General features: G+C 48.4%; 2 protein-coding genes across 2 annotated transcripts in view; one reads left to right on the forward strand and one right to left on the reverse strand.

The window, feature by feature from the left end:
- Positions 1-8,668, forward strand: part of LOC116955901 (T-lymphocyte surface antigen Ly-9-like) — a 17,646-nt gene extending 8,978 nt beyond the window's left edge. The window contains exons 3-8 of the mRNA XM_076053679.1: positions 381-534; positions 1,178-1,350; positions 1,946-2,099; positions 4,112-4,396; positions 5,113-5,454; positions 7,845-8,668. Of these exons, the coding sequence (XP_075909794.1) occupies positions 381-534; positions 1,178-1,350; positions 1,946-2,099; positions 4,112-4,396; positions 5,113-5,454; positions 7,845-7,939 (1,203 nt within the window). The 3' untranslated portion in view covers positions 7,940-8,668. The remainder of the gene's footprint in view (positions 1-380; positions 535-1,177; positions 1,351-1,945; positions 2,100-4,111; positions 4,397-5,112; positions 5,455-7,844) is intronic.
- Positions 8,669-21,126: 12,458 nt separating this feature from the next.
- On the reverse strand, positions 21,127-104,651 carry LOC116955893 (uncharacterized). The gene is made up of 14 exons (XM_032977227.2): positions 104,436-104,651; positions 98,124-98,190; positions 64,820-64,992; positions 62,623-62,776; positions 55,149-55,439; positions 53,908-54,246; positions 46,793-46,951; positions 46,646-46,667; positions 30,445-30,557; positions 29,846-29,911; positions 29,186-29,230; positions 28,447-28,524; positions 27,569-27,609; positions 21,127-26,725 (listed from the first exon to the last, which is right to left on the reverse strand). Exons 2-14 carry the CDS (start codon positions 98,170-98,172, stop codon positions 26,675-26,677), a joined length of 1,581 nt encoding a protein of 526 aa, XP_032833118.1. The 5' UTR covers positions 98,173-98,190; positions 104,436-104,651; the 3' UTR covers positions 21,127-26,674.
- Positions 104,652-120,332: the final 15,681 nt, after the last annotated feature.

Below are 120,332 nucleotides of genomic sequence, written 5' to 3' on the forward strand. Positions count from 1 at the left end.
GGTCAATGTGCCATCCCTGAGGTCAATGTTACATCCCCGGGGTCAATATGCCATCCCTGAGGTCAATGTGCCATCCCTGAGGTCAATGTTACATCCCCGGGGTCAATGTGCCATCCCCGAGGTCAATGTGTCATCCTCGGGGTCAATGTTCCATCCCCGGGGTCAATGTTCCATCCCCGGGGTAAATGTGCCATTCCCGGGGTCACTGTGCAATCCCCGGGGTCAATGTTCCATCCCTGGGGTCAATGTTCCATCCCCGGGGTCAATGAGCAATCCCAGGGGTCAATGCGCAATCCCTGCGTGCTTTCCCCCCGTAACCCCCCCCCCCGCCCCCCCCCCACCACCCCCCACCCCCGCTTGCGTTGCCCCCACCGCCGCAGATTCACGCCAGCTACCGAGGACGCGTCGCGCTGTACCCCAACGGCTCCCTGCTCCTCAGGGGCGTGTCGCTCTCCGACGCCGGCTCTTACACCGTCGGCATCGTGGACTTCGCCACGGCGGACGGCGCGGCGGCCGTCAGGCTCCACGTTTACGGTAGGCGGCGCTCCCCGCTGAGCGCGCTAGGCGCCGGGCGGCGGTGGCTGCGATGGGCGCCGAGCTTTGGGAAAGCGCTAGCGGCCCGACGCAATCGGCGGCCCCGTCGCGGCCCACCGCGGAGGCGACCCGGTCCGCTGACGGCCGGCTCGCCAACTTTGTGCGGCGGGGCGGCTCGGTAGACGCTGGCCGCCTCTGAAACAACCGCGTGCTTTCGAGTATTTGGCGCGATTGATGATGATGATGATGCTGATGGTGATGATGATGATGAGCCGCCAACTTGAGATTTTATTCGTTGTGTTACCACAGCTCAGTTGGGGGGGGGCCTTACCTCGGACCCTGTGCAATTCCAACATATGCTGGTCTCGGCTGGCGGTTCCAGGTCGAAAGAGAGAATTCTCATCATTGCGGATCGTTGACATTGCGTGGAGGGGAGTGGAGTGAGATGAGAGGGGAGAGGCAGGAGAGTGTGTGGAGGGGAGTGGAGTGAGATGAGAGGTAGGAGTGTCCGTGGAGGGGAGTGAGATGGGAGGGGAGAGGTAGTAGAGTGCGTGGAGGGGAGTGGAGTGAGATGAGAGGATGGAGTGTGAGTGTGTTGCGTGCTTCTCCTCTCCTCGTCGCTTCCCCTTGCGTCCTCCCCCAGAGTCCGTGGGAGCGATCAACGTCATTCCGCCGATGTCGAATGTGACCGGGGTGGTTGGCAGTGACGTCCTCTTCAGCATCAACTACGTGGAGAACGATAACGACCCGCAAATAACGTGGACATTCACGTCTCGCATAGCGCAATGGAAATCGAGCAACACGAGCGATAACTCGGTGAGTCTTCGATGTTTTTGGTTGTTCTTCTTCTTTTATTGTCACCGCCACGTGCCGTAGAAACCTGCCATTATTCTTAGAAATGTGTATGACAAGTCACGTGCTGAATCTTTATTTTGCTGAAACCGATAAAAATATTTTGCTCCTCATAATATTGTTCATAATAAAGGTTTTTGGGGTAGATCGCGTTATTTATAAACGTGTCCTAACCCTCCACCACCCGACACGGCCAATCGGCAAAAAAGTGTCAGGTTGACAAAAGACAAAATAGTTCACTACTTTAGCCTCACACCGGTGTGTTGAAGAGTGAATCCACATTTACAGTTTGATTAGCACGACGTTTCGCTGGTAATTACATCCAGCATCATCGGGCAATTCGCCAGAATGGTAAAGCCCTCACTTGCTCCCGGTCTGATATAGAGCAGCAGGGTGACGTTAATCCCCAATCCACGTGATCGCTCTACAGCACAGTAGTTTCCATATCTTCACAACAGTGCTGTTGAGGCTTTCCCGCGGAAAAAAAAAAATTCGCAAAAATGAAATTCCAGCAGCTGCTCATGGCTCTCCCAAATTGTTTGCGTGTTCTGTGCTGCAGATTCACTTTGTCTACCGTAACCGTGTCGTACTGCACTCCAACGGCTCCCTGCTCCTCAAGAACGTCTCCTTGAGTGACAGCGGCTCTTATGGGGTCGTCTTGGTGGACAACAAAAAGCCGGATGGCAAAGCCAGCGTCAGGCTGAACGTGTACGGTAAGCAACAGGTTTCCTTACATCGACGGTTGAAACACTCCTCTTCTACGTGCGAATGTTTATTTTATTTTTTAATCGACGTGATCTTTTGAGATTCCGGGTTTTTCCATTTGGAGGGTGCTTATTTGGGTTTCCTGTTCAGGCCCCGCCAATTCATATTCAAGCCCCGCCCTCTCCCTCTTCAAGCCCCGCCCTTTTCTGTTGATGCCCCGCCCTTTTCCTCTTCAGCCCCGCCCCTTCCCATTCAAACCCCCGCCCTCTTCCTCTTCAGGACCCGCCCCCTTCCTGTTTTTCATACCATGATGTCTAAGAATATTCATATGTGGCGGTCGTCATTCTGAACATTTTGACTCTCCAAATGCCAAGACTTGCCGTGAATTAAAACAGCTCAGATTCTGAGTGTGGATTTCCTGCACTGGGCACGGTTGCAGTGGGTATTGCTCGCGTAATACGCCATACCCACTACCGACCTGGTTTAGCGCCAGCCACGGGTCAACAGGGAGCAACAGCGAGTCCGGCCTGTGCCAAGTAACGCCGTTAGGCCAGGGAACCCAGAGGGTGGTTGGGAACCGGAGGGACACACCCCAGGCCCCCATGGGGGGGGGGGGGGCTGGGGGACTACCCAATATTCCAGGTCCCTCCTGAAGGTTCCAGAGAGTAGGCGTGGCCAGGGGTGGAGTGACCTTGGGAACCGCATACAAGCCGGACCTCTGAATGGGTTTAGGCCAGTCGTCGTCAAGCAGAAGACCCGAAGACCAGCCAAGACCCTGGGGACCCTCGGACCCGAAGTCCTTGTCAGGGCCAGGACCGAGTTGGCCGGTAGTCGGGACCCGAGGACCTTGGCTTGGTCGGGTCAGGCTAGCCTCCCCTAGGTCCCCCCTCTAGCCGGATGGGCTGTGAGATAGAGAGTGGTCCCAGTGATTAGGGCACGCTAGCCCAGAGGCTATACCTCCCCAGGGTATCGGGTGAAGGGGGCCATTACCCCCTTGTGTCATGGACCTTGTGTTACCGTTATTATTGCTGTGAATAAACGTGCTGCATCCAGAGAGGACTTGTCTCCATCTGTACCCACTACACAGTTCAAACAGCAGCAGTGATGTCATTCCTGGTCACGCCTTGTTAGTTCAAGGGAGGATTTATTTGTTACAGTTCCGTGTCACTGGTTATCATCCCAAGCCATCAAACCTGTTTTGCAACTTCTCGTTTGAATGCTACTTAGTGTGCCTCTTCTGGTTTTCCTTAACCATCGGAATGCAATTAATACACATGTACAGGGTGCTTCAAGGAAATGTTTAACAATTCTGAGAATTTGCAACAGTACCACAAGAAAGGTGCCCCAGGGCTCTAGAGCCCATCTGGAGAGGATTCCAGGCCACGTGTTGACAACGATGGCGAACAAGTGGAGACTCTCTGACTTTTTGAAAATATTAACATTACATTTGTTATCGTGTTACATTGTATCCATTCTTTTTTTCCATTAGGAACGATAGCCCCATATAAGTGTTTGAAAAAAATGTAAGCACCCTGTATGTCTAACTGGACAATATGACACTTAATATACATTTTTGTAAAAGGCATACAGTATATACAACAACTTCCTGTCTAGGCCCCACCCATCCCCCTCCTAACCAGATTGAGCTTGTGTGGGAAGTGGTGGGGGTCTTCGGATAAGCTTGTTAATCAATATAATCAATAATAGTGAGATGTAATGTGCGGGACTCAGGGTCTGCAGATGACGCAGGTTTGGTCACTCGGACTTTGGCATCAGCCGTGCGGATATCAGGAGTCTTAGGCACTGTGGCTGGACACTCGGCTCTTTCTACGGTTTCCTCGCACCAAGTTAATGGAGGTAGTTTGAAACAGGGCTTCTCTAGTAAGTCCCGGCGGAAGAAGATAAGGGGTTGTATGAATGTCAACATGAGCATTGCTTTCGCAGGGCAGGTTTGTGTTGGCCCACGACTTATCCACTGATCTCCGCCCCCCCGACCCCCACCACCGCAAATTCCACGTAGAGGTCATCACGGACACGATACTGCACATTGCACCCTCGCAGCTGACGCTGGGAGGCAGCGCAACCCTGCAGTGCTCGGCAGCAAACGTGACCAAAAACACCGGGCTCTCGTTCACCTTCTACAAGTACGACGCTGCCATCGCCACGCTCCAGGCCAGCGGAAGCTCAACCAGCGTGAACCGCAGCATCAGCAACGTTACATATGGAGATCGCGGAATTTACTCCTGCTATGCTGAGAATCCCGTGAGCAATGGAATGAGCGCCTCCGTTCTTCTGGAGCTCGAATGTGAGTAGCGGTGAGAGCCCCTGGCATTGCTTTAAGTGGTGGCCATGCTTAGGCCATAAGCAAGCTAAAGCAATAGCTCAGGGCCCCTGGAAGTAGATGGTGGAGGCGGCCTAGCGCAAATCAGTGTTAATAATAGTCAGCAAGACCACAGATACTTGCCAAAGCTAGCAAGTCAATTAAATACTGCCTCTGAAGAAATTGCATTATGCACATCTAATATTCCCTTCACAAGTTCCCATCCGAACAGCCGAGACCTTAACATCAACCAATCCATACGAAACAAGAAGAATGTGAAACCTGAAAATAGCTCACTTTTCATACAATAGTATTGCCATTGGTAAGGAATAAAATAAAGTTCACCATCGCACTTGGCACATTTTTAGCCAATGAAACGACAAGTTATTAGCAATTGCATAACGAACTTGATATGAGAGACAACGTGCACCATTAGTGAAAGATCGATTCCATAGAAATCCCCTTCGTATCTAGACTTCCCCTCGACACCACATTTCCCAGCACCTCCGATTGCACGGTTGGCTACGCGCGGTGCGAAAGAAGTTGAACATACACGTACATGCATCTACAATTCTCTTTCTCCACACCTCAAAGTCACGTCCGTGACGACCAACAGCTTAACAGCCAAATCAAACGAAACAATAATGAGAGGAATTCACTAAAATGGCAGTGACTGATAGCAATATCCCACTTTTCCACAGGCAAAGCCAACGGCAGCAAGACAACCCTGAGCGTCCCCGCTGTAAACACCTTTACTTTTGCGCAAGGCGCCGACCTGCTGCTCTCCGTGGACTACGCGTTCCTCGGCAAGGCCTCCGTCCGGTGGACGTTCGGCGGGAAGGCCGTGGCCGGGTGGATCCTGCCGGGCGGCGCAGAGGACCCGCAGGAGCTCCTTCAAGGGTCCGGCTACGCAGGACGGACGACAGCCTATGGCAACGGGTCGCTGAAAATCAAGTCGATGCAACTCTGGGACCTGGGGAGCTACAACTTCATGGCCGTGCCGTGCCGTGGAGACGCGTCGAGTGCAGTTTTCACTCTGGCCAGTAAGGGCACTGCAGGTCGCCATTTTTTTTGGGATGGCCACCATTTTATTTTTTTGTGAAGGTTTTATGATTATCTTCCGAATTAGGGTTTTTGGCAGTTCTGGTCGCTTTTGTATATTTCTTTGCCACGTGCCTAGACACTAGGAGTCTGAAGATAGGCTTCTCTCAGACAAAGTTGATGAAGGTAGCTTAGAAACGGGGGGGACTCCCATAGCTCGGATCACAGGTTCCGGTTGGGGAATATAAGTTTGATGTGGTAGAGGACTGCATGGAATAGTATCACACTCCAAGCTCGACGATCCACTCTCTTTGCCTACATTTGACTTCCCCACCCTGTCATGTTGCTGCCAAACCAAATCCGAAGCCACTCGCGTGATTTGCGTGCATTTCGTGGGGAAAACTCTGTATGCACGCTTTGTGAGTTGTGAAACCTGTTGTCTTTTTTGGGGGGGAGCAAAGTCCCCATCTAGACTCCGATCATAACGGACGATGGTCTCCCAGAGTCTCAAAGAAGACTCCCATCCTGAAAAAATACTTCTCAAGCAGTTGCCCTCTTGGTGTGAGAGGGCAATGTTGCGGTGCGTTTTGTGAGCAATGCCAACAGGGCAAAGGCTAGAGCGTTTTGACTGTTGTCTAACCTCATCACCCAATCACATCCACCACAGTGGCTACCGGGGGGGGGGGGGGGGGGGGCAATTTCAAGGCGGCTGAGTCAAGCCCTCTGTTTTTTAAATGTAATTGCCGAGGAACAATGTAGTAGACGAGAAAAAAATCGAAACTCTATTCCTGGCCCAAGAAATCCCCGCAGAGTGGAGCCAGGGAGACTGTAAGCCCCATCGATGAGCCTCCAAAATCAACCGGCAATCACCGTGGCTAACCACGTGGCATGTCTGAATGCTTCCTGGTCAGGAGAGGCTGCTGTTCGGCTGTGAGGAGCTGGACCAGCATGGCCTGGAACTGTGTGGAATATACAAAGGTCCAGTGGACTTGTTTCATTCATCACAAGAAGCGGACAGCCATTTAGATCGTAGCAGGATAGCATCAAACAACAGGGGGGGGGGGGGGGTGGCTCTTTTTCTTGAACAAACAAGGGAAAGAATGTGAGCACGTGGCGATGAGGTGTGCGTGGAAAGCCGACCGTTAAGGACCTTCATACAGGCCACCATACTTCAACAGGGATTAACGTTGGTACTGCTATTTTAGTACACACAATGGACAGGAAGTACAAGATCAATGGCCTCGCATAATGCGCGTTGATTTATTGTATTAATCCCCCGCCCCCCCCCCCACACTTCAGGAGTGCACAAGTGTTGTCATTACATCTACGCCTCTAAGGAACGAAACAGGTGGACTTTTCCGCAAATCTGGCTGTTGCCTGATGAAGCTGGTTGTAATTACTGGCGAAACGTCGTACTCAGATTGTAAATGTCGTGGCTTGGCTCTCTCACACACACAACCGGTGTGCTGCACGAGTGTACTGGCATAGCATTGGCTACTGACATAAAAGGGGATCTGCGGCGTACGGCAGTCCTGACATCACCAGGCCGGGATAGACACGAGAGGGGGGATCTAGGGGAAAGGTCACAGAAGGGCCACTCCAGGAACCCGCTGGTCGGTTCCGGAAAGGGGGCGTGGCTGAAGAGAAGCGAGGCCACGCTGACGGCATAAGAGGAGGCCCCTGTGGGGGACCTCGGGGCTGTTGTTGGAGTGGGATCCCCGTCGTGCTGCTGAAGTCCTTCGTCGCCATTCTTCTCGTCGTCTTCACCGTTCTTCTCGTTGTCGTCTCCGTCTCTACCATCTCGGGGCGCCCCTAAGTCCGACAGCCTACCAACTGCCCTGGCTGAGTAGTGTCGCCGATAATAGACGGACTAATCATTAAAGTGTGTTAATCCCGATGGTGCTCGTTGATAAAGAAGTGCTTTCAAGTCTTATCGTCTCCGGGTTAGTCACTACACTAGTAACGATTTTGCATGTTCTGTTTACGTGACAAACCTTACTAACTGGCTGTGTTGTGTGGTGGCGGGTTTAATGACACATTTAAATATTTACGCGATCTAACCCAAACAAAACTGTATTATGAAGGACCTTCATGTTGGCGGGCAGCCCCAATTAAACCTGCATGGTCAGGGATCAGTGATCCCTTGTTCACCTTCGGGTGCGACAGGGAAGTCCTCTGGCTCTTACCACTGACACATTTTTTCGACCACGCAGTCTTGAGGTTCCTTCTGTGGCTGCACCAGCGCTGAGATTTGTTTTCCTCTTTCCAAGGAGCTGGAGACTCCGCTGGCTACTGCTGAACCTAGAGCCCACCCTAGAGTGGCGGCGCCTAATAATGTTTGTCCGTTTGTGTGTGTGTGTGCGCGTATGTGCCTATCTTTCCCACACCGCAGAGACCAATTCGCTGGCATCCCACTGCTTGGTCAGCAAAAGTGAAGCGGCGACTGTGGCTATGGGGCTGCTGGCGCTGCTGCTGCTGTTCTCCTAACCATCCTGAGGTCCGAGAGGCAAGTGGCAGGAGGAAGTCACCGCCCAAAGCTCCGCTGCATCATGCCCAGAAAAATCCCAACGCAAAGCCACGGCGTGATTACCGCGCACCGCGATACATACCCACACATGCCCCAAGAGCAATGCCATGCTCCGCAAGAGTGTACCACCGCATGGCACGATTTACTACAATAGATCGCGGAGTGCCACTATGCACCCACCCCACCACCACCACCTTCACTGCCCATGGATTCCCTTTACCACCGAGAATGCGTATGTTTGTATGCATGTCGAACTTTCTTCTGTCAAGTTGAAGGAGACCTTCTATCCGAGCCATGCTCGGATAGAAGGTCTCCGGACTCGATTGAGAGGTATTGGCTTGCCAAGAGGGTGGCAGCAGCCGCTGAGGCGAGAGCCCCTTGGGCATGGGGAGGAGTTTGGAGAGGCCGTGGAGTGGGGACCGCCGGGCAGCCTCAAACCATTCGACGCCTTCGGAGGGGTCGACGGGACGTGGCCCCGGATGTTCTCAGTCGGGGTGGGGGCGTAACGTTGACCTCAACCGAGGAGATAGTCGAGAGGCGGAAGGGAACACTTTGATGAGCCCCTCGACCCGGTGGACGTGCCCCTCCTATCAGGAGGCAGCCCTGGAAGCAGCTGGTGGGGTCGCATCCTCCATCGCGGCTCCACTCCTGTTCGTGATTTTCCGAGGTATGCAGAGTATCCAGTACGGTGGCACGGGGGGGGGGGGGGGGTGGCGTTGCCGCTTTTCGCAGATGACTTTGTCCTCTCGAGCGTTTCGATGCCGAGGCGTGAGGCGGCTTAGGATTGTGGATTTGTCACCTCCAAGTCTGAGGCCACGGTTCACTCTCGGGAGACAGCGGATTGTTCTGTCCAGGTGAGGGGGGAACGGCTGCCCTTAGTGGAGGGGATTAAGTAACTCGGGGGGGGGTCTCTTCCGCGAGTGACGGTCAGTGGGAGCGGGAGATCGCCCGGCGGGCCCGGTTGCGGCGTCCGCGGTGTCGAGAGCGCTGCGCCGTTCCGTGACAGCGAACCGGGAGCCGAGTCCTCGAACAAAGCTCTCGCTCTGCAGGTCGATCTACGTTCCCACTCTCGCCCGTGGTCGTGAGATTCGGGTAATGACCGAAAGGATGAGGTCACGGGTGCAAGAGACCGGAATGAAGGTTTCTCCACAGAGTTGCCGGGCTCGCTGTCCGCGATTGGGCGAGGAGCTCGGTAAACCGGGAGGGCCTCGCCGTCGAGATTTGCCGCTGCTCGTCCAGAATGGGGAACCATACTTGAATAGGGGTAATACACGCAATGGACAGGAAGGACAAGATCAAAGGGCTCGCATAATGCACATGCATAATGTACGTTGACTCATTAATCAACCCCCCCCCCCCCAACTTTGGGCAAGAGCGCAGGAGTGTAGTCTCCACTTCTACGCCTCTACAGTGAGGGAAAAAAAGTATTTGATCCCCTGCTGATTTTGTACGTTTGCCTACTGACGAAAAAAATTATCAGTCTATAATTTTAATGGTAGGTTTATTTTAACAGTGAGAGACAGAATGACAACTAAAAAATCCATAAAAACGCATGTCAAAAATGTTATAAATTGATTTGCATTTTAATGAGGGAAATAAGTATTTGACCCCTCTGCAAAACATGACCTAGTCCTTGGTGGCAAAACCCTTGTTGGCAATCACACAGGTGAAAAAAGAGCTTTATAGATGATCGGATTCCTCCTGCAGTATAAATAAAATATTCTCATTCTGATGTAGAGATGTTCTTCTGGTCGTTGTTCTTAACTCGAGACTCACCACGCATCTTACCCCTACGCCTCGCACAGAATGGTGAAGCGATGTCTGTATAGTTGTTCTTAACTCGAGACTCACCACGTCTCTTACCCCCTACGCCCCACACACAATGGTGAAGCGATGTTTGTATAGTTGTTCTTAACTCGAGACTCATCACGTCTCTTAACCCCAACGCTCCATACACAACGGTGAAGCGATGTCTGTATAGTTGTTCTTAACTCGAGACTCATCACGTCTCTTACCCCCTACGCCCCACACACAATGTTGAAGCGATGTCTGTATAGTTGTTCTTAACTCAAGACTCACCACATCTCTTACCCCCTACGCCCCACACACAATGTTGAAGCGATGTCTGTATAGTTGTTCTTAACTCGAGACTCACCACATCTCTTACCCCCTACGCCCCACACACAGTGGTGAAGCGATGTTTGTATAGTTGTTCTTAACTCGAGACTCATCACGTCTCTTAACCCCAACGCCCCATACACAACGGTGAAGCGATGTCTGTATAGTTGTTCTTAACTCGAGACTCATCACGTCTCTTACCCCTTACGCCGCATACACAATGGTGAAGCGATGCTAATTCACGGGACTGAAGCCCACCAACTCTGTCAGCGGAGCTCCCTGAATGAAAACTAAACTATTTCATTTTTATTTCACCAGGTAAAGGCCCCAATGAGCTGACATATATACAGGGTGCTTACATTTTTTGTTATGACACTTCTGGAAACTTGCAACAACGCTACAAGAAAGGCTCCTCCAGGCTCTGGAGACCGCCTGGAGGAGATTCAACGATGCCGAACGAGCGGAGGCTCCTCGACTTTTAGAAGCTCTTAACATTACATTTGTTATAATAGGGTTTTCCCCCTTTTTCTGGCAACAAAACTGAAACCTTTTTACAAGGATTCATGTTTACTGCATTAACCACAATACCTGCAGTCAAAATGCAAACAAAAAACATACTATGATAATATATGCAATGTCCTTGAAACTGATTGGTCCACACCAAGGGACGGCTTTCTTTTGAGCCTCGACCCAATTGGTGCTCGACCAGATGACGCCAGAAGGCGTCACACAGCTCAAAGACAATGCCACTATCAAAGTAATGAGGGCTCGGGGTGAGCATCTACATCATTAGACCTCCTTTGCCAGTACCAAAATGTAATAATAGGGTTTTCCCCTTTTTTCTGGCAAAACAAAACTGAAACCTTTTAACAAGGATTCATGTTACTGCATTAACCTTTTGGCGTCATCTGGTCGAGCACCAATTGGGTCGAGGCTCAAAAGAAAGCCGTCCCTTGGTGTGGACCAATCAGTTTCAAGGACAATGCATCATATTATCATAGTGTGTTTTTTGTTTGCATTTTGACTGCAGGTATTAGTGGTTAATGCAGTAAACATGAATCCTTGTAAAAAGTTTTCAGTTTGTTGCCAGAAAAAAGGGGAAAACCCTATTATTACATTTTGGTACTGGCAAAGGAGGTCTAATGATGTAGATGCTCACCCCGAGCCCTCATTACTTTGATCGTTATCGTGTTACAGTGTATTATTATCCGTTCTTTTTTCCATTTAAAACGATAGTCTCATATAAGTTTAACACGTAGGCTTTCGCGACCGATGTTATCGATGAATAAGGGTTTTTTTTGGAGTTAGATCCCTTAAGTGTAAACGCGTCGTTAACCCTCCCACCACCCGACACAGCCGGCAAGGTTCGTCACGTGAACAACGCGCGCCAATTAGCTCTTACCGCCACACAGCCGTCGTAATTGACATCACACATGATGCGGATTTACTCTCCAACACGCCGGTGGGTTTGGCACGGTGCGGGTCGGCACGCTACGGGAGCCGTTCATCGTCCCCGGCATGAGCGCTCCCGCGCGTGTGGGCTCATGATCGCAACAAGGAGAGGGGCGCGAGATCCAACAGCCGCTGGTCCCGTGCGTGAACTCGGCACTCGCACCGCAGCCGCCGTGGGGACTTCTCTCACGCGGCGCAGCGCGGCGGAGCGGGCGAGCGAGCACGCGAGTAGGCGCCGCCTCCATTGCTTCCCGGGAGCAGGAAGGAGGGGATATCGCTCTGACGTTGCCCTGACTTTACCTCACTTTGACCTGGTTTTACCTCGATTTTACCTCGATTTTACCTCGATTTTACCTCGCTTGACCTGGTTTTACCTCACTTTACCTGGTTTTGTTCGATTTTACCTCACTTTGACCTGGTTTTACCTCGCTTTACCTGATTTTACCTTATTTTACCTTACTTGACCTGGTTTTACCTCACTTGACCTGGTTTTACCTTATTTGACCTCACTTTACCTGATTTTACCTCACTTGACCTGATTTTACCTCGCTTGACCTGATTTTACTGCACTTACCTGATTTTACTTTACATGGCCTGATTTTACCTGGTTTTACCTGATCAGAATCAGAATCAGAAAGGGTTTTATTCGCCATGAAAGATCACACCGACACGGAATTTACTTGGGCAGGATGGTGCATACATTCAACATATAGGAATCTAAAATCTTAAATAAGTTTTAAACAAGTCTTTCTATAATAAGGGTTAAAAGTCTAACTAACACCAAGGGGCTGAAGTATATAAAATTGAATAAATATCGAATATAAAATAGCTTTAAGATATAATTTTAAAATAAAAAAATACAAATAGGTTAACATAGTTAATATCGGCAAGGTGTCATTATGTAGATAAAATGTTAAAATCCGTGTAAGCCCTTGGCTTTGTTTAACAGGCCAGCAGCAGATGGGAAGAAACTGTTTTTATGGCGTGAGGTTTTGGTCCTGATGGACCGAAGCCTTCTGCCGGAGGGGAGTAGCTGGAACAGAGAGTGTCCAGGGTGGGAGGAATCGGCCACAATCTTCCTCGCTCGCCTCATGGACCTTGTCGTGTGCAGGTCCTCGAGGGTTGGTAGATTGCAGGCAATCACCTTCTCAGCAGTGTGGATGATACGCTGCAGTCTGCTCTTGTCCTTGGCAGTGGCAGCAGTGTACCAGACGGTTAAGGAGGAGGTGAGGATGGATTCAATGATCGCTGTATAGAATTGCACCATCATTGTCTTTGGCAGGTTGAGTTTCTTCAGCTGCCGTAGAAAGTACATCCTCTGTTGAGCTCTCTTGGTGAGGGAGCTGATGTTCAGTTCCCACTTGAGGTCCCGGGAGAGAATAGTGCCCAGGAAGCGGAAGCACTCTACAATTTTGACTGGGGAGTCTAACAGGGTGATGGGGGTGAGTGGGGCTGTATTCTTCCTGAAGTCCACAACCATCTCAACTGTCTTTAGAGCATTTAGCTCTAAGTTGTTCTGGCTACACCAGGTTACCAGGTTGTCAGCTTCCCACCTATAGTCAGACTAATCCCCACCAGAGATCAGCCCAATGAGGGTGGTGTCGTCTGCAAACTTCAAGAGTTTGACGGACAGATGATTGGAGGTGCAGTTGTTGGTATACAGGGAGAAGAGCAGTGGGGAAAGGACGCAGGCCTGAGGAGTTCCGGTGCTGATGGACCTGGAGTCAGAGACTTGTGTTCCCAGCTTAACGCACTGCTTCCTGTCAGACAGGAAGTCTGTGATCCACCTACAGGTGGAGTAGGGCACGTTCAGCTGGAAGAGCTTGTCCTGAAGCAGGGCAGCAGGGATGATGGTGTTGAAGGCAGAGCTGAAGTCCACAAACAGGATCCTGGCGTAGGATGCTGGGGCGTCCAGATGCTGTAGGGTGAAGTGGAGGGCCATGTTAACTGCGTTGTCCACAGACCTGTTGGCTCTGTAGGCAAACTGAAGGGGGTCCAGGAGAGGGTCTGTGATGGCTTTGAGATGTGCCAGGACCAGGCGCTCAAAAGACTTCATTACCACAGATGTAAGGGCGACCGGTCTGTAATCATTTAGTCCTGTTGGCCTTAGCTTTTTGGGCACAGGGATGATGGTGGAGGACTTGAGACAGGTTGGTACATGGCATGTCTCCAGGGAGGTGATAAAGATGTTGGTGAACACCGGAGACAGCTGGTCAGCGCAGTGCCTGAGGGTTGTTGGATAGACAGAGTCCGGCCCGGCTGCTTTGCGTGGATTCTGCCTCTTGAAAAGTCTATTAACTTCTCCCTCCTGAAAGGAGAGAGTCGTCTCTGTAGTATGGGTGGGGGATGAGGCCTCTTGGGTTGGAAGGGGTGGTTCAGGACAGTCCAATTGTATTTCAAATCTACAGTAGAACTCCTTCAGGTCGTTGGCTAGGCGGGAGTCGTTAGTGGTGTGGGGGGCTCTGGGTTTGTAGTTGGTAATCTGCCTGAGCCCTCTCCAGACAGAAGCAGCGTCGTTAGTAGAGAACTGGTGTTTTAGTCTCTCTGAGTACAGTCGTTTAGCCTCTCTCACCGCTTTGCTAAACCTGTTCTTCGACTCCTTGAATCTGTCTCTATCCCCACTCCGAAACGCTTCCTCCTTCTCCAACCTCAACCTTCTGAGCTTTTCTGAGAACCAGGGCTTGTTGTTGTTAAGGTTCACCCTGGTTCGTGTTGGGATACAGCAGTCCTCACAGAAGCTGATGTAGGACATCACAGCCTCTGTGAGTTCATCCAGACTATTGGTAGCAGTCGTGAACATATCCCAGTCAGTACAGTCTAAGCACGCCCGCAAATCTTCCACAGCCTCACTGGTCCACTGTTTAGATGTCCTCACAGCAGGTTTACAGAGCTTTAGTTTCTGCCTGTATGCAGGTATCAGGTGGACCATGGCATGGTCAGAGTGTCCTAGTGCTGCTCCCGGGACGGCGTGGTAGGCTCTACTGACTGTAGTGTAGCAGTGATCCAGAGTGTTCCCTTCTCTGGTTGGGCATTTTATGAATTGTATGTATTTGGGGAGTTCGTGGCTGAGATTACCTTTGTTAAAGTCGCCAAGTATGATAACCAACGAATCTGGATTTGCTCGCTCCACACTCAGAATCTGATCGGCGAGCATGCGTTGGGCCTCTTTAACCTGAGGACACGGTGGCAAGTAAACTCCGACCAAAATGAGCGATGCGAACTCGCGAGGCGAGTAAAACGGTTTACAGGTTATAAAAATCACTGTGACATCTACACACCAGCCACTGTTAATGTAAAAACAAATACCACCGCCTTTCGTCTTGCCGGAGAGTGCTATGTCACGATCCGATCTTACAAGATGGAATCCTGCTAGTTGTAGCGAAGTGTCGGGAATCAAATCACACAGCCATGTCTCCGCATTGAGAATGAACGTCACCGCGCGTGTAAGAGGATCGAGCTGCTGCTATAAATTTCCGCACGAAGACGACGACGAGAAGCCGCCCTCATCATTCGCGATAGACAAGTCGCTTCTGAATAATCAAGAGATCCGGGAACAGTTCAGTGGTGGCGGCGGCATTCCACGTGGTAAAATAAAAAAACACACGCGAGTTTATATTCTTGGTTCTTTCGGTAAAGTCACCACGTAGAAGGGAAACAAATAATAAAAATATAAAGCAATAAAATATTATTATTTTATTGTTTCCCTTTTCTACGCGGTGACTTTACTGAAAAAACCAAGAATAGGAATCCCTGCAGTCACGAAAGGTTTAAATCACAATAGTTTATAGTTTAGTTTCAATAAATATCAATATCTCCTAACGTCACCGGAGAAATATCCCGTCAATAGCAAAATAAAGCTCGTGCGTACAGACAAAGACAAAGATCCCCCGTGTAGCCTGTAACAGACTGTAGGGGCAAGTGCTGTTAGCGAGTAGCACCTATGAAGGCCGGCACGGCACACGAGGGGGTGGGTGGCCAGCACCACGCCCGGCCGCCTTTGTCTTCCCAGGGTGAGTCGGCCTAAAAAAAACCTCCCAGGACCGGTTCAAATAATCATCACTGGTGGTGTTGGTCGTGAGCGGGAATCGAACCCGTGTCGCCGGGTTCATAGCGCAGCGTAGCGCTAACCGCTGCCTCCAGCACTGACTCACACATCATACACTGACTCACTCACACATCATACACTGACTCACTGACACATCATACACTGACTCACTCACACATCATACACTGACTCGCTCACACATCATACACTGACTCACTCACACACCGTGCACTGACTCACTCACACATCATGCACTGACTCACTCACACATCATACACTGACTCACTCACACACCATGCACTGACTCACTCACACATCATACACTGACTCACTCACACACCATGCACTGACTCACTCACACACCATACACTGACTCACTCACACACCATACACTGACTCACTCACACATCATACACTGACTCACTCACACACCATACACTGACTCACTCATCATACACTGACTCACTCACACATCATACACTGACTCACTCATCATACACTCACACTGCCGCTGACTCGCTCACACATCATACACTGACTCACTCCCACTACCACTGACTCACTCACACATCATATACTGACTCACACATCATACACTCATGCTGCTGCTGACTCACTCACACATCATACACTCACACTACTACTGACTCACGCACACTGCCGCTGACTCGCTCACACATCATACACTCGCTCACACATCATACACTGACTCACACATCATACGCTGACTCACTCACACATCATACGCTGACTCACTCACACATCATACACTGACTCACTCACACATCATACACTGACTCACTCACACATCATACACTGACTCACTCACACACCATGCACTGACTCACTCACACCATGCACTGACTCACTCACACATCATACACTGACTCACTCACACACCATGCACTGACTCACTCACACATCATACACTGACTCACTCACACACCATACACCGACTCACTCACACATCATACACTGACTCACTCACACATCATACACTGACTCACTCACACATCATGCACTGACTCACTCACACATCATGCACTGACTCACTCACACATCATACACTGACTCACTCACACATCATACACTGACTCACTCACACATCATGCACTGACTCACTCACACATCATACACTGACTCACTCACACATCATACACTGACTCACTCACACACCATGCACTGACTCACTCACACACCATACACTGACTCACTCACACACCATGCACTGACTCACTCACACACCATACACTGACTCACTCACACACCATGCACTGACTCACTCACACACCAACACTGACTCACTCACACATCATGCACTGACTCGCTCACACATCATACACTGACTCACACATCATACACTGACTCACTCACACACCATGCACTGACTCACTCACACACCATACACTGACTCACTCACACACCATACACTGACTCACTCACACACCATACACTGACTCACTCACACATCATACACTGACTCACTCACACACCATGCACTGACTCACTCACACACCATACACTGACTCACTCACACACCATACACTGACTCACTCACACATCATACACTGACTCACTCACACACCATGCACTGACTCACTCACACACCATGCACTGACTCACTCACACATCATACACTGACTCACTCACACATCATACACTGACTCACTCACACATCATACACTGACTCACTCACACACCATGCACTGACTCACTCACACATCATACACTGACTCACTCATACATCATACACTGACTCACACACCATACACTGACTCACTCACACATCATACACTGACTCACTCACACATCATACACTGACTCACTCACACACCATGCACTGACTCACTCACACACCATACACTGACTCACTCACACACCATACACTGACTCACTCACACATCATACACTGACTCACTCACACACCATGCACTGACTCACTCACACACCATACACTGACTCACTCACACACCATACACTGACTCACTCACACATCATACACTGACTCACTCACACATCATACACTGACTCACACATCATACACTGACTCACTCACACACCATGCACTGACTCACTCACACATCATACACTGACTCACTCACACATCATACACTGACTCACTCACACATCATACACTGACTCACACATCATACACTGACTCACTCACACATCATACACTGACTCACTCACACATCATACACTGACTCACTCACACATCATACACTGACTCACTCACACCATGCACTGACTCACTCACACATCATACACTGACTCACTCACACATCATACACTGACTCACACATCATACACTGACTCACTCACACATCATACACTGACTCACACACCATACACTGACTCACTCACACATCATACACTGACTCACTCACACATCATACACTGACTCACTCACACATACACTGACTCACTCACACCATGCACTGACTCACTCACACATCATACACTGACTCACTAACACCATGCACTGACTCACTCACACATCATACACTGACTCACTCACACATACACTGACTCACTCACACCATGCACTGACTCACTCACACATCATACACTGACTCACTCACACATCATACACTGACTCACTCACACATCATACACTGACTCACTCACACATCATACACTGACTCACTCACATCATGCACTGACTCACTCACACATCATACACTGACTCACTCACACATCATACACTGACTCACACATCATACACTGACTCACTCACACATCATACACTGACTCACACACCATACACTGACTCACTCACACATCATACACTGACTCACTCACACACCATGCACTGACTCACTCACACATCATACACTGACTCACTCACACATCATACACTGACTCACTCACACATCATACACTGACTCACTCACACATCATACACTGACTCACTCACACCATGCACTGACTCACTCACACATCATACACTGACTCACTCACACATCATACACTGACTCACACATCATACACTGACTCACTCACACATCATACACTGACTCACACATCATACACTGACTCACTCACACATCATACACTGACTCACTCACACACCATGCACTGACTCACTCACACACCATGCACTGACTCACTCACACACCATACACTGACTCACTCACACATCATGCACTGACTCACTCACACATCATGCGCTTACTCACTCACACATCATACACTGACTCACACACCATACACTGACTCACTCACACATCATACACTGACTCACTCACACATCATACACTGACTCACTCACACATACACTGACTCACTCACACCATGCACTGACTCACTCACACATCATACACTGACTCACTAACACCATGCACTGACTCACTCACACATCATACACTGACTCACTCACACATACACTGACTCACTCACACCATGCACTGACTCACTCACACATCATACACTGACTCACTCACACATCATGCACTGACTCACTCACACACCATGCACTGACTCACTCACACATCATGCACTGACTCACTCACACATCATACACTGACTCACTCACACATCATACACTGACTCACTGACACATCATACACTGACTCACTCACACATCATACACTGACTCGCTCACACATCATACACTGACTCACTCACACACCGTGCACTGACTCACTCACACATCATGCACTGACTCACTCACACATCATACACTGACTCACTCACACACCATACACTGACTCACTCACACATCATACACTGACTCACTCACACACCATGCACTGACTCACTCACACACCATACACTGACTCACTCACACACCATACACTGACTCACTCACACATCATACACTGACTCACTCACACACCATACACTGACTCACTCATCATACACTGACTCACTCACACATCATACACTGACTCACTCATCATACACTCACACTGCCGCTGACTCGCTCACACATCATACACTGACTCACTCCCACTACCACTGACTCACTCACACATCATATACTGACTCACACATCATACACTCATGCTGCTGCTGACTCACTCACACATCATACACTCACACTACTACTGACTCACGCACACTGCCGCTGACTCGCTCACACATCATACACTCGCTCACACATCATACACTGACTCACATCATACGCTGACTCACTCACACATCATACGCTGACTCACTCACACATCATACACTGACTCACTCACACATCATACACTGACTCACTCACACATCATACACTGACTCACTCACACACCATGCACTGACTCACTCACACACCATGCACTGACTCACTCACACCATGCACTGACTCACTCACACATCATACACTGACTCACTCACACACCATGCACTGACTCACTCACACATCATACACTGACTCACTCACACACCATACACCGACTCACTCACACATCATACACTGACTCACTCACACATCATACACTGACTCACTCACACATCATGCACTGACTCACTCACACATCATGCACTGACTCACTCACACATCATGCACTGACTCACTCACATCATGCACTGACTCACTCACACATCATGCACTGACTCACTCACACATCATGCACTGACTCACTCACACATCATACACTGACTCACTCACACATCATACACTGACTCACTCACACATCATACACTGACTCACTCACACATCATACACTGACTCACTCACACACCATGCACTGACTCACTCACACACCATACACTGGGAGTGTCGTGCTGCCAGCTACGGCTGCAGGTTTTGTCGTACGTGTTATGTATATCGTTTATTGTTACATTTAAAATCACAGTTCCTATGATTACTGTTGTTACATTGTTTTTATAGCTTTATTTTGGTGATTCGAAAACATATGGTTAATATAAATTGTCTTATGGTTGTTGTTGCTGGCTTGCACCACATTGATTTTTGCACAAAGCGTTTTAATACGTGTTTTTTGTGTGGAATATTTGCTGGTTTATTCCAGGATGTTTCTGTTACGCGTTGTCGCTTTAAGATGTTGTGTTCAAATTGTGTTTGTTGCGGTTGCACCCGACTTAAGAGCCGCATGGCTCACAGGGCTATACCTAATAAATGAAAATGAAATGACAAACGACACTACCGCTCCCCACACACACACATTCACACACACACCCACGCACACACTCACCCACACACCCACTCACCCACCCACTCACACACTCACCCACACACTCACATACCTACCCACTCACTAACACACACTCACACACTCACCCACACACACTCACCTACACACCCACACACAACACCGCTCCACCCACACACACTCACTCACACACTCACCCACACACACCCACACACCCACCCAGACACACTCACCCACACACATCCACCCACACACTTAACACACTCACCCACAGACAAACCCACACACTCACCCACACACATACTCACCCACACTCACACACACACCCACCCAGACACACTCACCCACACTACACCGCGCACCCACACACACACTCACCCACACACCCACCCACTCACACTCACCCACTCACACACAACACCGCGCACCCGCGTTTTTAATCTCCAAGATTTTAATAAGACTTGCAAACAATTTAACACGCGAACTTCGCCCGCTTATCCCAACCCGCTCGGTCAACTTTGCCATTGACGCTGCGCGATCCGAGACAAACGGAAGTTTACATTTGGCTTTTAACGCCAACGTGAAACAATATACCTCGGTTAGGCAGCGCTTTTAAACATTACACATGCATAGAGAAAATAAAACAGCCTGCATACTGCGTTTAACCCGTGTGTGTGTTTTGTGTGTATCTCGAACATAACGGCAGCTTGGCCGATCTTTGTTTTCGTTTGACTTCGCGTGCCTGCTCCAACTTACGCACAGCCGTCCCGTCGAAAACAAAACAAAAAACATTATTTTCATTTTCCCCGACGTCCCGGGGAGAGGGAGGGGAGGTGAGTGGGGGGGTGGTGGTGATGACGGAAATTTTTGTTCGCTCGAAATCGCAACTCGGACGCGGAGAGTGGGGCGGGGGGTTGGTGGCACGAATGACGAATCAATCAACATTCCGATGAAATCGAATTCATTTAAAACTTGCTTCGCTTTACCACGCGGGGGCGCGCGCGTAAAGCGAAGCCGCTCGCAGTAACACCGCTAACGAGAGGGGCGTGCGGCGTGAGTTAAATCGTTTTAAAGCTTCGCATTTTTTTTGTTGGTCGTAAAAAAATGATAATAATGTTGTTGTTAACCTGGCGAAGGCCCCCACCGCCACCAGAGCTGCTACGTCGCTTTTTTGTTATCAGAAGCCACGCGGCGATATCCACGAAGGATAACAAAGTGGCCTCGTCCTCATCGTCGTCATCGTCGTCATCATCGTCACGTGGAACATTTAAAGCAGCAGCCAAGTAAGTCGATACACGCGTGGTGATGTCCGGCCCAAATGTGGAGGGGGGAGGAGGAGGGAACCGCGACCACGGGAAGAGAGAGAGACACTGCAAACTTCAAATATACAGCAGCAGCAGCAGGCGTCAGGGTCGAGATCGAACCCACGACCTCCTGTAAACCAGGCGAGGGAGTTAACATCTCCTAGACACCGTGATGATGATGAGAGAGAGACACGCAAACTCCAAATATACAGCAGCAGCAGCAGGCGTCAGGGTCGAGATCGAACCCACGACCTCCTGTAGACCAGGCGAGGGAGTTAACATCTCCTAGCCACCGTGATGATGATGAGAGACACGCAAATTTCAAATATACAGCAGCAGCAGGTGTCAGGGTTGGTCGGGATCGAACCCACGACCTCCTGGAGACCTGGCGAAAACTTCAAATCTAGAATGAATCCCTGCAGCCACGAAAGCTTTCAATCGAAATTTGACGCAATTTCGTTTCGCACGCCGCCTGTGGTTTATTATTCCACACCCCTCCCCGTCCCCCTTTAAACAAGACGCATTCCCCTTTCGTAAACAAAAACATCGATGGATACCTGCACCACGCGGGGAGGAGGACCCCCGGAAACCCCCCGGATAACAAAACAATAAAAACCCGAAGCTTTGCGCGAGGGGGCAACGCTCTATCCCCCCCCCCCACCCCCTCCGCTGCCGTACAGATGGAAACAGATGGCGTGATTAGTCCACTCCGCACGGCTCCTCCTCGACGAGTTTCACCGCACCCGTGCGGTGCGATCCACCAAGCCTCGCTGCTGCTGCTGCTGCCGCTGAGTTACGGACTACACGTGTAGCGGCGTAGCAGCCACCGCCGGCAGCGTAGCAACCGCCGCCATCACCACCGCCGCCACCACCGCCGCCACCACCACTGCAGCCACCACCACCGCAGCCACCACCACCGCAGCCACCACCACCGCAGCCACCACCACCGCAGCCACAGCCGCCGCAGCCACCACCACCGCCACCGCCGCCCCAATCGCACGGCAGAGCGCTCTCGCTGTACGATCCGACGCGGCGGAAACGAAAGGGCAGCCATGAATTTTAGGAATTAAACAATTTCACACTACTGTCCACTGACCGGGGGGATGAACGATCAAAGTCGAGGGCATCGTTGGAATGTCGTCACTTCCTGCGACGTCGCTTTCGTGTCAAACCCGAAACGATGGAATGCCTCGCGCCACGGGAAGTGACGTCACAAGAGGTGACGTCACAGAGAGTGACGATCCTTCCTGCGAGGTCACTTCCTGCGACGCCGGTACTTCTTCCCCGTCTACAGCGCGACGTCACGCTGGCGCGCTTCTGTTGCCGAGGTCATTGGCGAAAAAGGTTTTCGTTGGGAAAAAAAAAAAGATTCATGCCGTGGCCGATGTAACGCTTTGCGTCAACGTTTTCGTTTCCTTACTTTGGGCGATCAAAGTGACGGGTTGTTTTGAAAACCCATCGCTTTAAGGTCGCCTCCCCTCTTTAGTTCGGACGGCCGCCCCTGGGGTTTCCGATTTAGTTCCCTGCCTTTGAGCACTGCGTATTGCCGAGAGAATCCTAGGATGGAATAAGCATTGCACATCTGAACAAAAAAAAAAATATTTTTACATTTTTCTTCCTTCATTTCGGTCCCGTCCCAAAATTCCGTTCCTCGCGTCGTCGCTGACCTCGTCAAAGAGCATCAGCCGTCGCCGCCCTCGTCGTCATTGTCGTCATTGTCGTCATCGTCGCCGCGGGCAAACTCGCAGCAGCGGCAGCAGCAGCGGCGGCTTTCGGCTCAGCCGTCGTACAGAGAGGGCCACCGCGTTCGCGCGCGCTCTCCTGCGGCCGTCTGGAATGCTCTTGGAATGCGATATTAGAAAGCCACTGGGAGCTATGCACTTTTTAAACAGCCGTCTCGATTGACAAAAACTCATTCCTTTGCAACCGTTTTGTCGGCGTGTTCAGTCGGCTGCCCCCTTCCCTCGGCAGCTCCGATCGGCACGGTTGGCCACGTACGGTGGCGCGGAAGACGTTCCAACACCCACACGCAGTGCGGAGACGCTGAATGCCGTTAGGGAGGCGAACGTCACACGCTCGCAAGACTGGAGACGCGGCGTTGCACATCGCCGTCAACGCGAATTAGGCGCAGGCCGACCAGGCAAAATGAAAGCGCAAGTTTACTCAGTCGGGGGACGACGCGGTGGCAGCAGCAGCAGCGACGGCAACCACCGCCACAACGCCCCCTGCCTTCGACTGCGAATAAACTTGGCAAGGCCCTGCTGGAAAATAAGTCCTAAGCCTCACGGTTCCAAGGCCAGGTGCACGTTTGCCGAGCCGTGAATATTCACGGGCGTTCCTTCCTTGTGCGAATAATATTGGGCAAACGATGAGGGTGTAGGTTTAAGAAATACGTATATACGTTCTTATTGACGCCCACGATGATGGATAACTATCTATAAACTATTTAGATTTTGCCGGGTAATGCCCACTGAACTAGAAAGACAATATTTTCAGAAGCGACCTGGCCATCACAAGTGATGGCGCAACAATAGTGGCTTATCATCCATCACGTGGAAATTCATAGCAGCCAAATTCTCTGAAACGCACGACGTTGATACTAAATGTGGAGGGGGGGGGGGGAAACCCCCGGAGGACCCAGGAGAAAATCCGCGTGGCCACAGGGAGAGAAAGAGACACGAAAACTCCAAATATAGAGCAGGTGTCAGGGTTGTTATAGAACCCACGACCTCCAGTATACCAGGCTTGGTAGTTAACATCTCCCAGCCACTGTGATGATGATGATGATGATAAGAGAGGTACAGATAGAGAGATGCAAACTGCAAATATACAATAGGCATCATCAGGATCGGGATCGAACCCACGCCCCCCCCTGAATGCCCGGCGAGGTAGTTAACATCTCCTAGCCACCGTGGCCGCCCCCAAATATCGTTTGCGAGCTCCAGTTTCAAATCGCGGTTTGCTTCAGGGTGTGTGGCTGACCATGGGCCAGGCAGAATGCAGCTGTGGGTCGCGTCTTGCCCCGGAGACCACCAGCGCTGCTGCACCCGATTGGCACGTGTTTACAGGGACCCCCGATCATCACACAAACGACCAGATAGCCCGGCTCTACAGAAGCGTTGTGTACACTTGTATGCGCACTTGTTTGCATAAATGTCCCAGTCTTGCGCTTTAAGGAACGCCCGAATACCAAAGGCACCAATTGATTATAAATATATCGGTATACGAGTGATTGCACATCTATAGGTGAATGTGCAAACATATACAGCCTGTATATGTTCAGGTGTGTGCGCGCAAGTAAGATCTTGCGTGCGCGAGTGCGTGTTCATGCGTGCACATACAATGTGAATCGGACACGCATGTTTGTCCGTGCGTGCGTGGGATGTCTTCCTGATTTTCCGTTTGATATGTAAACGCCAAAAAATTTGGGGCCTCGATGTATACAATTGATCCGGAATAGTTCTTGTTGTTGTTTGGGGTTGATGTAAATGTGGCATCGTGTTTCCTGTCGTGTTTTGTTCGTATTGTTTGTTGTCGTAATGATCCGACCCCGTGCCCCCTACTGGACATCTGTGAAAAAGATCTTTAAAGCGCATCGGATTCCTCCTCCAGTATAAATACACCATTCCCATTCTGGCGTCGCTGTAAGCGATGTTACAGGAAGTGACGTCACAAGAGGTGACGTAACAGGAGGTGACACTCCTTCCTGTGAGGTCACTTCCTGCGACACCGGTACTTCTTCCCCGTCTGAAGCGCGCCGTCACGTTGGCGTCACTTCTGTTGCCGAGATCGTTTGACGAAAAAAAGTTATCGTTAAAAAAAGATTTACTTTGGGCGATCAACATACAAAACGATGATATATGTTACACTGAGTACGACAAGATTTTTTCTTTTTTTACAATATCTAATTTGAATTGAATACAAATAAAATACCAAATATAAAACACTCCACCACCCCCCCCCCCCTCCCCCCCTTATGCGTACGCTCGGGTGCCACTCAATGTGCTTATGGGAAAGTGAAGTATAACTTAACCTGGAATTCGTCGACAGCTGAGAAAGCCGTTGTTGTTCCGTAATGCGCCGCGATATTCACACGGCACCGCAACATTCACAATCGTGGAGACTGACCTTTTTCAGGCTATTAACAGACATTTGTTATCAAATTGCAGCGTATTATCCGTTCTTTTTCTAACTAAAAAAAATAAGTCTCCCACAAAACGTTTAACACGTAGGCTTTCGCGACCAATACTATACATAATAAAGGTATTTGGGTTAGATCCAGTAGGTATAAATGTGTCGTAACCCTCCACCACCCGACACGGCCAGTAAAGTTTGTGAAGGAAACAACACGCCAATTAGTTACTACTACAGCCGTCATATTCAAATTGTAAATGCTGTTTACGAGACAAACCTTACCAATTGGCTGTGTCGGGGGTTGGTGGGTTTAACGGCACATTTATATATTTACGCGATTTAACCCAAAAAAACCTGTACCATGGATGATATTGGTGTTAAACTGACTTAGTGGCTCAATGGCGGGTTTTGGTATTGGTGGGTACGCCCACGCACACGCGCGTGGACACGCGCACACGCACACACGCGCACACGCACACGCACACACGTACAATGCGAACGACCAAAGCGATGTGTGTGCCGTGAGACCAGCGCACTCTGCGTTCACACGGCAGTCATGGCCCGGAACTTGGGGTTTGATGTCACGTTAGCCAGCTGTAAGAGGGAAAGAGCGGGGTAGAGAGAGAGAGACAGAGAGAGACAAAGAGAGGCAGACACAGAGAGGGGGGGGGGGTAGAGAGAGAGGGGGGGTAGAGAGAAATAGAGACAAAGACAGATACACAGAGAGAGACACAGTGAGAGAGACACACACAGAGACACAGAGAGAGAGAGGGGGTAAATTTTGGAGAGATAGAGGGAAGAGAGATAGCCACAAGAGCAGAGAGAGGAGGAGAGAGAGAGAGACAGATACACAGAAAGAGAGAGGGTGAGGATGGGAGAGAGATGCAGGGAAGAGAGAGAGAGAGACGTTAAGAGAGAGAAGAGAGAGACAGACGTGGAGATGGAGAGGCACACATCCAGAGAGAGAGAGAGTACAAATGGGAGAGCAATGGAGTGAAGAAAGAGAGAGACGCACGAGCGGAGAGACACAGGGGGGGAGAGTGGGGGAAAGAGGGGGGAGATACAGATACACAGAAAGAGAGATGGTGAAAATGGGAGAGACATGCAGGAAAGAGAGACACGTGCGGGGAGAGAAGAGAGAGACACAGGGGGGAGACACACAGGGAGAGAGTTGGGGTAAGAGGGGAGAGGTACAGAGAGAGCAGGTAAGGAGAGGAGAGAGTTTAATGTTGTCATTTACAGTTTAAGAATTTAATTTTCCAAGCATCACCTCCGATGAGCACGGTGGCTATGTGCAGTGCGAAAGAAGTTCAACGTACTTACATACTTACATGTAATAAAGTACTGTACTTATGAATAGTCTGTACGCCTGATTTACATTGAAATACACTTCGACCATGTGTGTTTATATGTTGGTCATTCTGTCGGGTCTCTTACCTCTGACAGGGAGTCCGGGAACCCAACATTGTCTAAAGGATCTGCGGAAGAAAAGAAAATACCCCGGTTAGATGTGTAGCGTCGGATATGCATAGCGCGCACTGCCCTGTGTACACTTACCTGTAGTTGCGGGCACGGGTCTGTAGGGGGTGCCACCCTGAGCTAGAGAGACACAGAGGGAGCCGGACCGTTAAGAGGCCGAGTTCCCCCCCCCACCCGACCCCAGGTGAGGGGTTGGGGGGGTTCTTCCAGAGCCCCCTGGAAGGTTCCAGAAAGGGGGCGGAGAGTCCCCGGGACGGGTATAAAAGACGGACCCCAGGACGGCTCGAGGCAGTGCTCTGAAGACGAAGACCGAAGACCAGCTAGGCTAGGACCCTGCGACCACCGGGACCCGACGTACTTGTGAGGGCCGGGGCCGAGCGCGGACCAGCGGTCGGGACCCGCACCGTGGCTGGGTCGGGTCAGCGTAGCCTCCCCTAGGGCACAGTTAGCCGGGGGGCTGAGAGCCCGTAGCCCCAGTGCGAGGGCACGTCAGCCCGGAGGCCGTACCTCCCCAGGTAGTGGAAGTAAAAGGGGGCATCCTGTTCTAAGATTTCAATAAACTGCGTTGCCTCTAAAGACTACGTCTCCGGTCTCCGTGGGAACCCACTACAGATGCATGCCCTGGTCTCCCTGAGTGGGTAGGTGGGATGTGGTGTTGGGTGGTGGTTAGATGGTGGGTGGGTGGTGTTGGGTGGTGGGTAGGTGGTGGGTGGGTGTAGTTGGGTGGGTTGGAGGCGGTGGTGGTGGGTGGTGGTGTTAGTGGGTGGATGGTGTTGGTTGGTGGGTGGGTGGTGTTTGTTGGTGGGTGGTGGTGGTGGTGATGGTGCGACGCTCGCCTTGTGATTTTGTGGAGTTAGAGTATCGGTTGGCGTAGGAGAAGTCGGCGCCGACCGGCAGAGACATCTCATCCACGCCTGCGGGGAGCAGACGGTCAGGACAAGCGATCGCCACGGAAACAGCACCGGCTAACCAATGGCCGCTCGGGAACGCGCACGAACGATGGCATCGTCATCGTCGCCACATCGTCATCGCCGTCGTCACCGCATCGTCATCGCCGTCGTCATCATCGTCGCCATGTCGTCAACAAAGGTGCGGTCCCCACCACCTATCCCCACCCCCCATCCCCCCCGTAGCTATGGTCGAGGCTACACAGGGAACCTTTGTCTCTTGTATGGGTGTGTGTGTGTGCGTGTGTTTTTGTGTACGTGTATATATACATGGTAGTGTATAGCGGTTAGCGCAGGCCGCTACGAACCCGACCACCCGGGTTCGATTCCCGCTCGTGGCCACCAACACCGGTGACGATTATCCGAACCGGTCCTTGGCCTCCCCCCTAGGTCGACTCGGCCTCAAATGAGCACCTGGCGCGATGTGCTGTGTAAACATCGCCACTGGGGGAGACAAAGGCGGCCGGGCGTGGTGCTGGCCAACCACCCCCTCGTGTGGGTGGGTGGCCAGCTACTCGCTAACAGCACTTGCCCCAACAGTCTGTGAGAGGCTACACGCGGGATCTTTGTCTGTGTGATGGGAGGTGTGCCAGAGTGCGCAGGAGGAGAGTTAAACATTGACACTCACTTGGGGGTCTCACTGAGCTGCGATCCATTCTCCAGTCGTCGTCGCCTGCACGCCACACAAACACGCGACCGTCACGGGGCGATCACGCTACTGTCACGTGCCGAACACGCTAACATCACGTGGCGAACACGCTAACATCACGGGTCGAACACGCGACCGTCACGGGGCGATCACGCTACCGTCACGTGCCGAACACGCTAACGTCACGTGGCGATCACGCTACCGTCACATGCCGAACACGCTACCATCACATGCCAAACACGCGGCCGTCACGCGCCGAACACGCTAACATCACGTGGCGAACACGCGGCCGTCACAGGGCGAACACGCTAACGTCACGTGCCGAACACGCTAACGTCACGTGCCGAACACGCTAACGTCACGTGGCGAACACGCTAACGTCACGTGCCGAACACGCTAACGTCACGGGCCGAACACGCGACGCAACATCGGGCAGCCTCCTCGCGGCGTCGCCGCTGCGTCGCAACAACGCGCCCCCATTTTGTTTCCCCCGGTGAAGTAATTCCGCGAGCAATTTCATGAGGAAAACGTCGGCCGGCTTCTCGTCGGCTGTCCCTGCTTTGACTGGGCCCACCTCCTGGTCCGCACCTCCCCCCCCCGACCCCGGGTACTCTCGGACGCGAGTGGCCGTCGCCTCACCGCGTGCTCCTCTGGAGAAGTCGGGCGTGTAGGAGTTGTAGGCCGGGTTCGATTGCCCCATCGTGTCTGGGACGGGAAGACACACACGGGGGATGTCGAGACGCGAAGCGGCACAGGCGGCAAACGCTAAAAGCCGGTCCCACCTTCCCCGAGTCTCGCTCGAAACTCCAACCCGGAGACCCGGAGACCCGAACCTCGGCACGGCCCTGGTACGGCTCGGTTTGTGCCGGTGGAAAAGAAACCCGGGCCATTACAGGCTGACTCAGCACGGCTCGGTGTGTCCCAGTGGAAAAGAAACCCGGGCCATGCCAGGCTGGCTCAGCACGGCTCGGTTTGTCCCAGTGCAAAAGAAACCCGGGCCATGCCAGGCTGGCTCAGCACGGCTCGGTTTGTCCCAGTGGAAAAGCAACCCGGGCCATGCCAGGCTGGCTCAGCATGGCTGGGTTTTTGCCAGTGGAAAAGAAACCCGGGCCATGCCAGGCTGGCTCAGCACGGCCCGGTTTGTCCCAGTGGAAAAGCAACCCGAGCCGTGCCAGGCTGTCCCGGCACGACCTTGGCATGGCTCGGTTTTGGTGCCAGTGGAAAAGGCGTCATCCCACCGCTGTGTGCGTTCCCGTTGGGGTGGAACGACGTGCTGAGCGTGCCGTTCCGTCCGCCCATGGTGTCGCCCGTCGTCCACGGCCTCTGGTGCTCCGGCGGTGGCTCCATGCGTCTGCGTCAACAACGCCGTCAACAACTCCGTCAACAACAACGCCGTCGATGACGCAGTCGCCATCCACGGCACCGCGACAGTCATCAACATCATAATCACCATCAAGCGCATCATAATCACGACAGTCGCTACTGTCACTCAACATCACCACCATCATCAGCCATCACCAATAACACCATCCCCCCCCCCACCCCGCAACATCACCAGAACCACAATCGCTGACGATGCCATTATTATCGCCATTATCGCCATCCGTGGCACCGTGCTAATCATAACCACGATAATGACCACCATCATAATCACCACCATCATCATCCCCCATAACGCCATCATCACAATCACCATCAGGCACATTATAATCGCAATAGCCGCCGTCACATCATCATCATCGTCGTCGTCATCATCAGACGTTACCAATACCATCCATCCGAACATCACCAGTACCACCACCGCTGACAATGCCATAAAGCAATTTTTTTTTGGTTTTACGAATAAAACTTCCTTGAACACATTAATCGCGCGTAGGGTTTTTTAATTATTAAGAGCTTCGTAGCTCATCGGATTCCTCCTCTGGCTGGAGTCTAAAAGCAGATTGTCGTGATGCCGAGTGTGGAGCCACTTTCCTGCCAAAACGGGCAATTGTCCACCGGGAGGGCTGACAGCGAAAAGTAATCTTTTAAAAAATAATAATCTTTTTTTTTTAAACACGCTTTAATGAAATGTACCGTACGAGTAACGGCAGAACTCCACGACTCCAGGAAGTGGCCCCAGAAGCTCGCCACGACGTAAGGGGACCGTGGACCAATCACAGCCAACGTCAGTTGAGCGTGGACAATCAGACCCAAGCCGAAACATAACATGTAAAAATAATAATTTTTAAAATGTGTGGGGTTTTTTTAATGATAAAATAAAGTATTGTCATCTGTAAGATATAAGTATACCAAGTTTGCAGTCGATACCACATTGGAAAGTGGGTTACAATTGAGTTACAAGATTTTGAGCATACAACGACGACAGACAGAGTGAGTGAAATAAAAGCGTGTGAAAATGTAAGTAAACTATCTTATCATTTTACCGGTTAAGGTCCACTGAGCTACATAGCTCATTGGTCAGAATGGACCCGGCCATCACGAACGATAGCCCAAACGAGGTGGCTTAACGTCGCATGGAAACGTATAGCAGCGGAAATAAAAATCTAAAATATCAGAATCAGAAGATGTTTTGTCTATACTGCGGGAGGCATCCAATAAGGGGGCGTCCATAAATGACGTCACAAAAAGTCAAAAACCCCCCCCAAAAAAAAACATGCTTCAAATCGCTTTAAACTATTGTCACATTGTAGTGCGTATTGAATGTGGCGCTGCACTCTGATGTTGTAGGAGAAAACCTTTATTAAAAAAGTATCTTTATGAAGTAGAAACGTGTTGTCTATATTTATTTAAAGTTGCGCATTTTGATGTGACGTCACATTTATCAAATACCCCCCCCCCCTCGTCACACATCGTCACTAATGTCTGACCCCCCCCCTCCCAGGTGCGTGACGTCATTTATGGTGGAGAGGGGAGGGTGGGGAGGGGCTGGGTGGGGAGGGAGGGGCTGGGTGGGGAGGGAGGGGCAGGGTGGGGAGGGTGGGGAGGGGCTGGGTGGGGGGTGGGAGGGGAGGGGCTGGGTGGGGAGGGGCTGGTCACCCCGTGGTGCCCCCCTTATAAAACTCAACGTTTCACCTACTCACGCCGGCTTGTGCCCGCCCTCACAGTCGGGCATATTGTGCGGAATACACCACGTGGTGGTGGTGCCATTGACCCTGGCGTCTTCTGGTCCTACACCAATGGAGACTAGGCTCTAAGAAAAGCTGTCTCGGGTGTGGACCAATCAAATTCAAGGACAGTGCATATTATTATCAGAGTTGTCTTTTTTGTTTGCATTTTGACTGCTTGTGTTGTGGTTATTGCAAACATGAAGCCTTGAATAAAGGTGTCAGTTTTTGTGCCAGTTAAAAGGGTAAAACCTATTCCTATATCATTAACTTGTTATTATTATTATTCTTAGTTTTTTCGGTAAAGTCACGTTGAAGAGAAACAACAAAATAACAAAATATATATAAAACAATAAAAAATTCTCACGACGTTTCGACCATAACTCAAACGGTCATCATCAGGTGTGTCGGTTTGCATAAATTTATTTTGAAAACGGCATATTTATTTATTTATATATAAAAATAACGTTTGCGTCACGCGCAACGATTGGCTGTTTGCCAGGACTAGTCCATCTATTTTTTGAAAAGAGGAGGGGGGAGACGAAATTTGTTTTTATGTATGCTGTCTGAAAGCCACTGTAAGCGTGAACAATCAATCAAGAACTGAAATGATTGATCAAATCTTTCCAATGATTGCTAAGATAGAATCCATCTTCTCGGTTGAAATTGTCTCTGTGTTTGTATATGTGGATAGCCTCATGAACGAATCTCTCATGGAAGCCAGATGGCTTACAAAGAACCTCCGTCTTGGAAAAGTCAATGGCATGTGAGCCTACTGAATTAGAACAATGATCTGCTACGGCCGAGGTGTTGGTCCTACCGTGTTTAAGGTCTGCTTTATGTTCACGAATGCGGTCCGAGATATGGCGTTTGGTTTCTCCAATGTAACTACTACCACAGAGGCAACTTAGTTTGTAGACACCAGGGTATTGTATGTCCGGAATCACATCTTTTACAGACGGAACCAGATCACGGATTTTATGTAATGTGTTGAAACGGACCTGGATCTTGTGTTTATTCAAGATTTTGGAGATCTTTTTTGTGATCCCAGCAATGTAGGGTAAAGTGATGGTTTTGAAAGGCTCCTCAAGAGGGTTCTTCTTCATGGTTTGAGTGATAGCTTTGCGGATTGTATAGTCGGAGTAACCATTAGCCCTAAGAGCTTGGTGTACGTGCTTGAGTTCACTGCTTATGTGTTCCTGGTCGGATATGCATTGGGCTCTATGATACAGAGTCTTGATGAGATAATTCTTCTGTGATGGATGGTGGTGGGAATCCGGTTTCAGATAAGCATCCGTATGGGTAGCTTTCCTGTAGACAGAGTGGCTCATTGAACCATCAGGTCTCTTTTTAATTAGGACATCCAAAAAAGGTATCTTGCCATCTATTTCGACTTCCATGGTAAATCTGATGGCTGGGTGTATGGAATTGATGTGGTCGAAGAATTGGTCTAGAGCAGGCCGGCCATGTGGCCAGATGACAAAAGTGTCATCCACGTACCTCTTCCATAAGGTTGGGCGCAGAGTGGCAGTCTGGATGGCGTCAGTCTCAAATTTCTCCATGAAAATGTTAGCTATAACTGGAGAAAGGGGGGAGCCCATTGGGGTGCCCTCAGTTTGTTTGTAGAAAGTTCCATTCCAAGTGAAGTATGTATTGGTTAAACAGTGTCTCACCAGGGGGGGTACCTCAGTGTTTAGTCCTTGATGAACCAAGTCTTCAATGATTGCAATGGTGTCAGGTACAGGAACCTTGGTGAATAAGGAAACTACATCAAAACTGACAAGCAGGTCGTCTGGGGACAGGGAAATACCCTTGATTGTTGATACCAGGTGAGTAGAATTTTGTACCGCAGAGGTGGTCTTTCCAGTGAAAGGACGCAGGATTTCAGACAAAAAACGAGCTAGTTTGTAGGTGGGGGAGCTGATAGTAGAGACTATGGGACGAAGAGGTGTATCAACTTTATGTATTTTTGGTAAGCCGTATAATCTTGGTGGCCTGGCAGCAGAAGGTTTCAACGAAAACTGTTTAGATTGATCAATTAATGCGGTTGAATCAGAAATTATTTTGTTGGTTTGTGTGACGAGGCTGTTGGTGGGATCTCTTTTTATTTTTGTATAACTACCATCGTCGAGTAATTCTTTAATTTTGTTGTTGTATTCTATTTTATCCATGATAACAGTAGCATTGCCTTTGTCAGCTGAGAGAACTACAATATCATTCCTCTTTTTTAATTTATATAATTCAAAACGCTCATCTTTGCTGAGGTTGCTAGCTGGCATCTTAGCGTTTTTGAGGGTTGCAGCGATTTCAGATCTTGCTACGTCTGCAGCGATGTGACCCAGGCCCCTGAGAGCAACGTCTACTTGGGCAATTATATCATTAACTGGTATGTGTTTAGGTGTGACTGCAAAGTTTAGACCTTTAGCTAAAACGGATTTCAGACCATCGGAAATAGAACTGTTACTGCGATTAATTACGACTTTATTAACGTCTAACTTTTTGGTGTGTGGGTCCGGTCTTTTGTTGAAAAGGAGGTTAAATTTGGAAATCAGGTTTTCCTTACATTTGGTCGACATAGTAGCAGCTGAAGAGGCAGTCATATTGTCTACATGTTCCCAATCCGATGTGGACATTATTGCCGTCAATGATAAGTGTGATTTGTAGAGTGTCTTGTCTAACTGATCTAGTTCTGTGCGTATAAGTCTGATTTTTTCTGAGATAAGAGCTAAGCTAGTTTTGAAAAGAATTCGTTTCGCATTAGAAGAAGTTACAGTAGCAGAGGTGAGTGTAAATGCGATTGGTATTACCCCAGAGTCGCGGCATCTCTTCAGGAAGGTGAGAGACTCGATCAGCTGAGCTTTCTTATCCCGGAGTTTGTTGAAGGATCTTAAAGTTATGTGAAAACCCTCCCCGTAGAGGCGATTAAATTTTGATTTAAAGCTTTCGTGACTGCAGTAATTCATATTCTTAGTTTTTTCGGTAAAGTCACGTTGAAGAGAAACAACAAAATAACAAAATATATATAAAACAATAAAAAATTCTCACGACGTTTCGACCATAACTCAAACGGTCATCATCAGGTGTGTCGGTTTGCATAAATTTATTTTGAAAACGGCATATTTATTTATTTATATATAAAAATAACGTTTGCGTCACGCGCAACGATTGGCTGTTTGCCAGGACTAGTCCATCTATTTTTTGAAAAGAGGAGGGGGGAGACGAAATTTGTTTTTATGTATGCTGTCTGAAAGCCACTGTAAGCGTGAACAATCAATCAAGAACTGAAATGATTGATCAAATCTTTCCAATGATTGCTAAGATAGAATCCATCTTCTCGGTTGAAATTGTCTCTGTGTTTGTATATGTGGATAGCCTCATGAACGAATCTCTCATGGAAGCCAGATGGCTTACAAAGAACCTCCGTCTTGGAAAAGTCAATGGCATGTGAGCCTACTGAATTAGAACAATGATCTGCTACGGCCGAGGTGTTGGTCCTACCGTGTTTAAGGTCTGCTTTATGTTCACGAATGCGGTCCGAGATATGGCGTTTGGTTTCTCCAATGTAACTACTACCACAGAGGCAACTTAGTTTGTAGACACCAGGGTATTGTATGTCCGGAATCACATCTTTTACAGACGGAACCAGATCACGGATTTTATGTAATGTGTTGAAACGGACCTGGATCTTGTGTTTATTCAAGATTTTGGAGATCTTTTTTGTGATCCCAGCAATGTAGGGTAAAGTGATGGTTTTGAAAGGCTCCTCAAGAGGGTTCTTCTTCATGGTTTGAGTGATAGCTTTGCGGATTGTATAGTCGGAGTAACCATTAGCCCTAAGAGCTTGGTGTACGTGCTTGAGTTCACTGCTTATGTGTTCCTGGTCGGATATGCATTGGGCTCTATGATACAGAGTCTTGATGAGAGAATTCTTCTGTGATGGATGGTGGTGGGAATCCGGTTTCAGATAAGCATCCGTATGGGTAGCTTTCCTGTAGACAGAGTGGCTCATTGAACCATCAGGTCTCTTTTTAATTAGGACATCCAAAAAAGGTATCTTGCCATCTATTTCGACTTCCATGGTAAATCTGATGGCTGGGTGTATGGAATTGATGTGGTCGAAGAATTGGTCTAGAGCAGGCCGGCCATGTGGCCAGATGACAAAAGTGTCATCCACGTACCTCTTCCATAAGGTTGGGCGCAGAGTGGCAGTCTGGATGGCGTCAGTCTCAAATTTCTCCATGAAAATGTTAGCTATAACTGGAGAAAGGGGGGAGCCCATTGGGGTGCCCTCAGTTTGTTTGTAGAAAGTTCCATTCCAAGTGAAGTATGTATTGGTTAAACAGTGTCTCACCAGGGGGGGTACCTCAGTGTTTAGTCCTTGATGAACCAAGTCTTCAATGATTGCAATGGTGTCAGGTACAGGAACCTTGGTGAATAAGGAAACTACATCAAAACTGACAAGCAGGTCGTCTGGGGACAGGGAAATACCCTTGATTGTTGATACCAGGTGAGTAGAATTTTGTACCGCAGAGGTGGTCTTTCCAGTGAAAGGACGCAGGATTTCAGACAAAAAACGAGCTAGTTTGTAGGTGGGGGAGCTGATAGTAGAGACTATGGGACGAAGAGGTGTATCAACTTTATGTATTTTTGGTAAGCCGTATAATCTTGGTGGCCTGGCAGCAGAAGGTTTCAACGAAAACTGTTTAGATTGATCAATTAATGCGGTTGAATCAGAAATTATTTTGTTGGTTTGTGTGACGAGGCTGTTGGTGGGATCTCTTTTTATTTTTGTATAACTACCATCGTCGAGTAATTCTTTAATTTTGTTGTTGTATTCTATTTTATCCATGATAACAGTAGCATTGCCTTTGTCAGCTGAGAGAACTACAATATCATTCCTCTTTTTTAATTTATATAATTCAAAACGCTCATCTTTGCTGAGGTTGCTAGCTGGCATCTTAGCGTTTTTGAGGGTTGCAGCGATTTCAGATCTTGCTACGTCTGCAGCGATGTGACCCAGGCCCCTGAGAGCAACGTCTACTTGGGCAATTATATCATTAACTGGTATGTGTTTAGGTGTGACTGCAAAGTTTAGACCTTTAGCTAAAACGGATTTCAGACCATCGGAAATAGAACTGTTACTGCGATTAATTACGACTTTATTAACGTCTAACTTTTTGGTGTGTGGGTCCGGTCTTTTGTTGAAAAGGAGGTTAAATTTGGAAATCAGGTTTTCCTTACATTTGGTCGACATAGTAGCAGCTGAAGAGGCAGTCATATTGTCTACATGTTCCCAATCCGATGTGGACATTATTGCCGTCAATGATAAGTGTGATTTGTAGAGTGTCTTGTCTAACTGATCTAGTTCTGTGCGTATAAGTCTGATTTTTTCTGAGATAAGAGCTAAGCTAGTTTTGAAAAGAATTCGTTTCGCATTAGAAGAAGTTACAGTAGCAGAGGTGAGTGTAAATGCGATTGGTATTACCCCAGAGTCGCGGCATCTCTTCAGGAAGGTGAGAGACTCGATCAGCTGAGCTTTCTTATCCCGGAGTTTGTTGAAGGATCTTAAAGTTATGTGAAAACCCTCCCCGTAGAGGCGATTAAATTTTGATTTAAAGCTTTCGTGACTGCAGTAATTCATATTCTTAGTTTTTTCGGTAAAGTCACGTTGAAGAGAAACAACAAAATAACAAAATATATATAAAACAATAAAAAATTCTCACGACGTTTCGACCATAACTCAAACGGTCATCATCAGGTGTGTCGGTTTGCATAAATTTATTTTGAAAACGGCATATTTATTTATTTATATATAAAAATAACGTTTGCGTCACGCGCAACGATTGGCTGTTTGCCAGGACTAGTCCATCTATTTTTTGAAAAGAGGAGGGGGGAGACGAAATTTGTTTTTATGTATGCTGTCTGAAAGCCACTGTAAGCGTGAACAATCAATCAAGAACTGAAATGATTGATCAAATCTTTCCAATGATTGCTAAGATAGAATCCATCTTCTCGGTTGAAATTGTCTCTGTGTTTGTATATGTGGATAGCCTCATGAACGAATCTCTCATGGAAGCCAGATGGCTTACAAAGAACCTCCGTCTTGGAAAAGTCAATGGCATGTGAGCCTACTGAATTAGAACAATGATCTGCTACGGCCGAGGTGTTGGTCCTACCGTGTTTAAGGTCTGCTTTATGTTCACGAATGCGGTCCGAGATATGGCGTTTGGTTTCTCCAATGTAACTACTACCACAGAGGCAACTTAGTTTGTAGACACCAGGGTATTGTATGTCCGGAATCACATCTTTTACAGACGGAACCAGATCACGGATTTTATGTAATGTGTTGAAACGGACCTGGATCTTGTGTTTATTCAAGATTTTGGAGATCTTTTTTGTGATCCCAGCAATGTAGGGTAAAGTGATGGTTTTGAAAGGCTCCTCAAGAGGGTTCTTCTTCATGGTTTGAGTGATAGCTTTGCGGATTGTATAGTCGGAGTAACCATTAGCCCTAAGAGCTTGGTGTACGTGCTTGAGTTCACTGCTTATGTGTTCCTGGTCGGATATGCATTGGGCTCTATGATACAGAGTCTTGATGAGAGAATTCTTCTGTGATGGATGGTGGTGGGAATCCGGTTTCAGATAAGCATCCGTATGGGTAGCTTTCCTGTAGACAGAGTGGCTCATTGAACCATCAGGTCTCTTTTTAATTAGGACATCCAAAAAAGGTATCTTGCCATCTATTTCGACTTCCATGGTAAATCTGATGGCTGGGTGTATGGAATTGATGTGGTCGAAGAATTGGTCTAGAGCAGGCCGGCCATGTGGCCAGATGACAAAAGTGTCATCCACGTACCTCTTCCATAAGGTTGGGCGCAGAGTGGCAGTCTGGATGGCGTCAGTCTCAAATTTCTCCATGAAAATGTTAGCTATAACTGGAGAAAGGGGGGAGCCCATTGGGGTGCCCTCAGTTTGTTTGTAGAAAGTTCCATTCCAAGTGAAGTATGTATTGGTTAAACAGTGTCTCACCAGGGGGGGTACCTCAGTGTTTAGTCCTTGATGAACCAAGTCTTCAATGATTGCAATGGTGTCAGGTACAGGAACCTTGGTGAATAAGGAAACTACATCAAAACTGACAAGCAGGTCGTCTGGGGACAGGGAAATACCCTTGATTGTTGATACCAGGTGAGTAGAATTTTGTACCGCAGAGGTGGTCTTTCCAGTGAAAGGACGCAGGATTTCAGACAAAAAACGAGCTAGTTTGTAGGTGGGGGAGCTGATAGTAGAGACTATGGGACGAAGAGGTGTATCAACTTTATGTATTTTTGGTAAGCCGTATAATCTTGGTGGCCTGGCAGCAGAAGGTTTCAACGAAAACTGTTTAGATTGATCAATTAATGCGGTTGAATCAGAAATTATTTTGTTGGTTTGTGTGACGAGGCTGTTGGTGGGATCTCTTTTTATTTTTGTATAACTACCATCGTCGAGTAATTCTTTAATTTTGTTGTTGTATTCTATTTTATCCATGATAACAGTAGCATTGCCTTTGTCAGCTGAGAGAACTACAATATCATTCCTCTTTTTTAATGTATATAATTCAAAACGCTCATCTTTGCTGAGGTTGCTAGCTGGCATCTTAGCGTTTTTGCGGGTTGCAGTGATTTCAGATCTTGCTACGTCTGCAGCGATGTGACCCAGGCCCCTGAGAGCAACGTCTACTTGGGCAATTATATCATTAACTGGTATGTGTTTAGGTGTGACTGCAAAGTTTAGACCTTTAGCTAAAACGGATTTCAGACCATCGGAAATAGAACTGTTACTGCGATTAATTACGACTTTATTAACGTCTAACTTTTTGGTGTGTGGGTCCGGTCTTTTGTTGAAAAGGAGGTTAAATTTGGAAATCAGGTTTTCCTTACATTTGGTCGACATAGTAGCAGCTGAAGAGGCAGTCATAGTAGGCTCACATGCCATTGACTTTTCCAAGACGGAGGTTCTTTGTAAGCCATCTGGCTTCCATGAGAGATTCGTTCATGAGGCTATCCACATATACAAACACAGAGACAATTTCAACCGAGAAGATGGATTCTATCTTAGCAATCATTGGAAAGATTTGATCAATCATTTCAGTTCTTGATTGATTGTTCACGCTTACAGTGGCTTTCAGACAGCATACATAAAAACAAATTTCGTCTCCCCCCTCCTCTTTTCAAAAAATAGATGGACTAGTCCTGGCAAACAGCCAATCGTTGCGCGTGACGCAAACGTTATTTTTATATATAAATAAATAAATATGCCGTTTTCAAAATAAATTTATGCAAACCGACACACCTGATGATGACCGTTTGAGTTATGGTCGAAACGTCGTGAGAATTTTTTATTGTTTTATATATATTTTGTTATTTTGTTGTTTCTCTTCAACGTGACTTTACCGAAAAAACTAAGAATATGAATTACTGCAGTCACGAAAGCTTTAAATCAAAATTTAATCGCCTCTACGGGGAGGGTTTTCACATAACTTTAAGATCCTTCAACAAACTCCGGGATAAGAAAGCTCAGCTGATCGAGTCTCTCACCTTCCTGAAGAGATGCCGCGACTCTGGGGTAATACCAATCGCATTTACACTCACCTCTGCTACTGTAACTTCTTCTAATGCGAAACGAATTCTTTTCAAAACTAGCTTAGCTCTTATCTCAGAAAAAATCAGACTTATACGCACAGAACTAGATCAGTTAGACAAGACACTCTACAAATCACACTTATCATTGACGGCAATAATGTCCACATCGGATTGGGAACATGTAGACAATATGACTGCCTCTTCAGCTGCTACTATGTCGACCAAATGTAAGGAAAACCTGATTTCCAAATTTAACCTCCTTTTCAACAAAAGACCGGACCCACACACCAAAAAGTTAGACGTTAATAAAGTCGTAATTAATCGCAGTAACAGTTCTATTTCCGATGGTCTGAAATCCGTTTTAGCTAAAGGTCTAAACTTTGCAGTCACACCTAAACACATACCAGTTAATGATATAATTGCCCAAGTAGACGTTGCTCTCAGGGGCCTGGGTCACATCGCTGCAGACGTAGCAAGATCTGAAATCACTGCAACCCGCAAAAACGCTAAGATGCCAGCTAGCAACCTCAGCAAAGATGAGCGTTTTGAATTATATAAATTAAAAAAGAGGAATGATATTGTAGTTCTCTCAGCTGACAAAGGCAATGCTACTGTTATCATGGATAAAATAGAATACAACAACAAAATTAAAGAATTACTCGACGATGGTAGTTATACAAAAATAAAAAGAGATCCCACCAACAGCCTCGTCACACAAACCAACAAAATAATTTCTGATTCAACCGCATTAATTGATCAATCTAAACAGTTTTCGTTGAAACCTTCTGCTGCCAGGCCACCAAGATTATACGGCTTACCAAAAATACATAAAGTTGATACACCTCTTCGTCCCATAGTCTCTACTATCAGCTCCCCCACCTACAAACTAGCTCGTTTTTTGTCTGAAATCCTGCGTCCTTTCACTGGAAAGACCACCTCTGCGGTACAAAATTCTACTCACCTGGTATCAACAATCAAGGGTATTTCCCTGTCCCCAGACGACCTGCTTGTCAGTTTTGATGTAGTTTCCTTATTCACCAAGGTTCCTGTACCTGACACCATTGCAATCATTGAAGACTTGGTTCATCAAGGACTAAACACTGAGGTACCCCCCCTGGTGAGACACTGTTTAACCAATACATACTTCACTTGGAATGGAACTTTCTACAAACAAACTGAGGGCACCCCAATGGGCTCCCCCCTTTCTCCAGTTATAGCTAACATTTTCATGGAGAAATTTGAGACTGACGCCATCCAGACTGCCACTCTGCGCCCAACCTTATGGAAGAGGTACGTGGATGACACTTTTGTCATCTGGCCACATGGCCGGCCTGCTCTAGACCAATTCTTCGACCACATCAATTCCATACACCCAGCCATCAGATTTACCATGGAAGTCGAAATAGATGGCAAGATACCTTTTTTGGATGTCCTAATTAAAAAGAGACCTGATGGTTCAATGAGCCACTCTGTCTACAGGAAAGCTACCCATACGGATGCTTATCTGAAACCGGATTCCCACCACCATCCATCACAGAAGAATTCTCTCATCAAGACTCTGTATCATAGAGCCCAATGCATATCCGACCAGGAACACATAAGCAGTGAACTCAAGCACGTACACCAAGCTCTTAGGGCTAATGGTTACTCCGACTATACAATCCGCAAAGCTATCACTCAAACCATGAAGAAGAACCCTCTTGAGGAGCCTTTCAAAACCATCACTTTACCCTACATTGCTGGGATCACAAAAAAGATCTCCAAAATCTTGAATAAACACAAGATCCAGGTCCGTTTCAACACATTACATAAAATCCGTGATCTGGTTCCGTCTGTAAAAGATGTGATTCCGGACATACAATACCCTGGTGTCTACAAACTAAGTTGCCTCTGTGGTAGTAGTTACATTGGAGAAACCAAACGCCATATCTCGGACCGCATTCGTGAACATAAAGCAGACCTTAAACACGGTAGGACCAACACCTCGGCCGTAGCAGATCATTGTTCTAATTCAGTAGGCTCACATGCCATTGACTTTTCCAAGACGGAGGTTCTTTGTAAGCCATCTGGCTTCCATGAGAGATTCGTTCATGAGGCTATCCACATATACAAACACAGAGACAATTTCAACCGAGAAGATGGATTCTATCTTAGCAATCATTGGAAAGATTTGATCAATCATTTCAGTTCTTGATTGATTGTTCACGCTTACAGTGGCTTTCAGACAGCATACATAAAAACAAATTTCGTCTCCCCCCTCCTCTTTTCAAAAAATAGATGGACTAGTCCTGGCAAACAGCCAATCGTTGCGCGTGACGCAAACGTTATTTTTATATATAAATAAATAAATATGCCGTTTTCAAAATAAATTTATGCAAACCGACACACCTGATGATGACCGTTTGAGTTATGGTCGAAACGTCGTGAGAATTTTTTATTGTTTTATATATATTTTGTTATTTTGTTGTTTCTCTTCAACGTGACTTTACCGAAAAAACTAAGAATATGAATTACTGCAGTCACGAAAGCTTTAAATCAAAATTTAATCGCCTCTACGGGGAGGGTTTTCACATAACTTTAAGATCCTTCAACAAACTCCGGGATAAGAAAGCTCAGCTGATCGAGTCTCTCACCTTCCTGAAGAGATGCCGCGACTCTGGGGTAATACCAATCGCATTTACACTCACCTCTGCTACTGTAACTTCTTCTAATGCGAAACGAATTCTTTTCAAAACTAGCTTAGCTCTTATCTCAGAAAAGATCAGACTTATACGCACAGAACTAGATCAGTTAGACAAGACACTCTACAAATCACACTTATCATTGACGGCAATAATGTCCACATCGGATTGGGAACATGTAGACAATATGACTGCCTCTTCAGCTGCTACTATGTCGACCAAATGTAAGGAAAACCTGATTTCCAAATTTAACCTCCTTTTCAACAAAAGACCGGACCCACACACCAAAAAGTTAGACATTAATAAAGTCGTAATTAATCGCAGTAACAGTTCTATTTCCGATGGTCTGAAATCCGTTTTAGCTAAAGGTCTAAACTTTGCAGTCACACCTAAACACATACCAGTTAATGATATAATTGCCCAAGTAGACGTTGCTCTCAGGGGCCTGGGTCACATCGCTGCAGACGTAGCAAGATCTGAAATCGCTGCAACCCTCAAAAACGCTAAGATGCCAGCTAGCAACCTCAGCAAAGATGAGCGTTTTGAATTATATAAATTAAAAAAGAGGAATGATATTGTAGTTCTCTCAGCTGACAAAGGCAATGCTACTGTTATCATGGATAAAATAGAATACAACAACAAAATTAAAGAATTACTCGACGATGGTAGTTATACAAAAATAAAAAGAGATCCCACCAACAGCCTCGTCACACAAACCAACAAAATAATTTCTGATTCAACCGCATTAATTGATCAATCTAAACAGTTTTCGTTGAAACCTTCTGCTGCCAGGCCACCAAGATTATACGGCTTACCAAAAATACATAAAGTTGATACACCTCTTCGTCCCATAGTCTCTACTATCAGCTCCCCCACCTACAAACTAGCTCGTTTTTTGTCTGAAATCCTGCGTCCTTTCACTGGAAAGACCACCTCTGCGGTACAAAATTCTACTCACCTGGTATCAACAATCAAGGGTATTTCCCTGTCCCCAGACGACCTGCTTGTCAGTTTTGATGTAGTTTCCTTATTCACCAAGGTTCCTGTACCTGACACCATTGCAATCATTGAAGACTTGGTTCATCAAGGACTAAACACTGAGGTACCCCCCCTGGTGAGACACTGTTTAACCAATACATACTTCACTTGGAATGGAACTTTCTACAAACAAACTGAGGGCACCCCAATGGGCTCCCCCCTTTCTCCAGTTATAGCTAACATTTTCATGGAGAAATTTGAGACTGACGCCATCCAGACTGCCACTCTGCGCCCAACCTTATGGAAGAGGTACGTGGATGACACTTTTGTCATCTGGCCACATGGCCGGCCTGCTCTAGACCAATTCTTCGACCACATCAATTCCATACACCCAGCCATCAGATTTACCATGGAAGTCGAAATAGATGGCAAGATACCTTTTTTGGATGTCCTAATTAAAAAGAGACCTGATGGTTCAATGAGCCACTCTGTCTACAGGAAAGCTACCCATACGGATGCTTATCTGAAACCGGATTCCCACCACCATCCATCACAGAAGAATTCTCTCATCAAGACTCTGTATCATAGAGCCCAATGCATATCCGACCAGGAACACATAAGCAGTGAACTCAAGCACGTACACCAAGCTCTTAGGGCTAATGGTTACTCCGACTATACAATCCGCAAAGCTATCACTCAAACCATGAAGAAGAACCCTCTTGAGGAGCCTTTCAAAACCATCACTTTACCCTACATTGCTGGGATCACAAAAAAGATCTCCAAAATCTTGAATAAACACAAGATCCAGGTCCGTTTCAACACATTACATAAAATCCGTGATCTGGTTCCGTCTGTAAAAGATGTGATTCCGGACATACAATACCCTGGTGTCTACAAACTAAGTTGCCTCTGTGGTAGTAGTTACATTGGAGAAACCAAACGCCATATCTCGGACCGCATTCGTGAACATAAAGCAGACCTTAAACACGGTAGGACCAACACCTCGGCCGTAGCAGATCATTGTTCTAATTCAGTAGGCTCACATGCCATTGACTTTTCCAAGACGGAGGTTCTTTGTAAGCCATCTGGCTTCCATGAGAGATTCGTTCATGAGGCTATCCACATATACAAACACAGAGACAATTTCAACCGAGAAGATGGATTCTATCTTAGCAATCATTGGAAAGATTTGATCAATCATTTCAGTTCTTGATTGATTGTTCACGCTTACAGTGGCTTTCAGACAGCATACATAAAAACAAATTTCGTCTCCCCCCTCCTCTTTTCAAAAAATAGATGGACTAGTCCTGGCAAACAGCCAATCGTTGCGCGTGACGCAAACGTTATTTTTATATATAAATAAATAAATATGCCGTTTTCAAAATAAATTTATGCAAACCGACACACCTGATGATGACCGTTTGAGTTATGGTCGAAACGTCGTGAGAATTTTTTATTGTTTTATATATATTTTGTTATTTTGTTGTTTCTCTTCAACGTGACTTTACCGAAAAAACTAAGAATATGAATTACTGCAGTCACGAAAGCTTTAAATCAAAAATTCATTAACTTGTTGTTCAGAAGCGACCTGGCCACCGTCACAAATGATAGCAAGCTCAACAAATTGGCTCTGATCATTTGGACGTTTATATATTTCGATATTTTATATATTTCAATATAAGCGTGGAGGGAAAAACCGGAGGACCCAGAGAAAAATCCACGCGATCACGGCGAGAGAGAGAGAGAGACGCAAACTCCAAATACACAGGAGGCGTCAGGGGTCGGGATCTAACCTACGACCTCCTGTATACCAGGCGAGGTAGTTAACATCTCCTAGCCACCGTGATGATGATGATGAGAGAGAGACACGCAAACTCCAAATATACAGCAGCAGCAGGCGTCAGGGGTCGGGATCGAACCTACAACCTCCTGTACACCAGGCGAGGTAAACAACATCTCGCCATGCTGAGGTCAAGCGGCGTGTGACCTCGTTGGGCGCATCGGAGAAGCGGGGTGTGGGTGGGGGGGCCACCACCACCACCACCAACTCACCTCACGGTCTCCACTTGAGCCTCTGTGGGGAATGGAGAGGGAGGGAGGGGAAAAAAAGAGAGCACGTTGATTTTGTTGCACAATGGTAAAGCACGGTAAAGCTTTCATTTTACAAGAGGTGGGGGGGGAGTGGGGGGGGTCCCTCACTCGTCTTCTTGTTGGCCTTGGGCGGCGGGCTCTTTTTCTGCTTGCGCTTCCGTCGGCACATGAGGATGAGCAGCAGCAGCAGCAGGAGCAGCAGCAGGCCGCCCACTCCGCCCACCACGCCGCCGATGATGGCCGAGCGCGTCGCAGGCCACGGGTCCTCTGTGACGCGGGGGGGGAGGGGGGAGGTAGGGGGGGTGAACGCGAGTTAGTAAGGAAGTCTTACTGGTGTTGGGAAACACGAGTTAGTAAGTCTTAGTAAGTCTTACTGTGTTTGTCAAGGGGTGCCTCTGTGGATGTGTATGCTTTAACTGTAACATAGCCATTTCTGTGACCAGTCACAAGCTAATCACTCAGCTATTTCAATGCTAAATTCTATGCTAATTCCTTTGTCAAGGCGCTTTGTTTCTTCTCACACAGCTTAAAGGTCACGATCTGAGCGTGGCTGTGTTCGCTCCAGCGCTGTCCTCCAGACAGTCTCGTCCCTTCACCTGATGAAGGCCGCTTGTGTTGTGGCCGAAACGTCGTGAGAATTTTATTGTGTTATTTTATTTTATCAATTTATTATTTTATTCTCATTCTACGTGACTTTACCGAAAGAACCAAAGAAGAGAAACACAAGTTAGTAAGCCTTACTGTGTATAGAGAAACACAAGTTAGTAAGTCTTACTAGTGTAGAGAAACACACAAGTTAGTAAGTCTTACTGATGTAGATAAACACAAGTTAGTAAGTCTTACTGGTGTAGAGAAACACAAGTTAGTAAGTCTTACTAGTGTGTAGAGAAACACAAGTTAGTAAGTCTTACTGGTGTAGAGAAACACAAGTTAGTAAGTCTTACTGGTGTAGATAAACACAAGTTAGTAAGTCTTACTGGTGTAGAGAAACACAAGTTAGTAAGTCTTACTAGTGTGTAGAGAAACACAAGTTAGTAAGTCTTACTGGTGTAGAGAAACACAAGTTAGTAAGTCTCACTAGTGTAGAGAAACACAAGTTAGTAAGTTTTACTGTGTATAGAGAAACACAAGTTAGTAAGTCTTACTAGTGTGTAGAGAAACACAAGTTAGTAAGTCTTACTAGTGTGTAGAGAAACACAAGTTAGTAAGTCTTACTGTGTGTAGAGAAACACAAGTTAGTAAGTCTTACTGGTGTACAGAAACACAAGTTAGTATGTCTTACTAGTGTGTGGAGAAACACAAGTTAGTAAGTCTTACTAGTGTGTAGAGAAACACAAATTAGTAAGTCTTACTGTGTGTAGAGAAACACAAGTTAGTAAGTCTTACTGGTGTAGAGAAACACAAGTTAGTAAGTCTTACTGGTGTGTAGAGAAACACAAGTTAGTAAGTCTTACTGGTGTAGAGAAACACAAGTTAGTAAGTCTTACTAGTGTGTAGAGAAACACAAGTTAGTAAGTCTTACTGTGTGTAGCGAAACACAAGTTAGTAAGTCTTACTAGTGTGTAGAGAAACACAAATTAGTAAGTCTTACTGTGTGTAGAGAAACACAAGTTAGTAAGTCTTACTAGTGTGTAGAGAAACACAAGTTAGTAAGTCTTACTAGTGTGTAGAGAAACACAAGTTAGTAAGTCTTACTGGTGTAGAGAAACACAAGTTAGTAAGTTTTACTTATGTGTGGGGAAACATAAGTTAGTAAGTCTTACTGTGTGTGGAGAAACACAAGTTAATAAGTCTTACTAGTGTAGAGAAACACAAGTTAGTAAGTCTTACTGTGTGTAGAGAAACGCAAGTTAGTAAGTCTTACTGGTGTAGAGAAACACAAGTTAGTAAGACTTACTAGTGTGTAGAGAAACACAAGTTAGTAAGTCTTACTGGTGTAGAGAAACACAAGTTAGTAAGTCTTACTAGTGTAGAGAAACACAAGTTAGTAAGCCTTACTGTGTATAGAGAAACACAAGTTAGTAAGTCTTACTAGTGTGTAGAGAAACACAAGTTAGTAAGTCTTACTAGTGTGTAGAGAAACACAAGTTAGTAAGTCTTACTGTGTGTAGAGAAACACAAGTTAGTAAGTCTTACTGGTGTACAGAAACACAAGTTAGTATGTCTTACTAGTGTGTGGAGAAACACAAGTTAGTAAGTCTTACTAGTGTGTAGAGAAACACAAATTAGTAAGTCTTACTGTGTGTAGAGAAACACAAGTTAGTAAGTCTTACTGGTGTAGAGAAACACAAGTTAGTAAGTCTTACTGGTGTGTAGAGAAACACAAGTTAGTAAGTCTTACTGGTGTAGAGAAACACAAGTTAGTAAGTCTTACTGGTGTGTAGAAAAACACAAGTTAGTAAGTCTCACTGTGTGTAGAGAAACACAAGTTAGTAAGTCTTACTTGTGTAGAGAAACACAAGTTAGTAAATCTTACTAGTGTAGAGAAACACAAGTTAGTAAGTCTTACTGGTGTGTAGAGAAACACAAGTTATTAAGTCTTACTAGTGTGTAGAGAAACACAAGTTAGTAAGTCTTACTGTGTGTAGAGAAACACAAGTTAGTAAGTCTTACTAGTGTAGAGAAACACAAGTTAGTAAGTCTTACTAGTGTAGAGAAACACACGTTAGTAAGTCTTACTGGTGTGTAGAGAAACACAAGTTAGTAAGTCTTACTGTGTGTAGAGAAACACAAGTTAGTAAGTCTTACTAGTGTGTAGAGAAACACAAGTTAGTAAGTCTTACTGGTGTAGAGAAACACAAGTTAGTAAGTCTTACTAGTGTGTAGAGAAACATAAGTTAGTAAGTCTTACTGTGTGTAGAGAAACACAAGTTAGTAAGTCTTACTGGTGTGTAGAGAAACACAAGTTAGTAAGTCTTACTACTGTGTAGAGAAACACAAGTTAGTAAGTCTTACTGTGTGTAGAGAAACACAAGTTAGTAAGTCTTACTGGTGTGCAGAGAAACACAAGTTAGTAAGTCTTACTAGTGTGTAGAGAAACACAAGTTAGTAAGTCTTACTGTGTGTAGAGAAACACAAGTTAGTAAGTCTTACTAGTGTAGAGAAACACAAGTTAGTAAGTTTTACTGTGTGTATAGAAACACAAGTTAGTAAGTCTTACTAGTATGTAGAGAAACACAAGTTAGTAAGTCTTACTGGTGTAGAGAAACACAAGTTAGTAAGTCTTACTAGTGTAGAGAAACACAAGTTAGTAAGTCTTACTGTGTGTAGAGAAACACAAGTTAGTAAGTCTTACTGGTGTGTAGAGAAACACAAGTTAGTAAGTCTTACTAGTGTGTAGAGAAACACAAGTTAGTAAGTCTTACTGTGTGTAGAGAAACACAAGTTAGTAAGTCTTACTGGTGTAAATAAACACAAGTTAGTAAGTCTTACTAGTGTGTAGAGAAACACAAGTTAGTAAGTCTTACTAGTATGTAGAGAAACACAAGTTAGTAAGTCTTACTAGTGTGTAGAGAAACACAAGTTAGTAAGTCTTACTGGTGTAGAGAAACACAAGTTAGTAAGTCTTACTGGTGTGTAGAGAAACACAAGTTAGTAAGTCTTACTAGTGTGTAGAGAAAGACAAGTTAGTAAGTCTTACTGGTGTAGAGAAACACAAGTTAGTAAGTCTTACTAGTGTGTAGAGAAACACGAGTTAGTAAGTCTTACTAGTGTGTAGAGAAACACAAGTTAGTAAGTCTTACTGGTGTGTGAAGAAACACAAGTTAGTAAGTTTTACTGTGTGTAGAGAAACACAAGTGAGTAAGTCTTACTAGTGTGTAGAGAAACACAAGTTAGTAAGTCTTACTGGTGTAGAGAAACACAAGTTAGTAAGTTTTACTAGTGTGTAGAAAAACACAAGTTAGTATGTCTTACTGGTGTAGAGAAACACAAGTTAGTATGTCTTACTGGTGTGTAGAGAAACAAGATAGTAAGTCTTACTAGTGTAGATAAACACAAGTTAGTAAGTCTTACTAGTGTGTAGAGAAACACAAGTTAGTAGGTCTTACTGTGTGTAGAGAAACACAAGTTAGTAAGTCTTACTGGTGTGTAGAGAAACACAAGTTAGTAAGTCTTACTGGTGTAGAGAAACACAAGTTAGTAAGTCTTACTGGTGTAGAGAAACACAAGTTAGTAAGTATTACTAGTGTGTAGAGAAACACAAGTTAGTAAGTCTTACTAGTGTAGAGAAACACAAGTTAGTAAGTCTTACTGGTGTAGAGAAACACAAGTTAGTAAGTCTTACTAGTGCGTAGAGAAACACAAGTTAGTAAGTCTTACTGTGTGTAGAGAAACACAAGTTAGTAAGTCTTACTGGTGTAAATAAACACAAGTTAGTAAGTCTTACTAGTGTGTAGAGAAACACAAGTTAGTAAGTCTTACTAGTATGTAGAGAAACACAAGTTAGTAAGTCTTACTAGTGTGTAGAGAAACACAAGTTAGTAAGTCTTACTGGTGTAGAGAAACACAAGTTAGTAAGTCTTACTGGTGTGTAGAGAAACACAAGTTAGTAAGTCTTACTAGTGTGTAGAGAAAGACAAGTTAGTAAGTCTTACTGGTGTAGAGAAACACAAGTTAGTAAGTCTTACTAGTGTGTAGAGAAACACGAGTTAGTAAGTCTTACTAGTGTGTAGAGAAACACAAGTTAGTAAGTCTTACTGGTGTGTGAAGAAACACAAGTTAGTAAGTTTTACTGTGTGTAGAGAAACACAAGTGAGTAAGTCTTACTAGTGTGTAGAGAAACACAAGTTAGTAAGTCTTACTGGTGTAGAGAAACACAAGTTAGTAAGTTTTACTAGTGTGTAGAAAAACACAAGTTAGTATGTCTTACTGGTGTAGAGAAACACAAGTTAGTATGTCTTACTGGTGTGTAGAAAAACAAGATAGTAAGTCTTACTAGTGTAGATAAACACAAGTTAGTAAGTCTTACTAGTGTGTAGAGAAACACAAGTTAGTAAGTCTTACTGTGTGTAGAGAAACACAAGTTAGTAAGTCTTACTGGTGTGTAGAGAAACACAAGTTAGTAAGTCTTACTGGTGTAGAGAAACACAAGTTAGTAAGTCTTACTGGTGTAGAGAAACACAAGTTAGTAAGTATTACTAGTGTGTAGAGAAACACAAGTTAGTAAGTCTTACTAGTGTAGAGAAACACAAGTTAGTAAGTCTTACTGGTGTAGAGAAACACAAGTTAGTAAGTCTTACTAGTGCGTAGAGAAACACAAGTTAGTAAGTCTTACTAGTGTAGAGAAACACAAGTTAGTAAGTCTTACTGGTGTAGAGAAACACAAGTTACTAAGTCTTACTGGTGTGTGGGGAAACACAAGTTAGTAAGTCTTACTGGTGTGTAGAAAAACACAAGTTAGTAAGTCTTACTGGTGTGTAGAGAAACACAAGTTAGTAAGTCTTACTGTGTGTAGATAAACACAAGTTAGTAAGTCTTACTGTGTGTAGAGAAACACAAGTTAGTAAGTCTTCCTGTGCGTAGAGAAACACAAGTTAGTATGTCTTACTGTGTGTAGAGAAACACAAGTTAGTAAGTCTTACTAGTGTGTAGAGAAACACAAGTTAGTAAGTCTTACTGTGTGTAGAGAAACACAAGTTAGTAAGTCTTACTGGTGTACAGAAACACAAGTTAGTATGTCTTACTAGTGTGTAGAGAACACAAGTTAGTAAGTCTTACTGGTGTGTAGAGAAACACAAGTTAGTAAGTCTTACTGTGTGTAGAGAAACACAAGTTAGTAAGTCTTACTGGTGTGTAGAGAAACACAAGTTAGTAAGTCTTACTGTGTGTAGAGAAACACAAGTTAGTAAGTCTTACTAGTGTGTAGAGAAACACAAGTTAGTAAGTCTTACTGTGTGTAGAGAAACACAAGTTAGTAAGTCTTACTGTGTGTAGAGAAACACAAGTTAGTAAGTCTTACTGTGTGTAGAGAAACACAAGTTAGTAAGTCTTACTAGTGTAGAGAAACACAAGTTAGTAAGTCTTACTGTGTGTAGAGAAACACAAGTTAGTAAGTCTTACTAGTGTGGAGAAACACAAGTTAGTAAGTCTTACTGGTGTGTAGAGAAACACAAGTTAGTAAGTCTTACTGTGTGTAGAGAAACACAAGTTAGTAAGTCTTACTAGTGTGTAGAGAAACACAAATTAGTAAGTCTTACTGTGTGTAGAGAAACACAAGTTAGTAAGTCTTACTGTGTGTAGAGAAACACAAGTTAGTAAGTCTTACTGGTGTGGGGAAACACAAATTAGTAAGTCAAGTGCATTTCTAATCTTGCACTCGCACGAGCCCAGTCTGTCACGAATGTGCACCGATCACATGTACTTAGTGAGCTCTTTGGAACGACACCGTTTTAAATGATCTTGCACAACTGGCTCCTCAGGCTCAGGCTCAGGCACGGATTCCCTGTGATGTGAGCTTGCTTACTCCTTCCAGGTCTTACAGGGACAGCGCTGATGGCATCGCCCCTACTGGGCATCTGTGAATAAGAGCCTCAAAGCTCATCGGACTTCTACAGTATAAATAAATGTTATGATCCTGGTACTTGGTTCGCACGCGGCTGGCAACGGCAAATCGCCGTGGGCTGAGAACTGACGTGGGTCTGCTGAGGCCCGGTGCACGTCGACCAGCAAGATAGGACGGAGCAGACAAATGCATAACTCCTGGAGACGAGTCGCCATGGTTTAACAGACAGCTGCTTTAGCTCGTCTCACATCGAGGTCGAGATGAGATCATGCATCCAGAAGTATCACATGAGCTGTGGCGGTGAGCACCGCATAGTCTGTGACAGGGCAATTAGGGCAAGTGCCGTTGGCGAGGAGTGGTTAGCGCCTTGTACACACACACCACACCCAGACAAAGGTCCCCCCATGTAACCTTTAACAGGGCGGTTAGTGTGGCAAGTTCTGAAAGTCTGAAGCGTAAATAAAAGTTTCTTTCAAAACGTGCAACAAAAAGGTATAAAATATATGTAAAAAAAAATGCGTAACGAAAATATCTAAAAGCCCACAAAGTAACTTGGGAGCCAAATTCCACAGGCCAAACGTAGAAAATCTCGAGAAAACGCTTATCCATCTCTTCCACCAGACCGGAGATAAAAAAAAAGTGTGGCTAACAAAGACACACGCTGGCGTAACCGCAGGTCAACGATGGCAACCGTCCAACCAAAATAAACTGCGCTGCAGACCTGTCAGGGCGATAGACGCGCTAGACTGCGGTCCCGTGCACGGCATCGCCGTGAACTTGTAGCTCCCCCTGTCCTGCACTTGCGACAGCTTGATGCGCAGGGACCCATTGGCGTAGGCCGCAGTCCGACCGACGTAGTTGTTTCCTTCGGAAAACTCCTGCGGCTCCGCTCCGCTCCCCGGCAGGATCCAGCTCGCCACCGTCTGCACGCCGAACGTCCACGAGACGTTGGCCTTGCCGAAGAAGGCATAGCTCAAGGACAGCGTGGAGTCGAGGCCAGGCGTCGAGATAATAGAGGTGCTGGGCACGGTCAGGGACGCCACGCCGCTGGTCGTCGCGCCTGCAGAGCAGTCGGGAGAGCGGTGGTGATGACGCGGTTCTGGATGTTCACATCAATGGCGCCATTTTGTTTTCAGGGTAGCCATTTTGTTATTTTTCCAGTGATGCCATTTTTTGGGTTTTCATGACCCCCGTTTTTTTATTTTTAATGTTTGAGTTTTGGCTCATTGTCAAGTTTCCCCCCAGGGCTGCGACGATGTGAATCTAAGTTGTGGAGGGAATTATAGATGTGCAGGGAAGTCTGGATGTGGATGCGGGGCTACCTGAGCAGAAGGGTGGGGCCTACCCGAGTGGTGGCTGGGGTTGTGACGTCGCTCATGCTCAGCACATGGAGGTCCGCTCGCTTCTTCCTTGGGGGGCTGGTGGGTTGAGTGGGCATGGCTATATAGACCTCAGGGAGGGAGCGGCTGCCAGCCCACCACGAGTCCTCAGCTGAGCCTCGCAAGACATTGGCAGGTCTCAATAAATTGCACGCTAGACTCTACTGGGAAGAGACAGTTGAATTCCCACAAAATTGCCCCCCTGTTGCGATTCACCCGTACGAAGAGGCGCTCGGTGGATTGACACATTGAGGGATCGTGAGAAACAGCGATGGCCTGGGAGGATAGGCCATCATCCAGCAGTGGATTGACCGTGGCCGACAGTGACTGGACGATGCCGCCGCTGCTGCTGCCGCCCCCAGGTACAATGGCTTTCCGCGTTTATCCGGTTTCTGAATACGCCGGGGTACTTTTCATCATCGCGAATCAGGGGCAAGGGGGGACCTCTCAATAAAATTTGGTGGAGGGGGTGGTGGTGGTGGTGGTGGTAGTAATGGTGGGGGGGGGGGGAGGGGAGAAGTGGTGGTGGTGGAGGGAAAGTGGGACTTCTTCTCTGTCCATCTCTCTCCATCCCTTTACTCACATTCGAGCTCCAGCAGCACGGGCGCGCTCGTCCTATTGCTCACTGGGTTCACCGCACGGCACGAGTAACTGCCGCGGTGGCTGAATGTCAAGTTGCCGATGGTGTAGTCCGCGTGGTCGGGGCTCGCGGCAGCGGGCGCGAGCGTGGCGAGGAGGTCGCCATACTTATAGAAGGAGAACACGAGGCCGGCGCCGCTGGCGACGCTCGCTGCCGAGCACCGCAGGGTGGCGCTGCCGCCAAGTTTGGGCGGCGAGGGCGGAAGCAGTTGCAGCGTCGCGTTGGCGATGACCTCTACGCGGAGTCGTGTGGTGGTGGCGGTGGGTGGGGGGGGGGGGGCGGAGGGGGTGATGGGGGAGGAGATTGATGGATAAGTTTAAGCGGTGAGGTGGCGAGGCACGAAGGGAGGGGGGGTGGGGAGGTTTCACAATGGCCGCGTCGGAAGCACTGGCAGACACGGTTGGGGGTCATGGGTTCGAGACTTGGGTCCGGCTGTGCGAGTGTTTGCTAAAATGCGGCGAGTTGGCACAGTAGGGGGTACAGCTTGGTGCATCTGCCGGTTATCTCAGTCAGCGGACCCATGGCACCTGCTGGGTCTGTCCCGAGATCTCCTGTCAGAGCCTTCGACACTTCACGTGGCCTCAAAGTGCACCGGGCCTGGCACAGGCGTCGTGGTGACATCACCATCACTTAGTGGCAAATGGTGGGTATTGGTATTGGTCTGTTTAACACGTAGGCTTTCGCAACCAAGACCATCCATAATAGAGGGTTTTTAGGGTTAGATCGCCACGTAAATATATGTGTCGTTAAAATCCGCCACCACCCGACACAGCCAATTACCAAGGGTTATCACATAAACAGAACATGCCAATTCGTCACTAGTACAGCACCAGTGTGTAGTGTATCGTGGAGTGTATAATGTAGTGTATAGTGTACTATATATAGTGTAGTGTATAGTGTAGTGTATAGTGTAGTGTATAGTGTAGTGTATAGTGTAGTGTATAGTGTAGTGTATAGTGTAGTGTATACTAGTACAGCACACCGGTTGTGTGTTGGAGAACCAAGCCACAACATTTACAAACTGAGTACGACGTTTCGCCAGTAATTACAACCAGCTTCATCAGGCGGCGGCCAGATTTGTGGAGAAGTCCACCTGTTTCGTTCCTTATATAGAGGCGTAGACGTGGTGACCACCCTTCTGCGCTCTTGTGCAAAGTTGGGGGGGGGGGGGGGTGGGGAGGATTAATGAACGCATGTGCATTATGCGAGCCCTTTGATCTTGTCCTTCCGGTCCATTAGGTGTATTAAAATAGCCGTACCAACGGTAATCCCCAGTGAAGTAAACATTAAATAATTTTCACCGTTTGGATAGCTACCACCTTAGTGCTGCTTGGAAGCAAATCATCAAGTAATACATTGTTTAAATGCATGCCTATAAAGGGCACCATACTTCAAGGAAGGACAAGATCAAAACCGATTGCATAATGCACGTTGACTCATTAAAATCCCCCCACGTTGCACAAGAGCACAGAAGTGTGGTCACCACATCTAACCTGTCCATCGCCTGATGAAGCTAGTTGTAATTACTGGCGAAACGTCGTACTTAAGATTGTAAATGTTGTGGCTGGGATCTAAAACACACCGGTTGTGCCGTACTAGCGACGAATTGGCCACGTTCTGTTTACGTAACAACCCCTTACTAGTTGGCTGTGTCGGGTGGTGGCGGGTTTTAACGATGCATTCATTTATTTAAGTGTCAATCTAACCCAAAAAACCTCTTATGGATGGTATTGGTCTCTTCACAGGTGCTGCTCACTAACACCGCTTGCCCCAACCGTCTGTTAAAGGCTATATGGCGGATCTTTGACCTCCGGTTTTTCCCCTCCTCATTTAGAATCGACGTGCGTTATATTCAGAGTATGCGGTTGCTGCTGCTGCAAAATATTTCCATGTGATGATGACGGCGATGACGACGATGACGACGATGAGCCCCGCTTCCTTGACCCATCATCATTTGCAATAGCGAGGTCACTTCTGAAAAAATAAGAGCTTCATAGCTCAGTGGGGGCCTGACGCTGGGTAAAATAAAAAAAATAAAAAGTTTTAGTTTCACTCTCAGTTTCTGGATGGCGGCGCTCTCCTTTCGTCCGTAATGCCGCCGTTTCTAGCTTCTCTTTCAGCCTCCTCTTGGGATTGAGCGACGCCTTCCCCGACGACCTCTGACCTCCGAGCCGCCTGAGCCACCAGGCCGTCTGCTCCACGGGTCTTCCACAGGGGGCAGATGCCTCGACTTTGACGACCTCGTCTCATTTTGCCCCTCACAGAGAGCGCCTTCGCGGCTCAAGGCGCGCTCCTGCTCAGACGGAGTTTGAAGGCGGGGAATGGAAATTGAGCGGTTTGGATAGCCCCGGGCACCGGGGAAAGGTGGGGGACTGAGGAGTGAGTGACCGTAACACTAGGAGCACACACGGGAGGGCGGGGGGGGGTCACGGAAGGGGCTATATGGGAGGGTCGAGATGAAGTGGAGGGGCGAGGGGGAGAGGAGAGAGGAAGGAGAATGGGCGATGATAGAGAAGAGCCGAGGCTTTCAGAAAGGTACGGAAGGAGGGTATATGAGTGCTCAATGTACAGGGGCACTGCTGAGTCTATGGGCAGTGCTGAGTCTATGGGCAGTGTTGAGTCTATGGTGCAGTGTTGAATCTATGGTGCAGTGTTGAGTCTATGGTGCAGTGTTGAGTCTATGGTGCAGTGTTGAGTCTATGGTGCAGTGTTGAGTCTATGGGCAGTGTTGAGTCTCTGGGCAGTGTTGAGTCTATGGTGCACTGTTGAGTCTATGGGCGGTGTTGAGTCTATGGTGCACTGTTGCGTCTATGGGCGGTGTTGAGTCTATGGTGCAGTGTTGAGTCTATGGTGCAGTGTTGAGTCTATGGGCAGTGCTAAGTCTATGGTGCAGTGTTCAGTCTATGGGCAGTGTTGAGTCTATGGTGCAGTGTTCAGTCTATGGGCAGTGTTGAGTCTATGGGCAGTGTTGAGTCTCTGGGCAGTGTTGAGACTATGGTGCAGTGTTGAGTCTATGGTGCAGTGTTGAGTCTATGGTGCAGTGTTGAGTCTATGGTGCAGTGCTGAGTCAATGGGCAGTGTTGAGTCTATGGTGCAGTGTTGAGTCTATGGGCAGTGTTGAGTCTATGGGCAGTGTTGAGTCTATGGGCAGTGTTCAGTCTATGGTGCAGTGTTCAGTCTTTGGGCAGTGTTGAGTCTATGGTGCAGTGTTGAGTCTATGGGCAGTGTTGAGTCTATGGTGCAGTGTTGAGTCTATGGTGCAGTGTTGAGTCTATGGGCAGTGTTGAGTCTACGGTGCAGTGTTGAGTCTATGGTGCAGTGTTGAGTCTATGGGTAGTGTTGAGTCTATGGGTAGTGTTCAGTCTATGGGCAGTGTTGAGTCTATGGTGCAGTGTTGAGTCTATGGTGCAGTGTTGAGTCTATGGTGCAGTGTTGAGTCTCTGGGCAGTGTTGAGTCTCTGGGCAGTGCTGAGTCTATGGGCAGTGCTGAGTCTCTGGGCAGTGTTGAGTCTATGGTGCAGTGTTGAGTCTATGGTGCAGTGTTGAGTCTATGGTGCAGTGCTGAGTCTATGGGCAGTTTTGAGTGTATGGGCAGTGCTGAGTCTATGGTGCAGTGTTGAGTCTCTGGGCAGTGTTGAGTCTATGGTGCAGTGTTGAGTCTATGGGTAGTGTTGAGTCTATGGGTAGTGTTGAGTCTATGGTGCAGTGTTGAGTCTATGGGCAGTGTTGAGTCTATGGTGCAGTGTTGAGTCTATGGGCAGTGTTGAGTCTCTGGGCAGTGTTGAGTCTCTGGGCAGTGCTGAGTCTCTGGGCAGTGTTGAGTCTATGGTGCAGTGCTGAGTCTATGGGCAGTGTTGAGTCTATGGTGCAGTATTGAGTCTGTGGTGCAGTGTTGAGTCTATGGTGCAGTGCTGAGTCAATGGGCAGTGTTGAGTCTATGGTGCAGTGTTGAGTCTATGGGCAGTGCTAAGTCTATGGTGCAGTGTTGAGTCTATGGTCCAGTGTTGAGTCTATGGGCAGTGCTGAGTCTATGGTGCAGTGTTGAGTCTATGGGTAGTGTTGAGTCTATGGTTAGTGTTGAGTCTATAGTGCAGTGCTGAGTCTATGGTGCAGTGTTGAGTCTATGGGCAGTGTTGAGTCTATGGTGCAGTGTTGAGTCTATGGGCAGTGTTGAGTCTATGGTGCAGTGTTGAGTCTATGGGCAGTGTTGAGTCTATGGGCAGTGTTGAGTCTATGGGCAGTGTTGAGTCTATGGTGCAGTGTTGAGTCTCTGGGCAGTGTTGAGTCTATGGTGCAGTGTTGAGTCTATGGGTAGTGTTGAGTCTATGGGTAGTGTTGAGTCTATGGTGCAGTGTTGAGTTTATGGGCAGTGTTGAGTCTATGGTGCAGTGTTGAGTCTATGGTGCAGTGTTGAGTCTCTGGGCAGTGTTGAGTCTCTGGGCAGTGTTGAGTCTCTGGGCAGTGTTGAGTCTCTGGGCAGTGTTGAGTCTCTGGGCAGTGTTGAGTCTCTGGGCAGTGTTGAGTCTATGGGCAGTGCTGAGTCTCTGGGCAGTGTTGAGTCTATGGTGCAGTGTTGAGGCTATGGTGCAGTGTTGAGTCTATGGTGCAGTGTTGAGTCTATGGTGCAGTGTTGAGTCTATGGTGCAGTATTGAGTCTATGAGCAGTGTTGAGTGTATGGGCAGTGCTAAGTTTATGCGCAGTGTTGAGTCTCTGGGCAGTGTAGAGTCTGTGGGGCAGTGTAGAGTCTGTGGGGCAGTGTTGAGTCTATGGTGCAGTGTTGAGTCTATGGTGCAGTGTTGAGTCTATGGTGCAGTGCTGAGTCTATGGGCAGTGTTGAGTCTATGGTGCAGTGTTGAGTCTTTGATGCAGTGTTGAGTCTGTGGTGCAGTGTTGAATCTATGGGCAGTGCTAAGTCTATGGTGCAGTGTTGAGTCTTTGGGTAGTGTTGAGTCTATGGTGCAGTGTTGAGTCTATGGGCAGTGTTGAGTCTATGGTGCAGTGTTGAGTCTATGGGCAGTGTTGAGTCTATGGGCAGTGCTGAATCTATGGGCAGTGATGAGTCTATGGTGCAGTGCTGAGTCTATGGGCAGTGTTGCGTCTATGAGCAGTGTTGAGTCTATGGGCAGTGTTGAGTCTATGGGCAGTGCTGAGTATCAATCCATATGGCTTACCCCGTATTCTTGTACAGGGAAATTAAGCTTTCAAGTCCATACAGCGTACATCCGTTTCAATACGGGCAAAAAAATAATATTTGTTCTTGTTTGTGACGGGACTTTGTAGGGTGAACGTTGAGATGCATAAGTGGCACAGCGTTCCCAATAAGGTCTGAATTGGTCTGTATTAAGGTAGGAGGGCACTGATAATGGGTTGGCAGGAATGGCATTGCGATGCTGCTGGATGCTGCTGGATGCTGCTGGATGCTGCTGGATGTTCGGATCCTGCATGCGGGTTGGACGCCAGTTGGAGGTTTAGATTCCTGAAAGGGGGACCCCGTCGTGTTACTGCGTAGGTTTGTTGTTGTTGTTGTTGGTTGTTGTTGTTCCATGGCCGTGCCGAACTTTATTCCTGTTTGTGTCCAGTTCCCGAAGAGGCGCCACGGTTTTCCAGGAGACGTTAGCTCCCTCGCTTTGTAGACAGGAGGTCGTGGGTTCGATCCCGACCCCGACGCCCTCCCGTATATTCGCACACTTTTAGAATCGGCATCACCACCGGTTCAGAGTATTTTGCTGCTGCTGCAATAATTTTACACCTGTTGATGATGATGATGATGATGATAAGCCGCCCACTTCATCGAGCTATCGTTTCTGATGGCCAAGCCCCTTCTGAACAAAGCGCTACAAAAGCAGCTCAGTGGGGCCTTACCTGGCAACAAATAAAACACCGTTATAGCGGCGGCGGCGGCGGCGGCGGCGTCAGCAATAAGCTTCGAGAGCAGCGCGCGGCGAAACTTCGGACGTCAACGATCCAAATCACACGCCAGGGCATCAACGACACGCGAGAACCGGCGGCGAGGCACAGGGCGGCGAGGAATTACGATTCGCCGATTCGGGTGTAGCGGGGGGCAAGGGGAGTGAGGGGGGGGGGGGTGATGATTTAGAGCGCAGCTGCGTTTTATGGAAGACCGAAGACTTTGGGACGGGAGGAAACTTGATGTTAGTCCGTGGTTTCTTGGGAAACACGTGAGCACACGCACACGCACACGCCGACGAATATTCCGTCGTGAAGCCTTAACAGACTGTTTGGGGGCTAGCGCCGTTAGCGAGAAGTAGCGCCTGTGAAGGCGGGCAGGGCACACGAGGGGTCGGTGATGTTTAAACGCTGCACCGGGTACTCGTTTGAGGCTGAGTCGACCTAGGGGAGGCACAGGACCGGTTCAGATAAATCGGTGGCCGTGAGCGGGAATCGAACTCGGGTCGCCGGGTTCGGTAGCGCAACGGCGCGCTAACCGCTGCGCCACCGCTCCCCAGACGTGCGCACACAACAACAACAACAACGACGCTCGCCACTAAAGTGGCGGTGACGTCACCACAGCGCCTGTCCCAGGCGAATTGTACTTTGAGGCCACGTGAAGTGTCGAAGGCTCACTGACAGGAGGTCACGGGGACAGGCACATACACAGACACACGCATGCACACATAACAATCGGCGTTGGCCCATCATTTTGCTAGCCCAGCAGCCGTGCCAGGCTCCGAAGCCGCGTGGAGCGAGCGACAGCGGTAGTGACAGCTGAGTGCGGTGGGGGTGTTCAAAGGCCTGCCTTGAGTTCACAAACCAGACCCACGGTGGCTAGGAGATGTTAACTACCTCGCCTGGTGTGCAGGAGGTCGTAGGTTCGATCTAGACCCTGACGCCTGCTGCTGCTGTATATTTGGAGTTTGCGTGTCTCTCTCTGATCATCACCACCACGGTGGCTAGGAAATGTTAACTACCTCGCCTGGTGTGCAGGAGGTCGTGGGTTCGATCCCGATCCTGACAATGCCTGCTGTCTATGTGGAGTCTGCGTCTCTCTCTCTTCCCGTGGTGGTAGCGTGGATTTTTCTCCGAGTCCTCCGTTTTTTCCCCTCCCACATTTAGAATCAACGTCACCACACGAGTTCCTCCGCACCAAGCCCCCGCTGGGCTCCACCTCGCCGCCCGGCCTCCCGTACACCACACTCGGCCACCGCTACCGGCTTACCGTACACGTCCAGCGTGACGCTGGGCTCCACCCTGCCGCCCGGCATCCCGTACACCACACTCGGCCACCGCCACCGGCTTACCGTACACGTCCAGCGTGACGCTGGGCTCCACCTCGCCGCCCGGCATCCCGTACACCACACTCGGCCACCGCTACCGGCTTACCGTACACGTCCAGCGTGACGCTGGGGGCTCTTCACACCTGGCCACTGACGACAGTCGGCCGCCACTGGCACGTACCATAGACGCCCAGCGTGATGTTGGCTTTTCCGTCGTCCGTGGAGAAGTCCCCCATGACCACATTGTACATTCCGATGTCCGACAGGGTGACCCGCTGGAGGAGCAGCGAGCCGTTGGTGTAGATCGCGATACGCCCCTTGTACTCCTCCCGAGTCTGCGGGCCGACAACCCGGCAAGCAAGGGACAACGAGGAGGGGAAGCATGATGGGTGGGGGGGGGGGGCTGGCGGAGTCGGTGATGGGGGCTCAAAAAAGTCGTCCCAGGCATTTTTCCCCCCCGAATGAAAAAATAATCTAGGTCGAGCAACCAGGGCCTGGGCCGCAGCCTGCGGAGTGCAAGGTACCAGATGTCGTGGCGGCTGCGGTAGTGGTGGGAGTGGTGGTAGTGGCGGCAGTGGTGGTACTGGTGGTAGTGGCGGAGGTGATAGCGGTGGTGGTGGCTATTGTGGTGATGGTGGTGGCGACGGTGGCGGTGGTGGTGGTGGCGCCGGTCGCAGTAGTGGCGGCGGTAGCGGTGGTGGCAGTGGTGGCGGTGGTGGCGGTGGTGGCGGCGGTGGTGGCGGCGGTGGTGGTGGAGTTGTGGTGACGGTTAGGACAGCAGAGCAGGCGGGAATGGTTAAGGAGTGGATGGGGTAGGGGTAGTGGTACGGTGAGGGTCGTGGTAGGTTGGTGATACGGTGAGGGTCGTGGTAGGGTGGTGATACGGTGAGGGTCGTGGTAGGGTGGTGATACGGTGAGGGTAGTGGTAGGGTGGTGATACGGTGAGGGTAGTGGTAGGGTGGTGATACGGTGAGGGTGGTGATACGGTGAGGGTCGTGGTAGGGTGGTGATACGGTGAGGGTAGTGGTAGGGGTTGTAGCTAGGGATCAGGTGTTAGGGTGCAGCAGTAGTGGTCGGGGTAATGGTAGTGATAAGGGGGCAGTGATAGGGGTAGTGATGAGGGGGTAGTGATAGGGGTAGTGATAGCGGTAATGGTAGTGATAGGGGTAATGGTAGTGATGGGGTAGTGATGGGGTAATGATGGGGTAGTGATAGGGATTGTGGTAGTGATAAGGAGGTATTGCTAGGGGTAATGGTAGTGATAGGGGTAGTGATAGCGGTAATGGTAGTGATAGAGGTAATGGTAGTGATGGGGTAGTGATAGGGATTGTGGTAGTGATAAGGAGGTATTGCTAGGGGTAATGGTAGTGATAGTGGTAGTGATAGTGATAGGGGTAGTGATAGGGGTAATGGCAGTGATAGGGGTAGTGATAGGGGTAGCTGTAGTGGGTTCCACGGAGACTGGAGACGTTGTCTGTTAGAGGCAACACGGTTTATTATCATTCTAAACAGTTACTCCCACTATCTAGGGAGGTACGGCCTCCGGGCTGACGTGCCCTCGCACTGGGGCTACGGGCTCTCAGCCCCCCGGCTAACTGTGCCCTAGGGGAGGCTACGCTGACCCGACCCAGCCAAGGTGCGGGTCCTGACCGCTGGTCCGCGCTCGGCCCCGGCCCTCACAAGTACGTCGGGTCCCGGTGGTCGCAGGGTCCTAGCCTAGCTGGTCTTCGGTCTTCGTCTTCAGAGCACTGCCTCGAGCCGTCCTGGCGTCCGTATTTTATACCCGTCCCGGGGACTCTCCGCCCCCTTTCTGGAACCTTCCAGGGGGCTCTTGAAGAACCCCCCCAACCCCTCACCTGGGGTCAGGTGGGGGGGTGGAACTCGGCTTCTCAACGGTCCAGCTCCCTCTGTGTCTCTCTAGCTCAGGGTGGCACCCCCTACAGACCCGTGCCCGCAACTACAGGTAAGTGTACACAGGGCGGTGCGGGCTCTGGATTTCCGACGCTACATAGTGTTAGGGTTTAGGGTAGTGATAGGGGTAGGGGTAGCGATATGGATTATGGTAGGGGTAGTGATTAGGGTTATGGTAGTGATAGCGGGGTAATGGCGAGTGTAATAGTAGTGATAGGGGTAGTGATAGGAGTAGGGGTAGTGATATGGATTATGGTAGGGGTAGTGATTGGGGTTATGGTAGTGATAGCGGGGTAATGGTAGTGATAGGGGTAGTGGTAGAGATTATGGTAGTGATAGCGGGGTAATGGTAGTGATAGGGGTAGTGGTAGAGATTATGGTAGTGATAGGGGGGTAGTGGTAGGAGTTTGGGTAGGCCTGGTCCTAGCTGGTAACACAACCGAAGGTGATAAAGAGGCAGAACTTACAGTGTTAGCGCCTATGTTGTTGGATGGCCATTCGACGATTTGGTTGTTAAACGTCCACGTTATCCTTGTGCTGCCCGAGGAGCCGCTGAAGCTGACGCTGAAGAAGGCGTCTGTCCCAACCATCTGGGACACGCTCGTGGACGCTGTATTCACAATGACGCCCGCCACGGGCCCTGCAAAGCACACGACAAGCACGTGAGAGGCACGTGAGAGAGAAGCACATGAGAAGCACACGAGAAGCACACGAGAAGCACGTGAGAGAGAAGCACACGAGAAGCACGTGAGCAGCACGTGAGAAGCACACGAGCAGCACACGAGCAGCACGTGAGAAGCACGTGAGAAGCACGTGAGAGAGAAGCACACGAGAAGCACGCGAGAAGCACACGAGAAGCACGCGAGAAGCACACGAGAAGCACGTGAGAGAGAAGCACACGAGAAGCACGCGAGAAGCACACGAGAATCACGTGAGAAGCACACGAGAAGCACGTGAGAGAGAAGCACACGAGAAGCACACGAGAAGCACGTGAGAGAGAAGCACGTGAGAAGCACGTGAGAAGCACGTGAGAAGCACGTGAGAAGCACGTGAGAAACAAGTGAGAAGCACGTGAGAAGCACGTGAGAAGCACGTGAGAAGCACAAAACAAATGTGATTTGAATTTTGATTGAAAGCTTTCGTGACTGCAGGGATTCATATTCTTGGTTCTTTCGGGTAATGTCACCGCCACGTAGAAGGGAAACAATAATTTTATTGTTTTATATTTTTATTATTTAATTGTTTCCCTTCTACGCGACTTTACCGAAAGAACCAAGAATGTGATTTTAATTGTTTGGATCAAGTTTAAACCACCTCTACGGGGAGGATTAAAGTTCGTTTTCCCTCTCTCTGTGTCTCTGTTGTCTCTCTCTGCTTGTGTGTCTGTCTCCGTGTCTCCGTGTCTTGTCTCTCTCTCAAATGTCACACTTAACTTCGAGTTTGGCAATCTTTGGAAGCACGTAATCAACCAGGCGATGCGCTACAAGTCCAGTTTAAACAGCAACAAGCGAATGGCCACTTCCGGCAATGATGATCACGATAACGCGGCAGGAGTTGGTTGTCCGGGAGATGTTCAGACACCGAATAGGGGACCCACCGATACTGATCACTGCAAGCCACCACCAGAGTCTGCATTCACCACCAAAGACAAAGATCTACCAGGCCCGTGTAGCCTCAACAGACTTGTAGGGGCAAGTGCTGTTCGCGAGTAGCGCCTATGAGGGCTGGAACGGCACACGAGGAGGGTGGGTGGCCAGCACCGCGCCCGGCCGCCTTTGTCTCCCCCAGTGGCGATGTTTCTAATTTACACCGCGCAATATACTCATTTGAGGCCGAGTCGACCTAGGGGAGGCCCAGGACGGGTTCAGAGAATCGTCACCGGTGGTGGTGGTGGCCGTGAGCGGGAATCGAACTCGGGTGGCCGGGGTTCGTAGCGCGGCGTAGCGCTAACCGCGACCACACCACGGCTCACACACACACACAGTGACACACTCGCAGTGACACACACAGTGACACACTCGCAGTGACACACTCGCAGTGACACACACAGACACACACAGTGACACACTCGCAGTGACACACTCGCAGTGACACACACACAGACACACACACACAGACACACACACAGTGAAACACTCGCAGTGACACACAACAACAACAACAACCGCCATTCGCCACTAAGTGGCGGTGACGACACCACGACGCTTGTGCCAGGCCATGTGCACCATGAGGCCACGTGAAGTGTCGAACGCCCGCTGGCAGGAGGTCACGGGGCAGACCCAGGTGCCACGGGTCGGCTGACTGAGATGACTGGCTGATGCACCACCTGTGCCCCCTACTGTCCCAACCTGCTGTGCCCTAGCCACCCGGTGCTCCACTCGTTGTTGTGAGCGTCGCTCCTCCGCCCTCCGTTGTTGTTGGAGGGCGACTGCCTCCAACTGCCCAGTAGCGTCCTTCACGAGCCTCCAACACAGAGGCCGATCTTGACACCGCTGGTACCAGTCATCGGCAAGTCCACTCAGCTCCACGTCCTCCTGTACCAGATCACTCCATCTCTTCTCTAGCCCGTGCCGCGCCTATTTAGCCACCTCGATCCAGCCGAACAAAAGCTGTTTGGGCATGCGGTGGCTGGGCATGCGGGCTACATGACCCAGCCATCGCAACCTTGCCCGCCGGAGGAGCTCACCGATGGGACCTTGCCCAGATCTTTCTGGTTAAACCCAGGATGAATCGTAGGCAGGCCAGCCTAAATTTTTCTAACCGGCGAAGATGTTCCATTAGGGGGGTCCACGTTTCGCAAGCGTAGAGAAGGGAGGGAATGACCGTGGCCGAGAAGACCTGAAGCTTAGTGCGGAGCGACAGACCAGGTAGCTTCCACACAGCGTTACGCAACCGATGAAAAGATATTGTCGCTCGACTGATTCAGAGTGAGACCTCTGCTGTTAAACTGGAGCTAGTCATAAGCACACTGCCCAGGTATGGGAAACTCTCCACTCTCTCCACAACTGCCCCATCACCGATTGGTAGTTGTGAGGGTGGAGTGTCCGATGGTACAAAATACCCAGGCAGGTGCTTAGTTTTGGTGGGGCTGATGGTAAGGCCCCACCTCTTAGTGGCACGCTCCAGTCTCAGCAGCAGCGTCTCCAACTCCTCCTCTGACTGAGCAGCTATTACCAAATCATCAGCATACATAACGTGGTTAAGCAATAGGGAGCCATCCCTTGACCGCACCCGGGCATCGATCAGCCTCCCATTATATCTGTAACAAATGGAGATTCCCCTGGTACAGCTATTGAAGGCTTCATGAACTACGTGGTCAAAATAGATGTTAAATAATGTGGGAGCCAGAGGACATCCCTGTCACAACCTAAGGTGAACAGAGAATGGCTCCTACTCCCAGCCACGTAGTTTTACCCGGGCCCGCTCACCATCATGAAGGTCCTTAATGATCGTGAGCAGAGGGTCAGGTACTCCAAAAGCACGAAGAACAACCCAAAGCCCAGGCCTACTGATGGTATCATAGGCCTTGACCAGGTCAATAAAGCAGAGATGTAGGTCTTGTTAGAATTCCCTACACCTCTGCTGTAGCAGACGGACAGAAAAGATGGCATCTGTGCAGGACCGCCCTTTCCTGAAACCGCATTGGGGGTCCGCAAGCCTATCCTCAGCGTGCCTGGAAAGGCGATGCTGAATAATCCTTGCCAGGACCTTTCCCGGCACACTAAGGAGTGAGATGCCCCTGTAGTTGTTACAGTCTGTGCGGTCCCCCTTCTTGAAGAAGGGGACCACCAGGGCATCCTTTCAATCGTGCGGAACCCGTCCAGTGGTCCAGACTGTTGTTATGATGTCATGTAGGGCAGTCTGTGCACAAACGCCACCCTCCCTCAGCATTTCGCTTGGGAGATCATCTCTGCCCGCTGCCTTTCCTGGTCTCAGACTCCGGATCGCCTTCAATACTTCCTCAGCAGATGGCACCTCAGCCAGCCACTCACAGGGGATGACTTCTTCCAATATTTGAGGCACCGCAGCCTCAGCAGGGTCATCCCCACTTTGTGCCACGATGCTTTCCTAGCTGAGGGATTTCCCCTCCCCCAGGACCTCACAGAAATGGTCAGCAAATCTGCAAACCTGTTCCTGGGGGTCGGAGATTGCAACACCGTTTTTTCCCCTAATGATGGTAATAGGTGTGGCACTGCAGGTTACTTTTTTGATGGCGTTAAATAGAGATTTGTGAAAGAGGGCCACTGAGGCAGACTCCATCTCCTCAGCAACCCGCGACCACCACCCATCCTTGCAGCGCCTCACGGCTCTCCGAACCTCCGAGCGAAGGCTGCAGTAAGCCTCCTCATTCTCTGACGTGGGATTCTGTAGCTGATGACAGTGGGCCTGTCGCTTTTTCTCAACTATCCTGAACACCTCCTCTGTCAGCCAGGGTGTCTGGGGAGGTCTGGACCGCGTATCCAAAGCAGCCATTTGAGCTGCATGAATCACAGTCCTAAACCTCGCCCATTGACCCTTGACATCAGGAGGAGTGGGGGACGATGCCAACCCCAGCCACAAGCGATGATGAAATTCTCGCTTGCAACTTTCATCAGCTGAGACCAGGCCACTTCAGGTAGAAATGGGGTCCTGGGTGTACACCCTCCACCGGAGTGGAAGAATGGCAGACGCATCTTACAGATGACTAGTCGATGGTCTGAGGGCAGATCAGCTCCACGGTAGGTCATGGTGTCAAGGACATAGGCTCGCATCCGCTGGTCCATCACTATGTAGTCCAGCAGATGTTCTTGCTTGGACCCGGCATGCATCCATGATGTTGTGTGGATGTGCCGATGCCGGAACAGCGTGTTGGTAATTACAAGCCCATGGGCTGCACAAAAATCTAGCAGCCTCCCACCGTTGTTATTAAGCTGATCTGGCCCATGACCTCCAATCACTTAAGACCAGGTGCCAGCATCATGACCAACTCGGGCATTGAAGTCACCCAACAAGATGACACACACACACTGTGACACACACTGTGACACACACAGTCACACACACACAGTCACACACACACTGTGACACACACAGTCACACACACACTGTGACACACACAGTCACACACACACTGTGACACACACACACACTGTGACACAGACACACACTGTGACACACACACACAGTGATATACACACACACAGTGATACACACACACACACTGTGACACTGTGTGACACACACACACTGTGACACACACACAGTGACACACACACACAGTGACACACACACAGTGACACACACACACACTGTGACACACACACACACAGTGATACACACACACACACACTGTGACACTGTGTGACACACACACAGTGACACACACACTGTGACACACACACAGTGACACACACACAGTGACACACACACACAGTGACACACACACACTGTGACACACACACAGTGACACACACACACAGTGACACACACACACTGTGACACACACACACACAGTGACACACACTGTGACACACACACTGTGACACACACACTGTGACACACAAACACACACACTGTGACACACACACACTGTGACACACACACACTGTGACACACACACACAGTGACACACACTGTGACACACTGTGACACACACTGTGACACACACACACACAGTGACACACACACACAGTGACACACACACCGTGACACACACACACCGTGACACACACACACTGTGACACACACACACTGTGACACACACACACTGTGACACACACACACTGTGACACACACACACACAGTGACACACACACACACAGTGACACACACACACTGTGACACACACACACTGTGACACACACTGTGACACACACTGTGACACACACTGTGACACACACACACACAGTGACACACACACAGTGACACACACACTCAGTGACACACACACTCAGTGACACACACCGTGACACACACACAGTGACACACACACACTGTCACACACACTGTGACACACACACACAGTGACACACACACACAGTGACACACACACACAGTGACACACACACACACTGTGACACACACACACACTGTGACACACACACAGTGACACACACATACACTGTGACACACACATACACTGTGACACACACACACACTGACACACACACACTGTGACACACACACACACACTGTGACACACACACTGTGACACACACACTGTGACACACACTGTGACACACACTGTGACACACACTGTGACACACACTGTGACACACACACACTGTGACACACACACACACTGTGACACACACACACACAGTGATACACACACACACTGTGACACTGTGTGACACACACACAGTGACACACACACTGTGACACACACACACAGTGACACACACACTGTGACACACTGTGACACACACAGTGACACACACACTGTGACACACACACAGTGACACACACACTGTGACACACACACAGTGACACACACACACAGTGACACACACACACAGTGACACACACACAGTGACACACACACAGTGACACACACACACAGTGACACACACACACTGTTACACAGACACACTGTGACACACACACACTGTGACACACACACACACAGTGACACACACACACACACTGTGACACACACACTGTGACACACACACACACACACTGTGACACACACACACTGTGACACACACACACAGTGACACATACTGTGACACACTGTGACACACACTGTGACACACACACACAGTGACACACACACACCGTGACACACACACACCGTGACACACACACACCGTGACACACACACACCGTGACACACACACAGTGACACACACACACAGTGACACACACACACACAGTGACACACACACACTGTGACACACACTGTGACACACACTGTGACACACACACACACAGTGACACACACACACAGTGACACACACACTCAGTGACACACACTCAGTGACACACACCGTGACACACACACAGTGACACACACCGTGACACACACACAGTGACACACACACACTGTCACACACACTGTGACACACACACACTGTGACACACACACACAGTGACACACACACACAGTGACACACACACAGTGACACACACACACAGTGACACACACACACACACTGTGACACACACACACACACTGTGACACACACACACACTGTGACACACACATACACTGTGACACACACATACACTGTGACACACACATACACTGTGACACACACACACACTGACACACACACACTGTGACACACACACACACACTGTGACACACACACTGTGACACACACTGTGACACACACTGTGACACACACACACTGTGACACACACTGTGACACACACTGTGACACACACACACTGTGACACACACACACTGTGACACACACACACACTGTGACACACACACACTGTGACACACACACTGTGACACACACACACACTGACACACACACTGTGACACACACACTGTGACACACACACACACTGTGACACACACACACTGTGACACACACACTGTGACACACACACACACACTGTGACACACACACACTGTGACACACACACACTGTGACACACACACACACACACTGTGACACACACACACACTGACAAGGGAACGTGCAGCAGCAGCAAGGTAACAACAAATTCCGCGCATCCTCCAGACCGGTGACGTCGACTTCGCCTCCACGCCCCCCTCCCCCTGAGCCCCCCCCCCCATAACACCCCACTACCTCCCTAGTGACTCCTCCTCGCCGGTACACCCCCCCACTCCCCCCCCATCCCCCCACCCCCATCCCCCCCGCCCCCCCACCCCCCCGTCCGGTTCTCCCGGCTTGAATTCCTGCAGCTCGCCTCCATGCGCCCCCATCGCCACCACGTCACTCACCACGTCACACACCACCACCACCACGTCACACACCACCACCACCACGTCACACACCACGTCACTCACCACGTCACACACCACCACCACCACGTCACACACCACGTCACACACCACGTCACACACTACCACGTCACACACCACCACCACCACGTCACACATCACGTAACCCACCACACACACACAGTGACACACATACACTGTGACACACACATACACTGTGACACACACACACACTGACACACACACACTGTGACACACACACACACACTGTGACACACACACTGTGACACACACTGTGACACACACTGTGACACACACTGTGACACACACACACTGTGACACACACACACACACACTGTGACACACACACACACAGTGATACACACACACACTGTGACACTGTGTGACACACACACAGTGACACACACACTGTGACACACACACACAGTGACACACACACTGTGACACACTGTGACACACACACACAGTGACACACACACTGACACACACACAGTGACACACACACTGTGACACACACACAGTGACACACACACACAGTGACACACACACACTGTGACACACACACACAGTGACACACACACACTGTGACACACACACAGTGACACACACAGTGACACACACACACTGTGACACAGACACACTGTGACACACACACACTGTGACACACACACACACAGTGACACACACACACACACTGTGACACACACACTGTGACACACACACACACACACTGTGACACACACACACTGTGACACACACACACAGTGACACACACTGTGACACACTGTGACACACACTGTGACACACACACACAGTGACACACACACACAGTGACACACACACCGTGACACACACACACCGTGACACACACACACTGTGACACACACACACTGTGACACACACACAGTGACACACACACACACAGTGACACACACACACACAGTGACACACACACACTGTGACACACACTGTGACACACACTGTGACACACACACACAGTGACACACACACACACAGTGACACACACACTCAGTGACACACACACTCAGTGACACACACCGTGACACACACACAGTGACACACACCGTGACACACACACAGTGACACACACACACTGTCACACACACTGTGACACACACACACTGTGACACACACACACAGTGACACACACACACAGTGACACACACACACAGTGACACACACACACAGTGACACACACACTGTGACACACACACACACTGTGACACACACATACACTGTGACACACACATACACTGTGACACACACACACACTGACACACACACACTGTGACACACACACACACACTGTGACACACACACTGTGACACACACACTGTGACACACACACTGTGACACACACTGTGACACACACACACTGTGACACACACACACACTGTGACACACACACACTGTGACACACACACACACTGACACACACACACACTGACACACACACTGTGACACACACACTGTGACACACACACACACTGTGACACACACACACTGTGACACACACACACACTGTGACACACACACACACACTGTGACACACACACACACTGTGACACACACACTGTGACACACACACACACACTGTGACACACACACACTGTGACATACACACACTGTGACACACACACACTGTGACACACACACACTGTGACACACACACACACACTGTGACACACACACACTGTGACACACACACACTGTGACACACACACACACTGTGACACACACACACTGTGACACACACACACACACTGTGACACACACACACACACACACTGTGACACACACACACACACAGTGACACACACCGTGACACACACACAGTGACACACACACACTGTCACACACACTGTGACACACACACACTGTGACACACACACACAGTGACACACACACACAGTGACACACACACAGTGACACACACACACAGTGACACACACACACACACTGTGACACACACACACACACTGTGACACACACACACACTGTGACACACACATACACTGTGACACACACATACACTGTGACACACACATACACTGTGACACACACACACACTGACACACACACACTGTGACACACACACACACTGTGACACACACACTGTGACACACACTGTGACACACACTGTGACACACACTGTGACACACACACACTGTGACACACACACACTGTGACACACACACACACTGTGACACACACACACACTGTGACACACACACTGTGACACACACACACACTGACACACACACACACTGACACACACACTGTGACACACACACTGTGACACACACACACACTGTGACACACACACACTGTGACACACACACACACACTGTGACACACACACACACTGTGACACACACACACACACTGTGACACACACACTGTGACACACACACACACACTGTGACACACACACACTGTGACACACACACACTGTGACACACACACACACACACTGTGACACACACACACACTGACAAGGGAACGTGCAGCAGCAGCAAGGTAACAACAAATTCCGCGCATCCTCCAGACCGGTGACGTCGACTTCGCCTCCACGCCCCCCTCCCCCTGAGCCCCCCCCCCCCCATAACACCCCACTACCTCCCTAGTGACTCCTCCTCGCCGGTACACCCCCCCACTCCCCCCCCATCCCCCCACCCCCATCCCCCCCGCCCCCCCACCCCCCCGTCCGGTTCTCCCGGCTTGAATTCCTGCAGCTCGCCTCCATGCGCCCCCATCGCCACCACGTCACTCACCACGTCACACACCACCACCACCACGTCACACACCACCACCACGTCACACACCACGTCACTCACCACGTCACACACCACCACCACCACGTCACACACCACGTCACACACCACGTCACACACCACCACCATAACGTCACCCACCAAGTCACCCACCACCACCACCACGTCACCCACCATCACGTCACCCACCAAGTCACCCACCACCACCACCACGTCACCCACCACCACCACCACGTCACCCACCACCACCACCACGTCACCCACCACCACCACACATCGCGGCTGTGGGCGGTTTCCTTTCAGTTCGGGTCTCGTTCCTATGGGCGGACAACCACCTCGTCACGTTCCCGTTATCGTCGTCATCGTCGTCATCATCATCATCGTCGTTATCGTCGTCATCATCATCATCATCATCGTCGTCGTCATCATCGTCGTCATCGTCGTCGTCGTCGTCATCATCATCGTCGTCGTCGTCGTCATCATCATCGTCGTCGTCATGATCGTCGTCATCGTCATCGTCGTCATCATCGTCGTCATCCCTCTCATCCTCAACATCAGCCAACTCACTCTCTAACGGCACACGAGGGGGTGGGTGGCCAGCACCACGCCCGACCGCTTTTGTCTCCCCAGTGGCGATGTTTGAGGCCGAGTCGATCTAGGGAAGGCCCAGGACCGGTTCAGATAATCGTCACCGGTGGTGTTGGCCGTGAGCGGGAATCGAACCCGGGTCGCCACGCTAACCGCTACACTCCGGACACGTTACACACAGACACACGTTACACACACAGACACACGTTACACACACACGTTACACACACACGTTACACACACAGACACACGTTACACACACAGACACACGTTACACACAGACACGCACACCCACTCACTAACTCACCTACTCACTCACCCACCCACTTACTCACCTACTCTTCACCCACCCACTCACTTACCCACCCACTCACTTACCCACTCACTCACTCAACCACCCACTCATCCACTCCCGCGCCCAGAACCTGCAGGGTAAATGTTCAGCACTAGGCAACTTGTAAAGGCGACAGTCGAACGAGCTTAAATAAAGATCACGACTCTCAATGTCGGATTCATTACCAGAGGCACGGAAGCGTTGTTCCATCACCTGGGAGTGCGCAGTGGCAAAAGCCCCATCACTCAGCCACCCACTCAGCCGCCCACTCACTCACCCACCCACTCAGCCAGCCACACACACACTCAGCCACTCACCCACCCACTGTGCCACCCCACTCTGCCACCCACTCAGCCACCCACCCACTCACCCACTCACACACTCAGCCACCCACTCACTCACCCACGCACTCAGCCACTCACACACACTCAGCCACTCACTCACACACTCTGCCACCCCACTCTGCCACTCACCCACTATGCCATTCACCCAATCTGCCACTCAGCCACCCACTCAGCCACCCACTCAGCCACTCAGCCACCCACCCAGCCTCCCACTCACCCACTCAGCCACCCAGCCTCCCACTCACCCACGCAGCCACCCACCCAGCCTCCCACTCACCCAATCTGCCACTCAGCCACCCACTCAGCCTCCCACACACCCACTCAGCCACCCACCCAGCCTCCCACTCACCCACTCAGCCACCCACCCAGCCTCCCACTCACCCACTCAGCCGCCAACTCACCCACTCAGCCGCCAACTCACCCACTCAGCCGCCAACTCACCCACTCAGCCTCCAGCTCACCCACTCAGCCTCCAGCTCACCCACTCAGCCTCCAGCTCACCCACTCAGCCTCCAGCTCACCCACTCAGCTGCCAACTCACCCACTCAGCCTCCAACTCACCCACAGCCTCCCACTCACCCACTCAGCCTCCCACTCACCCACTCAGCCTCCCACTTACCCACTCACCCACCCACTCAGCCTCCCACTCACCCACTCACCCACCCACTCACCCTCCCCACTCACCCACCCACTCAGCCACCCCACTCACCCACTCAGCCACCCCACTCACCCACTCAGCCTCCCCCTCACCCACTCAGCCTCCCCCTCACCCACTCAGCCTCCCCCTCACCCACTCACCCACCCACTCAGCCACTCACCCACCCACCCACCCACTCACCCACTCACCCACCCACTCACCCACACAGCCACCCACTCACCCACTCAGCCTCCCACTCACCCACAGCCTCCCACTCACCCACTCACCCACTCACCCACCCACTCACCCACTCACCCACTCACCCACTCAGCCGCCAACTCACCCACTCAGCCTCCAGCTCACCCACTCAGCCTCCAGCTCACCCACTCAGCCGCCAACTCACCCACTCAGCCTCCAACTCACCCACAGCCTCCCACTCACCCACTCAGCCTCCCACTCACCCACTCAGCCTCCCACTCACCCACTCAGCCTCCCACTCACCCACTCACCCACCCACTCACCCACTCAGCCTCCCACTCACCCACTCACCCACCCACTCACCCTCCCCACCCACCCACTCAGCCACCCCACTCACCCACTCAGCCACCCCACTCACCCACTCAGCCTCCCCCTCACCCACTCAGCCTCCCCCTCACCCACTCAGCCTCCCCCTCACCCACTCACCCACCCACTCAGCCACTCACCCACCCACCCACCCACTCACCCACCCACCCACCCACTCACCCACTCACCCACCCACTCACCCACACAGCCACCCACTCACCCACTCAGCCTCCCACTCACCCACAGCCTCCCACTCACCCACTCACCCACTCACCCACCCACTCACCCACTCTCCCACTCAGCCTCCCACTCAGCCTCCCACTCAGCCTCCCACTCAGCCTCCCACTCAGCCTCCCACTCAGCCTCCCACTCAGCCACTCAGCCTCCCACACACCCACTCACTCACCCACACAGCCTCCCACTCACCCACTCAGCCTCGCACTCACCCACTCAGCCTCGCACTCACCCACTCAGCCTCCCACTCACCCATCAGCCTCCCACCCACCCACTCAGCCTCCCACCCACCCACTCACCCACCCACTCAGTCTCCCATTCAGCCTCCCACTCAGCCTCCCACTCAGCCTCCCACTCAGCCTCCCACTCATCCACTCAGCCTCCCACCCACTCACTCACCCACTCACTATCTTATCAGCAAGGCTACAAAGCGTTGTTCCATAGACTGGCAGCTGCGGTGGGCAAGGGCCCCATCAGCCCAGGACGAGAGCCTTGAAGCTCTCCGATGACTCTACCCACTCACCCACTCAGCCTTCCCCACTCAGCCTTCCCCACTCAGCCTTCCCCACTCAGCCTTCCCCACTCAGCCTTCCCCACTCAGCCTTCCCCACTCAGCCTTCCCCACTCAGCCTTCCCCACTCAGCCTCCCACACACCCACTCAGCCTCCCACACACCCACTCAGCCTCCCACTCACCCACTCAGCCTCCTACTCACCCACTTACCCACCCACTCACCCACACAGCCACCCCACTCACCTACTCACCCACTCAGCCTCCCACTCACCCACCGACTCACCCACTCACTATCTTATCAGTAAGGCTACGAAGCGTTGTTCCATAGACTGGCAGCTGCGGTGGGCAAGGGCCCCATCAGCCCAGGACGAGAGCCTTGAAGCTCTCCGATGACTCTACCCGGCACTAGGCGGGTGGACTGCTGGGATCCTGTAAATGTTGGTGGCTATCTGGTCGCAGCGCTTGCACATGAGACTCTCCTGGTACCACGAGTGTTTCCTGCTATGGTCACACGCGAAACACACGCGCACTCACTCACGCACCCTACTGACTCACTCACTCAACCACTCACCCACTCACCAAACTAATACACTCACTCACTCAACCACCCACTCCTCACACACACACACACCCTACTGACTCACTCACTCACTCAACTAATCTACTCACTCAACCACTCACTCACCCAACTAATTAACTCACTTACTCAATCACTCACTCATTAAACTAATTCACTCACTCAATCACTCATTCAACTAATTAACTCACTTAATCACTCATTCATTCAACTACTCACTCACCCACGCAATTGACTCGCTCAACCGCTCACTCACCCAACTAACCCACCCGCTCACTCAACCCCTCACTCAACCCAACTAACCCACCCACTCACCCAACTAACCCACTGACTCACTCAACCACTCACTCAACCCCTCACTCAACCCAACTAACCCACCCACTCAACCCAACTAACCCACCCACTCACCCAACTAACCCACTGACTCACTCAACCACTCACTCAACCCCTCACTCAACCCAACTAACCCACCCACTCACTCAACCCCTCACTCAACCCAACTAACCCACCCACTCACTCAACCCCTCACTCAACCCAACTAACCCACCCACTCACCCAACTAACCCACTCACTCACTCAACCGCTCACTCAACCCAACTAACCCACCCACTCACCCCAACTAACCCACCCACTCACCCCAACTAACCCACCCACTCACCCCAACTAACCCACCCACTCACCCCAACTAACCCACCCACTCACCCCAACTAACCCACCCACTCAACCTAACTAACCCACCCACTCAACCACTCACTCAACCCTCTCACTCAACCCAACTAACCCACCCACTCACCCAACTAACCCACCCACTCAACCCAACTAACCCACCCACTCAACCCAACTAACCCACCCACTCAACCCAACTAACCCACCCACTCACCCAACTAACCTGCCCACTCAACCCAACTAACCCATCCACTCACCTAACTAACCCACCCACTCACTCACCCAACTAACCCACCCACTCACCCAACTAACCCACCCACTCACTCACCCAAATAACCCACCCACTCACTCACCCAACTAACCCACCCACTCACCCAACTAACCCACCTGCTCACTCACCCAACGAACCCACTCACTCAACCACTCACTCAACCCCTCACCCATTCCCAACTAACCCACCCACTCACCCAACTAACCCACCCACTCACCCAACTAACCCACCCACTCACCCAACTAACCCACCCACTCACCCAACTAACCCACCCACTCACCCAACTAACCCACTCACCCAACTAACCCACCCACTCACCCAACTAACCCACCCACTCACCCAACTAACCCACCTGCTCACTCACCCAACGAACCCACCCACTCAACCACTCACTCAACCCCTCACCCATTCCCAACTAACCCACCCACTCACCCAACTAACCCACTCACTCACCCAACTAACCCACCCACTCACCCAACTAACCCACCTGCTCACTCACCCAACGAACCCACTCACTCAACCACTCACTCAACCCCTCACCCATTCCCAACTAACCCACCCACTCACCCAACTAACCCACCCACTCACCCAACTAACCCACCCACTCACCCAACTAACCCACCCACTCACCCAACTAACCCACTCACCCAACTAACCCACCCACTCACCCAACTAACCCACCCACTCACCCAACTAACCCACCCGCTCACTCACTCAACCCAACTAACCCATCCACTCACCCAACTAACCCACCCACTCACCCAACTAACCCACCTGCTCACTCACCCAACGAACCCACCCACTCAACCACTCACTCAACCCCTCACCCATTCCCAACTAACCCACCCACTCACCCAACTAACCCACCCACTCACCCAACTAACCCACCCACTCACTCACCCAACGAACCCACCCACTCACTCACCCAACGAACCCACCCACTCACTCAACCCCTCACTCAACCCAACTAACCCGTTCACTCACCCAACTAACCCACCCAGTCACTCACCCGCTCACTCAAACACTCAACCACCTAACCCACCCACTCACTCAACCCCTCACCACACCACCACATCAACCACTCTCTCTTCAACAATGAACCCCCAAGAATCCTAAATGTGCCTTGGCCTGGCTCTACGAACCTCAGGCATTCGTAAAAAAAAAAGAAACCGCCCTCAGAATAAATGAATAAATGAAGCGGAGCAAGGTTGGCTTTGTTACTTCGCCTTTTTAAAAACAGCACTGACATCACGCGGCTGGAAATAGCCCGACGTGTCCTGGGCACACACACACACCTAGAGTACCCACAATGCACCAGCAGCAGCAACGCGTAGGTCGACGCGGCCTAAACGTTGAACGAATCGTCGGGGCTATAACACGTGGGCGTTTGTTGTTGTTGTTGATCAAGCGAGCCACGGCGGGGAAATTCCTCGCTGTGGCTATACGTACGTTGAACGTGTTGCATGTACACGCGCACAAAGGCAAAGACCCCCCCCCCCACCTGTATAGCCTCAACAGACTGTCGGGGCAAGTGCTGTTGGCGAGTAGCAGCGCCCACTCACCCACCCACTCATCTGCAGAACGTGAAGAACCAGTGACATCTACATATTAAGGCCGGTAGGGCACACGAGGAGGTGGTTGGCCAGCACAACGCCGGGCCGCCTTTGTCTCCCCCAGTGGCGATGTTTACCTCACCAGGTACTCATTTGAGTGGACCTAGGGGAGGCCCAGAACCGGTTCAGGGAATCGTCACTGTTGTTGGCCGTTAGATGGAGTCGAACTCGGGCGGCCGAGTTCGTAGCGCAGCGTAGCGCTAACCACTACACCGCCGCTCCCCACACACTCAGATATATATACACACACACAGGAAGGCATACACACACCAGTGGCATCTACATCTGCAGAACGTGAAGAACCGGTGGCATCTACATCTGCACAACGTGAAGAACCAGTGGCATCTACATCTGCAGAACGTGAAGAACCAGTGGCATCTACATCTGCAGAACGTGAAGAACCAGTGGCATCTACATCTATAGAACGTGAAGAACCAGTGGCATCTACATCTGCATAACGTGAAGAACAAGTGGCATCTACATCTACAGAACGTGAAGAACCAATGGCATCTACATCTACAGAACGTGAAGAACCATTGGCATCTACAGAACGTTAAGAACCAGTGGCATCTACATCTACAGAACGTGAAGAACCAGTGGCATCGACATCTACAGAACGTGAAAAACCAGTGGCATCTACATCTGCAGAACGTGAAGAACCAGTGGCATCTACATCTGCAGAACGTCAAGAACCAGTGGCATCTACATCAGCAGAATGCGAAGAACCAGTGGCATCTACATCTGTAGAACGTGAAGAACCAGTGGCATCTACATCTGCAGAACGTGAAGAACCAGTGGCATCTACATTTGCAGAACGTGAAGAACCAGTGGCATCTACATCTGCAGAACGTGAAGAACCAGTGGCATCTACATCTGCAGAACGTGAAGAACCAGTGGCATCTACATCTGCAGAACGTGAAGAACCAATGGCATCTACATCTACAGAACGTGAAGAACCAGTGGCATCTACAGAACGTGAAGAACCAGTGGCATCTACATCTGTAGAACGTGAAGTACCATTGGCATCTACAGAATGTTAAGAACCAGTGGCATCTACATCTACAGAACGTGAAGAACCAGTGGCATCTACATCTACAGAACGTGAAGAACCAGTGGCATCTACATCTACAGAAAGTGAAGAACCAGTGGCATCTACATCTGCAGAACGTGAAGAACCAGTGGCATCTACATCTGCAGAACGTGAAGAACCAGTGGCATCTACATCTACAGAACGCGAAGAACCAGTGGCATCTACACCTACAGAACGTGAATGACCAGTGGCATTTGCATCTACAGAAGGTGAAGAACCAGTGGCATCTGCATTAGCAGAATGCGAAGAACCAGTGGCATCGACATCTACAGAACATGAAGAACCAGTGGCATCTACATCTGCAGAACGTGAAGAACCAGTGGCATCTACATCTGCAGAACGTGAAGATCCAGTGGCATCTACATCTGCAGAACGTGAAGATCCAGTGGCATCTACATCTGCAGAACGTGAAGAACCAGTGGCATCTACATCTGCAGAACGTGAAGAACCAGTGGCATCTACATCTACAGAACGTGAAGAACCAGTGGCATCTACATATACAGAACGTGAATAACCAGTGGCATTTACATCTACAGAACGTGAATAACCAGTGGCATCTACATCTACAGAACGTGAAGAACCAGTGGCATCTACATCTGCAGGACGTGAAGAACCAGTGGCATCTACAGAACGTGAAGAACCAGTGGCATCTACATCTGCAGGACGTGAAGAACCAGTGGCATCTACATCTGCAGAACGTGAAGAACCAGTGGCATCTACATCTGCAGAACGTGAAGAACCAATGGCATCTACATCTACAGAACGTGAAGAACCAGTGGCATCTACAGAACGTGAAGAACCAGTGGCATCTACATCTGTAGAACGTGAAGTACCATTGGCATCTACAGAATGTTAAGAACCAGTGGCATCTACATCTACAGAACGTGAAGAACCAGTGGCATCTACATCTACAGAACGTGAAGAACCAGTGGCATCTACATCTGCAGAACGTGAAGAACCAGTGGCATCTACATCTGAAAAACGTGAAGAACCAGTGGCATCTATATCTGCATAACGTGAAGGACCAGTGGCATCTACATCTGCAGAACGTGAAGAACCAGTGGCATCTACATCTACAGAACGTGAAGAACCAGTGGCATCTACATCTACAGAACGTTAGAAACCAGTGGCATCTACATATACAGAACGTGAATAACCAGTGGCATCTACATCTACAGAACGTGAAGAACCAGTGGCATCTACATCTGCAGGACGTGAAGAACCAGTGGCATCTACAGAACGTGAAGAACCAGTGGCATCTACATCTGCAGGACGTAAAGAACCAGTGGCATCTACATCTGCATAACGTGAAGAAACAGTGGCATCTACATCTACAGAAGGTGAAGAACCACTGGCATCTACATCTGCACAACGTGAAGAACCAGTGGCATCTACATCTGCAGAACGTGAAGAACCAGTGGCATCTACATCTGCAGAACGTGAAGAACCAGTGGCATCTACATCTATAGAACGTGAAGAACCAGTGGCATCTACATCTGCATAACGTGAAGAACAAGTGGCATCTACATCTACAGAACGTGAAGAACCAATGGCATCTACATCTACAGAACGTGAAGAACCATTGGCATCTACAGAACGTTAAGAACCAGTGGCATCTACATCTACAGAACGTGAAGAACCAGTGGCATCGACATCTACAGAACGTGAAAAACCAGTGGCATCTACATCTGCAGAACGTGAAGAACCAGTGGCATCTACATCTGCAGAACGTCAAGAACCAGTGGCATCTACATCAGCAGAATGCGAAGAACCAGTGGCATCTACATCTGTAGAACGTGAAGAACCAGTGGCATCTACATCTGCAGAACGTGAAGAACCAGTGGCATCTACATTTGCAGAACGTGAAGAACCAGTGGCATCTACATCTGCAGAACGTGAAGAACCAGTGGCATCTACATCTGCAGAACGTGAAGAACCAGTGGCATCTACATCTGCAGAACGTGAAGAACCAATGGCATCTACATCTACAGAACGTGAAGAACCAGTGGCATCTACAGAACGTGAAGAACCAGTGGCATCTACATCTGTAGAACGTGAAGTACCATTGGCATCTACAGAATGTTAAGAACCAGTGGCATCTACATCTACAGAACGTGAAGAACCAGTGGCATCTACATCTACAGAACGTGAAGAACCAGTGGCATCTACATCTACAGAAAGTGAAGAACCAGTGGCATCTACATCTGCAGAACGTGAAGAACCAGTGGCATCTACATCTGCAGAACGTGAAGAACCAGTGGCATCTACATCTACAGAACGCGAAGAACCAGTGGCATCTACACCTACAGAACGTGAATGACCAGTGGCATTTGCATCTACAGAAGGTGAAGAACCAGTGGCATCTGCATTAGCAGAATGCGAAGAACCAGTGGCATCGACATCTACAGAACATGAAGAACCAGTGGCATCTACATCTGCAGAACGTGAAGAACCAGTGGCATCTACATCTGCAGAACGTGAAGATCCAGTGGCATCTACATCTGCAGAACGTGAAGATCCAGTGGCATCTACATCTGCAGAACGTGAAGAACCAGTGGCATCTACATCTGCAGAACGTGAAGAACCAGTGGCATCTACATCTACAGAACGTGAAGAACCAGTGGCATCTACATATACAGAACGTGAATAACCAGTGGCATTTACATCTACAGAACGTGAATAACCAGTGGCATCTACATCTACAGAACGTGAAGAACCAGTGGCATCTACATCTGCAGGACGTGAAGAACCAGTGGCATCTACAGAACGTGAAGAACCAGTGGCATCTACATCTGCAGGACGTGAAGAACCAGTGGCATCTACATCTGCAGAACGTGAAGAACCAGTGGCATCTACATCTGCAGAACGTGAAGAACCAATGGCATCTACATCTACAGAACGTGAAGAACCAGTGGCATCTACAGAACGTGAAGAACCAGTGGCATCTACATCTGTAGAACGTGAAGTACCATTGGCATCTACAGAATGTTAAGAACCAGTGGCATCTACATCTACAGAACGTGAAGAACCAGTGGCATCTACATCTACAGAACGTGAAGAACCAGTGGCATCTACATCTGCAGAACGTGAAGAACCAGTGGCATCTACATCTGAAAAACGTGAAGAACCAGTGGCATCTATATCTGCATAACGTGAAGGACCAGTGGCATCTACATCTGCAGAACGTGAAGAACCAGTGGCATCTACATCTACAGAACGTGAAGAACCAGTGGCATCTACATCTACAGAACGTTAGAAACCAGTGGCATCTACATATACAGAACGTGAATAACCAGTGGCATCTACATCTACAGAACGTGAAGAACCAGTGGCATCTACATCTGCAGGACGTGAAGAACCAGTGGCATCTACAGAACGTGAAGAACCAGTGGCATCTACATCTGCAGGACGTAAAGAACCAGTGGCATCTACATCTGCATAACGTGAAGAAACAGTGGCATCTACATCTACAGAAGGTGAAGAACCACTGGCATCTACATCTACAGAAGGTGAAGAACCAGTGGCATCTACATCTACAGAACGTGAAGAACCAGTGGCATCTAAATCTGCAGAACGTGAAGAACCAGTGGCATCTACATCTACAGAACGTGAAGAACCAGTGGTGTCTATATCTGCATAACGTGAAGAACCAGTGGCATCTATATCTACAGAATGTGAAGAGCCAGTGGCATCTACATCTGCAGAACGTGAAGAACCAGTGGCATCTACATCTGAAAAACGTGAAGAACCAGTGGCATCTATATCTGCATAACGTGAAGGACCAGTGGCATCTACATCTGCAGAACGTGAAGAACCAGTGGCATCTACATCTACAGAACGTGAAGAAGCAGTGGCATCTATATCTGCATAACGTGAAGGACCAGTGACATCTATTTCTGCAGAACGTGAAGAACCAGTGGCATCTACATCTGCAGGACGTGAAGAACCAGTGGCATCTACATCTACAGTACGTGAAGAACCAGTGGCATCTATATCTGCATAACGTGAAGGACCAGTGGCATCTACATCTGCAGAACGTGAAGAACCAGTGGCATCTACATCTACAGAACGTGAAGAAGCAGTGGCATCTATATCTGCATAACGTGAAGGATCAGTGGCATCTATTTCTGCAGAACGTGAAGAACCAGTGGCATCTACATCTACAGAACGTGAAGAACCAGTGGCATCTACATCTTCAGGACGTGAAGAACCAGTGGCATCTACAGAACGTGAAGAACCAGTGGCATCTACATCTACAGAACGTGAAGAACCAGTGGCATCTACATCTGCAGGACATGAAGAACCCGTGGCATCTACATCTGCATAACGTGAAGAACCAGTGGCATCTACATCTACAGAAGGTGAAGAACCAGTGGCATCTACATCTACAGAACGTGAAGAACCAGTGGCATCTACAGAACGTGAAGAACCAGTGGCATCTAAATCTGCAGAACGTGAAGAACCAGTGGCATCTACATCTACAGAACGTGAAGAACCAGTGGCATCTATATCTGCATAACGTGAAGGACCAGTGGCATATATTTCTGCAGAACGTGAAGAACCAGTGGCATCTACATCTACAGAACGTGAAGAACCAGTGGCATCTACATCTGCATTACGTGAAGAACCAGTGGCATCTACAGAACGTTAAGAACCAGTGGCATCTACATCTACAGAACGTGAAGAACCAGTGGCATCTACATCTGCAGGACGTGAAGAACCAGTGGCATCTACATCTGCATAACGTAAAGAACCAGTGGCATCTACATCTACAGAACGTGAAGAACCAGTGGCATCTACAGAACGTGAAGAACCAGTGGCATCTAAATCTGCAGAACCAGTGGCATCTAAATCTACAGAACGTGAAGAACCAGTGGCATCTATATCTGCATAACGTGAAGAACCAGTGGCATCTATATCTACAGAACGTGAAGAACCAGTGGCATCTACATCTGCAGAACGTGAAGAACCTGTGGCATCTACATCTGCATAACGCGAAGAACCAGTGGCATCTACATCTACAGAACGTGGAGAACCAGTGGCATCTACATCTACAGAACGTGAAGAACCAGTGGCATCTACATCTACAGAACGTGAAGAACCAGTGGCATCTACAGAACGTGAAGAACCAGTGGCATCTAAATCTGCAGAACGTGAAGAACCAGTGGCATCTACATCTACAGAACGTGAAGAATCAGTGGCATCTATATCTGCATAACGTGAAGAACCAGTGGCATCTATATCTACAGAACGTTAAGAACCAGTGGCATCTACATCTGCAGAACGTGAAGAACCAGGGGCATCTACATCTGCAAAACGTGAAGAACCAGTGGCATCTACATCTGCAGGACGTAAAGAACCAGTGGCATCTACATCTGCATAACGTGAAGAACCAGTGGCATCTACATCTACAGAACGTGAAGAACCAGTGGCATCTACATCTACAGAACGTGAAGAACCAGTGGCATCTACAAAACGTGAAGAACCAGTGGCATCTAAATCTGCAGAACGTGAAAAACCAGTGACATCTAAATCTGCAGAACGTGAAAAACCAGTGGCATCGACATCTACAGAACGTGAAGAACCAGTGGCATCTACATCTACAGAACGTGAAGAAGCAGTGGCATCTTTATCTGCATAACGTGAAGAACCAGTGGCATCTATATCTACAGAACGTGAAGAACTAGTGGCATCTACATCTGCAGAACGTGAAAAACCAGTGGCATCTACATCTGCAGAACGTGAAGAACCAGTGGCATCTGCATCTGCAGAACGTGAAGAACCAGTGGCATCTACATCTGCAGAACGTGAAGAACCAGTGGCATCTACAGAACGTGAAGAACCAGTGGCATCTAAATCTGCAGAACCAGTGGCATCTAAATCTACAGAACGTGAAGAACCAGTGGCATCTATATCTGCATAACGTGAAGAACCAGTGGCATCTATATCTACAGAACGTGAAGAACCAGTGGCATCTACATCTGCAGAACGTGAAGAACCTGTGGCATCTACATCTGCATAACGCGAAGAACCAGTGGCATCTACATCTGCAGAACGTGGAGAACCAGTGGCATCTACATCTACAGAACGTGAAGAACCAGTGGCATCTACATCTACAGAACGTGAAGAACCAGTGGCATCTACAGAACGTGAAGAACCAGTGGCATCTAAATCTGCAGAACGTGAAGAACCAGTGGCATCTACATCTACAGAACGTGAAGAATCAGTGGCATCTATATCTGCATAACGTGAAGAACCAGTGGCATCTATATCTACAGAACGTGAAGAACCAGTGGCATCTACATCTGCAGAACGTGAAGAACCAGGGGCATCTACATCTGCAAAACGTGAAGAACCAGTGGCATCTACATCTGCAGGACGTAAAGAACCAGTGGCATCTACATCTGCATAACGTGAAGAACCAGTGGCATCTACATCTACAGAACGTGAAGAACCAGTGGCATCTACATCTACAGAACGTGAAGAACCAGTGGCATCTACAAAACGTGAAGAACCAGTGGCATCTAAATCTGCAGAACGTGAAAAACCAGTGACATCTAAATCTGCAGAACGTGAAAAACCAGTGGCATCGACATCTACAGAACGTGAAGAACCAGTGGCATCTACATCTACAGAACGTGAAGAACCAGTGGCATCTACATCTGCAGGACATGAAGAACCCGTGGCATCTACATCTGCATAACGTGAAGAACCAGTGGCATCTACATCTACAGAAGGTGAAGAACCAGTGGCATCTACATCTACAGAACGTGAAGAACCAGTGGCATCTACAGAACGTGAAGAACCAGTGGCATCTAAATCTGCAGAACGTGAAGAACCAGTGGCATCTACATCTACAGAACGTGAAGAACCAGTGGCATCTATATCTGCATAACGTGAAGGACCAGTGGCATATATTTCTGCAGAACGTGAAGAACCAGTGGCATCTACATCTACAGAACGTGAAGAACCAGTGGCATCTACATCTGCATTACGTGAAGAACCAGTGGCATCTACAGAACGTTAAGAACCAGTGGCATCTACATCTACAGAACGTGAAGAACCAGTGGCATCTACATCTGCAGGACGTGAAGAACCAGTGGCATCTACATCTGCATAACGTAAAGAACCAGTGGCATCTACATCTACAGAACGTGAAGAACCAGTGGCATCTACAGAACGTGAAGAACCAGTGGCATCTAAATCTGCAGAACCAGTGGCATCTAAATCTACAGAACGTGAAGAACCAGTGGCATCTATATCTGCATAACGTGAAGAACCAGTGGCATCTATATCTACAGAACGTGAAGAACCAGTGGCATCTACATCTGCAGAACGTGAAGAACCTGTGGCATCTACATCTGCATAACGCGAAGAACCAGTGGCATCTACATCTACAGAACGTGGAGAACCAGTGGCATCTACATCTACAGAACGTGAAGAACCAGTGGCATCTACATCTACAGAACGTGAAGAACCAGTGGCATCTACAGAACGTGAAGAACCAGTGGCATCTAAATCTGCAGAACGTGAAGAACCAGTGGCATCTACATCTACAGAACGTGAAGAATCAGTGGCATCTATATCTGCATAACGTGAAGAACCAGTGGCATCTATATCTACAGAACGTGAAGAACCAGTGGCATCTACATCTGCAGAACGTGAAGAACCAGGGGCATCTACATCTGCAAAACGTGAAGAACCAGTGACATCTACATCTGCAGGACGTAAAGAACCAGTGGCATCTACATCTGCATAACGTGAAGAACCAGTGGCATCTACATCTACAGAACGTGAAGAACCAGTGGCATCTACATCTACAGAACGTGAAGAACCAGTGGCATCTACAAAACGTGAAGAACCAGTGGCATCTAAATCTGCAGAACGTGAAAAACCAGTGACATCTAAATCTGCAGAACGTGAAAAACCAGTGGCATCGACATCTACAGAACGTGAAGAACCAGTGGCATCTACATCTACAGAACGTGAAGAAGCAGTGGCATCTTTATCTGCATAACGTGAAGAACCAGTGGCATCTATATCTACAGAACGTGAAGAACTAGTGGCATCTACATCTGCAGAACGTGAAAAACCAGTGGCATCTACATCTGCAGAACGTGAAGAACCAGTGGCATCTGCATCTGCAGAACGTGAAGAACCAGTGGCATCTACATCTGCAGAACGTGAAGAACCAGTGGCATCTACAGAACGTGAAGAACCAGTGGCATCTAAATCTGCAGAACCAGTGGCATCTAAATCTACAGAACGTGAAGAACCAGTGGCATCTATATCTGCATAACGTGAAGAACCAGTGGCATCTATATCTACAGAACGTGAAGAACCAGTGGCATCTACATCTGCAGAACGTGAAGAACCTGTGGCATCTACATCTGCATAACGCGAAGAACCAGTGGCATCTACATCTACAGAACGTGGAGAACCAGTGGCATCTACATCTACAGAACGTGAAGAACCAGTGGCATCTACATCTACAGAACGTGAAGAACCAGTGGCATCTACAGAACGTGAAGAACCAGTGGCATCTAAATCTGCAGAACGTGAAGAACCAGTGGCATCTACATCTACAGAACGTGAAGAATCAGTGGCATCTATATCTGCATAACGTGAAGAACCAGTGGCATCTATATCTACAGAACGTGAAGAACCAGTGGCATCTACATCTGCAGAACGTGAAGAACCAGGGGCATCTACATCTGCAAAACGTGAAGAACCAGTGGCATCTACATCTGCAGGACGTAAAGAACCAGTGGCATCTACATCTGCATAACGTGAAGAACCAGTGGCATCTACATCTACAGAACGTGAAGAACCAGTGGCATCTACATCTACAGAACGTGAAGAACCAGTGGCATCTACAAAACGTGAAGAACCAGTGGCATCTAAATCTGCAGAACGTGAAAAACCAGTGACATCTAAATCTGCAGAACGTGAAAAACCAGTGGCATCGACATCTACAGAACGTGAAGAACCAGTGGCATCTACATCTACAGAACGTGAAGAAGCAGTGGCATCTTTATCTGCATAACGTGAAGAACCAGTGGCATCTATATCTACAGAACGTGAAGAACTAGTGGCATCTACATCTGCAGAACGTGAAAAACCAGTGGCATCTACATCTGCAGAACGTGAAGAACCAGTGGCATCTGCATCTGCAGAACGTGAAGAACCAGTGGCATCTACATCTGCAGAACGTGAAGAACCAGTGGCATCTACAGAACGTGAAGAACCAGTGGCATCTAAATCTGCAGAACCAGTGGCATCTAAATCTACAGAACGTGAAGAACCAGTGGCATCTATATCTGCATAACGTGAAGAACCAGTGGCATCTATATCTACAGAACGTGAAGAACCAGTGGCATCTACATCTGCAGAACGTGAAGAACCTGTGGCATCTACATCTGCATAACGCGAAGAACCAGTGGCATCTACATCTACAGAACGTGGAGAACCAGTGGCATCTACATCTACAGAACGTGAAGAACCAGTGGCATCTACATCTACAGAACGTGAAGAACCAGTGGCATCTACAGAACGTGAAGAACCAGTGGCATCCAAATCTGCAGAACGTGAAGAACCAGTGGCATCTACATTTACAGAACGTGAAGAATCAGTGGCATCTATATCTGCATAACGTGAAGAACCAGTGGCATCTATATCTACAGAACGTGAAGAACCAGTGGCATCTACATCTGCAGAATGTGAAGAACCAGGGGCATCTACATCTGCAAAACGTGAAGAACCAGTGGCATCTACATCTGCAGGACGTAAAGAACCAGTGGCATCTACATCTGCATAACGTGAATAACCAGTGGCATCTACATCTACAGAACGTGAAGAACCAGTGGCATCTACATCTACAGAACGTGAAGAACCAGTGACATCTAAATCTGCAGAACGTGAAAAACCAGTGGCATCTAAATCTGCAGAACGTGAAAAACCAGTGGCATCTACATCTACAGAACGTGAAGAACCAGTGGCATATACATCTACAGAACGTGAAGAAGCAGTGGCATCTTTATCTGCATAACGTGAAGAACCAGTGGCATCTATATCTACAGAACGTGAAGAACCAGTGGCATCTACATCTGCAGAACGTGAAAAACCAGTGGCATCTACATCTGCAGAACGTGAAAAACCAGTGGCATCTACATCTGCAGAACGTGAAGAACCAGTGGCATCTACATCTGCAGAACGTGAAGAACCAGTGGCATCTACATCTACAGAACGTGAAGAACCAGTGGCATCTACAAAACGTGAAGAACCAGTGACATCTAAATCTGCAGAACGTGAAAAACCAGTGGCATCTAAATCTGCAGAACGTGAAAAACCAGTGACATATACATCTACAGAACGTGAAGAAGCAGTGGCATCTTTATCTGCATAACGTGAAGAACCAGTGGCATCTATATCTACAGAACGTGAAGAACCAGTGGCATCTACATCTGCAGAACGTGAAAAACCAGTGGCATCTACATCTGCAGAACCAGTGGCATCTACATCTGCAGAACGTGAAGAACCAGTGGCATTTACATCCGCAGAACGTGAAGAACCAGTGGCATCTACATCTGCAGGAGCTTAGACAACTTTTAAAGCCATTCCCCCGTGTTAGTGTACATGCCGTACGATGCGTTTGGAATCTCTGGAACCCTAAGAACATTGCAAAGGCAAAGCTGGTTGTGTAAATATATTCAGCACTCTTGATGATTATTGAAGCTAGTTGTAAAAACTAGCAAAATGTCGTACTCAGATTGTAAATGTTCTGGGTTTTCTCTCCAACACACAACAGGTATGCTGTAGGAGTATACTATACACTACACTAATATACACAATACACTACACTATACACGAGTGCTGTACTAGTATACTACACAATACACTACACTATACACGAGTGCTGTACTAGTATACTACACTATACACTACAATACTATACACAATACACTACACTATACACTAGTGTTGTACTAGTATACTACACTATACACTACTATACACAATACACTATACACTAGTGCTGCACTAGTAAACTACACTATACACTACACCACTATACACAATACACTACACTATATACTAGTGCTGTACTAGTATTCTACACTATACACTACACTATACAATATACTACTATACACTACACTATACTACTATAAACTACACTATACACTACACGACTATACACTACACTACTGTACACTACAGTATACACTAGTATACTACACTATACACTAGTGCTGTACTAGTATACTATACACTACACACGAGTGCTGTACTAGTATACTACACTATACACTACTATACACAATACACTATACACTAGTGCTGCACTAGTAAACTACACTATACACTACACCACTATACACAATACACTAGTGCTGCACTAGTAAACTACACTATACACTACACCACTATACACGATATACTACACTATATACTAGTGCTGTACTAGTATTCTACACTATACACTACACTATACAATATACTACTATACACTACACTATATACTAGTGCTGTACTAGTATTCTACACTATACACTACACTATACAATATACTACTATACACTACACTATACTACTATAAACTACACTATACACTACACGACTATTCACTACACTACTGTACACTACAGTATACACTAGTATACTACACTATACACTAGTGCTGTACTAGTATACTATACACTATACACGAGTGCTGTACTAGTATACTACACTATACACTACATTATACACTACACTATACACTGGTGCTGTACTAGTATACTACACTATACACTACACTATACACTAGAGCTGTACTAGTATACTATACACTACACTATACACGAGTGCTGTACTAGTATACTACACTATACACTACACTATACACTACACTATGCACTGGTGCTGTAGTAGTATACTACACTATACACTACACTATACACTGCACTTTACACTAGTGCTGTACTAGTATACTATACACTACACTATACACGAGTGCTGTACTAGTATACTACACTATACACTAGTCCTGTACTAGTATACTACACTATACACTACACTATACACTACACTATGCACTGGTGCTGTAGTAGTATACTACACTATATAATACACTATACACTAGTGCTGTACTAGTAACGAATTGGCACGTTCCATTTACATGACACAACCTCCCTAATTGGCTGTGTCGGGTGGTGGCGGGTTTAATGACACATTTATATTTACGTGATCTAAGCCACAAAAAACTATAATATGGATATTTGTCGCAAAAACCGACTTGATTATCTGCGTGTGGTTTATCCCATTTGCGGATTAAAATCAGAACATTCTTTTAGACTGCAGGAGAAACCTGATGTCTAGTCGGGGTCCAGAACGTTCCAACAACAATAAAAAAACGAGATTAGAGTACAGAGTACAAGTAAGGTAAACAAAGCACCCAACACACATACAAGTACAACACTAAACAATTCCCCATTATGCCAGCCAAAGCCCCCACTGAACTTTTAACTCATTTTGCAAACGCGACCTGGCCACAAATGGTCGCGGCTCAACAAATTGGCTCTCATCATTTGGACATTTATCGCTGCAAACTTATCTAAAGAGTATAAACGCATGTTCTTCTAAACGTGGAGGGAAAAACCGGAGGGCCCGGGAAAAATCCACGTGACCACGGAGAGAGAGACACCGCAAGCTCCAAATATACAGCAGCAGCAGCAGGCGTCAGGGTCGGGATCGAACCCACGATCTCCTGTAGACCAGGCGAAGTAGTCAACATCTCCTAGCCAGCGTGATGATGATGATAATGAGAGACACGGAAACTCCAAATCTACAGCAGGCATTTGTCAGGGTCTGGATCGAACCCACGACGTCCTGTATACCAGGCGAGGTTGTTAACGTTTTACCATGGGGAGAGGTCCAAGTAAACTCCAGATATAGAACAGGCATCATCAGAGTCGAGATCCAACCCCCGACCTCCCCGCATACCAGGCCAGGAAGATAACATCACTACCACCGTGGCGTGCCCCTTAAATAAATAAAGTATACAAGTTCATCATCATCACCATCATCAATTCTCAAGCTTGGGAAAGGGATAGTAACAAAACCCCACGGCAAAGAAAAACAGTCACAGACAACAACCGAGACACCACGTGTTCCCTTAATAATTAGTAATTTTTTTTTTTACCTTTTTCAAAACACGCTTTTATGAAATGTACTAGTAATGTAAGAACTCCACGACTCCAGGAAGTTGCCCCGAAGCTTGCCACAGCGTAAGGGGACCGTGGCCAATCACAGCCAACGTCAGTTGAGCGTGGCCAATTAGAGCCAACGTCAGTTGACCGTGGCCAATTACAGCCAACGTCAGTTGAGCGTGGACAATTATACCCAAGCCGAAACATAACATATATATATTAAAAAAAAGAATGTTAAAAAAATATATATTTTTAATGATAGAATATAGTATTGTCATCAGCATGACATAAGTATAGCAAGTTTGCAGTCGATACCACATTTGGAAGTGGGTTACAATTGAGTTACAAGATTTGAGGCGACAACAATTACGACGACGACATTAACAACGATAGAGTTAACAGAAAGCGTGTAAAAAGACTTACACTAAGCACGCCAGACATAAATTAATAACTCACAGATTCCCCCCACCCCCCTCATCTAAAAACAGTTACACACGCATTGTTATTCGTGCAAATGTTTATTTACAAGTCACGGGCGGTGCTTGAAAAACCGAACAAATACGTTGCTCCCGGTTTAATACGAACTCCACGCGGTCGCCTCCACAGTACAGTAGTTGCAATATCTTTGCGACGACGGTTGGGGGCGGAGTTTGATTGACGTTGAGAGGCGTGGCTCTGCTGTCATCCACGTGGTGGGCCGGCTTCTCTGCTGGGCGGCGCGGGCCAGGAAAGTGTTACCGCTGAGCACCTGCGTCGATGGTTCGTGTTCGTTCTTAATCTATACCTCTATGCGAGTGGGGTTGGATTTTTTTTGGCATAGAGATCCACCAAAATTTTTATTTTTTTTCCTTATCCAAGGCTGTCCTTGCCGGCAAGGATAATCGAGCCTCCTGTAAGCGGGAACCTTTGTTGCTGCCACTATTGAGGCTGCGGCGACGTTGGCACGAGGTTGTCGCCGTACGATCTGCGATCGGTCGCGCAGATTACTGCGACAGGAGTCCAAATCCCCGCTTTACACAGACGGACGGACGGACGGAAGGCACCAACTCATTAAACCCTGCGTCCAATGTGGTTCCGGGTTTTATCCAGGGCGAGTCTGCAGATAGCAAGGCGATTCTACACTAGAGAGTTCCATTCGTATCGGATCAACTCTACAGGAGTTAACCGTGACCTCCACGTTACAGACCGATATGAAGCCAACTCATTAACTCCGCGGTCAATGTGGTCCCGAGTTACTCCAGGACGAGTTCCAAATAGCAACGTAACTCTACACTCGAGACTTCCACTCGTATCGGATCGACTCTACAGACTTACCGTGACCCCCCCAACGTCACGGACAGACGGAGCCAACTCATTAACCCCGCGATCAACGTCGTTCCGAGTTACTCCTGGACGAGTCCCCAATAGCAACGTAACTCTACACTCGAGACTTCCACTCGTATCGGATCGACTCTACAGACTTACCGTGACACCCCCCCACGTCACGGACAGACGGAGCCAACTCATTAACCCCGCGATCAACGTCGTTCCGAGTGACTCCAGGACGACGCCACACAAGAGCAAGGCAACTCTACACGCGAGCGTTCCATTTTGTTATCGGATCAACTCAGCGGGAGTTAACCGCGGACGACTTCCACGTTGCACGCGGGCAGACAGGACAGAGGCGGTGCAGAAGAAAAACACATTTCAAAGAGAATTACGGACGCGGCCCCTGGACGAATAACAAAAACGTGATTCTACATTGGAGTCGTTTCACTTGAGTCAGATCATCGTGTCCGGTACCGCATCCCTCCACTCGCCCCTCCACTCAAAACCAGTCTCTCCCCTGGTTCCCGCATCTCACCTGTACCTGCGTCTCACCTGTACTCGTGTCTCACCTGTACTTTTCTTGCCTGTACCTGTCTCTCACCTTTAACTGCGTCTCACTTTATACCTGCATCGCTCCTGTACCCATCTCTCGCCTGTACCTGTGTCTCACCTGTACCTGCATCTAACCTGTACCCGTGTCTCACCTGTACCCATTTTACCTGTACCTGTCTCTCACCTGTACCCTGTGTCTCACCTGTACCTGTGTCTCACCTGTACCCATTTTACCTGTACCTGTGTCTCACCTGTACCCTGTGTCTCACCTGTACCCTGTCTCACCTGTACCCATTTTACCTGTACCTGTCTCTCACCTGTACCTGTGTCTCACCTGTACCCTGTCTCACCTGTACCCATTTTACCTGTACCTGTGTCTCACCTGTACCCTGTCTCACCTGTACCCCGTGTCTCACCTGTACCCATCTATCTCCAGTGTCCCACCTGTCCCTGTCTCACCTGTATCGTGCTTAAACGTGTAACCACTTTACCTGAAACTAGGCCATGTACCATCTCTATCTCACGTGTATTTGTATCTCACCTGTGCCACGCCTGTCTCTCTATCACTCACCTGCAATTGCAGCCCAGACCAAAGGTAGCACGAACCAGGTTGATCCCATGGTTCCAGCCGGCTCCACCTGTGTGCGCAGGTCGCGTACGTGAGCATACAGTATATGTACCTTTGTGCAGGTGTAATGTGTGCACAGGTGTATACGTGTCTACCGTATGTATAAGTGTGTCTGTGCACAGGTGTACATCTATACACTGTATATTTGTGGGTGTGTGTGTATATATATACAAGAGAGTGTATCCTGTGTGTAGTTGTGTGAGTGTATATGTGTGTACGTGTGCACGAAATTCTGTATGTGGGTGGGTGAGTGAGTGTACGAGTGAGTGGGTGGATGAGGGAGTGTAATAATGATGATGACTGTGGGTGAGTGAGTGTATGAATGAGTGTGTAGGTGGGTGAGTGTAAGAATCAGTGTGTGCGTGGGTGAGTGAGTGGGTGAGTGAGTGTAAGAATGAGTGAGTGGGTGAGTGAGTGTGTGTGTGGGTGTAAGAATGAGTGGGTGGGTGAGTGAGTGAGTGGGTGAGTGTAAGAATGAGTGGGTTTAAGAGTGAGTGTGTGGGTGGGTGTAAAAATGAGTGTGTGGGTGAGTGAGTGTAAGAATTAGTGTGTGGGTGCGTTAGTGACTGTGTGCGTGGGTGAGTGAGTGGGTGAGTGAGTGGGTGAGTGAGTGTAAGAATGAGTGGGTGGGTGAGTGAGTGTGTGGGTGGGTGTAAGAATGAGTGTGTGGGTGGGTGAGTGATTGTGTGCGTGGGTGAGTGAGTGGGTGAGTGAGTGTAAGAATGAGTGGGTGGGTGAGTGAGTGTGTGGGTGGGTGAGTGAGTGGGTGGGTGAGTGAGTGAGTGTAATGATGATGACTGTGTGAGTGAGTGTATGAATAAGTGTCTGGGTGGGTGGGTGAGTGTAAGAATCAGTGTGTGGGTGGGTGAGTGACTGTGTGCGTGGGTGAGTGAGTGGATGAGTGAGTGTAAGAATGAGTGTGGGTGGGTGAGTGTAAGAATGAGTGTGTGGGTGGGTGAGTGACTGTGTGCGTGGGTGTGTGAGTGGGTGAGTGAGTGAGTGAGTGAAATAATGAGTGGGTGGGTGAGTGAGTGTGTGGGTGGGTGGGTGAGTGAGTGTGTGCGTGGGTGAGTGAGTGGGTGAGTGAGTGTAAGAATGGGTGGGTGGGTGAGTGAGTGTGTGGGTGAGTGAGTGTGTGGGTGGGTGTACGAATGAGTGTGTGGGTGGGTGAGTGAGTGTAAGAGCGCATGGGTGAGTGAGTCTAAGAGTGGGTAGTTGAGTGTAAGAGTCAGTGGGTGGGTGAGTGTGTGGGTGAGTGTGTGGGGGTGTGTGGGGGGGGGGCGAGCGAGTGAGTGGGTGAGTGATAGGGTGGGTGAGTCTGGCTCGTCTTTAAGCGAGGTGTGAGTGATCTTTGAGTGGGTGACGCTATCCGATCAATGACACTGTGATTGTTGTGACAGCAGCGACGATGTTTCTCTATGTCACACCCCCGTGTACACCCCCGTGTACACCCCGTGTACACCTGTGCGTCTGTCTATAGATCGGACAGGTATACTGTAGGAATGTGTGTGTGGGTGTGATGTTACCTACTCTACAGGCGTGTATGTAGGTGTAGGTATGTATGTACCTGTGTATGTGTGTGTGCACTATGCACCTATGTAGCTATGCGTGTGTGTAACCTTTTATATACAGAACCTGTATGTGTATCTGTGTGTATGTGTGTGTATATATGTACACATGAATGTGTGTACACGGTTGGCTACGTACCTGTACACATGTGTACCTGTACGTATGTGTACCTGTATGTGTGTGTATCTGTGTATATGTGTACCTGTATGTGTCTGTATATATGTACCTGTATGTGTGTGTACCTGTATATGTGTGTATGTACCTGTGAGTGTGTACGTGTGTGTATGTACCTGTACAAGTACCTGCGAGTGTGTACGTGTACCTGTGTACATGTACCTGTGTGTACGTGTACATGTACCTGTGAGTGTGTACATGTACCTGTGAGTGTGTACATGTACCTGTGTACATGTACCTGTACCTGTGCTAGTACTTGTGAGTGTGTACGTGTACCTGTGAGTGTGTACGTGTATATGTATGTACCTGTACCTGTGTGTACATGTACCTGTATCTGTGTACGTGTACGTGTGTGTATGTACGTGTGAGTGTGTATATGTACCTGTGAGTGTGTACGTGTACCTGTGTACATGTACCTGTGTACCTGTGTACATGTACCTGTGTACTTGTACTAGTACCTGTGTACATGTACTAGTACCTGTGTACGTGTACCTCTACCTGTGTACCTGTACTAGTACCTGTGAGTGTGTACGTGTATATGTGTGTATGTACCTGTGAGTGTGTATGTGTACCTGTGTACGTGTACCTGTGAGTGTGTACATGTATGCGTGTGTATGTGTGTGTATGTACCTGTGAGTGTGTACGTGTACCTGTGTACGTGTACCTGTGAGTGTGAACGTGTATATGTGTGTATGCACCTGTGTATATGTACCTGTGAGTGTGTACGTGTATGTGTGTGTATGTACCTGTGAGTGTGTACATGTATGCGTGTGTACGTGTGTGTATGTACCTGTGAGTGTGTACGTGTACCTGTGTACGTGTACCTGTGAGTGTGTACCTGTGAGTGTGTACCTGTGAGTGTGTACGTGTATATGTGTGTATGTACCTGTGTACGTGTACCTGTGAGTGTGTACGTGTATATGTGTGTATGTATGTACCTGTGTACATGTACCTGTGAGTGTGAACGTGCATATGTATGTACCTGTGTACGTGTACCTGTGTACGTGTACCTGTGAGTGTGTACGTGTATATGTGCGTGTATGTACCTGTGAACGTGTATATGTGTGTATGTACATCTACCTGTGTACGTCTACCTGTGAGTGTGTACGTGTGTACCTGTACTAGTACCTGTGAGTGTGTACGTGTACCTGTGTACGTGTACCTGTGAGTGTGTACGTGTATATGTGTGTATGTACCTGTGTACGTGTATGTGTGTATGTACCTGTGAACGTGTATGTGTGTATGTACATGTACCTGTGTACGTGTACCTGTGAGTGTGTACGTGTGTACCTGTACTAGTACCTGTGAGTGTGTACGTGTACCTGTGTACGTGTACCTGTGAGTGTGTACGTGTGTACCTGTGTGTACCTGTACTAGTACCTGTGAGTGTGTACGTATACCTGTGAGTGTGTACGTATGTACCTGTACTAGTATCTGTGAGTGTGTACCTGTGTGTACCTGTGTACGTGGAGCTGTGAGTGTGTACGTGTGTACCTGTGTGTACCTGTGTACGTGTACCTGTGAGTGTGTACGTGTGTACCTGTACTACTACCTGTGTGTACCTGTGAGTGTGTACCTGTGTACGTGTACCTGTGAGTGTGTACGTGTACCTGTGTACATGTACCTGTGAGTGTGTTCATGTATGCGTGTGTATGTACCTGTGAGTGTGTACGTGTACCTGTGTACGTGTACCTGTGAGTGTGTACGTGTATATGTGTGTATGTACCTGTGTAATGTAACTGTGAGTGTGTACGTGTATATGTTTGTATGTATGTACCTGTGAACGTGTACCTGTGAGTGTGTACGTGTGTACCTGTGTGTACCTGAAACTAGTACCTGTGAGTGTGTACGTGTACCTGTGTACGTGCGTACCTGTGTACGTGTACCTGTGAGTGTGTACGTGTGTACCTGTGAGTGTGTACGTGTGTACCTGTGAGTGTGTACTAGTACCTGTGAGTGTGTACGTGTGTACCTGTGAGTATGTACGTGTGTACCTGTGTGCACCTGTGTGTACCTGTGAGTGTGTACGTGTGTGTACCTGTGTGTACCTATGTGTACCTGTACTAGTACCTGTGAGTGTGTACGTGTACCTGTGTACGTGTGTACCTGTGTGTACCTGTGAGTGTGTACCTGTGTACGTGTACCTGAGTGTGTACCCGAGTGTGTAAGTGTGTACCGTAACTAGTACGTGTACCTGTGTACGTGTACCTGTGTACGTGTACCTGTGAGTGTGTACGTGTACCTGTGTACGTGTACCTGTGAGTGTGTACCTGTGTGTACCTGTATTAGTACCTGTGTGTACCTGTGTGTACCTGTGTACGTGTACCTGTGAGTGTGTACGTGTGTACCTGTGTGTACCTGTGTACGTGTACCTGTGAGTGTGCACGTGTGTATCTGTGTGTACCTGTGTACGTGTACCTGTGAGTGTGTACGTGTGTACCTGTGTACGTGTACCTGTGAGTGTGTACGTGTACCTGTGAGTGTATACGTGTGTACCTGTGTGTACGTGTACCTGTGCAGGTGCGTACCTGTGTACGTGTACCTGTGAGTGTGTAGTAGTACCTGTGAGTGTGTACATGTGTACCTGCATACACAGGTACACACGGAGCGGTAGTGTAGCGGTTAGCGCGCTGCGCTATGAACCTGGCGACCCGGGTTCGATTCCCGCTCACGGCCAACACCAGTGACGATTATCTGAACCGGTTCTGGGCCTCCCCTAGGTCGACTAAGCCTCAAATGAGTAGCTGGTGCAGTGGATAACATTGCCACTGGGGAGACAAAGGCGGTCGGGCGTGGTGCTGGCCACCCACCCCCTCGTGTACCGTTCCGGCCTTCATAGGTGCTCGCTAACAGCACTTGCCCCTACAGTCTGTTAAGGCTATACAGGGGGATCTTTGTCTTTGTGTGTACCTGTGAGTGTGTACCTGTGAGTGTGTACGTGTGTACTAGTACGTGTACCTGTGTGTACCTGTACTAGTGCATGTGTGTACCTGTGAGTGTGTACCTGTGAGTATGTACCTGTGTACGTGTACTTGTGTACGTGTACCTGTGAGTGTGTACCTGTGTACGTGTACCTGAATACCTGTACTAGTACGTGTACCTCTGTACGTGTACGTGTGTGTACCTGTGTACCTGTGTGTACCTGTGAACGAGTACGTGTACTTGTGTGTACCTGTGAGTGTGTACGTGTACCTATGTACCTGTGTACGTGTACCTGTGTACGTGCACCTGTGTGTACCTGTGTGTACCTGTGTGTACCTGTGTGTACGTGTACCTCTGAGTGTGTACCTGTGTGTACCTGTGTGTACGTGTACCTCTGAGTGTGTACCTGTGTGTACGTGTGTACGTGTACCTCTGAGTGTGTACGTGTGTACCTGTACCTGCCTGTGTGTACCTGTGTACCTGTGTACGTGTACCTGTGTACGTGTACCTGTGTGTACCTGTGTACCTGTGAGTGTGTACCTGTGTACGTGTACCTGTGTGTACGTGTGCACGTGTGTGTACCTGTGAACGTGTATACCAGTGTGTACCTGTGAGTGTGTACCTGTGTACGTGTACCTGTGTACGTGTACCTGTGAGTGTGTATCTGTGTACGTGTGTGTACCTGTGAACGTGTGTACCTGTGAACCTGTGTACGTCTACCTGTGTACCTGTGTACGTGTACCTGTGTATGTGTGTACGTGTACTAGTACGTGTACCTGTGTACCTGTGTACGTGTGTGTACCTGTGAACGTGTGTACCTGTGAGTGTGTACGTGTATACGTGTGTGTACCTGTGTACATGTACCTGTGTACATGTACCTGTGTACATGTACCTGTGAGTGTGTACCTGTGAGTGTGTACGTGTGTGTACCTGTGTACGTGTACCTGTGTACGTGTACCTGTGTGTACGTGTGTACCTGTGTGTGTACCTGTGTACGTGTACCTGAATACCTGTACTAGTACATGTACCTGTGTACATGTACGCGTGTGTACCTGTGAACGTGTACCTGTGTACCTGTGTGTACCTGTGAACGTGTACGTGTACCTGTGAGTGTATACGTGTACCTGTGTACGTGTATACCTGTGTGTACCTGTGTGTACCTGTACCTCTGAGTGTGTACCTGTGTGTACCTGCCTGTGTGTACCTGTGAGTGTGTACGTGTACCTGTGTACGTGTACCTGTGTGTACCTGTGTACGTGTACCTGTGTGTACCTGTGTACGTGTGTGTACCTGTGAACGTGTATACCTGTGTGTACCTGTGTACGTGTGTGTACCTGTGTACGTGTACCTGTGTATACCTGTGTGTACCTGTGTGTGTACCTGTGTGTACCTGTGTGTGTACCTGTGTACGTGTACCTGTGTACCTGTGAGTGTGTACCTGTGAGTGTGTACCTGTGAGTGTGTACCTGTGAGTGTGTACCTGTGAGTGTGTACCTGTGAGTGTGTACCTGTGTGTACCTGTGTACGTGTACCTGTGTGTGTACCTGTGAACGTGTATACCTGTGTATACCTGTGTGTACGTGTGTGTACCTGTGAACGTGTAAACCCCGCCACACGTTGACGAAGTCTCGCCCGCGTCCCCGATGCGTCCCACCGCTCGGCAACAAAAATGAAACCTCACTTCCGGGAACAGGTGACGTGCGGGGGGGGACGTGAAGTGGCTCGGGACGTCATCAAGGTGGGGCTCGAGGGCGTGGCCTGGTTGCGCACGTCACCAGGGGGGCGGGCCTACGGGCGTGCTTCTAAAAGGAATGTGTACACGATTGGAATATTTACGTAAGTGCAAAAAAATGTAATCAAATCACTCCAAGACGCGAACACAAACAACGCTAAACCAACCATGCCCATCCTAGCAGGCAAAGCCCCACGGAGCTATTAACTTGTTGCTCAGATACAGCTCATCAAAGTGCCTCTTGGCATCTGGAATATTTACTTTATGGGAGAGGCAAAAATACTTTTAAAGAATTATCTCAATGTTGATTTGAAGCTTTCCTGACTGCAGGAATCCATGCTCTTTGGTTCTTTCGGTAGAGTCATCACGTAGTTAGAAATAACATTAAAATATATCACGACGTTTCGGGCGCAACACAAGCGTCCGAATATTTTATTTGTACTGCAGGAGAAATCCGATGAGCTATGAAGCTCTTTGTTCACAGATGTCCAGTAGGGACCACTGGGTAAGAACGTCACAACGACAAAGAGTTACAAAAAAAACACGACAGTAGTGCAAAGTACACGATAGTTAAACAAATGATCCAACACACAAACAACGCTCAACCATTATCATCCTCGCAGGCAAAGCCCCAGTGAGCTCTTAACTTATTTTTCAGAAGCATGGGCCACACATTTATCCAGGGGGAACGAGGGATCCCTAAAAAGATCAATGTAAAAAAAAACCCTCTACACGTTTAACACGTAGGCGAATTGCCCGATGATGCCTGATGTAATTACCAGCGAAACGTCGTACTCAAAATATGTACATGATGTTGATTCACTATTCCACGCACCGGTGGGCTAAAGTAGTGAACTATTTTGTCTTTTTTGTAAACGTGACACCTTTTTTTACTGTTTGGCCGTGTCGGGTGGTGGAGGGTTACGACACATTTATAAATAACACCATCTAACCCAAAAAAAACCTTTATTATGAAACGTTACACGAGTACACGACTCAAAGTAATCGGTTTGAGTAATAGTCGAGTAGTCACGTAATTACGTTGAGTCGCGTAACCATGAATCACGAAGCGAACTCGCAATCCCCCAAGTAAGACTTCAGATGATGCCGATTTAATAATCGGGTTTTTTCCATTTTTTTCTGGCAACAAAACCGAAACCTTTTAACGAGGATTCATATTACTGCATTAACCACTAATACCTGCAGTCAAAATGCAAACATAAAACATACATATTATTATTGTGTTATTTTATTTTATCAATTTATTATTTTATTATCATTCTACGTGACTTTACCGAAAGAACCAAAGAAGATAAAACATACTATGAGACCTCCTTTGCCAGAAACAAGATATAGGAATAGGTTTTACCCTTTTAACTGGCACAAAAACTGACACCTTTATTCAAGGCATCATGTGCCAATATTATTATCAGAGTTGTCTTTTTTGTTTGCATTCTGACTGCTTGTGTTGTGGTTATTGCAAACATGATGCCTTGACTAAAGGTGTCAGTTTTTGTGCCAGTTAAAAGGGTAAAACCTATTCCTATAAAAACATACTATGATAATATGATGCATTGTCCTTGAAACTGATTGGTCCACACCAAGGGACGGTTTTCTTTGTTTCAAGTTTCAAGGACAATGCCAATATATTATCATAGCATGTTTTTTTGTTTGCATTCTGACTGCAGGTATTGTGGTTAATGCAGTAATATGAATCCTTGTAAAAAAAAAAGGTTTCAGTTTTGTTGCCAGAAAAAAGGGGGGAAAAACCCCTATTATTATATTTTGGTACTGGCAAAGGAGGTCTAATGATTTATGATGCCGATTATTTTGGCTGCTGCCAATGGTCCACGTGATGAGCCCACTTCTGTGAGCGATCATTTGTGATGGCCAGGTCGATTCTGAAAAATATTGTTTTTGTTAAAGAGTTCAGTTTTATAGAGATGTACCCTATCTGGCTAAGTAAAACAAGCGTTGTGAGCAGATGTTCAACCACCAAATAGATTCATTCTTGACTTGAAGCTTTCGTGACTGCAGGAATTCATATTCTTTGGGTCTTTCGGTAAAGTCACCACGTAGAAGGGAAACAATAAAATAATTAAAAAATATATATATAAAACAATAAAAATTCTCACGACGTTTCGACTGCAACACAAGCAGTCATGATCAGGTGTGAAAGCCACAGCACCTGCTGACGGTCCCTTGTGTTGAGATCGAAACGTCGTAGTTTTTTGTTTATTTTTTATTATTATTTGTTTCGTTCGGTAAAGTCACGTAGATAGTAAATTAAACAATAGAGTACGACGTTTCGATTGCAACACAAGCAACCGTCATCAGGTAGAACTAGTTTGAGAGAGACAAAACACAGACACGGAGACAGACACACAAGCAGAGAGAGACAACACAGAGACACACAGAGAGACACACGAGATAGACACACAGAGAGACACACAGAGAGACACACGGAGAGACACACAACATAGAGACACACAGAGAGACACACAACATAGACACACAGACAGACACACAAGCAGAGAGACAACACAGAGACACACAGAGAGAGACACACAACATAGACACACAGAGAGACAAAACACAGACACGGGGACACACAGACAGACACACACAGAGGCACACAACATAGATACACAGAGAGAGACAACACAGACACACAAGCAGAGAGAGAAACAACACAGACACACACAGAGAGAGACACACAACACAGAGACATACAGAGAGAACCACAAGCAGAGAGAGACAACACAGAGACATACAGAGAGACACACAAGCAGAGAGAGACAACACAGAGACACACAGAGAGACACACACAACATAGACATAGAGACACAAGCAGAGAGAGACAACACAGAGACACACAGAGAGACACATACAACATAGACATAGAGACACAAGCAGAGAGAGACAACACAGAGACACACAGAGAGACACACAACATAGACACACAGAGAGAGAGACACAAGCAGAGAGAGACAACACAGAGACACACAGAGAGACACACGAGATAGACACACAGACAGACACACAAGCAGAAAGAGACAACACAGAGACACACAGAGAGACACAGAGAGAGACAACACAGAGACACACAGAGAGACACACACAACATAGACATAGAGACACAAGCAGAGAGAGACAACACAGAGACACACAGAGAGAGACAACACAGAGACACACAGAGAGACACACACAACATAGACATAGAGACATAAGCAGAGAGAGACAAACACAGAGACACACAGAGAGAGACAACACAGAGACACACACAGAGAGACATAACATAGACACACAGACAGACACACAAGCAGAGAGAGACAACACAGAGACACACAGAGAGACACACAACATAGACACACAGACAGACACACAAGCAGAGAGACAACACAGAGACACACAGAGAGAGACACACAACATAGACACACAGAGAGACAAACACAGACACGGGGACACACAGACAGACACACACAGAGGCACACAACATATATACACAGAGAGAGACAACACAGACACACAAGCAGAGAGAGAAACAACACAGACACACACAGAGAGACACACAACACAGAGACATACAGAGAGACACACAAGCAGAGAGAGACAACACAGAGACATACAGAGAGACACACAAGCAGAGAGAGACAACACAGAGACACACAGAGAGACACACACAACATAGACATAGAGACACAAGCAGAGAGAGACAACACAGAGACACACAGAGAGAGACAACACAGAGACACACAGAGAGAGACACACAACATAGACACACAGACAGAGACACAAGCAGAGAGAGACAACACAGACACACAGAGAGAGACACAACAGAGACACACAGACAGACACACAAGCAGAGAGAGACACACAACATAGACACACAGAGAGAGACACACAACATAGACACACAGACAGACAAACAAACAGAGAGACAACACAGAGACACACAGAGAGAGACACACATAGACACACAGACAGACACACAAGCAGAGAGAGACAACACAGAGACACACAGAGAGACACACAGAGGGAGACACAACAGAGACACACAGACAGACACACAAGCAGAGAGAGACAACACAGAGACACAGAGAGTGACACAACAGAGACACACAGACAGACACACAGACACACAGAGACACACAGAGAGAGACACAGTGAGAGACACACAACATAGACACACAGAGAGACACACAAGCAGAGAGAGACACACAGAGACACACAGAGAGAGACAACACAGAGACACACAGAGAGAGACACACAACATAGACACACAGAGAGACACACACGCAGAGAGAGACAACACAGAGACACAGTGAGAGACACACAACATAGACACACAGACAGACACACAAGCAGAGAGAGACAACACAGACACACAGAGAGAGACACAACAGAGACACACAGACAGACACACAAGCAGAGAGAGACACACAACATAGGCACACAGAGAGAGACACACAACATAGACACACAGACAAACAAACAGAGAGACAACACATAGACACACAGAGAGAGACACACAACATAGACACACAGACAGACAAACAAACAGAGAGACAACACAGAGACACACAGAGAGAGACACACATAGACACACAGACAGACACACAAGCAGAGAGAGACAACACAGAGACACACAGAGAGACACACAGAGAGAGACACAACAGAGACACACAGACAGACACACAAGCAGAGAGAGACAACACAGAGACACAGAGAGTGACACAACAGAGACACACAGACAGACACACAGACACACAGAGACACACAGAGAGAGACACAGTGAGAGACACACAACATAGACACACAGACAGGCACACAAGCGAGAGAGACAACACAGAGACACACAGAGAGAGACAACACAGGGACACACAGAGAGAGACACACAACATAGACACACAGAGAGACACACAAGCAGAGAGAGACAACACAGAGACACAGTGAGAGACACACAACATAGACACACAGACAGACACACAAGCAGAGAGAGACAACACAGACACACAGAGAGAGACACAACAGAGACACACAGACAGACACACAAGCAGAGAGAGACACACAACATAGACACACAGAGAGAGACACACAACATAGACACACAGACAGACACACAAACAGAGAGACAACACAGAGACACACAGAGAGAGACACACATAGACACACAGACAGACACACAAGCAGAGAGAGACACACAACATACACACACAGAGAGAGACACACAACATACACACACAGAGAGAGACACACAACATAGACACACAGACAGACACACAAGCAGAGAGAGACAACACAGACACAGAGAGAGACACACACAACATAGACACAGGGAGAGAGACACAAACAGAGAGAGACAACACAGAGACACACAGAGAGAGACACACAACATAGATACACAGACAGACACACAAGCAGAGAGAGACACACAGAGAGAGACACAACAGAGACACACAGAGAGAGACACACATAGACACACAGAGAGAAACAACACAGACACACACAGAGAGACACACAAGCAGAGAGAGACAACACAGACACACACAGAGAGATACACAGAGACACACACAGAGACACACACAGAGACACACACACAGACAGACACACAACATAGACACAGAGAGACACACACACAGAGAGACAACACAGAGACACACACAGAGAGAGACACACAACATAGACACACAGAGAGACACACAAGCAGAGAGAGACACACAGAGACACACGGAGAGAGACACACAGACAGACACACAAGCAGAGAGAGACAACACAGAGACACACACAGAGACACACAACATAGACACACAGGCAGACACACAAGCAGAGAGAGACACACAGAAACACACAGAAAGAGACACACAACATAGACACACAGACAGACACACAAGCAGAGAGAGACAACACAGAGACACACACAGAGACACAACATAGACACACAGACAGACACACAAGCAGAGAGAGACAACACAGATACACACAGAGAGACACACAAATAGATACCCAGACAGACACACAAGCAGAGAGAGACACAACAGAGACACACAGAGAGAGACACACATAGACACACAGAGAGAGACAACACAGACACACACAGAGAGACACACAAGCAGAGAGAGACAACACAGACACACACACAGAGATACACAGAGACACACACAGAGACACACACACACAGACAGACACACATAGGCACACAGACACACAAGCAGAGAGAGACAACATAGACACACACAGAGAGAGACACACAACATAGACACACAGAGACCCAATCCCTCTGTGTGGAGGCCTTAAAGAATACGAAATAGATTACTTTTTGCAAGGAATCAAGTACTAAATTAACCACACGCGGTGCTTGTGGTGAACATGCAAATAAACATTCTGTCATTATCTAATGTTGATTTAAAGTTTTAGTTACCGCAGGAATCCATACTATTTGGTTCTTTCGGTAAAGTCACGTAGGTAGGAAATAAAATAAAATATCAAATGATTGTTTTTAATAATGTTATTTTTCTACGTGACTTTACCGAAAATGTAAAAAATAATATTTAAAAAAATATATTTAAATTTTTCCACGTGACTTTACCGAAATGACCATGAGTATGATTGATCTATTGTCTTTGAAACTCATTGGCCAACATCAGCGACAGCTGGCTTACTCGTTGATTCTATTCGGTAAAGTCACGTAGGTAAAAAATTAAACAACAAAAATCACGACGTTTCGGCCACAACACAAGTAGCCTTCTTCAGGTGAAGGAACAGAACTGTCGGGACGACAGAGGACGACAGAGCTTCATTGAAGCTCTGTCGTCCCGACAGTTCTTGTCCTTCACCTGAAAAAGGCTGCTTGTGTTGTGGCCGAAACGTCGTGATTTTTGTCGTTTTATTTTTTTACCTACGTGACTGTTCCTTCACCTGAAGAAGGCTGCTTGTGGTGTGACCGAATAGAACCAAAGAGTTATACTGGTAGAAACGAAGTTGTAAACTGAGTGTACCAGCCTGAAATAGATGAATGTGTCCGTCCGTCCGTCCCCTTTCAATACTTTAACGAAGTGAAATCTCGCGTGCTGTTGGGGTGTAAAATCAGCAACAGACAGCGCAGAGACTTGTCCTACCAGCCCACCCTGCAGGGACCTGTTATGGATCCTTGCAGTCACGAAAGCTTCACATCTAGAATTGACGGCAGCCTTCTCTCATGGCCTCGTCACCGGTGACGGACCAGAGGACAACGCCAACAGGCGAACAGGACAGCAGGCAATCTGAATCTGAAGGCTTTCGTGGCTGCAATGCAATCCACCACATGGGTATAACATTTGAAACTAAATCACGACGTTTCGGGCGCAGCACACACAAGCGTCAAGTGTGTGTCGCGCCCGAAACGTCGTGACTTTACCGAAAGACCCAACGTGCAAGAAGGACACGGACATTGTCACAGGACACTCACAGCTCGGTTCGATATCTACGGGGGATGCCTCTTCTCTAGATTTGAAGCTTTCGTGACTGCAAGGATCCATACTCTTTGGTTCTATTCGGTAAAGTCACGTAAAAAAACACAACAAAAAATAAAAATTAAAAATACAAAATTCACGACGTTTCGGCCACAACACAAGCGGCCTCTTTACCTATACCTATTCTTCAATGTATGAAGAATAGGTATAGGTTTAAAGCCCCTTCTGGCAATAAAAACAGGAGCTGTCTTAGATGTTCAAACACAAAATAGATCGATTTTGTAAGGGGGGGGGGGGGTTGTGACGCCGTGTGACGAAGGGGGGGGGGGTTAAAAATCGTCCAGAATCGCGTGACGTCATTTATGGACGGCCCCTAACGGAGACGTTTCATCATGGAAATATTAATAACTCGTGTGATCGTTAAAGTACAATAGCACCGGCGACGTCATCACCGCAACGACGACGGCGTCACCGCGGTGACGTCACCAGCGGTCACGCCGCCTTGTAGGTTTGAGGTCACGTCCCCAGCAAACAACTCGCAAACCTGCGGCTCGATGACGTCACGGGTCTCCAAGCCGCTACGTGGGCAACGGTGACATCACCAGCGCATTTTTGTCCCCCCCCTCTCTCCCGGCCCTCGTAACATGATGTCACCGCGATGATGCGTCCGCCGCGGATGACGTCATCGCCCCTGATGCCCTACCCCGCCCCCGGTTCAGAATCATAATCTGTATTTAGACTGCAGCAGGAGGTAATCCGAATAGCTGTAAAGCTCTTTGTGAACAGATTATCCAGTAAGGGTGGGGGGGGGGGGGGGCACGTGGTCAGAACGTCACTACGACAGACCATACTAAAACATAGGATAGGAGTGCAAAGTAAGGGGCCGTCCATAAATGACGTCACGCACCTAGGGGAGGGGGTCAGACATTTGTGACGATGTGTGACGAGGGGGGGAGGGGGGGGGGTTTGAGAAATGTGACGTCACATCAAAACGCGCAACTTTAAATAAATATATAATTGCCGTAACAACACTAAGGGGCCGTCCATAAATGACGCCACGCACCTAGGGGAGGGGGGAGGGGGGTCAGACATTTGTGACGATGTGTGACGAGGGGGGGAGGGGGGTTGAGGAATGTGACGTCACATCAAAATGCGCAACTTTAAATAAATATATAATTGTTGTAACAACACTAAGGGGCCGTCCATAAATGACGTCACGCACCTAGGGGAGGGGGGTCAGAAATTTGTGACGATGTGTGACGAGGGGGGGTTTGAGAAATGTGACGTCACATCAAAATGGGCAACTTTAAATAAATATATAATTGTTGTGACTATATAATTGTTATAGCAACACTAAGGGGCCGTCCATAAATGACGTCACGCACCTAGGGGAGGGGGTCAGACATTTGTGACGATGTGTGACGAGGGGGGGAGGGGGGTTGAGAAATGTGACGTCACATCAAAATGCGCAACTTTAAATAAATATATAATTGTTGGAACTGCACTAAGGGGCCGTCCATAAATGACGTCACGCACCTAGGGGAGGGGGGTCAGAAATTTGTGACGATGTGTGACGAAGGGGGGAGGGGGGGTTTGAGAAATGTGACGTCACATCAAAATGCGCATCTTTAAATAAATATATAATTGTTGTGACAACACTAAGAGGCCGTCCATAAATTACGTCACGCACCTAGGGGAGAGAGGAGGGGGTCAGACATTTGTGACGATGTGTGACGAGGGGGGGTTTAAGAAATGTGACGTCACATCAAAATGCGCAACTTTAAATAAATTAAATACGCACTACAATGACGATAGTTTAAAGCGATCTGAAGCATGGTTTATTTTTGGGGGGGGGAGCTTTGTGACGTCATATTTGAGGGGGGGGTCTGACTTTTTGTGACGACGTGTGACGATGGGGGGGGCGGGGTTAAAAATCGTGACGTCATTTACGGACGGCCCCTTCGCTGTCTGTCGCTGTAACGTTCTTACACCGTGACACCACGACTTGACGTCTGGGAACAAAGCGCTTCATAGCTCATCGGATTCCTCCTGCAGTGTATAAATATTCTGATTGTGATTAATTGTCGGAAACAATCACCTCTTTTTTAAAAATATATATATAATTCCGAGCACACATTTTAGTGTTTTAAGTTAAATGATAATCTATCAAGTCTCTAAACCAGCGGTGGGGAACATTTTTCTTTCTGCCAAGGACCATTTGGATATTTATAAAACATCATTCGCGGGCCCATACAAAATGATCAACTTAAACATTAGCCCGTTTATATTTGGTCAGACGTTGCATTAACTCTCGCCCCGAATGCGATGGGCCGGAACTGCTTCTCTATGGCGAGGCATGGCGGTGATGATGATGATGATGTTAGCTGGCTATTGACGATGTTGTTGCATCTAGACTTGAAGCTTTCGTAACCGCAAGGATCCATACTCTTTGGTTCGATTCGGTAAAGTCACGTAAAAGTATAAAACAGCAAAAAATTAAAAAAAATTCACGACGTTTCGGCCACAACACAAGTGGCCTTCATCAGGTGAAGGGACCACACTGTCTCGAGGACAGCGCTGGAGTGAACACAGCCAAGCTCAGACCGCGACCTTTAAGCTGTGTGAGAGGAATTAAGGTGCCTTGACAAAGGAATAAGCATAAAAATTTAGCATTTAATTGGCGTACTTAGCATGATGAACGGTGTAGAGATGGGTGAACACGTGCAGACCGGCGAGGTGGGGGAGGGGGAGTTGTTGTTGCTACTCGCGACTGCTTTTCCAGGTTTTGCTCCTAGCTAGATTTGTTGAATGTTCCAGTTCCCCGGCCTGCGTTTGCCTTGGCCAGGGCCACACCAAATGATCTCGCGGGGCCCTGTACGGCCCAGCGGAACGGACGTTCCCAACCCCTGCGCTAAACCTACACGGTCGATCCAAATCAGTGGCATCGCGTCAGTGCCGGATGAAACCACGTGCGACGCCCGTGGCTGATGATGTTATAAAAGGGCCCTGAATAAAATATATATTTTTTTAAACACGTAAATATTAAAACGCACAAATGTTGAACTTGCACGGTAAAGTAATTGTATATTTTTTTTTTATTCGCTATACAGGACCAGATAATACGACGAATCGCTAACCTTAAACACCCGGTCGTTCATAAAAAGTTGAAGGGCGGTATAGTACTATAATGATAGAGCAAGTGCATGATCACTGGACCGGAATTGATAGCTTTAAAGCGTTTAGCGTGGGGGCCCTTGAAATTGCGGGGCCCGTAGCAGATGTAGCTACTTTTGCTACTATAATAATAATCAGGCTCTGCATCGTGTGGGAATGCAACAGCGGGTCGTATTTGGCGAAACCCCTAGGGCTCCCGCCACAGGAACGTGGAATTCGCACGTTATCGCTCACGAGATGAGCCGAGAAATGTTTTTTTTTGTTCACTTTATTTATTGTTGGTATTGCCCCGTGAGCCACTCGGCTCTTGAATCGGGTGCAACCACAACAAACAAAAAAACATGAACAAGAAAAACATCTTAAAGTGACTTTGTGTGACTTTGTGTGAACAGAAAATACATGGGAAAAAAAACAGCAAAATATTCCTGAAAAAAGCACCGTACACCAAGGCTGTGTGCAAAAAATCCCAGTGGGATGCAAGTCAAACAACAACAACAACAACCACAAGACAACTTTAGATTAAGGCCATCAGTCTAACTCCGTACTACAACAAAACAAACATGTCCAAACCAAATTTTTTTTTCGAAATCACCAAAAAATAAAGCCATAATTGCAACGTAACAGTGATCACAGGGACTGTGACCGAATGTTTACAATAAACTACATAAATAACATGCAACACAAAATCCTAGAGCCATAGCTGGCTGCATGAGTTACTCCACAACAATAGAAGCATCAGTCGGAGTATTAAAATGTTCAATGCACCTTTAAGATCAGCACGCTAAATCAAAATACAGATAATACTTTGCAGCGGTCATCCGGGCGCGAAACATTTTATTTTATTTTACGCCAATGAATAGCAGTGGCAGCTAGGGGTGTACAACTCCTCCAGAGCAGTTTTGAGAGAATATCTCATTGGTAGCGATTCAAGTTGCAGTTTATTGGCAATAGCATTCCAGACTCTAGGGGCATCAATAGCAAAGGCCCTTCCTCGAGTTTTTGTACGGCAATAGGGAATGTGAAGCTGGTAAATGAGCGAAGACCTGAGGTCAAATTTGTTCTTTGAAACTGAGGGGAGATCCAGCAGGTAGTCTGCGGATTTTGTTTGTAAGTACATCGTGAATAAATAAGATCTGGTGCACAAGCCGTCGAACATTAAGAGATGTTAAGTTTGACCCAATGTAGAGATCACAGTGGTGAGTCCTATATGGGCAGTTCAATGCAAATCTTAAGGCCGAGTAATAGATGGAATCAAGCTTCTTCAGTACAGTACTTGGGGCTGATTTATACACGATGTCACAGTAGTCAAGTAGAGGCAGTATGGTAGCTTTTATCAATTCCAAACGGAACATTGGGGGGAAGCAGTGCTTGTGTCGATACAGAAAACCAATTTTTATTTTTGTCTTTTTACCAATATAATCAATGTGATCTTCAAAATTCAGTTTTGAATCCAGGATGACCCCAATATACTCATAGATCTTGACTTGCTCTATTTGATAATTATTCAAGGAATGTAATAGTTGAAAAGTAACTTTCTGCTTTAGTCCTGGTGAGAAGCATAGCACCTTGGTTTTGGAGGTAATCAGGACTAGTTTAAGAGCAACTAGATGATGTTGTAGTTTGTTGAAATCACCCTGTAGCTTAGCAATCACGTCATCCGGAGAGCGGCCAGCAGTAATCAGCATCGTGTCATCTGCAAAAAGATTTACCCTGGAATGATCCAGGTCAGTGCCCAAGTCATTGACATGAAGAGAGAACAAGAGGGGGCCGAGGATGGAACCCTGTGGAACCCCTTTTGTTATCTTGACACTGTTTGACCTCCAACCATCTGTTGAATACAGTTTGGAATACACCACGTGGTGCCGCCGATGACCCTGGCCATTGACCGAGCAACCCAACGTTCCTACCAGCTCCCTCCGCAGGAGAATGTGTTGCAACGAATCGAGTACTGCATTAACCACACACGCTACTTGCGGGTGAACGTGCAAACAAACACGGCTCTGATAATAATTGATGGCATTGCTCTCGTACTGTCCGTCTCGTGGTGTTCTATGGTCTCACACCTGGCGCAAGGCCATAAAGAAGGCAGCCGTCTCTCTGGTGTGGGCCAATCAGAGTCACTCACTCTACCTTACACGTATTGTTACACTCACTCGGCGTTACACCCACCCACACACTCTACCTTACACGTATTGTTACACTCGCTCACCGTTACACCCACCCACACACTCTACCTTACACGTATTGTTACACCCACTCACCGTTACACCCACCCACACACTCTGCCTTACACGTATTGTTACACTCACTCAGCGTTACACCCACCCACACACTCTACCTTACACGTATTGTTACACTCGCTCACCGTTACACCCACCCACACACTCTACCTTACACGTATTCTTACAATCACACACCCACTCACTCTTACACTCACCCACCCACTCACTCTTACACTCACCCACCCACTCACTCTTACACTCAACCACCCACTCACTCTTACACCCACCCACTAACTCTTACACTCACCCACCCACTCACTCTTACACTCACCCACCCACTCACCATTACACCCACCCACCCACTCACTCTTACACTAACCCACCCACCCAATCACTCTTACACTCACCCACCCACTCACTCTTACACTCACCCACCCACTCACTCTTACACTCACCCACCCACCCACTCTGACACCCACCAACTCACTCTTACACTCACCCACCCACTCATTCTTACACTTAGCCACCCACTTACTCTTATCCTCACCCACCCACTCACTCTCACACTCACCCACCCACTCTTACACTCATCCACTCACTCTTACACTCACCCACAAACTCAATCTTACACTCACCCACCCACTCGTTCTTACCCTCACCCACCCACTCACTCTTACACTCACCCACTCACTCTTACACTCACCCACCCACTCATTCTTGCACTCACCCACCTACTCACTCTTACACTCACCCACCCACTCACTTTTACACTCACCCACCCACTCACTCTTACACTCACCCACTCACTCTTACACTCACCCACCCACTCACTCTTACACTCACCCACCAACTCACTCTTACACCCACCCACTCACTTTTACACTCACCCACTCACTCTTACACTCACCCACTCACTCTTACACTCACCCACTCACTATTACACTCACCCATTCACCCTTACACTCACCCATTCACTCTTACACTCATCCACCCACTCATTCTTACACACACCCACCCACTCACTCTTACACTGACCCACCCACTCACTCTTACACTCACCCACCCACTCACTCTTACACTCACCCACCCACTCACTCTTACACTCACCCACCCACTCACTCTTACTCTCACCCACCCACTCACTCTTACACACACCCACCCACTCACTCTTACACTCATCCACCCACTCACTCTTACACACACCCACCCATTCACTCTTACACTCACCCACCCATTCACTCTTACACTCACCTACCCACTCACTCTTACACTCACCCACTCACTCTTACACTCACCCACCAACTCACTCTTACACTCACCCACCCACTCACTCTTACACTCACCCACCCACTCACACTTGCACCCAACCAACCACTCACTCTTACACTCACCCACCCACTCATTCTTACACTCACCCACCCACTCACTCTTACACTCACCCACCCACTCACTCTTACACCCACCCACCCACTCACTCTTACACTCACCCACTCACTCATACACTCACCCACCCACTCACTCTTACACTCACCCACCAACTCACTCTTACACCCACCCACCCACTCACTCTTACACCCGCCCACCCACTCACTCTTACACCCACCCACCCACTCACTCTTACACTCACCCACCCACTCACTCTTACACTCACCCACCCACTCACTCTTACACTCACCCACCCACTCACTCTTACACTCACCCACCCACCCACTCACTCTTACACTCACGCACCCACTCGCTCTTACACTCACCCACTCACTCTTACACTCACCCACCCACTAACTCTTACACTCACCCACCCACTCACTCTTACACTCACCCACTCACTCTTGCACTCACCCACCCACTCACTCTTACACTCACCCACCCACCCACTCACTCTTACACTCACGCACCCACTCGCTCTTACACTCACCCACTCACTCTTACACTCACCCACCCACTCACTCTTACACTCACCCACCCACTCACTCTTACACTCACCCACTCACTCTTACACTCACCCACCCACTCACTCTTACACTCACCCACCAACTCACTCTTACACCCACCCACTCACTCTTACACCCACCCACCCACTCACTCTTACACCCACCCACCCACTCACTCTTACACTCACCCACCCACTCACTCTTACACTCACCCACCCACTCACTCTTACACTCACCCACCCACTCACTCTTACACTCACCCACCCACTCACTCTTACACTCACCCACCCACTCACTCTTACACTCACCCACATACTCACTCTTACACTCACCCACCCACTCACTCTTACACTCACCCACCCACTCACTCTTAGACTCACCCACCCACTCACTCTTACACTCACCCACCCACTCACTCTTACACTCACCCACCCACTCACTCTTACACTCACCCACCCACTCACTCTTACACTCACCCACCCACTCACTCTTACACTCACCCACCCACTCACTCTTACACTCACCCACCCACTCACTCTTACACTCACCCACCCACTAACTCTTACACTCACCCACCCACTCACTCTTACACTCACCCACCCACTCACACTTACACTCACCCACCCACTCACTCTTACACTCACCCACCCACTCACTCTTACACTCACCCACCCACTCACTCTTACACTCACCCATCCACTCACTCTTACATTCACCCACCCACTCACTCTTACACTCACCCACCCACTCACTCTTACACTCACCCACCCACTCACTCTTACACTCACCCACCCACTCACTCTTACACTCACCCACCCACTCACTCTTACACTCACCCACCCACTCACTCTTACACTCACCCACCCACTCACTCTTACACTCACCCACTCACTCACTCTCACACTCAACCACCCACTCACTCTTACACTCACCCACTCACTCTTACACTCACCCACCCACTCACTCTTACACTCACT

This window comes from Petromyzon marinus, chromosome 62 (assembly GCF_048934315.1).
Source record: "Petromyzon marinus isolate PM22_M1 ecotype Great Lakes invasive population chromosome 62, UKy_Petmar_22M1.pri1.0, whole genome shotgun sequence".
NCBI lineage: Eukaryota > Metazoa > Chordata > Hyperoartia > Petromyzontiformes > Petromyzontidae > Petromyzon > Petromyzon marinus.

Excerpts from the sequence above, each read along its gene's own strand:
- LOC116955893 (XM_032977227.2), bottom strand. The coding sequence starts at position 98,172 with ATGGGATCAACCTGGTTCGTGCTACCTTTGGTCTGGGCTGCAATTGCA. Across the intron at positions 55,440-62,622 it reads CATCACGCTGGGCGTCTATG|AGGTCATCGCCAACGCGACG; the intron begins GTACGTGCCAGT and ends GACTCCGCGTAG. Across the intron at positions 30,558-46,645 it reads GCTCAAGTGGAGACCGTGAG|ACGCATGGAGCCACCGCCGG; the intron begins GTGAGTTGGTGG and ends TTGTTGACGCAG.